This window comes from Gopherus evgoodei, chromosome 4 (assembly GCF_007399415.2).
Source record: "Gopherus evgoodei ecotype Sinaloan lineage chromosome 4, rGopEvg1_v1.p, whole genome shotgun sequence".
In the NCBI taxonomy this organism is placed as follows: domain Eukaryota; kingdom Metazoa; phylum Chordata; order Testudines; family Testudinidae; genus Gopherus; species Gopherus evgoodei.
Genome location: NC_044325.1, coordinates 137,183,669 through 137,288,580, shown reverse-complemented (window position 1 = coordinate 137,288,580; position 104,912 = coordinate 137,183,669). Strand labels below are relative to the sequence as shown.

Below are 104,912 nucleotides of genomic sequence, written 5' to 3'. Positions count from 1 at the left end.
GATAAAAGCAGAAGTAACTGACAGCAGGATGTTGCTGAGCCTGGAGCAGGGAAGTATAAATAAAGTCCAGCTTCTGAGTCCTGGCCTGAGGCCATTTGTAACACAAAGTACATTCCGGCCTGAGCGTAACAAACTGTACCAACCTCCTCCCGGGTCATGACTTGGGAACTGGAGGGGAGGGAGAAGGGGGGTGGGGGGAAAGGTTTCCTGCTGATAGCTGCAGTGAGACGATAGCTCAGCACCCTATATTGTACAGCAGCAGTCGAACACAGCGAGTTGGCTGGCTATTCACAGCACCCTCCTTTAGAGCTCTTCAGGCAGCTGGGAAAACTCCTTTCCGCAGACGTCTCGCCTGCCTCCCGCTCCCCAGTTCAGTTTTGGTCGGTAGGCTTGGCCACAACAGGGTCTGCTGTGGCAAGATGCAGCTGGTGGAGCTGGCATGGTTGTGGTGCAGTACTGGCTAGTGCAGTGGGATAAGGCAAAAAGATTCCTGGACCATGATGGGTGGTGCAACATCCTAACCATGCTTTTCCGAGCTAGCCACATCCCAGCCACTTGCTGCCAACTTCACCCCCTGGCTCACATGTCTTGCAATTTAGGCCCTGGAAAGGCAGGTACCTAGAAGTTAAATAGGACTAGTCATGTGACTAACATTAAACACATGCTTCAGTGTTTCCAGGCTAGGGCCAGGTCCTGCAAACTTGCTATACTTGTTGGCTTCAAGAGGAATGGAGCGGGCTAAAGACCCTGCCAAATCGGGCATGCACAGTACTGTGTAGGCAAGGAGCTCAAAGCACTTTACATTCATTCACGAAGCCGCATGCTCAGCTGCCCATTTTACAAATTGTTGACCCAGAACAATTAACCCTACCGCACGTGAAGAGGGTGCACACGGTACCAGTCGCAGATAGGTATTCACCAAAACAAGTGTGAAAAACAATGCCAAGTTTTGGGGTTTTTTTAAACCAAAAGAGGGAATTCACAGCTGAGAATGAATCTACTGGTCAGCTGCACGCCACCAGTGAGGTTATCCTCCTGTAACTAGCTGTTGGTGGGTTCCCTTGAAGTTGGTTTCTAACTTAACAGCCTCTTTAGTCACACATTCAGCATTGGTCTCCCAGCTTCTCTATAATTTGAGTCAGAGTTTTTCTATCCAATCCTATCTAAGAGACAGAGCTTGGAGAATAAATATGATTTTCCAAATACATCCAGCTGCACTCTGGAGTCAATAGAGCCTCTGAGAAGGAGTTTGGCCTTATGAGGAAGGCACTGGGTTTTGACTCAGGAGATCTGGATTTAATTCCAATCTCTGCCACTGACTCTTTGTGTGACCTTGGGCAAGTCCTGTGAGATCAGGTTTTCAGAAGCACTCAGGGCACATTTTCAAGTGCGCAGTGTCCAGTGTGCAGAGCTTATTTGAAAATCTGGTCCCTAACCTCTCTAGTGCCTCAGTTCCCCCATCTGTAAAATGGGGGAAATGCTTTCTTTTTCTGTCATGTATAGTTAGATTGTAAACAGGGCTGGGCCCTGGGGAACAGCTGGCTGGGCAGCTCCTGCCCCATAAATTATGTCTAAGTTTCTGCAGAAGTGAAACCCCATTTCTGTGCAGCAACAGTTAGGGTGGGAAGGGTGGGGGGTCTCTGGGTTCCTGCAGAGGGGCAGGCCCCCCAGCCCAAATGCTTGAGCAGGGGCAAGGAGGCAATTAACCCTCACACTGCCACACAGAACAGACTGAGCTGTGGCATGGGAACTGTCTCCTAAGTGTATGGACAGAAGCTAGCTGGGCCCTGATCTCCGCTGGGACTTCAAGGTGTTCTGTAAGCTTGGTAGAATTTCTCCATCAAGACACCTGGGTTATTGCCATGACCAAGGTTGCTAACACAGCCATGGGTCTGGCCCAGACTTCGCAGAGCACCCTGAAAGACTCACCGCCACACACTACATCCATGGACTGCGTCTGCCACGTTCTGGCTGCACTCAGAGCCTTTCATTATTGTGAACAGGCTGGGTATTCCGTGACATTTTACTCAGCAGCACTGGGGGTATTAGAACAACATTCGGATGGCCAGAGAAGCTAGCTAGCCCAGGTCAAGGGCTAAGGGCCAAACCCCCACATTCAAGCACGCTGGGAGATGACCCAGGACAATGTGAAAGGAGCAGAGATCTTTATGTGATCTGGGGTCCTTGGGAAGCATTTTCAATCGAGTGACTAATATCTTGAGTGTGTAGCAGATATACGTCCCCCGTGAGACGATTACCTACTTGTATGTCATATCATACCAGGTCTCATGGCATTTGGCTGGCTAGCCTCATAGGAGACGCAGGGGGGAAAGCTATGCTAATATGTACTCAGTGTACAGATGACCCCGGTTAATCTCTTATGAAACTGGCCATTCATTTTTGAGCTACTTCTTCAGGCCCCCCCCAACCCACGGTGTCAGAGGTGCCCCCTCTAACCCTCCCACTCACTCCTCCTCTCCCGCTCTCCCTATCCCTTTGGAGCCAAGGAGGGGGGTGGGCAGGGGAGGGTTGCCGAGCTGCAAACCAGCAAGATGAGAACACAAACAAGAGTGAGAAGCTGATGTGAGCTGGGCGAGGTGCCAGCGCAGCAGAGCTGGGACACAATGTACCGAGCTGCGAGGCAAGCGCAGGGAACAGCCTGACTCAGCAGCTGGGGAAGTGGGTGTGCTCTGTCTCTAGATAAACCACTCCTGCAGGCTTGCGGTCAGCCACAAACCTGACAGAGAGGCTGAGGGCTTCTGAGCAGAGCGCTCTGGGCTGCACTGAAAAGCCAAATCCATCTCTCAGGGCTATCTGTCCAGCACAGCCCTCTGCACCGTCGCAGGAGCCTACTGGTCTCGTGGAAATGGGACTAGGTGCAAGGTGCACACAACATTCAGGACTCCTGGGTTCTGTATGCCCAGCTCCAGCACCTCGCCGGGCCTCAGTTCCTCCTCCAAAATCAGAGGGAAAATCTGGCAAACAAACAGTACAAGATCCCCACCCCTAATCCTTATCCCTGGCCATGCATGGTGGTTTGCCAGCATTTTGTTCAACTTAGTGCTAAAAATGCCAAGCGATGTTGATTCCATTTCTTCCCTCGGAAGAATGTTCCATGGTCCAATAGATCAAACTGTCAGGAAGTGTCCTAAGAGAGCAGGCTTTCTCCATGCTAATTCAATCCCATTAGTTTTCACTTACACTTCCTCCTACCCATCGCGCTAATTCCTAGAGCAGAGCAAATCATTCATCAGGAATATTTGCCCCCCTTTTTTTAATTTGCTGCAGGGGGAATAGCTGGAGACCATGAGTCCATCCAGTTTATCAGAAAGTTTCTGTTGCAGCTGCTGATCCTGAACACTGCACTGCATTAACTCTGAATTTGAAGTTGGATGACTTCTGTGTTTAATTTGCAATGAAAGAGGTGCCAGGGCTCCAGACATTTTTTTTACTTTCATAACTGACATGGCAAGCCAAGAGGTGCCGGGGCTCAGAACTGCCAGGCCAAGAGGTGCCAGGGCTCGGAACTGCCAAGCCCAAATTAAGCACTGCATTTCGTTAGTTACAACTGGGCAGATAAGCCCCATGATGTTGTTTCCATTGGCTCACTAGGTGAGGATGCAAGTGTAATCCACTGGCGAGTGTGTTACAATGTAGAAGGGGATTTGTAACATGCCCCCTCCCCCACATTGGGCTATGTACTAATATGGCTGCTGCCATCCTGGCCAGCACACCTGGGACTGAACTCGGGGACCTCCAGAGCTGAAAGCACCTGGAGCAAAAGAGGCCGCTGCCCTAGCAGGGGCTCTAACAGACTCCTAGCCTCTGCAGATTGGCAGAGAGGGGGACCTGGCCCACACACTCACCTGGGGCCTGTGCCAGCACAAACACTTGTGCATACAACTTGGAAATGTTTATTTCTGCGCTTTGGTGCCGGTGAAACTCAGTCACTTGAATGTCCATAGAAAGCAAACGCAACCCAAATGAGCGAATCGTAAGATACTCATAAGAGTGAATAATCATGGCAGCTTATTCACCCTGCTCTAATAATTCCTCCCTCTGCCCCTCCTTGGCGCTTGTGTTCACTTCAGCCACTAGCAGTTGCAAAGCATTTCAAGGTCCTTGGATGAGAGATGCAGTAGAAGGCCAAATATTCTTTATCAGTCTCCTTGACATTCCTCCCTGAAGATACAAGGAACACACAGTACCAGTCGGCAGTTCAGATGGAGGCAGCGTTTCTAACCGAAGCGAGCGTTTTAGAGCAGGGGCGCTGGAACAATGTGTATAGTGGGGGTGTGAGAGTCGTTGAACCAAACTGTAAAGCGCTTCAAGTCAGGGGGTGTAGCAGCACCCCCCACGCCCCCAGTTCGATCACCTACGTTTTAGACCCAGTTCAGTCTGGATTCATAGAATCAGAGAATATCAGGGTTGGAAGGGACCTCAGGAGGTCATCTAGTCCCACCCCCGGCTCGAAGCAGGACCAACACCAACTAAATCATCCAAAGAGAGAACCTGTTATAAGCCAGGACACAGAACCAAAACCACCTAGGTCTCACTAAAGGATGATCTGTCAATGTATAGAGGAGAGACATCTACGCTCATCCTCCTGGACCTCTCTGCACCATTTGACGCCGTTGACCAGGAGATTCTGCTGTCTTGCCTGAGAGCTATATTGAATCCTTCCTGAAGGGACATACCCAGTGATTAGAGATGGGAAATTGCATGCCCCCCTCTGGACCCCTCTCCTGCAGAGAACAAGGATCAGTTCTCCCTCTGGGCCTTTTCATCATTTTCATGCAAGCACTAGGTGAACCAGTCAGGAAACATGGACCCAAGTGACAGCAATATACAGATGATTCACAGTTCTATCTATCCTTCCCCACATATGACTGCATCATTACTACCTAGGGCAGTGGCTCTCTAACGATTTTACTGGTGACCCCGTTCACATAGCAAGTCTCTGAGTGCCACCTCCCACTATAAATTAAAACCACTTTTTTATATATTTAACACTGGGTTGGGGTCGAGGTTGACAGCTCATGACCTCCCATGTAATAACCTCACGACCCCGAGGGGTCCCAACCCCCAGTTTGAGAATCCCTGACCTAGAAGGTCAGTGCTTGGAGGAGATCAGCTCATGGCTGAAAAACAGCAGGCGGAAGCTGAATCCCAGCATGACCGAGGTGATGCTGGTGGGCAAAGGAAAGACTTTTGAAGAGTTTTGCAGCCACTGTGCAAGCATCTTCACTGATGCAAATCCACAACTGGTCAGTGCAGTCTGTATTCAAGGAGAGCTCTTGGATTTCTCGCTGACATTGAGCTCTCTCATAGCAGTGTCCATGAGTAATGCTTTCTACCATCTGCGCTTGACTAGAAGACTGCATCTCATGTGGGCAGACAAAGACCTCGCCTCAGTTATTCAGGCCTTCATCACCTTTCTGCTGAGTTGCAGGACCTGGGTAGGACCTAATGCTTTCATAAGAAACTCCAGCTAGTACAGAATGCTGCAGCATGTCTCCTCAGCAACACAGGCTACTGGGAGCAGATCACGTCCGTCCTCCACTCTGAACGCTGGCTTCACATAGAATTCCAAATCATGTTCAAGGTCTCAGTCCTTATCTTCAAAGTGCTTCATGGCCTGGGCCCAGGCTATTGAAAAAAGCATCTAAAGCTCCGGGACAAAGGCCATGGTCAACAACTCGGCTCCTCCGACACAGTGAAACTCTCAACAATAAGATCAAAGCTCATCTGTGGGGGAGACAGAACTTTCTCCAGTGGAATTAACTCCCCCACATAGGACTAAGGACCATCACATACCTTACCACTTTCCTCCCCTAGTGCAAGGTGCGCTGCTTTGACTTGCCTCATCTAACATAAACACACAGCAACAGGCATATTCGTTAAAAACCTACCAAAACCCGGCACTCCACTGCACACAATTCTGCCTCTGGGGAGAGGATGAGAGAACAAACAACACATGACAGAGGTGTGGTCGCATTGTTTGCTGCACTGTTGGAACGAGCTGAGATACTACTGTGGTGAACGTGCTATAGGAACTAATCCAGCCTAGAATAGTCCATGGAAACAAACTTATTGCTAGTGGCGATTCAGGAGAAGTCGGCTGGGAAGAGAGAGGATGTTGGGAACTTGCCTTCTCCCAGAGTTATTAGACATAACTATGACTCCACAATGATGGATGTCTTAGAGGATCAAAGCACTGTACAGAGATGAACTAAACCTCACAACATGCCTGTCATATTGAAAGTACATAGCCCCATTTCACAGGTGGAGAAAGTTTGGGGAAGAGAAAGTGACTTGGCCAAAGACCCACAGAGCAGAGCTGGTGTAGAACCCCAGAGTCCTAACCACAGCCCCGCCCAGAAAAGACTGGGACTGTTCACTTTAGAAAGGAAATGAATGAGTGGGGATGTAATATAAGTATAGAAAATAACGGTGTCGAGAAGGTAGATGGAGAACAGCAGTTCCCAGTCCCATAACCCAAGAACAAGGGGACATTCAATTAAATTGAAAGATGGCAAATTCAGAACCGATGAAAGGAAATACTTTTCCACCCAACTCTAGCTTGCCCGTGGAACTCATTGCCACAGGGAGCTGCTGAGGCCAAGAATTTAAGATAAAAAAAGGGGGGTGGATATTTATATGGATAGCAAGAATAGTCCGTGCTATCAATCAATGGCAAGAAAAAAAATGGGAAGGGGTATTAAATTTCATGCTTCAGGGTCTAGGTCAATCCCTATAAGGAATCAAGAGGAGACCTAATGTAGGGGGGCAAATGATCCCACATCTGTCTACTGTGGGGGTCTTGCACCTTGCTCTGAAGTAGCTGGTGCTGACCACTGTCAGAGAGACAAGACACTGGACTAGATGGACCTTGGGTCGGATCCAGGCTGGCAGTTCATATGTGCCTGTGGTTCTCAACCCATGGCCCACAGGCTGCTTGCGGCCCCATCAGCACACAGCTGTGGCCCACGTGACATCCTCAGGGTCATAGAGGTTGTATATATATTGTATGGATGAGGTCCACATAACACACAGAGAGCTGCATACGCGGCCCACAATGGTAAATAGGTTGAGACCCTCTGCTGTGTGCTCATCCAACGAGACCAGGCAACCATATGACAACAGCCTCTTGCCCACCACTCCTGTTCTCATCCACCTTGTCTGCCTCAGCGGAGGGAACCCTCTTATCTGCTGTTCTTGAATGCAGGAAGTGACCCTTCTAGGCTCGACTCACATCTCTGCTCCCAAGCTCTGGATATGGGAGACAGGAATCAGCAAGCTCCCCAGGGTCCCAGCAAGGCTTGAGGAGCAGGGTTGCCTCAGCACTGCACTAGGCAGTAGCACCAGCGTAGCAAGAAACTAGAATACAAAGCAGCCATTATGTAGTCCCCATTCATGGTCCACAAGGGGCGAGCTGAGCTTATTGCCCCGTCTGGGAACGTCTCAGCACAGGGAGCAGCAGTAACTCGACTGTAGAGATTCAAGCACTCATGCCCAAGGCAGAGCAGGAGTGGGGCTGACCTGGGGCAGCCGTTTCAGCCTCCTAGTGGTTCTTTAGAATCAGCCGTCAGACCCTCTGGGCAAGATGTTTTGTGGCATTGTTCTTGGCTCCATGGCTGTTAGCACAGCAGGTGATTGGGCTTGGGCCTGGAGCTGTCAAAAAAGTTTCAAAATGTAAGATGCTGTGGAATATTTTATGGAGTTCAGTATCGGAAAAATGTGTTAATAGCCCATTACCTCCACTGAAAGCCCCTTGCACATTTCCCCCTGTGCAGAATGCAGCTGGCCATTTCCTTAGCAGTATTTCATGCATGCCGACCTTTTCCCTCTGGGGAGGAAAAGATCCTGTGTTTCCACTAGTGAGTGCATGAGAGCACCGGCCTGGGAAGGAAATTATTCCTTGTGGGTAGTTTTTTTTCTCCCCAGAGGTAAGACATGGGAGGAGGCCAGTACACAGCGTTTACCTTCCTGGGTCTGCACGGAGGAGCAGGGAGTTTTCTCTTTGGGGTAGCAGGATCCACAGGCAGTTTTCTTTCCAGGGGCTGGAGGACATTGCTTGTGGCAAGCTCTGGCCTCAAGGGAGGGTTTGCTTACTCACTGAGGGACTCGCTGAGAACTTGCAGGGTGGGTACCATGCAAGGCGTCCCTGTTTGCTCTCAGCGGAAGCAAGGAGCCAGTGGGATGTTTAATAGGTTCCTGACGCATCTGGGCTGGAAGGAGCTGTGGCAGACAGAGGTCAGAGGGGTCACCCAACACTGCAGTCTAAGGTTTCAAATTGCAGAGGCATCCAAGCAGAGGAGTAAGCACGGACCTGTGTCCTTCTCGCATGTGTGTGTGGGGGGGTGAAATGAAATATGGGGTAGGGCCACCGAGAGGATTCAGGGGGCCGGGGGTCTTCGGTGGCGGGGGGCCCCTGCCATTGAATTGCCGCAGAAGACCTGGCACTTTGGCAGCGGGTCCCAGAGTAGAAGGACCCTCTGCTGCTGAATTGCCACTGAAGACCCGGAGCGAGTGAAGGGCCTCGCTCCTGGGGCCCCGAAAACTCTCGTGGGGGCCTGGGGCAAGTTAGCCCACTTGCCCCCCTGCCTCTGGGCGGCCCTGATATGGAGGGGTGACTGAGATGGGCTGGGGGGCTGGGGAAGGCTCAGCGAGACGTGATGAAGGATGGGATGGGGAGTGAAGAGCTTGAAGCATTGGGTGAGGAGTGAGAGGCGAAGAGGGAAATGCAGGAGGCTGGAGCATGCACCCAGGGCTGAGGGAAGGCTGGAGGGGTGAGGAAAAAGGAGTGAGGCTGGAGGGACAGCAATAGTTTGGAAGAAGCGACGTGCAGTGATGCGCTAGCAACTTGAATACACAACCAGGGGCCCCAGCAGGCTCGTACTGGGGCAGCCAGGCTGTGCTGAAGTCTACTTCGCCATGTCTCCACTACTATTGTAACCCACACCAGGGGGATTCCTGTGCGACAGTTACACCTAATTTGCAACATCGATATACTGAGCTGTGTGAGCCTATAAAGGAATATTCCCAGCTCAGACAATGGGAGCCCAGAAACAGGAGACCAACAGGAAGGTTCTCCTGTGACAGAACATAGGTGACTGAGAGCTGCAGGAAGTCAGCAGGTTCCTGCAGGAGTCCGTGGGCCAAGGGGAAGAGCCATAGCCACCTCCTAGGTAGGCAGTTGGCCTGTGCAGCCTAATCCTGCAGGAAGGGTAGGAAAGACCACAAAAGCTGCAGGGAGCAGACAGACTCCTGCAGAAGACACCAGGTCTGGGAAAGGACCATGACTGAGATGCAGAACTTGTGTTAAACCCTTTTATTCTTGAAGGGATAAAGTTAAAGCCCTGAAGGGACTGGAGTGTTCTTTGGTGCAACAGCCAGCAAATTAACCCACATGCTCACAGGCAGAGTTGGGACAAGAACCAAGGAGAGCCCAGTCCTTTGCTCTAATCACTGGGCTAGACAACACTGCCTGCTGCAAAGTCATGTTGAAACACGTAAATGTCTTACGGTGACACAATCATCTCTGTCTCAGGCCTCGAGCACCGTGGGGCCAGGGCCACTCAGAGGCCAGAAACAGAGACACCTGGAGAACACGGATCTTCATTTTGCAGAGAAATCCATTTCCTTGAGCAGCTCCATCTGGCATTAGCTGCTCCACGCACACACTCCCTCTGCCCACCCTCCCCTCCTCAAGGCCAGCTGCTGTGCTTGCTGTACTATCCTGTGGCCCCGGCTAGGACTCTGTGTCCACAGGAATGTGCCAGCAGTGGGGAATGATCTTCCCCTTCAGAGCCTGCAGGATGAGTGCCCGGCAACTTCCATGCTGCAGATTTCTCTAGGATTGAGAGGGTGGGGGATGTCCAAAGATGCCAGCGGCCTCTCCTGAGATGCAGCACATGACACCCGTGCTCTTTGCGTGCGTAGCCCAACTCTTCACAAGGGATTCTAGGCTCAGTTTGGTTCCCACTGGAATCTGTAGCAAGGTTCCCGTTGGCCCCGGCACGAGCAGGATTGGGCCCAGCTAGCAACGCCTGGGCTTTTGTTTGTTCTAACTTGTTCTAGGTCACATTAACCTCCTGTGCTACCAAACCCTTTAATTACTCCCGGATACAGCAAGCACACACCACTAACAAGCCCGGGGACGAGAGAACTACAGGCAAATGTTAATGGCCCCACTCCCTGACCCGGCACTCACCTAGTCTCTGACTGATCCTAGCCCAGAGTTGGGCACCATCTCCCCTTTTCCCCTCCCCAAAGCCCAGTCACAAAGAAGGCCTGGTGCTTTTTGCAGCCCAAAATTCTGCAGCCAGCCAGGCTTTCCACAGCCTATAGCCACATTCCTAAAGACGGCAGTGTTTTATGGAGTTCAGTATTGGAACAACACATCAATAGCCAATCGCCTCTACTAAGGGATCCCTTGAGAAGTTCTTGACAGTTTCCGTGAGTGCAGAATGCAGCTGATCGTTTACTTGACAGTGGTTTATGCCTGCTCCCCAGCACCCCCAGAGAGCCTTGACAGCACATACGCAGTGAAGTCAACTCATGCTCTTACCCAGCAGCTGGGTCACATGCACCAACACTCCCTATGACTGCAGTGATGAGCTCTCCAGCTCTGGTTCACCCACTGATCTCTTCTCCTGGATGGTGGTACAGATCAATATGGCAGGCAGCTGCAGGGATCAGACCCCAGGCATTCAGCACCAAGAGCACAGATCCCCACCCCCGCCACTGCTGCCACAGTTCCCTTAGCTGTTAGCAAGCAGCAGCCTGTTCGAGTCACCAGGGCCAGTCACATGCCCCAAGGATGTGGCTGGGAGTCAGGACTCCAGGGTTCTAGTCGAAGAGTGGGAAGGACCAGTTGTTTGACCTTGGGCAACTCACTGCCCCTTGGTGCTTCAGTTTCCCCATTATAAACAGGGCTGATGCTGACCTACCTCATGCGAGGGGGATAAAGCCCCACAGATGGGCGATGCTATCCAGGGGCAAAGGGTTACAATTCTCATTGCGAGGGAGCTGCCCTACAGCACAGTGAGAGGAAGGGAGCTGGGAACAGCTGCTATGGATCAAGACGGCCAGTTCTGCTATCTCCCCTCTGATTCTCTGCCAGCTACCACGGCTGGGCTGATGGGAGGTTTCTGAAGGACAGGGAGCAGGAGCCCCCGCAAAGAGATCTTCCCTCCATCTCCCTTCTCTCTCTCACACACACATACACACAAACAAGGCCGACTTGAGGGGGCAACCTCAGAGCCCGTTTGGGTATAGATCTGGTTCAGAAGAGGTAGCACACATCTCATCTAACCCAAGCACTGCCTGGAAATAAGGCTCCTGGGTTCTGATTCCATCTTTGCCACAGAGGCCTGTGTGATCTTGGGCAACTCACTTCACCCCCTGACCCCATCCTGTCACACTTGCCTGTTGCTTAGGGCTTGTCTACCGATGCTGTTATTCTTGAATACAGCCATATCCATGTGGGCCTTGTTCTGGGTTTGCTTAATCCACTTGGATTTAGATCATCCCCACTTGGAGTTACTCCAGTATGGCTACTGCATTTTAAATTCACACCCTACCTTAATCCAAATTAAATTTTGTGTGTAGACAGGCCCTCCTAAATGGTTTTGGGATTCTAGGATGGAAGGGTTTGGAGAAGCAGGAGAAGATTACTGCTTTGAAGGCCAGGTCTACACTAAAAAGTTAGGTTGATCTGGCTACATTGCTCAGGAGTGTGCAAAATCCATGCCCCTGAGCAATATAGATAGGTAAACTAACTTAATCCCCAATGTAGCCAGCACTAGGTCAACAAAAGAACTCTTCTGTTGACATAGCTACTGCCTCTCAGGGAGGCAGATTAACTAGAGTGACAGGAGAACCCCTCCCATCAGCATAGGTGGTGTCTATGCTGAATTGCTGCCAGTGCACTGGTTTAAATGTAGCCATTGCTGAAATTCAGCAAAATAAGAGTGGGATTTGGAAGGGAAAATTTCAGATCTAACGTAGCTCAAAGACATCCCTGGGGGACATCACAACTTGAGAGAGGCCACAACTGAAACATGTAATGTGAGTACCTTTGAATTTAGAGAGAATGGAGGGGAGAGGGAGAGATCTCAGATCCACCCTCACCCCCCGGTGTTCTGGTTTTGATCTGAAGCCCCAAGAGACTCTACTTTCCAGACTAGATGGAGCCAAACATCTCTTGGGTGATACTGACCTACGGACAATGGAAGATTCCTTTAAAAAAAATCTCACCTGATTTCTACCATTTGGTCAAGTCAATCTCATACAAAACATTTGCAAGCTTTTGCATCCTTGAATCTAAGTGCTAGGAGCCCAGATCCAAGCCAGCTGTGGACCAAACAGCCATTCAGCAGCCTATCAGTAATCACAGCACGATTAGTCATGGTGGAAGGTGCTATATAGCATTTATAGTGTGGCATGGTGCAAGATTGAGCTGTTTCGTTAGTCAGTGTCAATTGGTAATTGGGGTATGGGGGAGAAAAGAAAGTGCTTTAATTAGCCATTGCATTTGGTTTGTACAATTTCTGGCTACACCTAAATGTCTTTTAGCAGGCCCATTCTAGATTCATATGTATCATCAGTAAACATTCCCAGAAGTATATAAAGATCACACTGCACATCACAGTCTTCCCAGACAAACCACATGATTTTAGAAACGCAGGGCTGGAAGGGACCTCGAGAAGATATCAAGTCCAGTCCCCTGCACTGAGGCAGGACCAAGTAAACCTAGACCATCCCTGACTGTGGGACAACTATGTCTTGTGTCTTACATACAACACTCCTGATAATGCACCCCAGAATCGTATTAGCCTTTTTTGCAGCTGCATCACATTGACGACTCACATTCAGCTTGTGACCCACTATCACCCCCAGATCCTTTTCAGCAGTACTGCCCCCTAGTGAGTTATTCCCCACTATATAGCTGTACATTTGATGTTGCCTTCCTAAGTGAAGTACTTTGCACTTGTCTTTACTAAATGTCATCCTGTTGGATTCAGACCAATTCTCCAATTTGTCAAGGTCATTTTGAATTTTAAACCTTGCAACGCCTCCCAGCGTGGTGTCATCCGCAAATTTTATAAGCATCCTCTTCACTCCATTCTCCAAGTCATTAATGAAAATATTGAATAATACCAGATTCAGGACAGATCCCTGTGGGACCCCAACTTGGCAGCAAACCATTGATAACGACTCTCGGAGTATGGTCTTTCAACCGGTTGTGCACCAACATTATAGTAATCAGATACTTTTCCTCAAAGATCCGCTCTAGTTCAACCACTGCTATTGGACTGGAAGCAGGAATTAATAGAGCTAAGTCCCATGGTCTGTGCTATTCAGGCGGTCAGACTGGAGGATCACAGTGGTCCCTTCTGGCCTTGAAATCTATGAATCTGTGAGAGACATTAGTAATTCTGAAAGAAGGGTGGGTTTGGAACAAGTGGAAGTTAGTGGTACCCAGGCCACACATGCATTACAAAGTCAATGGGCCCAATTCACCACTCACTCCCACTTGCTTTATCCCAATGTAAACAATGGCGTTTTTACCCCATCGACTTCAGTGGAGTTACTCCTGATTTTACACCAGGGTGAGTGAAGGGGGAATCAGGCCCAGTGGAGTTACTCCTGATTTACACCAGGATGAATAGCGGGGAATCAGGCCCGGTGGAGTTACTCCTGATTTACACCAAGATGAATAGCAGGGGGAATCAAGCCCAATCTGTAGATTTTGGGAAAACAGAAGAGCTGATGTGACCAGTGCTGTCTACTGCAAAGACAGCGGGGTAGTGGGGATAGAGAGAACACAGGAGGAGGAGCATTGACTTTCTGTGTGACCTTGGCCAGGCCACTTAGGCCAAAGTTTTTTTCAAAAGCATCTGGCTCAGCGTCTGGCTGCCCAGTTTTAGACACAGGCCAGATTTTCAGAGGGGCTGAGCAGCCCACAGCCTCTCCTGATCGACATCTGGAGACGAATCCATCTTATAAATCCCGGGGCCGAGAGACCCTGTCTGGGGAAAAGGCGCGCCTGGCTCCAGCAGGGATTTTCCCAGGCTGAAGCTAGTTCTCGCCCAACGGTCCCTGTCTCCATCCGGCCAAGCCATCCCCTCCCCTTGCCCTGCCCATCCAAGCCTTGGAGCTTAGAAAGCACAGGCGCTGGACAGCGGGGAGGGAATTTACACCACGGAGAGGGGGAAGAAATACCCTCCTTGATCACCTAATAAACCCCATGCTGCCTACTGCCCGGGCCGCCCCCTCTCCCCCCCATCAAAGCAAACAGCCTCTGGCTGGCAGTGGGAGTTTGCTGTGGGCTGTGGGAGCCATCAGGCGTTCAACCTGGGGAGGGCAGGCACAGCCCCTTTCCTTAAAGAGTTAAAAAAGGTGAAGGCCACAAGCCCAACAGGAAAGAGGGGGGTGAGAGAGAGTGAGAGAGAGAACAGAACATCCTGTACCCTCGGCATTAAAAACAGCCTGGCGAGGGGGAGGGGAAGGAAGACAGAGAGACAGAGCAAAAAGTCTTTAGGGAGCCACTCAGCGGAAGGGAGTGTGAGGCCTCTGCGTGTGTGCGTGTGTGTGTGTCTGTTTTCAGAAGCATAAACAGCTCACTGACGGCAGGGCTGAGTGGGCAGGCTGGGGAAAGGCAGCCTGTGGGTGTCCCCGACCCCTGCCATGCCCTCAGGCTGCAGTCACTCTGGAACCAGGGTTCTGCCTCGGAGCCAGGCGTGTTGGTGCCCACGGGTGGGCGGGGCGGGGCTGCGTGCACACGGATATGACTGGGCAGGCATGGATGGGGTGTATGTGTGTGGGCATGCCTCATCCTAGCAGAGTCACATCGCTGGGAGCCTCCAGGCGTCATTACGGCAACTCGTGACACCTAGAGACGAAGTTATCGCCCTGAGAAAGCTCCAGCTGGTATAGAACGTCCATCTGCCTAGTAACACAGGTCACCGCAAGCACACCACCCTGCTGCTCTGCTCCCTGCGCTGCCTCCCACGGGACGGGGCCAAGTCTCTGTCCTGACTGGCAAAGCGCTGCCTGGGACTGGCCCTCGATACTGGAGAGCTTGCTGTCCTCCACAACCATGGCCTACAAGTCACAGCTCCATTCCTCAGACACAGGGAGGCTCACACATGCAGGAGACAGAACTGCCAGGGGAGCTGGACCTGCTCCTGCAATTGAGAAGAGACCATGCCCCTGCCAGGCTCAGAACTAAATGCCAACCCCATGGATTTAAGTCTCCCTCAGGCAGCTCCTGTCCCTCAGCCCCCACCCACCACACATGGGCCCTGCTCCTCACCCCACTGCTTTGTGCCTGCCCCTACTTTGCTAGCGGAGTAGAGCTGAGAAAAGAGGCCCCCTGCTTGATCAGCTAATCTCCTGCCCCTGCCCCATCAGCTGCTGCTTCTCATGCCCAAAGCCTAGCGCATCCATTTCTGCAAAAGCTCCAGCGATGCCCCCGTGGGCCAGGCTGGATACCCAGGCCCCCTGCATGCTCGGTGTGACTCGCCTGGGTCCCTGCCCCAGTATCCCACTCTGCCCTCCTTGATGCCTGTGTGCCTGCCCCCCCAGGGTGCCCCCTGCTCTGAGAACTGCCCAGCACCTCACTCACCAGGGCCCCTTTCTGCATTTGTTAAAGCTCCTGGATTCAGCCGGCTAGTTTTTGGTTTAAACCAATATTTACCATAGCAGAAGCTGCCAAAATAAAGCTGCAGCCTCACCAGTAAATATAGGTCCGAGCTGGAAAATCCTGATTGTTTTTGGCTCTGGGCCAGATCTCTCAGTGCCCCATTCCCACATACTCCCCTGCCCCCCACACTCATGCTCTGCAGGGTTGAGCCCCCAGCTGCTGCAGCCACAGCAGAATCCCCACTAGAGTTTGCAGAACAGGGCCTGTGACACACAGCTGAGCTGTTCACATTCCAGCTGGCAGCGGGGTGCCAGGGGACCAAGGGACAGACCAAATATGCCAGCTCATGTCCCCCTGCTGCTGAAATGCAGCAACCTCTGAAGTAGGACTGGACGGCAGTTTGACGGGGCACTACCACCTTCCTGAATAGTTTGAGACAGGAAGTGAAGAATCCTGCCCCCAGTTCTGGGGAGAACCTGGAGAGGCCGAGCATGGCCCAAGCAGAGGTTTGCTCAGCGCACTGAGATTAACACCCAGACCACTGTTGTGGCACAGAGCAGCCAGGGGTCAAGACATGGGTGTAACCTCTCACCTGAGGGAGCACAGCACCCCCGGGCGTTCCAGATGGCACCTTCCTGTTTCTGGGAAGCCCCGGGGTGAGGTTGGGGGCAGGGATGGGGAGAGCGTTTGGAAACACTTGGAGCATCTGCAGTAAGATGCGGGTTTGGTGGGAGAGTTTGGATGTGCTACAGCCTTCTGTGCAGCAGGTAGGTTGCTCAGAGGGAGTCTCCCTCCAGCCCACCCACTCGGTCCAGCACCCTGTGGAAATGGTGCCTTTGCCCCAGAGGATCCCTCAGAGGCTGGCTGGTGGAAACCCTCTGGCCATCTCCAGGACTTTGCTGCCCTCCAATGGTGTATGCTGGATCTGCCTCAAGGGATCCAGCAGCAAGAGCTGGCTGGGGCCCTTGGGTTCAAGGAACACATCCTGGATGCTCCCAACCCCCCCATCCCATTTAGAAAGATGGAGCTGGGGCAGTAGCAGAGTCACACTCTCTTCACACAGGTGCTGGCTTCCAGTGACTGCATTAATACCTTGCTGCAATATGGTGCTTTTCATCTGCAGATCTCAAAGCACTCTACAAAGGCGGGCAGTAGCACTATCCCATTTTACAGCTAGGAAAACCGAGGCACAACATGTTGCAATGGGCCAGTGACAGAGTCAGGAATAGAACCCAGCTCTCCTGAGTCCCAGTCCAGTGCTTTATGCTCTAGGCAACACTGCCCCCCTTTCATAGATCACACCCACCTTGGCACCCCAGGCTCTCCAGAAAGAACAGTCTGCCTTGTCCTCCTGCCTCCAAGCACTTCTGGCATTCTGTCAGGGCTGCTAGACAGTAACACAGGGTCCAGAGCACCATATGCTTTAAAAGACACTGGTGACTGACTCCCACCCCAGAACAGCAACCCCTTCCCCCCCTACCACCACTGGCAAACAAACAACCCCCCGCTGCTGCATCCCCAGCAAACAGTGCAAGGTTTCAATCTCGCGGGCGGAGCACTCCATCACCCTGCCCATGACCGAGTTGGGAAGGGACGGGGAACGTGAGAACAGTCCACCACTCAGCGACCAGGGTTCAGATCCACAGCTGGATCCAGGGGCCAGTTAGACTCGCGACAGAGAAAGTTGTTAGCTGCAGAATTTGGATCCTGACCCTGCTGTGGATCTGAACTTCCCCAGAGCCTGCAGGTGTTTGGATCTGGGGTGGCTGAGGTGAGAGCCCCTTCCTGCTCCAAACAGATGAAGGGTTCAAACATCAGAGAGAGGAGGAATAGTTTAATCCTGGTAAAGGGAGGTGTCTCTAGGAGTGAAGGGACCAACCGAGGCAAGGGACCATCAAGACTGACATCAGAAAACTTCCTGATGGTGAGAACGGTGGAATAGTCTCCCAGAGGAAGGGATGGGAGCCCTATTGGTTCAGACATTAAAACTAGACTTGGCCAATTCCTAGTCATTGTACTGTCCTGCACTGGCCGTTTCCCAGCGGTTGTCATGCATGGATCTCAAAGCACTTTACCAGGGAAAAGGAGTATCATTGTCCCCATTTCACAGATGGGGGGAAGGGATTTGCCCAAGCTGACACAGTCTGAGCTAGGAACAGAACCCAGGAGTCCTTCCTCCCACCCCATCCCTCAGCCGGTAGGAAACACACCCGGGGCAGATGTGCCACAGATGCCATGATGGACTCTGGTGACATCACAAACCATGTGATGAGCAGCTGAGTATTTCCAGCTGGGGGCCTATCTGAAGCCACTGTTCTGGGCCCGTAGGAGTTCCGGTTCTAGAGCACAGCTCCCTCCTCCCCTCCCCCAGCAGGTTCTTGGTGTTTCCCTCAGAAGCCACCAGGCAGCGAGGCAAGAAGATGGAGTACTTAGAGATGTGCACCCGTAAAAACATGCTCAGCGTGGCCACGGGAGCTGGGGCCATCTACCTGCTCTACAAGACCATCCGAGCAGGCCTGAACAGCCCCTCCTTCAGCCTGGAGCCTGTCAGCATAGCCAGTGAGTAGTGGGAGCAGCTGCCTGCTTCCAGGAGATCTTGGTGCAGCGCCGTTCACAGGCGCCATTGACAGCAGCTCGCCCTGGTGGGAGGGCTCGGCCCAGTGGGCTAGCAGAAGGGATCAGGCCCTCAAGGACGAGTTACTCCTGTCGCTGATACCCTGTGATCGTCATGTAGTGCTTGCTGGTGTGGACTCGAGGGAAACTTGAGCAAACAGGCGCCCCCATGTTCTAATCCCAGCTCTGCAGCTGGCTGACCTTGGGCAAGTTACTTCACCTCTCTGTGCCTCAGTTTCCCCATCTATTGGAGATGAGTCCAAGCCAAAATCCTGGACTCAAACGACCTCTGGGGAGTTTGGATCCAGAGCTAACTTTGCAGCCCAGGCACCTCTCTTGTAATGATACTTGCCCCCTTCATCAGGGGAGCCTAAGGCCCTTAGCATTAGCTTGCTAGCGTCAGGAGGGCGAATGGAAGTTTTAAAGGGTCAGATAGCATCATGATTATGTACAGTCAACGTGTTTACTGAAAGTGCCGTGGGAGTGTTGATTAGAACAGTCCGGGCTGCGGAACATTTGTTCTGTCACCTTTGTGTTGTTATTGTTGTGATTCTAAATAGCACTGGGTTATTTTGCTTGGTTGGTTTGTTTATTGCCCTAATTTTGAGTGAGGCCTTGTTAAAGGTCAAAGCCCATCTCTCTCCCTCCCCTCCCTGAAAGTGTCATTCCCTCACTGCCAGCAGGGGGACCCCTCTCCCAGGTAACCTAGGTGGCTGGTACAGGATTGCCCATCTATGGCAGCCTCGATGGAGTTTTTCCAGTGTGATCCCATGGCCTGATGCCAAGCTGCCCCTCTAGGCTATCCGACAAACCTGCAGCACGTGGCTATTCCCAAACTGCTGGTCCCTGAGGGTTTGTAGGAGGATCTTTGTCTCATACCCTTGCAGAGGCAGTGCTGGTACCGGTGCCAGCGCCGGCTTTCCAGGCTTTGCTGGCTGCTGCATTAGGCTCTCCCCTCCCTGCTGTAATGCTAAACCTCTGCGCTGGGCCATGGTGAGCCACTGCTGTCCGCCTCCCATCCACCGGTGCACCCTCCGACCCATCGCGGCAGGGATACCTCTAGTGCCGCAGCAGGTTAGAACAGCCTCACTCACGGAGGGGCAGTGGGCACAGAGTCTCACTTTGGAGAGAGAACTGGATCAGGGCCCTGGGTCAAGCTCCCCAATGGGACACATGGCTGAGTACTGTTATGAATGGCTGGATTGTTTGCCTTAAACTCATGGCATAAACTCCCCTCACCCCCTTCTACATGCCAGCCTGGTGCCCTGTGCATGTGGCTCTCTCCTGGAATCCTTCCTTTCCCCATTAGATGATCAGACTGCTCAGGGGCTTGGCAGAAAAGGGACAAAATCCCCATTCCTGTTGAAAGGGATGAGAGACAGGGATGGCCCAAGTGAACAGGGACACCTGCTCACCCTCTCTGCCCTGCTGGACCCACAGCCTGTGGGATGCTTCAGTTTCAGTTTGTTTGAAGTCAATGAACCTTTGGTTTATTGGGTCTGGCCTGTGTGGTCTTTGCACCCCCAGAGACCAGCCTGAAAACTCAGAGCAAAACTCAGCTGGGAGCACAGCATATTGCCCAGTTTGGGAGAGATGCTAAATCCTGGGGAATGAGGGGAGTGCATGTGGAACTCAGCTGAGGTTGCCTGAAAGGTCCATGAACCATGGCAAAGCTTCTGGCCAACCAGACCCCTTTGCCTTGTCTGGGTTTGGGCTTTGTCACACATGGCCCAAGAGCTGAGCAAGGAAATTTCTCTGTCTCAGAACAATAACGTCCTCCTCAGTAGATCTCACAGTGCTTTACAAAGGAGGACAGTATCATTATCCCCATTTTACAGATAGGAAACTGAGGCACAGTGCAACAAAATGACTTGCCCCGGGTCACTCAGCAGCAGAACTGGGAATAGAATGCAGGTCTCCTGAGTCCTCAGCCAGTGCTTCAGTCACTAGGCAACACTGCCTTATGGTATTAAAAGCCTCCCCTGGCTGCTCTCCTCTTTGAGCTCAGCTTGCAGGCTGGGTGGCTTCACACCAGCTTCCAGGGGGTGAACTCTGCTACCTGTGTCTTGCCCTCCCCTCCACACTAGTGACTTATTGCTGGGTGATTGTTCCTAGGACTCGCTATAGAGCCTGGGAATATTGGTGTGAAAGATTCCGGAGAGCTGCGGAGGCTGCTGGTTTCCCTGAACCAGAAGCAGGACGATTATGCCAAGAGCATGATATTACACAGCATCACCCGCTGCGTTTACCTGCTGGAGTCAGAGGTGAGAGCAAAGGCAGGCCAGTCCTTTCAATCAGAGATTCTTCCAAACTTGCTGGGTGCTGGGAGAAGAGAGATTCTGGGTCGGGGTGGAAGGTGGAAGGTAGAAAGACGGACCAGGGTGCAACTCCCGAGCCAGGCTCTGACCTCAGCTGGCATCACAGGCTCAATGAGTTTTCAGGGGACTCTGCTTGCAGTTCCATGGTGCCAAAGAATCTCTCCCTGATGGGACCGAGCAGGCAGAGATGCTGTTTAATGAGAGATGGGCCCAGGCTGTAAAGCCTGGCTCTGGACTGTGTGAGTTTGAAGGGGCTGAGGATTTGGCTCTCATGTTTATTAACAGAGCGAGACCGGTTTCTTATCACGTCGTTTCTCTAACACTGGGAGCACCCTGTCGGAAACCAGTGCACCCTGGTCTGTGCTCAGAATTCCCTCAGCTTCAACGACCTTGCATCTGTGCATGTACAGAGCCTCTTAGCTATTCCCAGTGGCTGCACTGGCCCAGCTCAGAGAAAAGCCCAGGGCGCCTTCAGACACCTCACTCCCCACAGCAGACCACAGACAGCAGATTGAGGTGGAGCGGAGACGGGGTGGCGCAGGCCTCTTAACGTAACGCGAGCCCCACGGCAGAGCAGAGGGGAATGGGACAAGCTAGTGGGGCTGGGCACAAATGGTTGCTAGATCTGTTGTACAAGATTAACTAGACCAAGTGCCTCGGGAGGGCAGTAGACATGGGACATCCCTCTTGCGCACTGCAGGGGGGCCTCTGGGTCCTTGCTGGTGTGGTTCAGTGGGAGAGATGGGATGGAACAGACACAGGGGCAGAGTTAATCCAATTCTTGTCCCTCACCCCTGTAAACGGTGGTCCTCACATGGCAGGGCTGGTCCTCTGGCTGGAACATGGCCGGCTTTAAGAGACAGTACCAGGGCTTCAGCCCTGGGCTTGGTGGGGCTCTGCCCGGGCTCAGCAGCTCACTGCCTAGTCACCCCATTGGCAGACTGATTGGAAAGGAAGCTCTGTTGGCTCTCTCCCCACACCCCCAGGTACTTATATGGCTCCCAGCCCCACAGTACCTACATTTAGGGGCACAAATAATGAGATGCCCTTGCATGTGTTTTAATTCAACTCTACTCATGTCTGTGTCTTACTTCTCCAGGCCTCAGCCTGTACCTATGAGGACATCAGACAGGTCGCCTCAGCCTTGGATGACAAAGATAAAGGCATCAAAATCCAGGCGTTAAATGCCCTCAAGGCATTTGCTGGTATCCGGAAGTTTAAAATTAAAATCCAGGTATTTGCTCCCCTCTCTGCCTCTCACTCAATATGTCTGGACTCCTTTGGCTTCAATGTTACCACTCAGCCCTTTGCCTCTGGGGTCGGCTGTATTGGATCTCTGCCTGCGCTGATCTTTCTCTCTGAAAGGGGGTCCTTCTTTAGAGTCGCACAAAGTCCAGTAGCAGGCACCCTTGGAGGCTTGGCTAGGGGGCTGCACTTGCCCCAGGCCTTTGGAGTCGGGTGACCAGCCATGGGGCCACTCTGTCTTTCCATGCAGGAGTTTGTGCCCAAGATCCTGGAGCTGGTCACCACCATTTGGGACACAGAGCTGCATATTGCTGGCCTGAGACTGCTGAATGGCTTGCCCTTGCCGGATCACACCCACCCGCTCCTGAGACGGATGATACCTTCCTTGATGGAGATTCTGCAGACGGGGAGCACTTTGACCCAGGTACAGAAATGGGGGCATTCCTTCTCCTCCAGCCAGGAGCTCCTGCACCATGATGGATGGGGAGTCCTGTCTGGGACAGGAGTCAGTGTGAGCTCCTTCTGCACCCTGCCCTCGAGCAGTTCCCTAAGAGAGCCGCTGGCAACTCTGCCATGCTGCCAGTAGTAGACAGGACTGGTCCTCCACGGGCTTGACAAGCACTAACTCGCCTCACCCCTCAGATCAGATTTACAGATGGGAAACTGGGACTTGTCTAAACCCACACCGTGTGTGCCTGTCCCAGCTCAGCTTGGAATGCAGGTGACATGGGCTCCCAATCCTGAGCTCAGACCACTAGGCTGGTCTTGTTCTCCTACAGCCAGTGCTCCTGCCCCATTCCCTACAGCGCCCCCTGCTGGGTATGCCTGGGACTGGAGTAGCTGGGAGCTCCCCCACAGCCATTGATCCTAGGCCCATGCCCTACGGTGCCCTCTGCTGGGAGAGGCTGGGGCTGGAGTGAGCCTCTGTGAGTTCTCCCACCTCATTCCCTTCAGTGGCTCCTGCTGGACACTGACCTTTGCTTCAGCAGTGACGGGGCCCAGCATGGAATTCCCCTCCCTGAGTCGTGCTCAGACGCCCTGCCCTGTTTCCTTAGGTGCAGGTGCTCAAGCTGCTGAGCAGCCTGGCCCAGAAAGAAGACCTTCTGTATGACATCATGAACTGCCAGGTAAGGGCCAGCCTGCTAGCAAGGCTGGGAGTGTCTTGAAGAGCTGGGCCCAGGGCAGATGGGCGCAGGGAACACAGAGGAGGCAAGGCTGGGGCCATCTGGAGTCCTCTATTGTAGGTGGCACAGGCTGGGCCTGGCATTTTCCCCTTATAAGACCCAGTTGCTTATGACTTTGCCAAACTTCAGCTGCCCAGGCTGATGTTTCCCCTCTGGGACTGTGCACCAGACTGAATACCCTTGGAAGCATTAATGCGAGGCATTAATGTGGGGCGGGGCAGCAAAGTGCTTTCCCCCCCTGCCCCCACCCCCCCTTGCGTGCCAGCTCTCCCTCACTCTCTGCTCCAGACCCTGGAACTGAACTGCTGAGGTTCATAGACACCGCCTTAATTTTCCTGCCCCATCCTTCTCCATCAAGAGAGGGGTGGGTCTGAGATTCCCCTGAAAAGCTGATCTCAAAGCGTTTCAGGCCCAGCCGGGGCAGAAAGCCAGCACCTGAGAACGCTCCAAACTCATTGGGCAGGGCTCAGGGATTTGGTTCAAGCACAGAGAAACTGCTGCTGTTGCTTCTTCTTTCGAGGCTGGCAAGGATGAGCAGAAATCTACGGCCCTGGCTAGATCAGAATCCCCCCAGATCCTTGGGACCCTGTGCATTGCCTTTGGGGGGGATCTTCCACCCTCCCTCCCATATTCCCACCTGGCAGAGCCATAGGGAGGAAGCATGTATGGGGGGGCGCAGATCAGGTCAGCCCATGGCAGTACCTTCCGTGGGCCCCCAGGTGCACCCTGACTTCCTGAACCTCTTCCACGCCTCACTGCCCGGCAACCTGCTGTATGAGGTGTTGGTGTTCGTGGAGAAGCTGAGTGAGGGGCGCCTGACCCCGCAGTACCAGTCGGTGCACTGGGAGTACAATGAGCTGTCCCTCCACGAGGCGCTCTTCGGAGAGGACTCCCACCTGGCCGACCGTCTGCTCTCCCTTATCATCCACCCGGAGGAGGAGGTGCAGATCCAGGCCTGCAAGGTTATCCTGAGCCTCCAGCTCTGCAAGGAGGAGGAGGCCAAATTCAGCAGACAGCGCATCGACTGCTCCTACTTTGATGAGGATGACAATCCCTGAGCTGGCTCGCGGCAGGGATGGGGTAGAGCCAGATCAGACTAGAAGAATCACCAGAGGCTAATAAAAGAGCTCAGGAGTGAGGGGCTGTTGCTATCTGTCTCTGTCTTTCCCCAGGAAGAATCCAGTGTCATTGGGGATCTCACAGGAGCCTGGCTCCTAGCACAGCACTGCAGCCCCTGGGAAACATCCCCTGCCCCCTTCCTTGGTAACTAAATTCAGGCCTTAGTTAGGCTGGGGATTTGCCCTGATTCCAGCCGTCGCTGCAACCCCGCAGTGCAGACCGGCAAAGCTGCTATTCGCACCGGGGGCTTCACCCCTGCTTGAAACCAGGTAAGTATAAACTTTGACAAGATGACTGGAATCAGGGCAAACTCTCAGGGCAGACAAGGCCTCTATGCCCAGAGTGGTGGGATCTGAGCTTGGAATATGATGTTTCCAAGCCCACACTTGAGCATCCACGTTGCCTTGTAAAACCGGACAGGTCATTGTCGGATCCGGGTCTTGCAGCTTTGCCAACGTGGCCATACTGTGCCACGCAGACCTTCTGACTCAGGTCTGTGGCTCAAACTGCGTCCACACTGCAGAAGGGGCATGGTGAGACTTGGGCTCTGACCCACCCCCTAGCTGGGTTCTAGGCGCCGAGGCCTGCATGCTGGCTGAGCCAGGTCAGACTGATTGGTGCATGGACGGAAGCGGGGCTTGTGCTCAAAGCGGAGTCATGGCCAGGGCTTAGTATGGGGTGAATGCTGAGCAAGGCAGGCTGGGGAGAAACTGTTATGCCCACATGCCATGCTGCCTGCCCCACAGCTCCTGTGGCAAATGCAAGGTGGTAGGCTCCACCAGCAAAGCTCTAATTGGCCTGGGGCCAGCTGCCTCCTGGACCCTTTCTCCTATTCCCTGCCAAAGGAAGAGGCCTGAGGGGCAGAGGTCTCCTGCAGAATTCGCTCCTCTTTCAAGTACATGGATAGCCGGTCCTGCCTCTGGGCTGCATCCCTCTGTCCTGGCTGCTAGGCTTGGACCTAGCTAGCCAATGATAAGTGCCACTGATGCATCAGGAAGGGCAAAGATGGTCACATGCAGGGCTGTAACTGGCAGCCTAGGGGAAGACAAAACCCAGGAACTCTGCCCACTCTTGGCACCTTAGCTGTTAAGTATTTACACATAATTATGGATTATATACACATACATAGAGCTCTCTGGTAACACCACTTAGGCGATGGTGTGAATAGAGCTCGTCAGAAAATGGGGGTTTTCCCTGATGAAAAATTTGACTTTTGGAGAGAAATAAAAATCAAAGTCTGAAATATTTTGGCTGAAAACCAAAATGGTTCGATTCTGAAAGGCTGCTGTGGTGTCTCATGGGAATTGTAGTTTGGGTCCCTCATGCTCCCATTCACCTCTGTGGACGAGTCTCCCTGATTGGACTTAGTCTTCCACAATGCATCCTGATCTCCTCAAGGGGAGGAGAGGTAGTTCATTGTGGGAGTTGCATGGCCACGGTGCATCCTGGGTGATGAGGTCTGGCTGGAGAGCAAAGAAAGCTGCTAGTTGAATGATTTCAGTGGTGGACTCAATCTGAGGAAATTGCAATCTGCCCTGCGTAGTCCACAGGGAGAATGACTGGCTGAGTTAACCAGCTACAGTACTGATTGCAGTTATATGCCCAGCGCTAATATTGAGTAAACCTCAGTCTAGGAGAGAAATTCACCCTGGACCAGGGCTTTTGCAGCACCTGAAATACCCAATGTGCAGGGGTGGATTTCACCCAGAGAGAGGAAATCCCTCTCCAACCTTGTTCTGCTCAAGGCATGAGCCTTCTTTGAGTTGGTCTGAAGTCCCATCTACCCTACCTCCCACCCAGCCTGTCCCTTCCCACCTGCTACAGACCTCTTGCTCCCTGGAACTTGGTCCCTGGAACAGGTCCTGGCCTTGCTACCTCTGCATTAACTGAAGGAGGTGGGGAACGACGCCTGATCTCACGTTACCCCAGGAGAAGAGAAGTTTTACTAGAAAGTCCAACAAGAACTCCTTCCTCCCCCCTGCCCCCACTCCCCAGCTGGATGAAGTTAGGGTAAATGGATGGGCACAAGAATTGCTGCAGCACCATGGAGAAGCCAGTCAGTTATTGCAGAAAGAGAGACAATGAGGTAATCAGTGGGAAGTCAGGGCTAAGGCTGGGTGAGGGCAGCACGGCTTATGAAGAACGGGATTCAGGAGGGGGCACCAGGAAGGGGACTGCTGCCCCTTTTGCAAAGTGTCAGCTGAAGATACAGCACGCGATAGAGGCAGGTAGTTATTTTTGGGGGTGGAGGAGAGACAAGAATGGCTCTTGGAGGGTATTGAACTGATGCTTTCTTGTTTCCCCCACATACACAGGAAGGGTGTTCTGAATTGTTAGACCAAGCACAGAGGGACACCCGATAATCAAATATCATTCAAGATCCATGTGCATTACTCCAGCAGAACTGAGTGTAGGTGTGTGTGCGTGTGGTGTGGGTCAGTGTGGAGGAACGGGTGCAGGTATTGGTGACAGCAGAAGGGATCAGTGTGTTGGTTGGTGGAAGCGAGTATGGGGATAAGTATGTAATGAGGCAGGTATCTGTATGTGGTGGAGCAAGAGGTGTGGGGAAAGGAGCATGGGAAGAGGTGCCTGGTGTATACAGTAGATATGGTGGAGAGGAGGGGCGCATGAGTGAGAACGGGTGACGGCTGTGGGGCACGTGCATGGGAAGGGGGAACAGCTGTGGGGTGCGTGTGTGGGAAGGGGGGGATGGCTGTGGGGCACGTGTGTGGGAACATTTCCTATGCTGTTACTCCACTTCTACTTGGACGAGCTCCTAGGATCCTGGCAGATGCCGTAGTTGGTGTTGGTGATGGATCCCACGATGGTCTTATTGGCCTTGCAGGTTAAGCCATTCTCACAGGGACACTTGTAGTAAACCCCATAGATGCTCTGCAGGGGACACAAAGGTCTGGGTAATAGTATGGCACATTGCAGCGTGCCCAGCGCCTCTTCTGGTCTATCAGAAAGGCCTCAGCAAACCAGTCTGCTTCTCTTACAACCAGCTCTCTGCTGTGGGACACCCTTCCTGAGCAGCTCCACAAAGCCCTCCCTGCATTCAAATCCCACCTCCGTCATGATGTCTGCAAGCAACCAGCCAGCTCCTAAAAGTGAGGGGAGGGGCCAGTGGGGTGAGACGGTGTATAGTAACACCCCTCATGCAATGTGGGTCTTTGTCACCCTCTACTGGCTGGTCCATATAAGAGTTCCAGGTAGGAAAGATGGTCCTTTAGCTCAAGCAGCCAAGTGTGATTTTAGCTGTGAAGGTCCCACGTTCTAAGCCCGCTGTTCTCTCCCTGTATTGACCCGGAGGTGGTATTGCCCTGTCCCGTACTCTTTGTCCATCCAGCCTGAGCTCTCTGGGCAGGGATCGGGCCTTCCTGTACAACTGTACAGCACAGTCTGGAAACAAATCATCAGCCACACCTGGGGCTAGGACACCACTGCCAGAGGCAGCTAAATGGGAAGCCCCAGAGTTGCCCAGTCTTTGAGTGGGGCATTAGGAAGGCCCCGCAGAGGGGCTGCTGGGCTCCATGACCAGGTAAGTGCCTGCCAAGAGGGCAAGGGAGCCATGCAACCTGCCTTCAGAAAGCAGCTGTTACTAGAGGGGGAATGGGGGCTACCCTGGAGAAAAGATGTCCCCAGAGTGGGAGGGACCTGCCTTGAAAATCCAGCCCTGACTGCACGGAAGGTGTTGAGGGCACCCAAGATCTTTCGAGGGGGTGGCAAAGGAGGAAGGTCATTAGGGACTATTGGCAGGTCACAGAAAAGGGACCACAAAGGTTCAAGTGTTTGGACTGGGATCCCCAAGCTGCTGGAGCTTTTCCTTTCCCCATGCTTGTTACTCACAACCAATTTGCAAATGTGGGTCTCTATCAGCTGCCTGCACATCCAGATCTCAGCTGCTTTACTGGCTGCTTAAGGAGGAAGGACAAGGCACATCTGTGGGAGCATGAGCAAGAGTTAGCGTGCCACGTACCTTGGGGGAACACTCCTGATTCTCGGCTGCTCGGTTCGCACAACGAGCGAGGCTTAACGAGCCAGTCCTGTGGCAACAGCTGCTCTTGCACTGAGCACTTTGCAGACACAGGTTCCCATTATTCTGGAAGAAACGCACAGTGAGAGCCAACGCATGGATTCCCAAGGGCCCCAGAGCTAAGGTCTGTCTCCCTGTGCCTCTTCCTATCACAGGGGGAGCCACACCTTGCAGCTGCCCTCTGTCACCTGCACTCCGGGCCCTGCCTCAAGCTAGTTCTTCTGTGGTGAGTCTCTGCTGGTGGAGAATATTAGTCCCACTTGGAATGAAATGACTCTGTGAAAAAAAATTGCTCTGGGTGGTTTCTTATATCTCAGTGCGGAGCGTGTATTTATAGGCACGTACACACCAAGTGGACCTTGTCTGAGGTGGCCAGTCACGTATGGTGCTGGCGCTTATACACACATGCACGCACGCACGCATGCACACACACACACATGTCTAAATGAAGTTTTATTTCATCCAATTCACTGTCGACTAAATCCTGAAGTTTTTCTTCAGTCCTGACTCAAGTGAGACTGCCAGGGAGGTGTGCAGTAGTTTGCCCTGAATAAATCATGAGTAAGAATAGCAGAATCCGCCCCCAAAAGAGAGTCCATTGTGCACAGTTCCACACACACGAAATCTGCCCAGAATGGGCATGGGATTTGCCCAGAAGGCTGCGTGTCCCAGCCCCAGTGTCCTAGTCTGAAACTCTGACGTTTCCCCCTCTTCACCCTGAATCTCATGAAGGCCCTGGCTGTGGTTTCCAGGGCTTGGTTCGAGTTACACATTCTGACTGGCTCCATCATCTTTTATGTCCCAATCCCAATGAATTGGCGTGTGGTTAAGGGGCAATGTGTGGCAATTGCCATATGGCTAAAGCCCTGGACCGGCACACCAGAAACCTCCATTCTGGCTCTGCCATAAGCTTCCTTTCTGGCCAAGACACTTAGCAATGGTCTGATTTTCAGAGATGCTGAGCTCCTTCCCCTCCCCTTGGTTTCAGTGGGAGATGGGATTGCTTAACACAGCGGCAAAGCAGTCCATTAATCGCTCTGTGCCTTGGTTTCCCCATCCATAAAATGGGGAGAATGATAATTCCCTGCCCCATGGGGAGTGGTGTAGTTAGAATGAATCCATCCGGGGTTGTAAGTCATTCCAATACGAGCATGGGGATGGGCCACAGAAACGCCCGTAAAGTCGTTAGAATGAAGGAAATCAATTGAAATGAAGTACTAAGCTGCAACAGATGCCTTTGAAAAACCTCTCTCCTCCAGCACAGGAAATTCCCAAGGAATCCGACTGAACACCAAAAGGAAGCAGCAGAATATTCTGAGCCCCAGCCTGCACATCCGCAGGGCAGCTAGTTCCCCACTGCTCCAAGAGACTTTCCCTCCCTGGAGTGCACATGGGATCAGGCCCAGGCAAACTCCGCATTTCCCAGCCTCCTCTTACCAAATTGAAGATGAGGCCTAGTTGGTGAGGATGAGGCCTAGTTGGTGAGGCTGAGGCAAGGGAGAGCAGCAGCAGCAGGAGCAGGGCGCTTGCCATCTGGCCTGAGGGCAGCCAAAGAACCCGTCTGGGGCTTTCAGGGCAGGAACAGCTGCGCAGCAGCGTGCCAGGGCTATAAAGCAGATCTGTCCTCACGTCACCAGCCCTCTCCCAATCACATAAGCACACCTCTCTCTGCTGATAAGGCCACACCAGCCCACGAATTCTTTCATGTTCTGAAATATTGAAGGTGGAAATAGAAGAGAAGAATCAAGAGTAACAAAGAAAGGCCCCAGTCCTACAGTCCTTACACAGGCAATCTCAACCCGAATATGCCTGTGTAGTTCACTGCCCCAACTTGGTAAAGCCTCCTTATACTGTACAAGGACTTAGAGCCTGTTCCTGAACTCCTTGTTTGGGCACAATACTCACTAAAGTTAATGGGAGTTTTGCCCGAGTGAGGAGTGCAGGATCAGAGCATTTCTCTGCTGTTATCTCCTCCTCAAGGTTCCTGTACCAGCTAAGAAGCACCCGGTTTGTTCTGGAGTCTTTCTGATCATTCTCAAAGGCTCTGAAGATTATTTAGTGCACCTGCGTGTCCCTCACAGATGATGTCAGCGAGCTTATTGAACGCACAAAGAGGGCAATGATTTCACCTTGTTAGGTTCTGATGAGCCAGCACTGCTCTGTCTGAGAGCTGTGAATGCAGAGAACCAATGAAAATCATGGCACTGAACCAGAACCATCAGTGCAGACAGGGAGTTGCCCCATGAAAACACATTTTTGTCTATGAACAAAGGGAATTAAGAGAAAGATTTTCCTAGGGAATTAAGTTACCTTTTCCTAGTTAAACTCGCCATTGTAATTATTTTTGTCTGAATTTGAGCAAGGACCTTCCACTCTAGCCATGACACAAATATAAGACTATTTGAGGGAAATTTGGCAATTTTTTCCTATGACAAACAGAAAATCTTTCGTGAACAGAATCAGAAGCTGGTCGTATCTCCATCAAACAGATCTTTGTACAGTTGTTTTGGTTTTTTTAATAGAGATATCAGAAATGAAATCTACTCCATGGAAATAGGAGATCAGATTTTCCAGGATTGGCACCCAAGATCTCCAAAGCCCAAGCTTTCGGGGAGTCATGACTTTGGTCCAGCCCTTGATGGATATATGGAACTTGGATCCAGAGTTCAGAACAGGGCCCACCTCCATATATTTTCATGCTTTAGGTCATTCCACAGGGAGCATTACATTTTCCAAACTTCCACTTTCATATTCACTGGCATGAGAAAGAAGCCAAGCGACCTAAGCAGAATATACACACAAGTGATCAAGCCATGCTTGCTCAATTGCCTGAAGAAACAGGAAAAGGGCCCTCATGTGCTAATACAAATGGAACCCAAAGGTTTCACCAGAAAAGAGACAATTTCACATCAGAGGGTACAATTCCTATCCAATGAGTCCTCTTCTGCAAGGTAGGAATGCTGTCTAGTGGTTATACCACTGGGAGTCATTGCTTGTGGGTTGTATTCCTGGACTCACTGAGTCACCTTGGGCCAGTTGCTTAGGCTTAATTAATATTTGTAAAGATCTCTGAGACTTATAAGACTGTCTGAGCAGTTTTGCTGCATTCACTCTTGTGACAAAGTGGGACTGTTCTTAATGTTTCCTCTGAATATTGTGTGGGTGCCTCAGTTTCTGGCTGCCACTCTGTCTCCTGGTAACTTATGGCCTAGGCCCTTCCCCCCTGCAAGGAGATGCTAAAGGTGTGGGAGAAAAAGAGGTCAGGTGACTTCCTGGCCCGAGAAAGGAACTCAGCAGAGAAGGAGGGGCTGGAGGGGGGTTCAGCTGGGAGCTGGCTGGGGATGGGGAGTGAGTGCAGATGGGGTTGTCTGGCTCTCTGGGCCCCAAAATGGACCCAGCTGAGGGGTCCCATTCTCTGTCCCTACAAGCTCTGTTTTAGACCGTGTTTCTGTCATCTAATAAACCTCTGTTTTACTGGCTGGCTAAGAGTCACATCTGATTGCAAAGTGGGGGGGTGTGCAGGACCTTGTGGCTTCCCCAGGACCTCGCCTGGCCGGACTCACTGTGGGAAGCACACCGAAAGGCATATGCTGAATGCTCCAAGGTCAGACCCAGGAAGGTGAAGCCGTGTGAACTTCTTGCCCTGAAGACAGTCTGCTCCAAGGGAGAGGAGGCTCCCCAAAGTCCTGACTAGCTTTGTGGGGAGCAGTTCCAAAGCATCACCTGGGAACTCCGTGACAACTCTATTTTGCTCTGCAATTATTTCGCACCTCTCTTCCAAGGACCTTAGCACGCTTTACCACCAGTCATGAATTCAGGTCAGGGAGTTAGGGAAGCACTGTCCCCCCATTTTACAGAAGAGGATGCCAAGTCACAAAAGAGCTAAAGTGACTTGTACAAGGTGACTTTGTTGGCCAAGCCGGGAATAGAATCCAGAACTCCAGGCGCTCGGTCCCATGATCTAAGTACCGGACAATCCTCTCTCCCTTATTACCTCATTTTAAAGGGATACGATAAGATACGATAACAAAATGAGAGTTGATTCTGCTGCTTTGCAAACCTGTATCAGTAAATCTAGTCCACTTAACCTCTTCAGTGCCAAACAGTGTGCCACAAGGGGGCTAGGAAACTTAGTTCTCCAGTATAGCCAGATGCATCTAAAAGAGTGGGCGTTCCACTGAAATGAGCAAATAGTCTAATTAGAACTATTTAGTAGCATCTGAATATAAATTACCCAGAGCACTGTGACAAAAACCTGTAAACATCCAGCCCACCTTCTCTCCTCAGCCAGTCCAGTTGTACCTTGCACTCTTGAAAAGTGTCTGCTAGAGCTCCACAGCGTTACTGATAAACACTTGGAAGCATTGAGCCTCGACAAGGATCTGGTAAACAGCACCTGTTCTTGGATATATTTGCTTTAAAAAACATTTCAGAGACTCAGGTTGACGGGATGAGAAAAGGAAGCCAGCTCTGGGAACGGGCAGGTTTCTTACTTGTTACACTCCATCCACTTTTAACAATGATTAAATTGTTTGCTACCCTTTCAGTTTGCAGGCTTTTTATTAGCCATCCTGAGCAGTAACAGATGGTCAGCAGCAGGTGAGTTTCTCCAGCCCCTCTTTTTATTGTCCTGGCCATTGAAACAGATCTTTAATGGCCCACAGCTGGGCAGTGAAAATTCAGATACAATTTGCTTAATGCACAACAATTTATTTGAAAAAGACTCACACAAGCAGTAAAAGATTATACAATATGTCTTCTTAATAAGCCTCAGTTCCCCAAGCATAAACCCTCAGGCCCTACAACATTGGCCCTACACAGTAGCCTGACTGCAAACAAAGCAGGCATAGCTACCAGTCCTCGATGAAGACCTCTTCTCTTTTCTTCTCTTCTCAAATACTTGGTCTGTCAAATGTCCCCCAGAGCAAGGTTTTGGCTATCCTGAGGCCCTCTGGTCCAAAAGTCCCCCCAAAATCCCTCATAGCAGGGCGTTGACTACCCCGAGACCCCGTCCTACAGGGTCACAGACTTCTTTAGATATTAACTGGGGAACTGCCACTGCACATATGATGTTATTAGTACTTATATCCCTCACTCTCAAAGGAGTTACATGCCCCTGAAATATGCCCTGTGGCTGGGCAGCCCCTGGGACAGCAACAGCAGCAGTTTGGTTGTGGGAGGGGGCTCAGGGCTGGGGCAGGGGTTTGGGGCAGTGCTTACCTTGGGGGCTGGGGCTCCTCAGAAGTGGCCAGCATGTCCCTGCAGCTAGACGGAGGGGCCAGGGGCTCAGCACACTGTCCCTACCTGCAGGCACCACACTGGCAGCTCCCATTGGCTGCGGTTCCCAGCCAATGAAAGCTGCATAGCAGGCACTTGTGGTGGGAGCAGTGCGTGGAGCCCCCTGGCATTCCCTCCCACTAGGAGCTGCAGGGACATGCTGGTCAGAGCCAGATAGGGAGCCTGCCAACCCTGCCAACCCTCCCCCCATCATCATCAGGGGTCCTAGGCTGCATGCTGCCGTTGCCCTCCTCCCCCATCCCCATCCCCACAGGGGTCCCGGGCTGTGCACTGCTGTCCATCTCCCTCCCAGCACCTGCAGGGTTCCCAGGCCACCCCCTCTAGCACCTGCAGCACCCCCCAGAGCACCTATGCCCCCCCTCCAAGTTTTAGTTAGTAGTATATAGGAAAAGTCATGGACAGGTCAAGGGCTGTGAATTTTTGTTTACTGTCCGTGACTTGTCCGTGACTTTTACTAAAAGTACCCATGACTAAAACGTAGCCTTAATCATGATAAAAACATCAGCTAAAATACACATACATAGAGCCTTTGCTTAACCATTTATAATCCATAGTTCTATCAGCATTCAAGTGCAATTTCAGCATGCTATCTGATACTAAGAGTACCCTGCTCCCAGAATCCTTTAGCAAACTCAGATATACCAAGCCTTACTACACTCATATCAACCAGTTGTAACAGTCAGCAGCAACCCCTTAACAGCTAGTACCCTTATAACAGCTGACAACCATTAGGGGAAACTGGACACCTCATGGACACAGTAGCCTGAACTTTTGAACTGTCTTCCCTTATCGGTCTTGAGGCAGTTGAAGCTGGTCCTAGGCCGGTTTTTGCTGAGTAAATTGCAGAAGTGCAGGGTTTGCTAACCACCAATCAAATGCTAACACGACCGAAGCCTGTGTACAAGTGTGTATAAAAAATTCTTAGTTTTTGTATGGAGTAGAGTTTTTTTGTACCAAGGTACAGAACTCTCCTTTCTTCTGCAGAATAAAGTAACCTTTCCTTATCCCTGTCTGGCTGTCATTAGCTCTCAGCTAGGCTGACCCAACATTTCGGTAACACAGTCATTCATAATAATTCAGCACCATCCCAACATTTACCTTGGCCGTCAGAGTCAACATCATCCTGCTCCTGGTAGACACAGCACCCTTGGGAAACCAGAAAGGCAGTCTCTGTGGGGTCAAGCACCTTTTTGGCGTAACTCTCTTCCCCTGTCCTCCAAAACTTCTTCAGATCAGCGCAATCATCTCAGACAACAGTAAAAACAATGAGGAGTCCTTGTGGCACCTTAGAGACTAACACATTTATTTGGGCATAAGCTTTTGTGGGCTAGAACCCACTTCATCAGATGCATAGATAGAAAAATCTAGTAAGTAGTATATGTTACAGCACATGAAATGATCCCTTCTAAATGAGCTAGAATAATAATAACGTTCTTCCTTTTAAATGAGTTCAGACAATATTAAAAGCTAACACCGAGGTATCGATTAAATCCCTCCTCCCAGGAAAGCAACGACGTCATTGGGAAATCTTGCTGTGTGTTGCACTGCACTTAGATTGTAGGTCCTTCGGGGCATGGACTGTACTTTTGTTTTGGGTTTGTACAGCTCCTGACGCAATGGCGTCCTGGTCTAGGACTATGGCTCCTATGCATATGGCAATACAAATAAACAACAATGCTGCTCTGCCCCTGGAAGCAACCACAGAGATGGGGCTAAGGTTGCTTTACCACGATGTCAGGGCAGGGTTAGATGAGACAGACATAATATTCTGCCTCCACCATTTGCTGTGGCTAATGCTAGCACTATTGAGGCTAGTGCAATGGGGGAAGATTTTCCCCCAAATTGCCAGCAGAGATACAGCTAGGTAAGGAGCAGCTAGGCTGAGTAAGAAGGAGAAAACTCACTGGTGTTGTATCTAAGCTGCGAATAAACAGGACTTCCCCATGTGGGATGGTCAATCCAGCACTTTCACCAGCACTAAAACATAAAAACACAGGTGCTGGAATGAGAGGGGCTGCCGCACCCCCTGGCTTGAATTGGTTTCTATCATATCCAGAGTTGACAGTTTGGTTCAATGGCTCTCAGCACCCCCACTACACAAATTGTTCCAGCCTCCCTGCTTAAAAATGGTGCTGTATATACAGTCACTTCTCTGATTGTAGGGCAGATCCTCCCCTGGGCTAAATGAACTATTAACTTCAAGGGAGGTGCAGTGATTTCCCCCCAGTTGAAGATCTGGCCCTAAAACCACATTGTCCTTCCCCTCACAAGCCCCGGGAGCCGCTTGGCTGGTTTCCCACCTTTCCTGTCCCTTGTTTTAGGCACAGTCCCCTGGCCCCATTCAGGGGCTAGTCCTTGGTTGGTTGCTTGGACAGGAGTGGGGCACCCATCTGGTGGGCAGTGGATGATGGATGGAGGAACAGCGTGTCTGGGAGGTGGGGGCTTGCAGGGGGGCAGGGCGCAGGTATCTGGGGGTAAGAGAGGGCAGAAGGCGCGATGCCCCCAGGGCAGCCTCCCCCACCCTAGGGCGAAGATCCGCCGCCTCCGGCCCCTTTGTCTAGGCCAGGCCGGGCCGGGCGGCTCCCCGGCGGGCGCTCTCCACGGTGCTGAATCGCGCTCCCGGAGCCAGCCAGGGCGCAGCGCGCAGGGAGCGGGCAGGGGGCTCCGGGGAGGAGCAGGGGACCGAGCCCGCTGCCGGAGGCTGGGCTGGGGAACCAAGGGGCAGGCACGGGTGGGCGCGGCGGATGCGGGGGAGGAGGCAGCGGCGCCGGGAGACACGGGGCTGGGAGGAGCCCAAGCGAAGCGGCTGGTCCCCCAGGAGCGCGGCTGGTTGCTGGGCAGCCCATCCCGGCCCGGACCCGGAGCCGGGCACAGGGGCTGGAGCCGAGAATCTGGACACAGAGCTTGATCGCCAGAGCTGGGCCCTGAACACTGGGCTTTGGGCTAGGTCCCAGATCTGCCCCTGGGTGGGGGGTGCAGGTGCAGGGCACCTTCCCCTCTCACTAACTTCCCTGGGAACCCACACCCTGAGCCTGGTGCCCACAAGGAGGCAGCCCCACCAGCCAGGGAGCCCCTGGCCCCACACCTCCGGTCCTGGGCCAGCCCAGAAGCAGCCCACCAAGCTGCGCCATGGGGAAGATGCTGCCAGCCCAGGAAGCTGCCCGGATCTATCACACCAACTACGTGCGGAACGCCAGGGCCATGGGGGTGCTGTGGGCACTCTTCACCCTCTGCTTCGCCGTCATCATGGTGGTGAGCTTCATCCAACCCTACTGGATCGGTGACAGCATCGACACTCCACAGGCCGGCTACTTCGGCCTCTTCTCCTACTGCATTGGCAACGCCCTGACCGGCGAACTCATCTGCAAGGGTAGCCCCTTGGACTTTGGCACCATCCCCTCCAGTGCCTTCAAAACAGCCATGTTCTTCGTGGGCATCTCCACCTTCCTCATCATTGGCTGCATCCTCTGTTTCAGCCTGTTCTTCTTCTGCAATTCAGCCACCGTCTACAAAATCTGTGCCTGGATGCAGCTGGCGGCAGGTGAGTAGCTTGTGGGGCTCCAGGGGGTACAGCCCAACCTAGTCCCAGGGGCAAAAATGCACCTATGGCCCAGAGTCAACTCATTACTGTTTGTGTTACCACAGCCTCTGCAGGGCCCATCTGAGATCAGGACAATTCCAGAGCTGGGGGAAGCAATATAAAAGGCTGGCAACTGCAGGCTGAACAGAGAAACTTACTCTGTATTTTTTTCAACAATTTGGGTTAATTTAATGCTTGTGAAAGGAGCTGGATGGACAGAGTTAGAACCTGCTGTTCCCCCAGCCATAAAACAGGCCCATTCAGGCAATTGAGATTCTTCCCCCAACCCATTTACCCTACCTTTGTGCCTCATTCATGCCCTGGCAGGGTGACATCACAGAGGAAGAAGGTAGTTTATAGTCTTCCTGAGCCACAGACTCATGGGGGTCTCTGCTGAGACTGCCAGTAATAATAATACCTAGCTCTTCCATGGCACTTTTCATCCATGGATCTCAAAGTGCTTCACAAAGGAGGTCAGTTGCATCACTCCTATTTTAGAGGGGGAAACTGGGGCACAGACCAGTGGTGTGACTTGCCCCAAGTCACCCAGCAAGCCAATGTCAGAACCAGGTCTCCCGAGTCCCAGTTCAGTGCTAGGCCACATTACCAATAAAGGTGTCATTTAGGGCCACGCGTGAGGGGTTTTCCAACATGGACACCAGGCCCTAGAAAAGTGGGCTGGGACCTGTCAAACTCATTGCACATAGGTAAGCAATGCTTTTGCTGGTGCAGTAGCTGCATTTGCTGAAGCATGAAGGGGAGAACTGCTCAGAACCATCTCCCATCTACAGCTTTACTTTAGGCAGATATAAAGAGCTGCACTCTAATACTTTAGTCATCATGAAAAGCACCATCCCACATGAACTATCCTATTGAGAGATTTGGGGTGTGGGAGAGGCTCAGGAAGAGGGTTGGGGTGTGGGGTGAGGGCTGTGGTGTGAGGCTGGGGATGAGGGGTTCACAATGGAGAAGAGGGCTCAGGGCTGGGGCAGAGGGTTAGGGTGTAGGGGATGAAGGCTCTGGTTGGGGATGAGGGGGTTGGGGTGCAGGCAGGCTGCTGCAGGGCTAGGCCAGAGAGGAGGACTCCCCCCAACCGGCAGCAGCAAGCTCCAGGGGAAGGACCCCCCTCTCCCTCCCGGTAGCACACTCACCTTGCATCACTGTCACTGCATGTGCTTCTAGGGCCCCTCTCAGGTCAGGACCCCCCTCACCTCCCCTGTGGTGGGTGCCGGGGGTGGGGGGAGGCTGCCATCACATGTGCGCCTCCTCCCTGCTGCTGCCTCTTACTGTAGCCTCACTGGGGTTGGGGGTTGGGGGTGGGGAAGCCCCTTGCCCAGAGTGGGACTGGAGTGATGACTGCAGGTGGGGGGCTCCCTGTGCTGGTGGAGGGTCCTGCTGGAAAAGGGAAGGGTCTGAGGTGGAAGGGCAGGGGCAGAGGCACCTGGCACTAATGGATGGAGGGCACTAGAACCCTGCGGTGGCAGTTGATGCCGGGAGCCTGCAGAGCCAAGACAGCAGGGAGCTGCAGGGGGCAGCCACCAGCTTGAGGCTGGGATGCTCCGGGCCTGGGGGAGGTGCGCAGGGGTGCCAGGTGGGGGCTGGCCAGGGGGAGAGACCCAGCCCTGAACATTGGTGGAGCCAGGCACCAGGAAGCAGTTGTTACATTTAGAAACCCTTTTAGAACCGGTTGTAAAGGGTTTTTAAACTTAACAAGAGCTCCAGCAGTCCCCTGCCATGCCCTGACCCCGCCCCAATTCACCTGGCTCCAGCTCTGCCTCTGCCTCCTCCTCTGAAGGCTCCCCCTCTGGGCTTCCCACCAATCAGCTGTTAGTGAGGGAAGCCTGGTAGGGCTGAGAAGGAAGCAGAAGCTTCCTGCAGGTGAGCTGGGGCAGGGGGCATGAGGAGGGCTTTAGGCGCCGTGCGTCTCCGGCCCCCGGCTCTGACCCTGGGCCTGACTCTGGCCAGCCAGCTGGGAGACATGGCTCCGGGCCAACCCTAGACTCAGACTCCGGCTGGCCGGGCGGCACGGCTCTGGGCCGGCCCCTGGTCCAGCCCCCAACTCCGGCCTGGCCAGTGGCTCCGGACAGTCCCAACCTCGAGACGGCCCTAACTCTGGGCGGCATGGCTCCGGGCCAGCCCCCAGCCCTGGGCCAGCCCCCGGCCCCCCGACTCTGGCCTGGCCAGTGGCTCCGGGCCAGCCCCCGACTCCGGCCCCCAGCTCTGGGCTGGCCCCCGGTCCCGACTGTGGGCCGGCCCGCGGCTCTGGCCCAGCCCCGAACTCTGGCCCGGTGCCTGCGACTCCCAGCCCCGACTCTGGGTGGCACGGCCCCCATCTCCAGGCAGCATGGTAAGGGGGGCAGGGAGCAGGGAGGGGGTTTTGGATAGAGGGCAGGGGGTGGATTAGGGTCAGGACATGGGGCGGTCAGAGGGCAGGGAACAGGGGAATTGAATGGAGGCAAGAGTCCTGGGGGAGCAGTCAGGAAGGACCAGGGGTTGGATGGTGCGGTGGGAGGCAGTCAGGGGCAGGGGTTCCAGGGGCAGTCAGGACAGAGAGAAGGAGTGGTTGGATGGGGCAGGGGTCCCGGGGGGCCATGAGGAATAAGAGGAGGGATTGGATGGGGCGGCAGGGGGCAGTTAGGGGACAGGGAAGGGGGGTGGATGGGGCAGGGGTCCTGGGGTGGGGTGTCAAGGAATGTGGGAGGTTAGATGGGGCAGAAGTCCTGGGGAGGGGGGGGGAGCACGACCCCCTCATAGGGTGAGGAGGGAACTAGTTGTTAATATTTTGGCAGCTCATCACTGGAGCCAGGCCCCAGGCCCTGAATATTGCTGGAAACTGGGCACCACGGGCCCATATAACTCGCTGCCCCTACATGCCCTGTAATTATTTCCTGGCTTGCAGAGAACAAATGAGGAGCATGAGTTAAAATGGGACATGAGGTCAAGATTTGCCTTATTATCTCAGACGGTTAGTCCACTAAGCCTCTCCCCTCACTGCAGCAGCCAATTGTTGATGTTGTAGAGGAATATGAAGCAAAGCCCTCAGGCGCCCAACAAGAGGTGCAATTCTGTGCATGGGGGGGAGGATTCCCTCCCAACTCCTGTGGTAGTCACCTGATGCTCTGAGGTATGGGACTTGATTGGCTTGCAGTAAGGCAAGCATTATTGGGCATAAAATTATCCACCTAATGAAATCAGATTGCAGTGACTACAGGCCAAGCAGATGCCAGGTCAGGGAGCAGATAAGTGTGAGCAGAATAATATGGTGAAGCAATTTACAACCACTGTTGGTCAGTGCTCCTTTTGTTTACCCAGCACGTCAGAAAGTAGAGCATGCATCTTACCGTGACACTAGGGACAGAAGGATAACAACTTTTCAGGCTACCCGACCCACTCAGCTTAGCCTGGGGTTTACTGGGTGGAATTACCATGAATTAAACCCTGCCAGCAATACTAGTCCTCAGAGGCAAGGGGCATGGTGAGGGCTGTGTGCTTTCCCTATTGCAGTGAGAACCTGCTGAAATCCAATCCCATCCAGCCTCCTGAAATATTGATGTCAAAGAGGAAGGCAGCATCCTGTTACAGTTCCTGCTTGGCTCAGCAGGCAGGGAGCCTTGCTGCTGGTGAAAATGCCACAGAGACAGAGAAAGTTGGGCCAGCTTCAGTGCTGGTGAAAAGCCCCTGCAGGCAATGGAATTGCAGCAGGGCTGACTTCAGCCCTTACGGTATTAACTAATTCCAACTGCTGTAAAGGAAACAATCTCAAAGATTAAGATAAGAGGCTTGGAAGCAGTTCAAAAGTCCAAGGAACCTGAACAACAGTTTGCTGCCCCAGAAGATTTGAGTAGCAATTTCTTATATATTTGCTTCTGCTATTAACATGACACATGGGGAAACAATGCAGCACCTGTGAAGGAGCTTGATTTTCTAAAGAAAGCAGCAAAGTCTTAGTTCCTTCTCACCATCTTTTCCCTTTGGAGGCAAACTGACCAGAGAGGGAAGGGTTAGGAGCTGTGCTGTGTTCAGGTGACACATGGCTTTTAAACAGATTAATAATAGAGAGAAACATGGTTAGAGAGTTCAATCTCCTTAATAAAATAAAGCATTTATCTGATTTGGGTAAAAGAGGGTTTGGGATATGACTGACAGCCAGCCACCTTCCTCTTACATACTATCAAAGATGAAATATGGAGGCTAAAAGCTGTTACCTTCCCATCCCAGTTAACTTACAGCAAAGAGAGGACAGCCAGGCTGGGAAGCCTTGGCTTTTAACTCCCTCCAAAAAGTGCTAGTGCATTAGTGTGCTGGAGCTGGGGGCACTGATGAATAATTTGGATTTGGACATTGGAAATCCAATGGTGAAGAAAGGGTTTCAGGCTGTGCCTGAGCTGGCTGCTAGCAAAAGGACAATGCAGCCTGTCCCAGAGAGTCAGCGGCCTTGCTGCCAGACCTGTACTTTGCTAGGGAACATGTTTCAAACACACCACCAGATTTCCTTCCTGCAGGGGGGCAGGTCTTTAGACAGATGCAACCAAACTCAGCCATGCCAAGGAGGCCATGGTATTATCCAGCCCAGCCCACAACACCCTCTCCCTGGCCTGTGCTGAACTGTTCTTGAGAGTCGATATGTTTAGGGCTTTGCCCAGTCTAGTTTTAAATATTGCAAACCATGCGGCTTCCACCAAGTCCCATGATACAGTGTTCCACAGCCTCGAAGCCGCATATAATCCTTCTACAAAAGTAGGTCACAGAGGCCCCAACCGCTGTGCAAGCAGACAGTAACATAAGAACACAAGAACGGCTGTACCGGGTCAGACCAAAGGTCCATCTAGCTCAGTATCTGTCTACTGACAGTGGCCAATGCCAGGTGCCCCAGAGGGTGTGAAGCTAACAGGCAATGATCAAGTGATCTCTCTTCTGCCATCCATCTCCATCCTCTGATGAACAGAGGCTAAGAACACCATTCTTTACCCTTCCTGGCTAATAGCCATTTATAGACTTAGCCACCATGAATTTATGCAGTTCCCTTTTAAACATTGTTATAGTCCTAGCCTTCACAACCTCCTCAGGTACAGAGTTCCACAAGTTGACTGTGCGCTGTATGAAGAAGAACTTCCTTTTATTTGGTTTAAACCTGCTACCTATTAATTTCATTTGGTGACCCCTAGTTCTTGTATTATGGGAATAAATAAATAACTTTTCTTTATCCACTTTCTCCACATCACTCATGATTTTATATACCTCTATCATATCCCCCCTTAATCTCCTCTTTTCCAAGCTGAAGAGGCCTATCCTCTTTAATCGTTCCTTGTATGGGACCCTCTCCAAACCCCTAATCATTTTAGTTGCCCTTTTCTGAACCTTTTCTAGTGCTAGAATATCTTCTTTGAGGTGAGGAGACCGCATCCTGTACACAGTATTCGAGATGTGGGCGTACCATGGATTTATATAAGGGCAATAATATATTCTCAGTCTTATTCTCTATCCCCTTTTTAATGATTCATAACATCCTGTTTGCTTTTTTGACCACCTCTGCGCACTGCGTGGACATCTTCAGAGAACTATCCACGATGATGCCAAGATCTTTTTCCAGACTCGTTGTAGCTAAATTAGCCCCCATCATATTGTATGTATAGTTGAGGTTATTTTTTCCAATGTGCATTACTTTACATTTATCCACATTAAATTTCATTTGTCATTTTGTTGCCCAAGCACTTAGTTTTGTGAGATCTTTTTGAAGTTCTTCACAATCTGCTTTGGTCTTCACTATCTTGAGTAGTTTAGAATCATCTGCAAACTTTGCCACCTCACTGTTTACCCCTTTCTCCAGATCATTTTATGAATAAATTGAATAGGATTGGTCCTAGGACTGACCCTTGGGGAACACCACTAGTTACCCCTCTCAATTCTGAGAATTTACCATTAATTCCTACCCTTTGTTCTCTGTCTTTTAACCAGTTCTCAGTCCATGAAAGGACCTTCCCTTTTATCCCATGACAGCTTAATTTACATAAGAGCCTTTGGTGAGGGACCTTGTCAAAGGCTTTCTGGAAATCTAAGTATATTACGTCCATTGGATCCCCCTTGTCCACATGTTTGTTGACCCCTTCAAAGAACTCTAATAGATTAGTAAGACATGATTTACCTTTACAGAAACCATGTTGACTATTGCTCAACAGTTTATGTTTTTCTCTGTGTTTGACAATTTTATATTTAACTATTGTTTCGACTAATATGCCCAGTACTGACTTACCAGTCTGTAATTGACGGGATCACCTTTAGAGCCCTTTTTAAATATTGGCATTACATAAGCTAACTTCCAGTCATTGGGTACCAAAGCCAATTTAAAGGACAGGTTACAAACCTTAGTTAAATAGTTCTGCACTTCACATCTGAGTTCTTTCAGAACCCTTGGGTGAATGCCATCTGGTCCCAGTGACTTGTTAATGTTGAGTTTATCAATTAATTCCAAAACCTCCTCTACCAGACACTTCAATCTGTGACAGTTCCTCAGATTTGTCACCTACAAAAGCCGGTTCAGGTTTGGGAATCTCCCTAACATCCTCAGCCATGAAGACTGAAGGAAAGAATCCATTTAGTTTCTCCGCAATGACTTTATTGTCTTTAAGCGCTCCTTTTGTATTTCGATCGTCAGTGAGACAATCCCAGTGCTGAAGAGATCACAACTAAAGTAGACCAGACAAAGGAAGCATGACTACCCCCATTTTACAGATAGCAAACTGAGGCACACAGAGATTAAGGCCAAGATTTTCAGAAGTGATAAGTGCCCAACATGAGACACTTTTGGCTCTGCATTTCCTGAAAACCAGGGTCTTTTTTAGATGTCTCAGGTTAGGCACCCAAATACACTGGGCAGTTATGAAAACCTTGGCTTAAATGATTTGCCCAAGGCACATGGGCAGTCTTTTGACAGGATGGGAATTGAACCGAGATTGCCTGAGCACTTTAACCACACAGACATCCTTCCATTTCTAACAGCTCACACTGTCTTAGTTTTCCTGAGATGTACGCCAGCCACCAAGCCACTTCAGCCTTTCACCAGCCTCTGTTATCTCTGCTGACTGAATCACAATCCGGTTCTAGCAGTCAAGTAGCCACCAGTCTAACCTGCAGTTCCAGCTCAGCTGATCATCTCTGGAGGCACTGGTGGATGGCCTCATGTCAGGGGCTCTCCATACCTGCAGCAGAGTTAGGCAGATTGTGTTAGCACGATGGACAGAGCCTGCAGCTTCTCTCTGATTTCTCTATCACATCTCAACAGGTGGGGGGCGTGGAAGGGACACCAGCTGAGATAAAGGGCTCCAGTGGCAACTGATGGGCTGAGAGGAAGGATTGTCTGGGATTAAGGCTGAGACTCAGGTGATCCGGGTTCAAATCTGTGACTCTGCCACAGTGACATGCCCTCACTCTCAAATTTCCCCCAAACCCACTGCCCTGTAGCATCCAGTCCTCTAGACCTTAAGTTCACTGCTCCTTTAAAGAGACAGTAAACAGCAGCTTGTTAATCCAACTAAGGTTTGTCAAGGACTCACTGCAGCTCTGTGTTGGTTATTATTCAAAGTAAAGCAAGTTCACTACTCCAAAAGGCATACATTTAAGTGATGCCAAATATAAGGAATAAAGAGAAAAAGGGTTATAAGCAAACAAAGGTAAGAATATGCTTCTAACACTAAAAACTTAATTTCAGCAAGTTACAATCTTTGCCTAAGTAGGTTTCTTACATACACTTGGTTCCCAGAGACTTCAACCCCATGATTGAAGCATCCAATGTTCTATGATTTCAAGAGCTCTTAACCCTTTAGTTCCCCAAGGGAGGGATGCCAGAATGGCCTTTCTCTCTCCTTATATCTTCCTAAAGTTCACTGACCCCTGCTTCAAGAGGCAGGAAGGTATCCCAGGGTGCAGTCTCCATCCCCCCAGTGAGCCTGTTAAGTCATTATCTTTCCCCACTTGCTCTCCCACTGGCTTTGTTTACCTGGCATGTAAATAGGCTTTTCTTTGCCTTCCTGGCTTAATTTACATCAGAGACACATTCAAGGAGGCAGAACCACATGCTTCTATCTGGAACAGTCACGGCTCATGCACTGCTTGACAATCCATATTAAGAATGCATTTGTTGTCCAGCTCTATAAAGTCCTTTGCAGGTTTACCATACATACATCATGCAAGAATATTAATGATCAGAGAGTTCTGAGTTCCAGTGATATGTTACATGCCACCTTTTGGGTAAACATTATGACAACAATGAGTAGGAGTGCAGTGAGTACATCAGGGCTGACATGAGTTGCTGACAGGGTAGCGAACCGCCAGGAGGCCACTCTGTCACACTGGTCCAAGGTCTCATGATCTTTCTGTGCCACCAGTTCTCTCACCTGTAGAAGTGAGGGTAAATCTTTTCTCTCTCTTACCCTCCTAACTTTTTTTTTCTTGCCTTGAATTCAGTGAGAAAGAGGAATAGGTTTGTGCCTTGGGCGTAGCTGCAACATGCGGAAGGTCAAACTTGATGGTCATGATGTTACCTTCTGGCCTTCAAGTCTATAAGATCTGGAGCCATTGGTCATATAAAAGCCTTTGACGTGAGAGCAGCACACACAATAGTAGCTGAACACAGCTCTCTCCGCCAATTCCATTAGCATCCATGGTGCCTTATTAATTTAACTTCCTTCCTTCAGCCTTTGTACTGTGCACTGCTGCTAGTCAAAGATGGCGCTAACAGCATAAAAGGCAAGTGGTTGAACCACAATTAGAGAAAGAACCGCTGAGAAAATAACAAGATTTTAGGGTGGAATAAACTATTTCCAGTGAGTGAATCAAAGCAATGAGTTGGTGGACTTGCCTGGTACCACATAAGGCCAGATTGTGGGGCCTCTATTCCCAGGGGTGAACAGCGTCATTGACTTTAATGTATAAGACCACCAGCTGTCCACCAACTTTAATGCATAAGTCCACCAATAAGTCCAATGACTGATTGCATGAGTACTCAGAGTGTGAAAAAACTCCATACTGTGGCCCCTCGTAAGAGGCACACCAAACCTCGTGTGCGTGCATCGCTCTTTGAGATCAAGGATAGGTTCATGTTTATGAGGAGTAGAACAAACTCCACTAATGTGGAAGCAGCTGTTCTTGTTTGAAAGAAACCGCTCTCTGCTACACAGCCTGGCTGATGCATTAGAAAAGGAGATGGTTTCCTGCACCAGATTGCTTTGCAGAAGCTCAGACCTGAGCCATTCCTTTTAGGGGACAAATCTGAGGCACTGTGCCCAACTGAGGTGTTTGTTGATCGATGAAAAAATAATTTTGGAACAAATTAATAAAATGTAACAGTAATAATCAGACCAGAGGGTATTCACCCTAGAGTTCTGAAGGAACTCATGTATGAAATTGCAGAACTAACAACTGTAGTATGTAACCCATCACTCAAATCAGCCTCTGACCCACATGACTCAAGAATAGAATGTAATACTGATTTTTTAAAAAGGCTCCAGAGGCAATTCTGGCAATTACAGGCCAGTAAACCTAACTTCAGTACCAGGCTAATTGGTTGAAACTATGGTAAAGAACAGAATCATCAGACAAATAGATGAACACAATATGTTGAGGAAGAATCAACAAAGCTTTTGTAGAGGGAAATCATGCCTCACCAATCTATTAGAATTCTTTGAGGGGGACAGCAAACTTGGACAAGGATGATCCAGTGGATATAGTTCACTTGAACTTTCTGAGAGTCACACCAAAGGCTCTTAAGCAAAGTAAACTGTCATGGGATTAGAGGGATGGTCCTTTTGTGGATCAGTAACTGGTTAAAAGACAGGAAACAAAGGTTCAGGAATAAATGGTCAGTTTCCACAGTGGAGAGAGGTAAATAGCAGGGTCCCTCAGGGATCTGTACTGGGACCAGTACTGTTCAACATATTCATAAATGATCTGGAAAAGGGGATAAGGAGTGAGATGGCAAAGGTTGTAGATGATACTAAATTGCTTAAGATAGTTAAGTCCAAAGCTGACTGCAAAGAGTTACAAAAGGATCTTACAAAACTAGGTGACTGGGCAACAAAATGGAAGATGAAATTCAATGTTGATAAATGCAAAGTAATGCACATTGGAAAACATAATCCCTACTATACATACAGAACATTGAGTCTAAATTAGCTGTTACCATTCAAGAAAGAGATCTTGGAATCTTGGATAATTCTCTGAAAACATCTGCTCAATATGCAGCAGCAGTCAAAAACGCAGCCAGAATGTTAGGAGACATTAGGAAAGAGATTGAGACAGTAAATATCACAATGGCACTATATAAATCCACAGTACACCCACACCTGGAATACTGCATGCAGTTCTGGTCACTGCATCTCAAAAAGGATATATTAGAATTGGAGAAGGTACAGAGAAGGGCAACAAAAATGATTAGAGGTATGGAATAGCTTATTTATAAGGAGATATTAAAAAGACTGGGACTGTTCAGCTTGGAAAAGAGACAGCAGAGGCTGGGGATATGATATAGGACTATAAAATCATGAGTGGTGTGGAGAAACTAAATAAGGAAGTGTTATTTACCCATTCACAGAACACAAGAACCAGGGGTTACCCAATGAAATTAATAGGCAACAGGTTTAAAACAAACATAAGGAAGTACTTCATAGAATGTACAATCAACCTGTGGAACTCATTGCCAGGGGACACCGTGACAACCAAAAGTATAATTGGGTTCAAAATAGAATTACAGAAGTTTATGGAGGATAGGTCAATCAATGGATATTAGCCAAGATGGTCAGGGATGCAGCCTGATGCTCCAGGTGTCCCTAAGCCTCTGACTGACAGAAGCTAGGACTGAACAACCAGGGATGGATCACATGCTACTTGCCCTGTTCTGTTCAGGCCCTCTGAAGCATCTGGCATTGGCTACTATCAGAGACAGGATACTGGGCCAGATGGACAATTGGTCTGACCCAGTCTGGTCATTCTTATGTTCAGACTGAGCAGGCACCAGAAGGCTAGTTATTTTAGGTGCAGGTGGAGCAGGGGCATAAAGGATGGGGTGGAGCCTCTATTTTATTTGTGTCAGGATCACATCTCAGTCCAAGATGTAGGTATTCCTTTAAAGCTTCCCCGCCCATCCCCCTCCTCCTCCATGTTGAGCTGCAGGGGAAGGTAATTAAGTGTACTGGAAGGCACAGCTTCTAAATGAACAGAGATGGCTTATGGAAAGCCAATAAGATGCACAATGCCCTTACTACTGTCCTCCCTGCAAGCCTTTGGAAAAAAAACCCTGAGCAAACTTGCCAGGCAGCAGCTATTGACAGTCCTGAGAGCATTCTCTGGCCTACAGTGTTCCCAGTGACAGCGAGAAATGGTGGCTGCAGGGAAGGGTGTGGGGGGGGCGCAAGGGCATGTGTATGGGGGGGGCAACCGCAGCATCTTTACGCCACTGAATGGCAACAGGGATGGATGGTGCTGCTGCTAACCTGCTGTCACCCGATGCATCAGAATTTAAACAGCATATCAAAGTACAACAGCCACGAGCGTGCAGCGACTTCAGGGAACCATTAGCCGCGGGTCACTGGAGAGAAGGCGTGCGCCATGGAGAGAAATAGTTTCTCATTCCAGAGCTCTCGGCCCAATAATGTTTCTGCTGCGTATGAGGGAAGTGCATGTTTCTGGCAGAGGGTTGCGCACTGAAGTTATATAGGATGCGGATTTGCGATGGATATTACATTTGCACTTTAGGCCGTCTGCCCCCTTGGGCTAGACACAGTACAAACATAACATTGGCCCTGACCCAGAGAGCTGGGGGGGGGGGGAGAGGGAGAAGAGCAGTGAAGTCTCTTTCAATCTGCTTAGGAAGTTGCTTTGTACTGCCTTGGGGGGGAGCCATATGTGGACATTTTGAAGAATTCATTGCAGCAGTATTTGTATTAGGGTAGCTTAGGAGCTCCAAATCAATCATCGTGCTAGGCCCCAGGCACACACATCTGAAAAGAGAATCCCTGCTCGGACTCCAAAATGCTTACAACGTCTATTGTTAATTTAACCATGGCAAGGCCCTCGTTACATCCTCATGTGGGCAACTGGCCAATACCTTTGGCCAAATGCAACAGTCCCTGTCTCACATAATAGTAACAAGCCTTTGCTGCTCGTCAGGCCAAGCTGGTGTGGCCCTGCTCTTGGTTGGATAGCATTTCCCGGTTTGTCTGAGCAAAGCCCCTGGAGCAGAGGAAGAGAAGGGGGAACGGTTGTATGAGATGGGGACATAGGGGACAGAAAAAGCCCCCGGCATAGGGAATTGCAGGGAGCCCCTGAAATAAACACAGACAGGAGGGTGGCACGCAAGGAACTTGAGGGGAAGAATACAAGGAGTCCTTCATGTGGGCACTGAGGTCAGCCTCCCTGCTGCCCTTCCATCTCAAAACATTCATCACTTGATGCCAGGAGCCCACGCACTATGCTAGGCACCATACAAATTAGTACAAAAAATTTAAATGCTACAACTCCCCACATCTCCTTCCCCCCACCAACCACTTCTTTACAATCAGCCAGAGGCAAACTGGGACTAGGAGCCAGGCATCCTTCTCTGAAGGCTAGCACCCTAGTGGGACACGTCGTGACTCTTCAGAGAGTATAGACAGTACTTAGCAGCCAAAGCACCTTTGTGACTTAGGAAGACAAGCTACCCGGCTGAAAGGAAAAACTTGAAGCCACTGCTGCATTTGCTCTAATAACAGCGGGAAAGGCGTTGCATGGTGCAGACATGGTACAGGAGTGAAAGCAGCTCAGGACCAGGAACGGATCAGAGAACGGGGTTGTGTACACTCCCAGCGGCAGGATATCTAAATGTTTACAAAAGGAGTCAACCACACAGGATTCCAACTGGAACCACTTCAAAATTAACCTGGGTGTCAATCCCTCGAGCTGCAATAAAATACACCTAAGTAGAGGTTAGCCCAACACTGGTTAACCAAACGGTAATACAAGTTCCTCCAGCTCAAATAAGTCCATTGAAAATCTGTTTTAAGACATTAGGAGGAGACAGTTCCTAGGGACGGAGATGGTGCCTTTGACAGGATGCTGTTGCATATTCATGCAGAAATGGAAGAGCGTTGCCAAGGTGACCAAATTAATGGGAGATTTTGCAGCAGCATTTCCCTTCTCAAAGAGCATTGTGCTCCTGGAGACACAGCTTCTCTCCACTCCGGCTGGTTAGACAGCCCAGCCGGGGGGTTACGAACCCTCTCCCAGCTCATTTATGGCAGTGATGGCAGCTGAAAGCAGCTAAGTGTGTACATGGATAATCAAAAGTTAAACAAGGATAGCAGGCCTATGCTAAGGCCATGCCTATGCTAGGACCACTTTGCCAATATAGCTAGACTGTAGCGGCAAAGCGCTCCAAGGATGGCTGCGACTCATGGCAACAAAGCCAAGCTTTTGGCACTCTAGCTTATTCCAGTGTCCATGAGTAAACAAACCATCTCAGTTAAAGCCCACTTTTGCCAGAATAACTATCTAGCTAGGGGATTCTGCTGGCACAGTGCGCCAACCCACAGTGCGCAGCAGCCCCCCCGCTCAGCATAGCCATGTTGGCAGTTTGCAGTGCACACATGGTCTCTCAGTTTTGGTATTAGTATGACTGTGTTGGTGATGCGTGCAATTTTAACCAAAATAGTTACACTGGTACAACCCCAACTGTGGATAGCTATACTGCTAGAAAGGTAGTTTATTGGCTTCCCCCTGGGGAAATAAATGACACTGGTATAAGGTACCTTTATATTGCTGTAACTTCATCCACACTCGGGTGTGGGGTGATTGTACCACTTTTAACTGTACAGTTCTAGCTATACTTGGGTAACTTTTCTGTTCAGACTCGACCTGGCTCCCATATAACTAGGCTCCAGGAAAGTAAGATCACATCAACACCACACACTGGCTGCAAAACTACACTTGCCGAGTGTTAACCCAATTGCACTTCACTATGAATTTTAGTCCTAGAGCTTCTCCGCCTGGAAGGATAAATACCCACCTGAGTGGAGCACTTTGAGATTTACAATAGAAAAGTGCACCATGATTATTATTGGAAGATGTTTTGACATGAGGAACTAATCAGATTGGTTGGTAAGAGTCTGAACTACCTATAGCTGCATGAGTTGGAGACCAGAGCTAAACCATTTTAACAAACACATTATTTGGCACAACTCAGCCTGTGAGTGTGATTCTGATATTGATGCTCAGATGCAGAAATAGCTTTGTAGGGCATTTGTTAGGCAAGAAACAGCTTTGCAGAGGCAACTTTCCTCTCCATTTCACCGGTGGTGGAGAACTGAGGCACAGCAGTTGAAATGGATATTTTGCTGTTTATTCATCACTCAGTGAGCTGTTCTGGGATTTTCATTTAGTCCATAGCTTGTTCTTTGAGCTGGCACATCGTAGTAATGAGCACATAACTGAGACAGAGCTGGTTCTATTTCGAGCCTGATCCTGCACTGTCAACAGCAATAGCTCTGCTGTTAGCTTCCAGGAGCACAGCCTCAGGTGCTGCATGATGCTAACTGACAAGGTTCCAGAAGATGCTCACAGAAAATCCACTTCAAGCTATGAAAGGTTACATTCCAGTTTGCACAAGCACGTGCTGAACCTTTGTGGAAAGGGGAGCAGGCACAATGCCTTCATGAAAAAAGTTTGAATTAGGATCTAGGAATCTTTTTGTGTGCTGCTTTCCACCCAGCTCCAGTCAAAATGGTAGTGCACTACCACCGTGCAACCTGTGCCCAAATCGGTGTTTTTTTCTCCCTGCAGCGGCTGGCCTAATGATAGGTTGCCTGATCTACCCGGATGGTTGGGATTCCAGTGAAGTGAAGCGTATGTGTGGGGACAAAACTGACAAATACACACTAGGGGCATGCACTGTGCGCTGGGCCTTCATCCTCTGCATCATTGGGATCCTTGATGCCCTCATCCTCTCCTTCCTGGCCTTTGTTCTAGGGAACCGGCAAGATAATCTCCTCCCAGACGATTTCAAAGTAGAAAATAAAGGTAACAGCCCCACTTTGTTCTCTCTTCCTGCAACCCCCCCCTCACCTGTTAGAGGATACATCAAAACCTACTGCCACCTATAAAGCCTGCAGCCATGCCCATTGGGCCCTGATACCATGATAGGTGTGAATTATAATGACCTGGACAGTGCTCGGGATGGGAAATAAAGGGGGAAGGGATATTCAAGAACCAGATCAGGTAGGTTCCTGCAGTACAGACCAGGTCAGGCTTCTGCCCACTCATGGCTACCTGGCTAATTGCTTTACAGAAATTACTACTTCCCCACCATTAACAGCCTCCATGCCAATAAGGCAGGAGAAGGCAGATATTACCCAGGGAGCTACCCAGGGCAGATGTTACTCAGACATAGCAACTGATGCCAGCAAAGACACTGAACCAGGGATGGCAGAGAAAGTCCATTTTATCCAGGGAAGAAATTGGTCACAAGGCTCCCAAGTCTTGTATTTCATCCCAGTAGTGGTGAGATTGCTATCCCATTGCACGCACCAGGTGGTGTGTGTTAAAAGCACTCGGTAATGTATTAGTATCCAACACTATCCCCCATGCAAACATTATTTGGTTTCTGAAACACCTGGACATCATGTGTTAATTATACAAATGTTAAAGCAAACCTCAAGCAGGGGCTAGTCCATTTCCACACCTATTAAATGGATGCAGGGAGACTGTCTCAGTAAGTAGACACTGCATGAGGTTGGTCCACGATCAGCATGCAGCAGGGCAGGAGACACTGCCTTCTCACTCATCTGCCACCTCAGTGAGGTCACCTTTTCCCTTAACACATGAAACTGATGCAACTTTTGAAGACAGTTGCTCCTGTTCTTTCCCTGTTACACTCCCACTCACCCTAGTGTAAAGACAGTTCTTTGTTTTACAGAGGAGGCCCATGAATGAAGAAGCTGAACACCACAGTAAGTAATCCTATTTGCAATTACTTTTAAATTTGTTCCAAGTATATGTAAACTAAGTATACTTGGGGGTATTCCTGGAAGATCATTGGTAATGTTTGGCTTTCAGTACCCTGTATTCCCACTGCTTTTAGTTACATCTTTGCTTTTACCTAATTTCACTAAAGGAGCAATAACTTACTGCACAGAATGGGATTTAAAAAACCCTATGTTGATCTATTTTAAATTAGTTTTGTCACATTCTAATCTTTTCCTTCTTTCCAGGGACATCTAGAGCCCCTCCAGGTAACGACCAGAAACTTGATGCTTTTCTTATCAATCATTTTGAAAGAACTCTATTCTCCCTACAAACTTTCTTGAAAAGATTTCATGCAATGGGTTGCTGGAGACTCAACCCCCTCATGGAATTTATTTGGATGGAGGGATCCAATCCATTATGGGGGGGGGGTTGTGGGGGAGAAGGGGGGGAGCCAGTACGTGCTTTAGCTACTTACAGTCACCTTTTGTACTGGCTTATTGCAAGAAAAAATTGCTGAATAAAAGGCAAAGTTGCACTGTTTTGACTCTGTGCTAGTGTCAGAGAACTTACTTAGCTGGCTGCTTCTTCCAGGATCTTGAGTATTGTTCTACAAGAGAAACCATTTAACGCCCAAATGCCAACAAAGCTCAACAGGCTTCTTCTATAAAGATGCCCCTTGAAATTACCCATAAGAGGAGAGTGGCAAAGCCACAGTCCAGTTGGTAAAATAATTCCACAAGAAAATGGATTCACGTACAGTGAAAAATTGGCCTTAGGACTCAACTGGCTTCACAACCCCCCTTGCATACATTAAAGGCAAATCATGATGAAGCCTCTTTTCTGGCACAAATCTGCTGGGCTCCAGCATGACGTAGCAGGCAATTCTGATCATACTCACTAGAGCAGATGGTGTCACTCAAAATCAGTTCAATTCACACTATTACTGCATTTACCTGATTTAGTTACCAGTTCATGTCACACCACGAACACCCACCTGCAGCAGTCTTCTACATATTCACATTCCTGTGAAATCTGTAGAATGTGATCTCTTCTGATATGTAAAAGCAGCAAAGAGTCCTGTGGCACCTTATAGACTAACAGAGGTTTTGGAGCATGAGCTTTCGTGGGTGAATACCCACTTCATTGGATGCACGTAGTGGATGTATTCACCCACGAAAGCTCATGCTCCAAAACCTCTATTAGTCTATAAGGTGCCACAGGACTCTTTGCTGCTTTTACAGATCCAGACTAACACAGCTACCCCTCTGATACTCTAATATGGGGATCTTAAAAGATGCACTACCAGCTCTAAATCCAAAATTTACATAGCAAAGTAGAACTTAAGGTTTGTTTCCTTATGGCTGCTAGAAATCAGGTCAGTTCCAGCAAGGCTGCACCCTGATCTTCCAATTTCATGCTTCTTTTACTGCAGGGGTTCTTGAACAGTGGGTCACAACCCCATTTTAGACATGCTGGGGCACAGGACCAAAGCCCGAGCCCCAGTACCCAGGGCCAAAGCCCAACAGCTTCAGCTGTGGCAGGATTCAGGTTACAGGCCCCCTTCCTTGGGCTGAAGCCCTTGGGCTTTAGGATATACCCACTGCTGGCAACAGGGCTTGGATTTTGGCCGCCCTGGCCCAGGGTGGTGGGGCTCAGGCTTTGGTCCCCCCTCCTGGGGTCATGTAGTCATTTTTATTGTCAAAAGGGGGTCATGGTGAAATGAAACTTGAGAACCTGTATAACAGTAAGGAAATCTCTATATGCCTCAGTGAAGGCTCCCTATTAGGGACTGATAAAGGGATTATTAAATGGAAACCTGTGGCAAAGTTTGGCACATGGCTATTTAAAGGGGACAACTATTATAGCAATGTCTTCATGTTTTCTATTTCGGAAGCTAGGAAAATAAAGATTTTATCTGCCTAGATCACACAACACGGCACATGAATGGGGTCTCAAGACTAAATGTGTTAACCCTGGGCTCCCTACTCTCCAGAATACAAAAATTAATGGACAGACAATGGCTCTGAATGAACAAGTTACCAAGGGAACATACCAGGAATAGAATAGATGTGGGTTATTAAATAATCTGTTTTATTGTACGGCATTTACAAAGAAAAAAGACAATGCACTCAAGTAGAAAGAATAAAAATGTATTTTCCTTCAGGTTTTAGACGAACACAGTGAGTACAAATCCTTTAGTGAGCACTTTATGGCAATTTGGAAGTTTAGTGAACCCCAAGTGAGCGAGCACAAGGGACAAGACTGAATCCTGACAGTTGCCTCTGTGTCTTCAACCCACAAGCTGGCTCTTTTACTGAGATAGAGGAAAAAGTCCTCTTCTGGTGGTGATGGGGGAACGGATACCTCAGAACCTAATGTGCAGACCCCTCTATGAGTATCTCATTCCTTTAGGTCAGCCAGGTTGCAGAAGTGCACGAGCAGAGTGAGTTCTAGTGGTGCCACCAGAAGTTCCATTCACCCTGCCAAAAAGTCTTCACAGTATTAAAACAGAAGGTAAGTAATACACAGTCCAGTCCTGTCTGTAATCCCTTTGCAACAGAAAAAGAAGCGACTCTTGGAGCTGGGGGAAGGAATTCCAGATTTCAGGAAAATCATTCAGCAGTTTTAAACTGTTTTGGTATACTTCCTTTAATCTTAGATTATGCATAGAGAACCTGACTTAAGAACCCCTAAATGGACATGCAGTATGGATTTCATCAATGGCCTAGTCGGTGTTAGACTGGACAAGCAAGAAAATATAGGGCAAGATGGTTATACCTTTAAAGTGGATTAAATAAGGACACCAGCTTTTGCGGATGGAAGGTTGTTATAAACTGAGATCTCAAACATACACACACACACACACGAGTGACATGTAACAGCCTGACTGGCAGCTTTGGTGTTACTGTCTCAAATAGTGCCTTCTTGGCCTTCTGGGAGTTCCAGAGTCCTGAGGCAGCTTCTGTCCTCTGAGAATTTCTTGATCCCAAAGGCCTGTTTGGTCCGTGGTGAGGAAGGGCTGTTCAAGTCCCTACCCTGCCAAAACCTTGCTTTAGAGTAGGATGCAATGAATCTGTAATCACTTAGGAAAGCCTAGGAGAGACACATCGTAAAACTAGCAAACACTACAATGCTTTAACTTTGAATTAAAATAACTGCCCCCACAAACCTCCTTTACACCCAGCCCTCTCTGAAAAGTTTAAAAACCTTACGTAATATTCTCCTGGGACACCCATATTTGGGGTGATTCTATGAAACAGAAGCTGACCCTATGTCTACAGGAAAAAGCCAAACCATGTAGTTCACTTGTCCTTGTGTTAATCCCCAAGTACTCAATCGTCTCAGAAAACAACAGGCAATCCCATTTGGGGAAGTTACTTCTAAAGGCCAGCACCTAAGGCAAGCTAACAGTAGAAATCTTTACATTAAGCTTTGGAAATGTGGTGTTTCGAAGTCAGGGAACACAGTGTGGCTGTGACACACAGATATGACCAGCCCCTCTTCGCAACTGAATGGTCAAAATAAAGTACATCCCATCTTCCAGACTGAATACCAACTGCTCACTGATGCAATGACAACTTTAGGCAAGGCAAAGGAAGTGCCAGTATGGGGTGGGGGTGAGTGGGGGGGAATACAGCTCACTCAAATGTCTAGGAAGAGTTGCCTGCAGCCTAACTACCACTCTGCCAGCAAAGCAAGCACACATCTATTCTGAAGATTGTGCATTTAATCAGTTCCAGCTTTTGCTTTTTTATTTTCCATGTGATGTTTTAGTCCAAGGGTTCAGGCATTTGAGGGAGCATAGCATGTTTCACTGAATTCAGAAACTAATCTGAACACTGGGAAAAAATAATGGTATTAAAAATAGTTTTTAAATACAGCTTTCCAGAGGATTCAGCGGCTAAAACTAAAGAAATTATTTGACTGGAAAGAAGTCACCCAAGAAACACAACAGACACCTAGGGATGGGTGGAGGATTTCAAGTTAGCTGTTCCACATGGAGTTATCACCCAGGTATCAATCTGCCATTTCTCATCCTCCTGCTAGCTACTCGACCTGCAGTGGAAAATTGACTCCCAGAGTCAGTGAGCTAAGGATGGAGTCACAGATCTTCATATCCCCTTCATGGGTGTAATTTAGTTAAGGGAGCATACACTAATGCCGATCAGCTCACGCCTACACTAACAGGTAAGAGTCTCAGGGGCCACTTTGTATTCCAGTCAGTCAATTAATCTTTGGCAAAGCACAATCAAGGCAAAGCTCACAGGATGCCCACTGGCTGAGAAGAGAGTCTCCACTTAAATAAGCAAACTCAACTGAAGAGGTTAAATTTATCTAAAATCTCTGAAGCCTTGGAGGAAGAGCTTCACACTGAAAAGGAACAAGAGGAAAAAAATGGATATGGGGAGGGACAGTTGGAACAGCTGGGTGTACGTATGCTATACTGTAAACCAGAGTGTAGGGCTGTGGTGTTGCCTTGAAGCCCTAGGAGTTAAGCCAGGGGTGCCTGAGACACTCAGCTGCTGTAGCCCGTTTCTCTGGAATCAGCTCCAGCATAGGTAATAAGAAGTCTGTGAATGCAGCTGCCTCATCTTGGGACCACTCATATTTCTCCACTAGAACTTCAAAAAGGCCCCAGGGTTTCAGTTTGGTGATGTGTTTCAGATCACCTGAAAAACAAAAAAGACATCAGCAGTAAGTCACCAATGGTACCAGACTGGCTTACTAAGTTACTCCAGATAGGAATCAGGACTCCAGTATCTCTTTGGTAAATGCTGTCTAGGGGGGTAAAGGGTTGAATTTTAACCACCTAAGTTTCTCTCTTTATAAAGCTGCCCTTGGAGGTCAGCCAGTTTTAGAAGAGGTACTTGAAAGAAGGTCCTCTCTCTCTCCTCCTACTTCTGCCCCATGGTTTCCATACAACATGATTAGTCACTATAACTGGGGGAAAAAAACCCCACAAACACAAGGCCACTTACTATTTGTACTGACTTGCAGACATTCAGAACCAGTCTGAGGGGAGAGGTTCTGCATGTAGCAGACAGGTGCTTCCTGTTCAGACTGCTAAACGTGAAGGCTGCCTGACAGCACAGAGAACAAAACACTTCAGTCCTCATGCTCTGCCCAAAGGAGAGAAGACTGATGCATTTTAACCAGTAATAGCTTTAAAAAGCCCTCATCATGCCAGAAAAGTATTACCCTTGTTAAGAGATTCTCGGCCTGGTTAATACTATTCTGCCAGTTTCCTATTGCTCGGCAGAGTATTGTTTCCTCAAATAGTGTTGTATCATTTCAGAAATCCATGGAAGAACAATCTTTGGGGTTTGAAACAGCATCTCTCAATATTCATGACCACAGGGTACTGCTGCTCTGGTAGAATTAGATTACTAGGCCAGGCGCTGAGCAAAGCTGTCTAGACAAAGGAACTCAAAAGCATGTTAAAGCCATTACTTGATAAAAACTGACTGTATGATGCCAAATCAGCGCTCTCCAACCTGCTTATGGCTGAGATGAAGAGCACTGGTATGCACTCAGTAGCCAGATAAGAACACATACAAAGCAGCACCTTGGTCTTGTGGGGATCTTTGGTGCAGCAGCCAGGAGATTAATGGCTTTGCTGTGGTCTATATAGTTACCTGGTAGTTCCAGCAACAGGCATTAGGGCACTCCTAGAAAAAACTTGCTGTTTCCTTTTACCTTTTTTGGTGAAAAACTCCTTGGAATATTTTCCTGCCACAATGAGCTTGCGAGGTATTTTCCCCAGAAGTTCTATGATCAATGCAATGTGATCTGCGCGTTCCAAAACATTTCAGAAAGAAGAGAGACATACATAACAGATATCAATACAAGGCACTCCATACAGAGCAACAGCTCTGGATACTGACAGAGAGAGCAGCATGCACACCTCCATTTGGAAAACTTGTCATTCTTGTTTTCTTCACTAACTGGGAGGGAACAGATGAAGTCCAGAGTTCAATTCCTCCACTAAGAGAATCCTTGGATTGTAGTTCCCAACACTCTAGGAACTCAGGGACCTGGGGAACCCTATTCTCCATTGATAGGTGGGCTGGTGTGGAACAAAAAACTGGTGTGGATGCTCCGTCTCCTGATTGTCTGCATCCCTGGTGCCTGGAGGAGGAAAGGGTGGGGGAAAAATACTACCTCTGTGATCGAAGAGCTCCTGTGAATATTTCCCACATAGGGCAAAGTGCCTTGGAATTCTGCCTAGCAGCTCTACAATATGCGCAATGTGGTCTAAAACAGAAGGGGAAGAAGAGTAAAATAAAAGGGACAGAAAGATGGGAGAAAGGACAAGTGGCTGTAAAAGGCTTATTTCAACAACAATCTTGTGGGACAGAGGAGCTGTTTAGAGGTGATCTGCTGAAGGGGAAGGAATTTGAACTTTATGATGTATAAAGGGCAGGTGTGTTACACTTAGAAATATCAGGAATATCAAGTTTGGTGTCTCAGTTATGCTGGAGGATTCCTCGGAGTCCAAAGAATTACACTGGAGGCAGTCACTCCTCAACTGAAGAGACATGGGTGCCTGAAAGGTTGAGCGCTTTTCCTCAAAGTGTTTGAAATTTGAGTTAAAACCAAATTTTAAACAGAAACTAAAACCCTTTCAGTTCACACTACTCTGATTTCAGTCCTGTGATAGACAGCAGTGTAGGCTAGGATAAGGCACTAGGCTGAGACTGAGAATTAGGTTTGCTTTCAGTTCTGTCACTGAACTGCTTTGCCAGTGTCAGCGTTTAAGGCCAGAAGAGATCTAGTACAGGCGGCCAGACATCACAGGCTACCTACACCCATGCACTAAAGCCAACAATGTAATTTAGACCAAAGCATTACAGTCCACAGGAGACAAGACAATCATGTGCCACAGGCAAGTCACTTCACATCTCTTTGCTTCCTCTTCCATCCTTGTCTATTCAAGTTGCAAGTGCTTCAGGAACTCTCATCATGCATGCTACATATATTACGTGGTAGCACAAGGAGGCCGGACCTTTTTTGGAGCCTCTACACTCTACTGTTAATACAACTAACATAATCTCACTAGCTTTCTATCTGCCTGAAAAGTCCTGCAGCAAACGAAAAACCCTGATCAACCCTAACCAGGGTAGACAAGACCTGATATTTATAATGTAAAGCAAGCAGAACATTTCTAAACACCTTTGAGGCCTTTATACACTATAAAGAATAAAAGAGCAACATGTCTCCCTTTGCAGGTGACTTTTAAACAAGACTATATTCAGAGTGAAAAGAGAGAAAAAAGGAGCAGATATAAATTGATCACTTTATAAACTGCAGTTATGGGATAACCAAAAAACCCGCAGACCAGATAGAAAGCTTGTGATCTTTGGAGTGCTTATCAGAACCCCTGCCTACTGAACTGGGCTCGAAATGTCATAAGAGGCTTGCATGAAAATTTCTCAACTTGATCCAAGCAAACTTTCCCCCCTGGAAAACTGTGCTCTGGAATGTTTGGAAGAGGTTCTGTCACTGAAGCAGATTTGGCATTTTCCAATGCCTACTAAGACTACTCGGAGACTCTTAGATCAGGGGGATTTATATATATTACACACACCAGCTGTGTGATGTGATGGTGCTTTTCCACATACAGACTGCACCCATTAAAGGTGTCAAGGGAATTTACTGGTGTAACTAGATGCCTCTTAACCAATTCAGAGACATTCGGACCAACCCAAGAAATGCAGAAAAACAAATCCAACTTGCTACAAAAATGTGAAATGAAGTTTACTTGTTAAACTAAACATGGATTTTAAGACATTACTACTCCTAGGGAGTTTTACTGATAGGTACTAAAGTGACAAAAATAGCAGCTGCACCATGAATTCTTTATAAGTCCGTTGAGAGAAAGTGACCAAGTTACACAATAACGTGAGTTATTTCTTCAGTGTATGCAGTACAGAGCAAATGGCTACAGAGCGCCGGAACCAAATGGTAGAGGCACAAGAAATGTTCTTTATGTCTAAGCTACTGGGAAATGGAATGAAATATTAGCTAATTCCACTGCTCTTGTAAGGTCTGTCTATTTAAAGTGTGAAACAAAGCCAACAGTTGTCAATGAAACTATCCATGATTAATGTTACAGGTATGGTGCTGAGCATCTTACTAGACAAAGCGTCATTTTTTTAATAAAAATTGTACTTCTGAACAAAGTCTTATACTGTCTCCTCAAAATTCAGAGCTCTGAAATGAACACAGGCCATTTATAGCTCAGCAGCACACCCATTACCTGTATATTCTAAAACGGGCAAGAGAAAGTTAAGGTAACACTAGGAAAGGCTACACTGATTGGCTAATAGCTAAAAGTTCCCATTACATTGCTTATTTATATGTAAAATTTTCCACTTGTTACAATAGCATGTTTCTAACATTTAGAGATGGTCACTTTATTTACCTTTCTTTGAGACAACTTGGTCCAGTGGCAGACGTACTCAGACAACTTGTATTCTATTCCCTGCTCTACCCCTGGCCTGCGGTGAGCTATTGGGAAAGTCACTTTCCCCATCAGTAAGTGAGGATAAAGGGATTTACACATGGAGTTCCACAGATGAAAAGCACTAATCAAGAGGTATTTATATTATAAATAGTGCAGTGTCATTTGTGTTTGTGGAGGTACTACTAGGTCTTTAATCCATGTCTAATGCTGACTCAGAGGGTCAATAGCTTAATTAAGCACATTTGGAATAGGGAATCTTAAATCAGAGATTATGTACATATTCTACAACAGACAAGCGACAGATCAGGAGCAGAGGAAAATGATTAAAGCTGTTTAGATCATATTAATTCTGAGCAGGAAGGTACCCATCTTAAAACAGATGTGAAAGAGGCAGAAGTAAAGACAAGGGAGTGTTTCTTAGGTATCAAGTAACAGAAACTGAACCTTTACTGTTTAGTGCCTGAAATTAAAGCCTCAAGTTTCCCTTCAGTACAATTAAGATGGGGCTTCTTTACTCAAGCAAGCAGACTTGTATCCAAGCAAGGAGCCTCTGCTTCAGTGACTCAACAGAAAGCTCTCTCCATCCAGGGAACACCCAACAACCCCTTCGCTGGTATTCCGTTTTAAAAGGTTAGACAGCTAGAGAGACTCACCTTCATCCCGGGAATAGTCTTCTCCAGAGTGGGGCTCAAACAGGTAGTCTCCTGTGGCTAGTTCAAAGGCCTAAACAAGAAAAAGTAATGTGTTGAATCGTTTTCAAGTTATCACTGTTAGACATACGTATGAGTACTGCAGAGTAGATGTGGCATTTTGGATGCGAGAGGGAAATAATTACTTGTAAAACCTGGAAAGACATTAAGATCTATTCTGAACTTTCGTGATGAAGGCACTGCCCACTGCCATACATTACAACAGATCCATTAGTGTATCTCATAAGATCATCTCACTAAGCAAATCTGGATCATGGCAAAATGAAGCATCAATAAGATGAAGTTCAACTATTAAAATACTGTACATAACCAAGAATTCACCAGCTTGACTCCCAGATTGGACTTGGCTTTGGTAGCTAGCTATCAAAAGCATGTAGGATATTTGAGCTCAAAAGCAGTTTTCATGATGCTTCCTCCAAAAAGGCGATTTTCCCCAAGGTCAAGGATCTTTTCAACCACCTTCCAAGCACATTTTCTCCAATTCTCTACTTTAGATTTAAAGACACAGAATTATGCAGCACTGTATAACTTTTAAATCTTCTCTATGCAGCCCACAGTCTGAGCCAGTGCAAGACAGTGTTTCCTGGCTGTCCTGATCACAAATTATATTTGTTTTACGCTGCCTCCAAACTTTAGATTTTCGATGTGCTGCAGATTTTTTCTGATTAAGAATGAAGCTGCATTTTCTACAGTGTTCATATCTTAAGAGCTTGTTTAGTGTCTTTAGACAATTGTACTAAGGGCCCTCTATACTTTGAATATGGAACATGCTGCAGAATCCTCTCGCCACTGACTGTGCTCTCCCATCTTAGCTTTTATTTATAAATAAAATAAGTTTGTGGTTCTGTTGGCTGTAAAGATGCCCAAAAGCGAACAAAGTGTAAACTGACCATTTTCCTCCTGAGTCAGCAGAAAGCCTGGAACAACAGGATTATTGAACTAAAATTGGGTGTTAAATCTGGAATATAATTTAACACATCACCAACAACTGCTTTAAAAGAGGCACCCACATATAGTGAGCTCCTCCCACAACCTCAAACTGCTTCAGATGTTCTCTCAATCGCAAAGACCCTGAAGTCCCCTTAGCGAACTGTCTCAGTCTCCAGCTTCTCTTCAACTGTGTTTGTATATCATGTATTAAGCCTCAGTATAAGAATTTACAATATACTGAAAGTATGAAATCTGAAGGCAGTGTGAAACAGAAATCAAAACAAATGAGTCACCATACTGAACTGGCTCAGGTTGTGGGCTGTATAAGGAAAATTTAGAAGGGTACTTCTACAAATTCTGAGGTTGCTGCCACATTCAGGTCTAATGTGCTGCACAGAACATGGCGACTTGGCTATAAACCTTTAGTTTTAAATAGCATGTTGAAAATACAACAGGGAGTGCTCTCTAGAGATATCACATCAGCGTCCCCATGACAAATGAAATCAGATACCAACCAAAATCATTTGGTGCCTGGTCAATTTAAGATAAGCAAAGAAAAAAAGCAGATACTGACAAAGAAGAGAAGAAAAAAATATTCTTTAAAGTGCCATTATAGCTAGAGACTATCACGTTAGGAACTCCGAGTCACATCAGTGTTGTTTTATTGACCACAAGTACCATACAGGGAACAAATGCATTGCATTCTGTTCTGCCTCACTCACTAGGAGCACAGCTTGCTTTCCAGAAGGCAGGGATGAGCTCATGAAATCGTATTTGCTAAGCTTACCAATCAAAAACAAGCTCTGAATAAAAATAAAATACTGAAGGGAGCAAAAAAGATCAAGGAGAAATTTGTAGTCAGTAGCTAGACCTCACCAAAAGTGTGGTTTTTTTAAATTAAAGATAAGTGCTATATTCAACATTTGCCAATCATCATAAGAAGTCTTTTTGTCACCTCAACTTTACTCATAGAATGTGAGAAAATTCATAACAAGACTTGGGATGTATGACAGTGTCTCAAAATATATAAAATATTGACTTAAAGCCAGATGCAGTAGAGAAACTTAGAGGCTGAGAAAGGCAGCTGTAAAGCCAGTGTGGGGAGAGAAAACACTAGGTTGTCTTCCAGAATTATGCATATGTTTGTATGTCATGCAGCATAAATCACAAAATTAGAGGCAGTATATGGAACACATCCTTTGCTACAGGATGCTGGCTTCCAAAGGGCAACAACTATGCTGTGCACAACATAAATAGAGGCAGAGTCGCATAAGCTGCGCCACTCCGAGGTGGTTTAAGAAGCTCTGCCTGAGGTATGGGCACATAGGATTTACCAACCCTAGAAACTGGCTGGCTGCTTTGCTTTAAGCCCTGGCTATTTTTGCTGGAGCCAGCAAAAATGATTGTTGTCCACCAAGTACACAGCACGCTGGAATTTCCCAGAATTCTCCGCAGCCACTGAATGTTGAGGGTCCACTCTGCATGACTAAACTCACCATACAGGCTGTGCTCCAAATATCAGCAGGGGTGTTATACCCAGATCCTATCAGCACCTCCAGGGACCGGTACTGCCTTGTCTGAATGTCCTCAGTGAAGTGCTTGTGCTAAATAAAAAAAATAAATAAATAAAAGGGTGCTTTATTAACTGGTTGAAATCTCTAAAGGGAGAGAATCCTTCAACTAAGACCAGAGAGGTGCTATTTACAGAGATCTCACAGATGAAACATGACAGACTGGTTTTTACATCTCAATTAAACAGTTTCTTAAATTTCAACAAATGATTAAAATGCCCTAGCCAGAGGCACTTTTCCTTAGACAAAATAGCCGGACAATTCAGATGACGGCAAACAATAGCAGCAGCGGGGCAGAACACCAGTTTTAAAGTTGAACTACAACAGTGTGATGAATGTTACCAAGTGACTTGTGACAGGTAACCTATTTTACGTCTCTCAGACACTGACAGCTTCTGTCAGACAAGACGATGTACAGCCTAAACATTAGGAACCACGTTTAAAAATGGGACGTATTTCACAGCTATTAGTTTATGTGCTAATGCTAGCGGATCAAGGATTCAAGTTGACACTAAATCATGATAATGCGAAGTTCAGGTGAATGACATTTTGTAAACAAAGTTAATAACCTATATTAATATACCCAGACAGATACATTTCTATTTTAATCACTACCGAAAAGCAGTTGTTAGTTACTTCAGAAGTCCAACCTTCCCCCTTACTAGAGGGTGTGTGGCAGCAGCTACCTAAAGCAGAGCAGTAGAGCTCTTCTAGGGTATTGCCTCATCAGCAGTTGCAATTCAAAACAGAGGATCCTGAACTTAGGACCTTTCAAGGGAGTAAAGACAGTTCTAAACTGTTTTGCTATTAAAAATAATTTAAATAGACGTTCTTTCCTGTTTTGAGTTTTCAAACAGATTTAGCAGCACTACAGTACAGCCTTTAAAGGCCAAAATAGTTTCTTTACAGTTTATCTTACATGCTTAGGAATCACAAATGAAATGATTCACTCAGAGCGTATGATTTGACAAGCTGCAAAACTAGCTGCAACAAGGCACAGTAGAGGAACATCAGAAGGACTGTCTAAAACTTAATACAAGGATTAGGTTATCCCTCATGACATTGCAGGTGAGCTGTAGACGTTTTTCACCTTTTATTTTTAAGTAAATAATAGAGATTGGGGGGGCAGGGTTTGAAGGCAAAGTCAACTGGAAACAGATTAGTAGCTTTGGTCACTCAGTACTGAAAGGTTTACACTTACCACCCAGCAGGCATTTCCTAGGTCAGCTATCTTCACTTTGAGCTTATCTGCATTCCTGGGCTCAAGGGGATTAAGGAGAAAATTCCCAGCAGTGGATTTTCCTAAAAGCAATATGCACAACAGCTGATTAAATCCACATGGACAGGGCCACCATCTGCCACCCAAACCCCACAGGCATCATTCTATGCATGAAGGATAAGGGTCAATGATCAGAACTATCCCCCAGTTTAGCTACTAGCCATCAACTCTAGTCAACATCTGTTAACACCACAGGCACCCCCAGAAGGGCATTAAGATAGTAAACTGATCTAATTACTATATTCTGCCCAGTATACACATGTGCAAAAGCTCCTCCTCCTGTATTGCACAATAAAGATACTGAAATGCTAGCATAACAGAGCATGTGCAAGTGCAGGAAGATGGCTGCTTCTCCGAGCTCTGCTAGCTTGGCTTTAACAGTTTTTCATTAAGACTGGTTCTTTGACAGTGCTGACACCAGCAGAATTTAGAAAGCTTCCTGCAGCACTGATAGTGTCTAAAAGATCCTTAACCTATCAGAACCTAAGGAAGCCTTCTTTAAAGTTACACGGGTTACATTCCAAGGATTGCAGCACTGCTTCCCATAGCAGCGCTGCCAACGGCTGCGAAGCTGAAAATGTACGGTTAGAACAAGCCAAGATGGATATACTGGAGAAATAAATTGAGGAAAAAAATCATTAAACTACCTCTAGTAAGGATTCCTAAATGCACTGGGAAAGGCAGTTCTGAGAAATGATGCGTGTCTAGTAACCAGAGGCATCAACAGACTCAGTCCAGGCTGCGTTTTGACACTTTGATGAATGAGTTTTAATACTTTGTTGCATTTCTTTTTTAGCTCTTATATTCACCTACATTTCCCTGGTAGCATTTTAATGGGGGTAATGCTACAAGATAATTTAGCAGAGAAGTACAGGGATTGTTCTCAGTTCCTATTTTGGGCTGAGATTTTTGACTTGACCCTGACTCAATGGTTTAATTGAGGGACCTATGTGATTTAAATTATACCAAGTCACACCTTTGGGTATAGGTTTCAGAGTGGTAACTGTGTTAGTCTGTATCAGCAAAAAGAACGAGGAGTCCTTGTGGCACCTTAAAGACTAATAAATTTATTTGGGCATAAGCTTTTGTGGGCTAAAATCCACTTCATCAGAAGCATGTATGCATCTGATGAAGTGGGTTTTAGCCCACAAAACCTTTGGGTATGTCTCTAAAGAATGTTTCTCCATTTTATACAATCTGCCAACAAACTAATTTTATAGTATGTTATCTCTGTTATAACCCTATAACAGACCTAATCTTTCCTCCTTACAAGTTTAACAAATCTATCCCTCCCCCACTTGCACTTTTGTTGAAATGCATTTATCTTTCTGGAAGGGATTACTACTTAAGGAACTTATGCTAGAAAAAACGCCAAGCAATTCCTTGCAAGGAAAGTTAATTTTGGGCCCTGTCACAGCAAAAACTGAGATGTCAATACAAGCTTTTCTACATACCCTATATTCTGTCAGCCTCTTCTCTCACTCCAGTTCAGGTATCTGATGCAACTTTGGGTTGAGCAGGCATGGATTCCAGAGTATGTAAAACTGTAACCTAGCACGCTTATTCAATTCTTTATTTACAATATGGTTCTTTATGTACAGATATTTAAAAACAAGATAGATATCTGAACGAGAGTGAGGGAGCAGAGGGAATGTTCCCATTTAAGGCATGACTATGATAATAAACAAACATACTTGTTAAAGAAAGTAACTGGATGCTTTTTAAAGCAGGAAAGGACAGAATTAATCTGATGAGAACGCAAGGTAGCAGTTTACACACTCTGGAATCAATCACATCAAAAGGCAGAACTGCCTGTCAACCCAAGGTTGCAACAGTGGAATCCCCAAAGGTAGATCAGAGTGGAGACTGCTGTTCGGACAGGGCTCAGAGATGTCCTCAGGCAGTCAGGTCAGCCAATATAAAGCCCCCTATTAATGTCACATTACAGACTACAAAGGACAGCTCTTCTAAAAGGGAGGGTTTCTCTCTTGCACAAGGGTCCTCTGGTACCTTTGTTCTCAGATGGGCCATTATTCTCATTCTCATCCTCTGAGGGTATCTCTGCACGTATACTCTCTTGCAACTGGCTGATCTCCTGCTCACTGAACGATTGCTCTTCACTTGAAGTTGGCTGATATACCATGGAATCTAGCACCTCAGAAATTAAGGGCACGCATGAGTCCGACATTACTTCTCGCGACCTGTTCTCAGAGTCTCCGTTACGCTGGCTGTAATTACAGCTATGGAAGCCGTCCTCTTCCTGTGCCAGAGGGTGCTCATCACAGTCATTGGCATTATGAAGGTCCTCCTCAAGCCTCCCAGACCTTTGGTTGCTGGAGTCTGAGAAGGCAGTCATCTGTACCACGCCGTTGCAGTTGATTTCGGGTATGCATTTTTCCATGCTGCCTTCCATTAGGATAGTTTGCTCTTGTACATGGGCTACTTCATCTAAGGAAAGGGAAAAGAAAAAGAACCAGAAGACTCTTAAGGGACAGGGAAACATAACACATGGACTGAGTAACAGCTATAGCAAGCCCAAAAATCTAGCACATTCACACAGAACAGCTGAATGCAATGCTTCTTTAATCCACTTATACCAGCACTAGACTTCCTGGTCCCTGCTCAGACTCAGGCTTGGTCTACTCTTAAGTTAGGGGAACACAGCCACGTCAGTAAGTGGTGTGAAAAAAAAAAAAAGCCTAACTCCTGACTGACGTCACTACGTGAACAGAAGTGTTCTTTGGCTGACATAGCTACAATATGGGTCAGGTCGGCATAGCAAATGTTTGGGGAGGTGGTGTTTGTACACTGATGGAAAAACCCCTTCTGTCAGCACAGACTGCATCTACGCTATGATGTTATACTGGCATAGCTATGGTAGAATTGCCTCCGCCTGGTCTGCACCTAAAAACGTAGGTAAACCTAACTACATTGCTCAGGGCTGTGCAAAATGTCATGCGCCATGTGGCGTAGTTAGGTTGACCTAACCCCATTGCTGACAAAGCCAGGTAAATGGAAGAATTCCTGTACTGATCTCTTTACAGTCTTGTGATGGGGTGGGGGGTGGATTTACTATGAGACAGAAAAATGCCTTCCATCATTGTAAGTGTCTGCGCTAGAGCACTTGCAATGTAGACTAATATCCACAGCATGGATACAGTGTTAGTGGAATGCGGTGGCAATTCAATTGCAGATCAGTGTCCAGCATTCAAGGCCTGATCACCACATGCTGCAGAGATGTACACTGCAATTTTAACAGTGGGCTGAAGGAATGTTACTGTGCTTCAGTTTAAACACACCCACCCCCTGCCCATGTGATATTCTGGATCCATACCCAGCTTTCCTTGTACCCCTTCAACAGGTGGGCTCTCTTTTAAGAGCATCTCAAGAGAGTTCTGAGCTTCTTCCTGCTCTTCAGGCTGTGTTTGTACAGGGCTTGCCTCCTTCTCCATCTCCTCTATCTCCTGCATTCGCTTCTCCAGTAGTTCCGCCTGCCGTTTCTGCTTTTTCTTCAATTTTTTTTTCTTATTCTTTGACATTTTGTCAGCCTGCAGGGAAATGGCAGACAACTCTCACATCTGGCTTGGTATTTATTCCAATAAAACACCAAGCTACAGTCAGGTTTTAGTTTTTAGTGAATTCTTTCAGAGCTTGTGTGAAGTTTTCACCTGACAACCCTGGAGATTGAAAAGTCCTGTCTGTCCACACAACAGATCCCACAGCTGAGAAGGCCTTCACCTACTGCCAAGCCAATGGGCTTCAGCCCTGATCTGAGAAAGCCATCCTCGTAGGAAGGAAAGGAGTTCAGTATCCATAACCCATGCAATCCTGGGACCATCCACTGGGAATGCCATGACAGGTGTCAATCCTGGTGGCTTTTGAGATGTGTACTCTGATGATGTAACCTCTCTCTCACAGGCCAAATGCCCATTAGATAGCAACAGCTTTGTCACAGTACATGGAACAGATTCAAATCTGCAAAATAGCTGACATTACTGAAGATCACTTGGAACTTTTAAAAGCTCCACCCCACTTGGGCCACTTTATAGTTAATGAGGCGGCATGCTATTAACAATTGATGATGCTCTAAGAACACTGAACTCTGGAAAGTGCTAGTGATCTTGAGAAGCTGGTACTGCACAACTACTGTTACTGGTCATCCTTCTGTGACTAGCTATACCTGTAACACAGGAATTTAAATGTTCAGTGTGTTGAGTAAACAGTCATACATTGAACTTTTTCACACTTCAAGTTATTCTATTTGGGTCTCAAAGTGGGATTCCCTACCACTTAGCGTATTATAGAACAAAAGCACAGAACAATTCTAAACAAGCTGTACACCTGAATGTATGTAGACAGCACACATTTACACTTGCTTATAAAGGAAGAAAAAAAGTTACCATACTTACTGGTTTGGGCTGGGGTGCAGTACTCACTGGAAGAGAAAGAAATAAGTTAGCATGCTTGTATTATAAATTGCAATCACAGTGTGGTAAAAATATCACATGAGCAAAAATAAAAAGGAAGATTGGAAGCCAGGAACGTCTTCCACAGAGCCCAATGTGTTTCCCTGTGGATACTAGGTACTGTTGAAATGTAAAGCTGTACTGGAAAGAATAAATGGTGATTGCTTCCTTCTCTCCCTATGTATATAGGTAATACATCAGTGTCTTATTTCTATATGGACTAGTAACAAAACTCAAGTGCATCCTCCAATTCTGAAAGCCTCAATTCTCAAAAGAGGGATAGCAGCAACCTACCAGAAAGAATATACTGCAGAACATTTGTTAGGTGAGTCAAGCTTCAATTACCAGACTGGACAGCAGACTCACTTAATTAGTGACAGAAAAAGGGCACGTAAAGTGTGTAACAGCATGATAGGATATTTGCTTCATGTCTTGTGCACCTTGCTTAAGCCAAGATGTCAGCTGGGACCTTGGCAGTCAGAATACCAAAACCGCGAGGGAGCCGATTCGCTTAGCCAGCCCAAGCTGTACTGTGTTGGCCTCAGTCAGGCTGCACTTCGCATATAGTAGAGACTGCCAGCGACCAACAGTTCCTGGGGACTGTGCACTGGCAGATATGAAGATGCTAAGGAGAATTGTTTAGAACGTATGTGGAGACTTCAAACAAGAATGAAGCCTGGCCTCTGCCATAAAATAGATATTGCATTCACACAACAGGGAAACCACTTCTATCGGTTTAATCTCCTTTCAGGCCTGCCCCGCAAGATGGTAAATGGGTAGTGCTCGTGTTATTTAATCAAGAGTTTGCCAAAATACATTCACAGAATTGTATAAGGAAAGGAATCTTCCACTTTCTAGAGCACTCAAGGAGGTAAGGATTTATAGAACATATCCGAGTGCTGACCCACCACATGCACTCAAAACAGTGCTTAAGAAAATAACACATATAGTAGACTGAGCATGCTTTACAAATGACCATTTTACCACCTAATCTATGTCAGACCAACATTAAAAGCAGATGTCAATGATCATGTACGTTGTTTTTACACTGGTAAGCTTCTTGCGGGAACACATGACTAGTACTGCAGTTTACGACTGGCTTTATAGAAATGATTTGCAATACTGTTTCTTTGCTTCACAATACTGAGACAAGAACTAGAGAATTTTCCCTTGTCAGGTCAGTTACAATCTCTTTGGACTCCGGAAGTTTTCCACAGAAAAGGCACCTGCAGAGCCAGAAGGAGGGGGTGCCCCAGATCTCTGCCATTCTGTTGCTTCTGCAGCCAGCCTGCGGATGTACTGTTCATTTACACATAGCAGAATGTTCTCGGGTTTAATATCTGTATGGATGATCCGACACTTTGTGTGCAAGTAATCCAGACCCTGCAGAACCTGCACATAGGAGAGAAGAAAACAGATATTCAAGAGATGCACAAAATGAGCAAACCAGATGTGAAAGGGTGAGAAAATAATCAAAGTTCTATAGTTATCTAGGTAAACAGGAAGTTTTTAAGTTAAACCTCAGGCTATTATCCTGGAGTATGGTTACTACTGAGTTAAAAGGAAGTTTGCATACAACTTAACTAGGCAATTACAAAATGCTATTTTCGCCTCTATTCCTCAACCTACAGGTACTTAAGGATTAATTCCCTTGAATTTTAATACTCTAAGGCTTCTCCCTCCCATCTGACTCCCCAGAAACATTTTCCCCTTCGTTATTTACAAGGGGAAGAGTACATGGTCCTCCTCCTCCCCCCATAAACAAGTGCTGCAGGCACTGAAGAGTGAGCTTATAAAACTATAAAGGGAACTACTCATTGTGGGGAAAGGGGAGAGGACTTACCTTCCCCCAAGGGCCAACAAGATTTGGAGGGGAAGAGGGGGTAAAAAGCCAAGCCAGCCAGTTTTGTGCTGTTAAGTTTAAATGGTTATAGCTAGCACACAGGAATTTATGTTACGCACACACACTGTTCAAAGCAGACCTCCTCAGCTAAACTGAACGCAGGTACTGAGCACTGAAACCACTTATTTTAGTTATTTTATGAAAACATGTACCACTATGAATTTGTCTTCAAGTCTCATTCCCTGCATTTGATGGAAAAGCAATTATAGTCACAAAACAGTTCTCACTGGGGTAAGGGTACTAATTCAGTGAAAGCTGGAACGTGCCTGCTGGATGATTCTTTTGACACAGGGGAGTGGAAGGCCCTGGTAATTTGACTTGATGATCCACTTCAGGAGATGATGCCCTAGAACTTCAAACACCATACAGATATCTGCAGTAGGGTCAAGGAGAAAGAGGGACATCCTGACCCAAGGAGCCCCCAGAATTCTTAGATAGTGCTGAAAATAAATCTAACCCCAAGAAACCACCTCTGCCACCTGATGTTGCAGCTCCTACCAACTCCCTTTCCTTCTCAGCACAGGTAGCTGTCTAGGTATTTGGAGCAGCAAATGAGAAAGAAAACAATGACCGGTACTGTTAGCAGCAACATAAAAACTTAAAATAACTAAGAATGCAGCTCGTTTGGAGCAATGGTGTTATCATAGCAGTAATAGCAAATTCTGGGAAGAGGCCATCTGTACAATGGGCTATGTCTGAACTGCTGGTAGCATTTAAACACTGCCTAGCTGAGCAGACAAATTCTCAAATGATCTTGGCTCTCAGCCCAGATCTCTTTATGAACTCTGACCAAAGAACTGAATTCTCAATCCATAGATCAAGCAACGTTATTCTCTCCCAGCTTTTTTCCTAAAGCTACTTTCACTTTTCACGGGCTCGATCTTCAACACTGTTTGTGTTTCACAGGTAAAAATGGTGTAACCTTATGAGGCCACTTCTTAGACAGATTCAATATTAAGAATTTGCTGTTCTAAAGCCTAGCTCTTGATATTATTAAAGTTCATGATATTATTTTTCTTCATCTCATAGGTAGTGTGTATATGCATTCTTCTTGCCTGAATTTAAAGCAACATTGAAGGAGCTGCATCAAGTCAAAATTAGACTAAGACACTTCTTTTTACACAAAGAAAAGATTAACAGGAATGTTTCCATCACTTTCTCTGAGGCAATTGACTGAGCTGCTCTGATTTTGTGCTCTCTAGAGAATATCCTTTCCCACTTCAGCTAAGCAGCAGAGCTGGATTTTATTCATAGCCCAGTCCTGCATTTTCCTTTAGGTATAAACTTTAGAAAGCTTACCATCTAGGGTCGGATTTTCCCTGTGCAATATACCACTGACTCCCAGTGAGGTAAATGAAAGTCACTCTTTCTGCAAAGGAGGGATGTAGGGTACAAAGAAAAGTTCTGGGGCCAGAATTCTAGTAACATACTTTATGGAGAACCCTAGCAAAGTGCTTCATGTCACAAAGAACACTTGAGAGTCTGCCTTTGTTCTTGATACTACAAACATACAGAGGATCTTTGACAATCCAATATTAAGAGTTCCCAAGCAGGTCATAAGGTTGACCTTCAGAAACTCTATTAGGGCTGTAAAGCTGCCAAAGCAGACCCTCTTAGTTAGAAGCTGACCTATGCTGCTAAATTGCAAGCCTACAGTTTGCACTCAGCACCAGCAGACAAATCTTTGATCTTGTGAAATGCTTTAGTCAGGGATTTTAATAAAAGGCTGCATGTGGCCTGGTCAAGGATGAAAAAGGAAAACCCCAAGGGGCTGTGCCATTCAGCTCTAATCAAGCGCAGTCATGCTGTCTTGCATATTAAATCATGACTCCACAACATTGTCCTTCACACTCTACGTGGTGATGGATTATTCTAGGCCTATGATCTGCAGGGAGCTATAAGGCCCACTGGGAGAGGACTGTTTTATTGGAGACTTGCTTTGGACAGTAAAACGGCTGTGTGGATATTGTTCGCCTCCCACTGGCAAGAGAGCTGCATAGGAAACTCCCACACTAATTCAATTGTGCTCTGTTATTTGTTCTATAAAAGGATACGGGAGCCATTCACTCCTGAGATCTTGAAGTCATCTAATAACTGAACCACCATCTCTCTATTTGGATCATTAGGGTCAGTGTTGCGGACCTGCGTGGAGGAAGATAAGGAACATGAGATAATCAATTCCTGGGCTAGACATCACTGGGTGTGTAACACATTTCCCCTTCTCCTCAGGGGAAAAGTGGGAGCTGTGCTAAGCAGTGCTGGTGGATCCCAGAACGGTGCATACCTTCCTCCAACCTTCCCTACAATCCATTAACTAGCACATAACATGAATATTTTATCATCTGACCAATAAAACTTAAATGAAAAGCATAGCCACCAGCTCTGGGAGGTGCAAAGTGAACATTAGGAGGCACAGAGTTTCAATTATTGTATGACCATCAGAGACTACCATGAATACTGGTGATGACCAAGTCCCATGGAGGAGATAAAATAGCACCATGTAAAAGAGGTTAAAACCTGGACAGTGTTCCTTAAATCAATCTGTCAGGTTTGCTTACTTTTACCACTTTATGGATCAAACAAAAATAGGACCCACCAGAGACTACACTAGTCAGTTAGGTCTGTAACACACCCTCATGTACTGTGGAACCAAGAGATGATCCTTAAGTTCAGGATCCATTTTCCAGACTGAGTGGGGTATTAACTCTGAAAATGGACAAAGCTGAACAGAGCTTTCTGCCTTCAGGCACTCACCGATTTCAGCAGTTTGATTTCATCCAGTGCTGTTTCTGTATAGTGCTCAGCACTCTTCACTACTTTCATCGCCACAAACCTTTTCCCCCTTAAACACAGACATAGCAAGTTAGTGATAAGTGGTCTCCTATTCAAAGAGGCCATCTCCAGAATTCTCTTAATTCACTGGCATGCAATACCCGGTTATTAAGGATTGTTTCCTTAGTAACACAGGAAGATAAGCTCCAATTCACTCATGTGAAAACTGTCTGTACGGCTCTTACAAAACCTAGTTAGTTTTCCTTGCCTTATACATTTAACGCAAACTACACCTTGACTGGCCTGAAGTGCTGGAACAGAAACAGCTGAACACACAAAGTATTCTTTCTACACCCATGCATGCAATATAAAATGTTAATACCTGTGCACATGCTAATGCAATAATCTTTTCTGACATTGTACGCACAATACATGTAAGATAAGAGAAGTCTGCTAGTCTTATCTGTGCAAAGATTATCTACTCTGGATTCCTGGCAGAAATGCCAGCAAAAGAACAAAAGCCTTACTGAATGTCCCAAGATAGCCACACCGTGGAAAAGTGCCCCCATCCTAGTTTCCGGATCACATGGTATCGCCCATTGAATAGATCTCCTATTTTCACAAGATGATAACCACCTGGAAGAAGTAAATGGGAAGTTATCAGTTCAAACCATCATATGGATGTCAAAGAACAGACAGGTGGAGCACGAACCAAGGCTTAGGAAAAATTCACTCAACACATTTTGATAGGCACATGCATGTTTTCTCCATGTGAATGCTGCTAGAGTAGCCTCACTGTTTCCTCTTTGGCATTTTGTAAAAAACCCACTAAGTTTATATGAAAATAAATATGCTCCAATTAAAGTTGACCTAGAATGATTTACTATGAAGGTGCTTTTACAGACAAAAAAGGAGTTCATGCTAGTGTCAGGAATGAATCTCTTCCTACCCCAGTGGTGGGAAATCTCCAAACTGGACCAAGCTATAAATCTCTGAAAACTGTTTGCCGATGCTGAGCAGACACGTGTTAAGAGTTCGGCAGCTAACTTCTCTGAAGATTTCAGATGCACTGAGCATGAGCCATCCCCACACAGCTCCTGCGTAGGCTGGACTGCACATGTACTATCCGCACCAGCAATGAGCATGATTCATTCCAGGATTGATTAGAACTTTCCCAAAACTGCTCCTCTTGATTGCTAGAGGGAGCTGAGGCATCAGACCCCAGAACAGAGAGCAGGGATATTGTCTCTCCTGTATTCCCAATGTCCCCTCTCCTGGTGTCTGGGCAGCATGGGAGAAGAAAGTAGCATAACTGAAATATGCGGAGGGATGAAAAGCCAGGGACAGGGAAACTAAAGGCAGCCGGAGGGGACAGGGGCAGAGGGGTCTCTGTAACCATTACAACATACGACCCTATAGAACTTGGAATTGAATCCTGGATTCCAGAGTCCAACATACCTGCCAATGACAAGTATCGGTGGAAACCCCCTAGAAAAAAGTGTACATTTCATCTCCCTCTAGTGGCTGATCCACAAAGATGACAGCCTGCTACTGCTATCAGCTACTCTATTAGCTTAAGTGGCAGAAGTCTGTGCTGTGGATCTAAAGGGTCCAACCATTCTCATGACCCATGTAGGAGTCCAGCTCCTTTTCAAAATGATGTTTTTATGCATCTTCTTGTGTTAAAAGAAGATTAAATCAGGCACTAAGAATTTAGAAAATGCTATAATTAAAATTTCCTCTGCAACATTTCTTTGGTCCCCTTATGCGTATGCACTGAAAGTCTTTAGTAACATGATCACATAAGTGACAAAGAGTCCTGTGGCATCTTATAGACTAACGGACGTTTTGGAGCATAAGCTTTTGTGGGTGAATACTCACTTCATACTATTTTCCCCCCCCCCACAAAATTTCTGCCTCATCCAATGCACAAAATGGATGTTTCTCAGGGATTAAATCACAACTGTGTAGTGAATGAGACTGTTGTCTGTAGAACCCCTCTCTCATTTTGCTGCAGAATTGGAGTAAAGTGTTGTGAAGGAGGCAGGAGACTGCAGGGAGGGAAAGGATAGCTAAGGAATTTGAATGCCACTTTGGAGAAGTGAATTCTCTCTGTTTCTGCCATAAGGTTTCAATAACATACTGGGCAAGTCACTTAAAATGAGCTCTCTCATAAGTGGCTATTAATTTGTTCTTCATTTTCTGAGTACACAATTAGAGATACCCAGGGCTTGAGCTGGAGAAGTGCTGAGCACTCTGCTGCAACTGAAGGCAATGGAGATCTATTCTAAATAGATCAAGTGCTATAAACCCCCTAAGAACTCTGGGGAAAAAATCAGACCCTAGTGGTCTCAAATTAGGCACTCAAATTAGCGGATACTTTTGGCCTTAATCTCTGTGCCTCAGTTCCTCATCCATAATATGGGGATACCACCACCTTATCTCAAAGGTGTTGTGATGATAAATTATTTGGAAACACTCATTCTATGGTGATTAAGTAAACAGCCCACAAGGAAATTAATAAATTCTGTATTCAGGACAGGGTCTGAAGGGTGTGCAGTAAATAAGATAAAGACACCACTGAATAGTAAGGATAAGATAAAATATTCAGTAACTATCCATACAGTGAGCAACATCCAATCCCGTGTACTGAATGAGACGTGGGCCTGTGGAAAAAAGTGTGATCATAATTCAAGACTGTTACAATACACATGCACAAGGGGGCTGGAATTAATGTTGCATGGACAACCTTATTTCTGGCATTTCTTAACTTTTGAAAGCGTGACTTCTCACTCTTAACATTCCTTTTAAGACAGGTGTTTGTAATTAAGTCTATTTAACAGTTTGTCAATGTTTCTACTGTTTTTTACCTGGCAAAACTCATCCGGAGCTCTCTCTCTCTCGCTACCATTTGTGCCATCAACATCAAAAAGTAACGCACTTTCCTGCACGTACTGCTGATAAGTGCTCCACTGTAACTTGCACTACTGTGATGGACCCAGGGCAGTACATCTATTCCATGTATTTGTTTTAGGTGTATAGTGTCTATACACAGCCCTCCCTGCTGGTGCTCTAGACCAGGCCTGCACAACTCATAAAGCGGTGAGGGCCACATTACTCCAAAGAAAACAGCTGAGGGCCGAAACCTCCCGGCCCCGCAGAAACACTCTGCCCCAGGGCAGCCCTGCCCTGCGGAAACAAACCCTCCTTCCCCAGCACCACCCCACCAAAACAGCAGTGGGCCAAAAAGGAAGGTTGGGAGTGGGGAGGTGATACTTCATTTTAAATCAACCAGGGGCTCCCAGCTGAAGAGGTGGCTGGGAGCCCTCAGGGTCAAATTAAAGGGCCTGGGGCTCCAGCAGCTGGGGAAACCCGGCAGGGCTGGCTCTAGGTATTTTGCTGCTCCAAGCAAAAAAAATTTGGCTGCCCCCCTGCCCCAGCCCTGGGCTCCTCTCTGTACCACCCTGCTGCCCTAGTCCTGGGCTCTCCCCGACCCACTCACACACATACCCTGCTGCCCCAGCGCTGGGCTTCCCCCTTTCCTCCCCACCAGTGCCCTCCTCCACACATCTCCTGCCGCCCCAGCCCTGGGTCACTGGTAACTCGCTCCCAGGGCAGGTCATTCAGCAGGAATTTTGGATGTGCACAAAACACAAACAGGATTGGTTCCCATATGGTTACAGAGCTGCAGTAAAGTGGAACAATTTTCGGCTTGTGTGATTGGAGGATATCTGGATGCATATTATAAGACTGTCCTCCATAAATGAGGAAAAGTTGAGGTGCCTTTATTATTCTTTTGTTCCACTCTCTTTCTATGGGGAATTTGCCAATGCAATATCACTGTCTTCCTTTTAAACAAACAAAAAGGCAATGGCTGTTGAAAATAGCAATTCTAGTCCCAAAATGCATTTCTTGCGCAATTTTATCCTACTTTTTCTACAGCAAGTTACAGTGGATCAGTATATTTGATTTGGGAGAAATGAAGTAATAGCTGCCCAAATTGAGCTTGAGCACTCCTGAATTTTGAGGTGTTCAAATCTGGAAGGCAGATGCTGGGGGGGGGGGGGCGGGGTTAGGCGCGGCCTGGGCTGTGGGCTCCACAGGGGAGCATGGCAGCAATGTGTCTGGAGCTGCACGGAGCCAGACACGCTGGTCTGAGTGGCACAGTAAGGGGGCTGGGGGTTGGAGAAGGGGTAGAGGGTTCCGGGGGGCAGTCAAGGGACAGGCAGTGGGGGGGTTGGATGGGGTGGAGGTTTGGGGGGCAGTCAGGGGACAGGCGGCAGTTGGATAGGCATGGGAATCCCAGGGGTTTATCAGGGGACCGGTTGGGGGTGGGGTCAGTTGGGGACAAGGAGAAGGAAGGCTTAGATAAGGGGCAGGGGTCTCGGGAGGGGGCAATCGGGGGACAAGGAGCAGCAGTGCTTAGATAAGGGGTGGGGTCCTGGGGGACAGTTAGGGGTGGGGGTCTGGGGAAGGGGCAATCAGCGGCCGCAGCCGGGATTCAAAAGGCTCTGGGGTGCCCAAAGCCACAGGCAGCCCTGAGTCCTTTGAATCCCAGCCACGGCTGGGAATCTCTGCGGGCAGCCCAGAGTCCTTTGACTCCTGGCCACAGCTGGCATTTAAAGGGCTCAAGGCTCCCCGCCGCTGCGGGCAGTGCAGAGCCCTTTGATTCCCTGCTGCTGCCGGGATTCAAAGGGCTCTGGGGTGCCTGCAGAGCACTGTGTGTGTGGCATTTAGAATCCCTGCACGGGCCGCACAGTGAAGGTCCGCAGGCGGCATGTTGCTCTAGAGCCTATGGATTACTACACCCATTCCAAAATGGGAGAGAGAGCCCTGTGGACAAAGTATATATCATCTACTGTCTACATTGCAGACTTAACACTTGTTACCTTTATTGCTTTTTCCCCCATTGCCTACATTGAAAGGTTCTAACCCACATGAAGAGCGATCTGTGGGCCCAGAGGTCCAGAATATGCTACAGGGAGGGAAGAAGTTTATTTTACTCTTTTCATTCATTTCTTTGATAGTTTTTTCCCTTTTCGTTTTGTTTTTATTTTACTTTGTAGCTGAATAAAGTTTTTCATTTGTTTCCCTCAGGATCCAATGACAGGAATGCTCTGGGTCTCTCTGTGTAGGCCAGAGTTCTTCCCATTCCCTTAATTACGCCAGAGGAGCTCTGCAAGGAGAGCATGGTAGAGAAGTGGGTTAACTAACTCCATTCTATTTTCAGAAATGTGCATGCATTTCCTCTTATCTTTTCAGGAGAATCCCAAGGGAAGGGAACAGGGGTAAAAAACAAAACAAAAAAGATCTCAAAATTAGAAGCTGCTTTTTTGTTATATTTGTATCTTGTTGATCTGGGCTGTTTTCATGTAGCCACCTTGACAGAAGACAGAGTCAGTGTCCTGAGCTGTCAAAGACAAATTATCACTGAAGAGTGGGCAGTAGCATTCAGGGATTGCACTGGGAGAACCAAATGCCATGAATCAGTTGCTAGGCGAGTGTTTGCTGTCTACATTAGCACTTCACCAGCGCAGATTACCACAAAAGCAGCGGGCACAGCCGTCCTTGGAGCATAGTTTTGAAAGCCTGTGAACTGTTGCTACCAATTGAGAGAGAGAATCTTTGGTATATTACAGGCATGTTAGAGGGCTGCAGAGCCTAGAGGGGTTCTCAAAGGCTAAAATAGGCGGTAGGTGCCCAATTCCCATTGAAAGTCAAAGAGAGCTGAACACCTAAGAGTGCTGTCTTAGAAAATATACCCATAAATTTGTTTGTGTGAATAATCTGAGCACTGGTGATATCCTTAAATGATGCATTGAAAACAGAACCCTCCGCTCAGATCTTGACAGGTAAAGAGCCTTTCAGATGACCTTTAAAAAAAAAAAAGACTAGAATAGGTAGTTAAGATGGTAAAGCCATGCAGCTGCGTGACTCTAAAAAATGTGGCCATACGCAGAGATTAAAGTCTCAGAATCTAGAGACTCTTCTCCCTTCCATAACTGACAAATGCACCTTCCAAGGAGAGTTCAGCTAATTCTTTCCTCTTTGAGGCAGATGGGAAATGGGTTTGTCAAGTATCCCAATGATCAGATTGCAAAGTATGCAAGTTAACACAGACAGAACAGTGAAGACCAAACTTATCCCCACATCTTAGAGGTAAAATTTCAAGCTGATCCTGGCTTGGTTTGGTAGTCAAAAGGAACCTCTTCCAGAGTGATGGGAGACATCACTAACAAGAGTGGAAAGGTTTAAGAATCTTATCAACCAACAATTCTAATATCCACACCACAGTAGTCACAAGTTAGCTTCCCATTCTGACATTCTCTTTATCCACCAAGGAAACAGACTCTCTCTTGCTCTGCATACCTCTTAGGAGACAAGGGACAGGGTCTACACTAACTGCACTGGTGCAGCTGCGCTGCTGTAGTGCTTAAGTGAAGATGTGCCTCTGCCTAATGGAGGAGAGCTTCTCTTTTTGGCGTACCTAATCCACATCCACAGTAGTTATGTCAACGGGAGAAGCTCTCTCACCCACATAGCATTGTCTACACCTGGGGGTTAGATCGGTATAATTATGTCACTCATGGGGTGTGTGATAAGTCAGTAATTGTAGCTCTGGCCAAGAAAATCTATCATATTAGACACCACAGTCTTAATGCCCACAGGGGAGAGAATGCCACCAAACTGTATTTAGCAAGAGTCTAAAGAAGCAACCTCTCACCTTTACAGTAATCATTTGGATCCTCCTGTTCATCATCATCTGATCCCAGGATTTCCTCCTCTTGTTCAGGGAGATCATTCTCTGAATGAGTAGCAGGGCCTCGATGTTGAGTTTCAGGCCTGAGAGGGTAAGAACATAAAGGTGCAGATACATTAGGTTTCAATTCAACAGGAAGCATTGGAGAGAGTGGAGAAGAGAATGACAGTAAGTGGCCTACTCTCACATTTAAAGGCTTTTACTCCCAGGTTTGAAATGCCAGGTGACATATAAACAGCAGCTCTTTCCTCTTCATAGCTGAGAAACACAACTGACTGGTCTCTGGGGGCATGTTTTATAGTCAGAACAAGAAGTGTGCACATTTTTTACAATGAGTTAAAACCCAGCTGATCCCACTGAGATAATAAGTTACTGACCTCAGGAGTTCATCCAGTCTCTTTTCACATTAAAGATTTCAAGTCAGTGAGGTTTTTTTTTTTTAGCAATTTATATTTTAAAACACTATTTATATTGAATCTGAAGACCATAAATGAGTAAAAAATGTTAATTAGTTTAAGACTGATGTCATGCCCATTACATGAAACCGTCCCCGATTAAGAGGATTCAGTGATATTTCTTGGATATTGCAGTCTCTTCTCAGTGAAGCAGACTTTCACCATCTGCTTTGAGGAGGGGTTGGTATAAAACAGACTTTAGGAGTTGAAAAGATATCTTGTAAGGAAAGAGGAATTAAAAAGTTGCTCTTTAAGAAAAGAATTAAGTGGCTGCCATTTTAAAACTTGTGCCTTTTGTACTCCAATACAGAAGATGAAAGATATTTAAAAGATCTTTCTTTTCTTTTACTAACAACTGAGACGTCTATAGATGAAAGTTTCAGAGAGTCTAGTTAGCTTTTCACCATATATGCTGTACTAGGCTGATTGCAGGAACAACAAAGTTAAGTTAGTCAGCGTCACTTCCTGGTTCTCCTGCATCAGCACAATATTTTGGTTTCCAATGCGATACGGGGGTGTTTAACGCCCCAGAAACATTTAAGTTAAGATTTGAGTGTATGACAGTTTCAAAGCCACATACTGAAACTAGCTGGTAATGTCCCTTTAAGGGATGATTCCTTCTAAATCCAGAAATACTCAAAAGGAACCATGGAAACTGGTCCAGAGTAACATTGTCTCCCCATTTCTCTATTAGTTACTAGCTGTCAGTGTTCAGTTTATGCTTATTAACTGAGGGCTGCAGGAAAGTCATCATCCCATTATGATAAAGTACTGGGAAATGCAGAGAATAGCTGCTTTATCAGTTGTATTAACTGTGCCATTAGTAATAGACAGTGAAAGAGATGAAAGACTTTCCTTTTTTCAGAAGTTTTAAAGCAAATCAAAAAATACATTAGACATAAAACCTTACAGAGCTAAATCAATCCCCTTCACAGAGTTCGCCTATCTTATATACTGCACGAGAAAGTATGCAGTCTACCAACCGTGTTTATTATGGCAGTACTAAGGGACTAACCAAGAACAGCGCCCCGTTGTGCTGGGCGCTGTACAAACACTGTAGTAATAGATATATCACTACTAAGACTGCATTTTTAGAAGTGAAGTATAAAACTACAGTTGACAAAATAATATATCAATGCATCTTTTCTTTATAGCATGACATACTAAGACAAGATCCAGTCATTCACACTGAACCTTCTAGACAGTGTGAATTAAAGTTCTATTGTATTACAACTATTGTTTTCATAAGTTAGTAATTGATGCCTCCCATCCACTTTGCTTAAAATTCTATTCCACGTGGCTCAAAAAACCCCCCAATGATTACTGAGGGCATGTCTACGCTAGAAACATTAGGGCAACTTATAACCACCGCAGTGGTTCATGTCCAGTCATGCAGATCACTGCTCCTGAACTGTACCACATGAACATTTCCAGGAGATTACCACACTACAGTGATGCATGCATTTATCTGTATTCAAACAGCAATGATTTCCAATACTGTAGTTTGACCTAGTTCACGACTCTAAGCTAAAAACAAACAGAAAAAACCCAAGCAGTTCTCTGCACCCTGCTCAGCTAGCTGAAGTCTGTCACTTTATTTGGTGAAAATTAGAGAGGGAACAAGTTTGTATGCTACCCCAAAACTAAGCCAGATAGCAAGAGGACAGAACCAAACTGCAAAGGAACATAGTATGGCTAGGGCTGTGTTATTTGTATTATCATGGCACCTAGCAATACTTCTTATGGATCAGGAGCCCACTGGGCTAGGCGCTGTACAAGCGCAGAACAAAAAGGTGGTCCTGTCCTAAAACAAGCCACCGATGAATACAGACATATGGGGGAGTACAAGGAAACAATATTGGTCAGCATGATAGGCAGCTGTCTCAGCACACCAGTAGACTACCTGGTTTTTGTTTTTGTAGCCATGGCAAAGTGGAGTTTTAAGGAGGGATTTGAAGAACAATGAAGTGGCTTTAAGGATGTTGCTCCTTTCAAGGACCAGTTTGAAAACTTAGCAAGTGGATGATGGAGTCAATGATAAATGATGGGTCGGAAAGGGCTAGGTCTTAGAGGCTTGAAAGTGAAGACAAGTTGCTTATATTTGATGTGCTAGAGAAGGGGGAGACAGTGGAAGCATACAAAGAGGGGTGAGATGGTCAAAAAGGATAGGAAAATTGTCTCGGCAGGAGCATTCCGAATGGATCTGAGTGGGGCAAGACTGCACAGTCAAGGCCAGAGGGAAAAAAGGTTTCAGTAATCCAGATGTGCTATGATGGATGAGAGCCTTGGGAGCTACAGCAATGAGAAGGGTTTGGGTGCTAATATCCTGTTTACACCCAGGAAGAGGAAAAACAGCAGACAACAGGGAATTTAAATCCAGCAGCCATACCCATCACATTCAGTCTCCTCAATACTGCCCTAAGATTTTTTTCCCTTCATGTAACCAAGTACTACATAGTTCTTCAGGGAAGGTGTGGGATAGGGACAAGAAAGTGGGGCCACAAAAAGATTCATCTTAAGTGGTCCACAACAGAATACTTGAAAACCACTGATGTACTTGGCAGTGCTCTTCCTGCATCAAGGAAGTTATCAGAAACCACTCAGGCCATTCTGCTGGAAATTTCTAGTTCCTCCTCATTCTAAATGGAACCAACATGTCATGGCTATTGACCATCTAGTGTCTGATGCACCCTATAGTTTACATCTCACACTGTCCCACAGCTGAGATTCAGTCTTGGAAGACGTGACAGTTTTACATACAGTTAATTATTCCCCCATTAGCCATGTATAACAGTCAGATCTTTATAATACCATTTAAAATTAAAAACTCTCTCCTCCAAATCATCTTTGTTCTACTACTCAAATTCATTAGAAGGCATCAGACTCCCCATAATAGCCTGACTTCTAAAATGCCAACTGCAGGGCCAGATCAAAAGGGGACACTAATATGGTCAAAGTAAGTAACAAGATTAAACTCTCTACTAAATAGAGAGCAAGAATTCAGTCAAACCAATTCCCCAGATATTATCACACAAAAACCTCATAACATCCACCCTATCTGCATACTTCAGATAGCCTAGCCTACAAAGAGGCAAAAAGGCTGCTGGAGAGAGCAAGAGTCCCATTACCTGTATTTAAAATGAAGGAGTAAGAAGCAGATAGATAGCTGTCAGTATGGCAAAAATGCTAAAAGAAGCCTCGAAAGAAATGGGTGATATATAGCTACTCAGCAGAATTTAGAGACACTAATTTTTATAACTAACATGCTCAATGCTAGACTAAAATGCACCCTGATTTGAATTTTTATATTTGTTCCCTCTACCTCCTAATTAATCTCAAGAGTTAACTAGGTTTGCAGCCTGCCTCTGCAATCACATATCAGATAATATTTTAAGGGAGAAGAAAAGATGACGTCGAGTTGCAGTATTCTAAGGCAAGCATGAGAGCTTTCATGGAATCCACAAAAGTCTTCATCTAGAGACACAAGTCCTTTTTCCCCCCTCTAAGGAAGCCCTTAAGAAGAGCAGTCGTTCACACAAGACAAAGAAAAGCCTACCTGCACGAAGCACGGACTCCCATTGATAGAGATACTCCTGAAGATGAACCAACAGTTTTCGAAAGAGCCATTAAAAAAAAGAATCAGCTAACAGATTGTTCAGGCAGCAGAGGTGCACACACCACTGGTGGAGTGCTGCACCCTGAAAGCAGCAAAGCTTTGTGCAAGAGGGAGGGAGAAAAAGGATTTGTCTCCACCACCTAGCTGTAGATGCATAGCACTGCATTGCAGGTAAAGGGCCATGCAGCAACACTGAGGGGGTTGCTCTCAGCTGATCTTTCTGCAAATTTAGTCATACTCTGAGTTGAACATAAATAGATTCATCAGATTTCGTTGATGTTTACCTGGTTCTACAGTCTTCCCCTGAGGAAATTCTGAATTCAGTCAGATTTTCAGTTTTATCTTCCTAAACTGAAAAAGCATCTCCTGACTTTAATCTGCCTATTAGACAGCCTTTTATGGGACCAACTCCTGTTGGAGAGACATGCTTTCGAGCTTACAGATAGCTGAAGAGCTCTGTGGAAGCTTAAAAGCTTGTCTCACTCACAGGCAGAAGTTGGTCCAATCAAAGATATCATCTCACCAGCCTTGTGTCTCTATCATCCTGGGAAGGACATGGCTACAACAACACTGCAGATTCAACAGTGCACTAGAGTCACAGCTTTCAATGAGCACGAGTGTCATTAACTGCTGATGGTCCAACCCTTTTGATATAGAAACCCCAGTGCAATAAAGCAGGAAATGGAGGGTGTTCAAGGTAAGAAATATTTTCTTAAATTATTCCAAACTCCAGCAGCTGTGGATACAGAAAAAACTCCTCACCCTTTGTTAAATCACGCCAAGATGTGAGAATATTCTAAATCATTTAAAAATATTAAGTGGACATAGCTTTCTAATGGTAGGTGTTCAGCATCTTTTCTTGGATGCCATAAAGGCATTTCAGCACACATTTATCTTCGGCTTTGTGGAATTCACAAGGGGAAACAGATCAGCAGAAGTATAACATTAATGTACAATTTCTGAGTTTGTTGGCAATTAAAAATGTTTTCTGATAGAAGTACTTAAAATTACACACTATGGATCTTACCTGCAGTACTTACTGAGGGAAAAATTTAGACTGAGTTTTGCCTCAGTAAGGACAGTAGGATTGGACTCTTATCAATATTCAACTTATAGTCAACATTGAAGAATACTTAACTCCCTCAGTAAACTCCTCTTTAGTAAATTCAGCACTGCCTTTTAATTTAATGAAAGCTGTCAAAGCCACTTAGCAACATCTACATATTAGAAAAGACTTAGTTATGCAGTATTTTTTACACAATAGTCACAAATTACTGCGTATTTACAGAACACAACACACAATTACTCCATCAACCTCTGCCGGTTCGTTGCAAGAGTTCTGGCTCCTTAGCTTCTTGTGCGAATTTACTAGAAGGGCGGTCAGGTTTGGCCATCTGGTGAGAGAAGGCTGAAAGGGATCCTTTTACTTGTTCCCCAACTGCTTAAACTAGTCCAAAGAGGGAGGTACAGAGAAGGTAAAGACTTTAAAGACTTTATCTACCAGACACCCTGCCTGCATGGAACGTTTTCTTATTCTCCCACAGTTGCTGCTCCATTGATGTTATCAACAGTAGCCAAGCATTAGAGTAGACCGGCCACTAGTACCACCATGCCATCTACTTCTGTTCTGAGCTGGTCTGTTAGTAGCAGAAGAACTGCACCACAGCTAGTACAAAGGTGAAAGATTTCTAGACTTGCCAGCATACTCAACCTGAGTTTACTGGGCTATTTGCATTTCATTATCACATCTAAAAATTTTATTGTCTGTACACTCACTAGTCGGGAGCTAGAAAGGCATTTAAACTTTCCCCCAGGTGACCAAGAATAAAGGAAGGACCGATGCCTTTTTGTAGTGGTCTTATATCAAAAATAAATTTGTAACAAAATATCAAAGGAAATATCAAAAATACTACATCTTTCTCCTCTATTGTGTGTGCCTGTCAGCAGCTCAAATGTGAAAATAAATGGCTCTCGTGTTAAATGGAGGGATACAGTGATGAAAGCCAACAGCTTTTTTCCCCAAGTGTTGTGATTTTTTTTTTTTTTAAGTTAGCACTTGTGTAACACCATCCTTCCCCTACCCTTCTTGTCAAGTACTCAGGTTTCACTTCCATAGTAGCTGCAATGGAACTGTGCAACAGTGTTTCACAGAAGATAAAAAACCCATCTTCCCCATTTTGCAGGTGTGATGGAGTAGGGACTGTCTGTGTGGGGAGTGGGAGAGCAGGGGAGGACTTTAGGGGATGGACGATGCCAGGGCCTGTAACCTGAGCTAGGTAAGGGAGGGGAAAGGTCAACACCTTTACCCGGGAAGGGGACAAAGGAAGGGAGTGGCAGGAGGGAAGCAGTTTGAGTTTGGGCTTGGGGCTGTGTGGTTGGAATTCAGGGTATCCTAGCTAGGATCCAAGCACCCTGAAAGCCCAGAAGGACTCGGTGGAGGGGTCCTGACTGTGCCTGCAAGCTCTGCTGTAACCTGCGTTCCTGTTGTCCAATAAACCTTCTGTTTTACTGGCTGGCTAAGAGTCACTGTGGGTCCCAGGAAGAGGGGTGCAGGGCCGGACTCCCCCACACTCCGTGACAACTGGTGGCAGCGGCGGGACGTACTGCACCCCGTGGACGGCGCTTCCTGCAGTAAGTGACTGGGGAGCAGTAAAACGAAGGGGTGAATAACCCCTGGGAGTGTGTGCCCAGTGAGAAGGACTTTGCAGTAACAGGGTCCCCCGGGGGATTGCAGCGAGCGGTCCCAGGGGTGAGGAGTCTGCAGCTCGACCCTGGCAGAGAGGTGGTGACCTCACGAAGGGCTGGTGCATTAGGGGTCCCCTGGAAACCGTGGGGAGCGGCGAGCACCCCGGCCTGTGAGTGGCCAGCAGGAAGATGTATGCCAAGCAGCGCAAGTGTGACCTGCTGGAGCTATGCAAGCAGAGGGGGTTGCGCCCGGGGAGATGCACCAAGGACCAGCTGATTGCCCAGCTGGAGCAGGGAGACCGCATGAATGAACGGAGCCCTGTCTCTGAGGGAAGCAGCCGAGCAGATGCAGCGCAGGCACCAGTGTCTGTCCCCGCTGGGAGTGGTCAGCCAGCGGACGAGGGCTTCCCGAGACCCCCCCCTCCTAGGCGTAGGGGAAGGGCGGGGAGGAGCCCAGTGTATACCGAGGGCACCGTGACACCCCCGGCCAGCAGGGGATCTGCCCAGCGAAGCTCACCCCCCAGCAGGGGATCCTCCCGGCAACGCTCGGCATCCGTGGAGCGGATGCGGCTGGAATATGAAAGGGAGAAGCTCGAGTTAAAGAGGCAAAAGCTGAAGGAGAAGGCGAAACAGCGTGAACATGAGCTGGAGGAGAAGGAGAAACAGCGTAACCATGAGCGGGAGGAGAAGGAGAAACAGCGTAAACATGAGCTGGAGCTGGCCCGGCTGGCAAACAGTGGGGCCCCGGCTGTGGTGAGTGAGGGGGGACCCAAGCCTACAAAGAGCTTTGATAAGCACTTGCTGCCCCGGCGTAAGGAGGGGGAGGACATAGATACCTGCCTGACGGCCTTTGAGAATGCCTGCGAGCTGCACAGGGTTGACCCTGCAGACAGGATCACAGTTCTCACCCCCTTACTGGACTCCACAGCCGTGGAGGTGTACAGCCGACTGAAAGGGGCGGAGGCAGGGGACTACGAACTGTTCAAACAGGCCCTGCTCCGCGAGTTTGGGCTGACTCCTGAGATGTACCGGAAAAAGTTCCGGAGCCAGCGTAAAACCCGTGAGGTCACATACCTACAACTGGTCAACCGGGCGCAGGGGTATGCCTGCAAGTGGACGGCTGGGGCCCAAACTAAAGAGGACCTGCTTGACCTATTCATACTGGAGCACCTGTACGAGCAGTGCCCGTCCGACCTGAGGCTGTGGTTGATGGACCAGAAGCCGGAGAACCCGCAGCATGCAGGCCAGCTGGCCGACCAATTTGTGGACAGTCGGGCAGGGGGTGGCCGGGAGGAGTCTCGAAGGAGCAGGCCTGCCTCAACGCAAAGAGTCATCATGGGACCTCCCAAAGGGGGCCTATAGAGAACCCCCCCAAAAGGGGAACATCCAGTGGCAGGTCCCTCCGACCCACTCAAGGGGACCCACGAGATATGGGCTGCTATCGCTGTGGCCAACGAGGTCACATAAGGGCCCAGTGCCCCAAGCTCAGGGACAGACCAAGCAGACCCAACCCGCAGAGGGTGGACTGGGTAAAAACCCAATCGGAGGAGGGGCTACATTCCCAGGAAAGGGGGGCTGGCAACATACCACCGGCGGATGCTCCAGGTTCCGGGTTTTTGGTTTACCGGGTGGGCGCGGGGCTGCCCCTCCGGAAAGAGTGCATTGTTTCCCTGGAAGTGGATGGGAGGAAGGTCACTGGGTACTGGGACACGGGCGCAGAGGTGACGCTGGCCCGGCCCGAGGTGGTGGCCTCAGATCGGATGGTGCCCGACACCTACCTGACCCTGATGGGCGTGGGTGGGACCCCATTCAAGGTACCCGTGGCAAGGGTACACCTGAAATGGGGGGCCAAGGAGGGCCCCAAGGATGTGGGGGTACACCAATATTTGCCCACTGACGTGTTAATGGGAGGGGACCTTGAGGACTGGCCTAGTAACACCCAGAGTGCCCTGGTCGTGACTCGTAGTCAGAGTCGGCAAAGGGCACTGCACCCCGACAACGGGGAAGGTACTCGACCCGAGGTGCAGGACCCTAACCCAGGGAGCGGGGAACGCCCAGGGGCACGGTTCAAAGAGGCTGCGGCCTCAGACCCAGCCAGCAAGAGAGAGCCGGTCCCCATCCCTGTCCCAGCTGCGGAGTTCCAGGCCGAGTTGCAGAAAGATCCCTCCTTGCGGAAGCACAGGGACCGGGCTGACCTTAGTGCGGTACAGACCATGAGGAGAGGTTGCAAGGAGAGGTTCCTGTGGGAGAAGGGGTTCCTGTACCGAGAATGGGCTCCCCCAGGAGAAGTAGAGTCATGGGGGATCAGGAGGCAGCTGGTGGTTCCCCAGAAGTTTCGTCACAAGCTGCTGTACCTGGCTCATGACATCCCTCTCGCAGGGCACCAGGGAATCCGGCGCACCAGGCAGAGGCTGCTACAGAACTTTTACTGGCCTGGGGTCTTTACCCATGTCCGACAGTACTGCCAATCCTGTGACCCCTGCCAGAGGGTGGGGAAGGCCCAGGACAAGGGGAAAGCGGCTTTGAGGCCTTTACCCATCATAGAAGAACCTTTCCAGAAGGTGGCAATGGACATAGTGGGACCCCTCAGCAAGACGACCCGGTCAGGGAAGAAATACATCCTGGTGGTGGTGGATTTTGCCACTCGCTACCCCGAGGCGGTGGCCTTGTCCTCTATTGAAGCAGACACAGTGGCAGATGTGCTGCTGACAATTTTCAGCCGGGTGGGGTTCCCCAAGGAGGTCTTAACGGACCAGGGGTCCAACTTCATGTCGGCCCTGCTCCGGTCCTTATGGCAGAAATGTGGGGTCCAGCACAACTGGGCCTCAGCGTATCACCCCCAGTCCAACGGGCTGGTAGAAAGGTTCAACGGGACGCTGAAGATGATGCTAAAAACATTTATGAACCAGCACCCGCAAGATTGGGACAAGTACTTACCTCACCTGCTGTTTGCGTACAGGGAGGTACCCCAGGAGTCTACCGGGTTTTCACCTTTCGAACTGTTGTATGGAAGGCGGGTGAGGGGGCCCCTAGATCTGATGAGGGACGAGTGGGAGGGGAAGGCCGCTCCCGAGGGAGAGTCAGTGGTGGAGTATGTCCTGACCTTCCGGGAAAGACTGGCCGAGCTCATGGGCCTGGCCAGGGAGAATCTGGCCCGAGCCCAGAGGAGGCAGAAGGTCTGGTATGACCGCACAGCACGAGCCCGTGCCTTCGCCACCGGGGATCACGTGATGGTTCTCATCCCCGTGAGGAGAAACAAACTCCAGGCCGCCTGGGAAGGGCCCTTCAAGGTGATCAAGCAACTGAATGAGGTAAACTATGTGGTGGAGCTGTCAAACCGGGCACATCACCGTCGGGTGTACCATGTGAACATGATGAAACCATACTATGACAGGGGGAATGTGGTGTTGGCCGTGTGTGGACATTGGGAGGGGCAGGGAGATGACCCCTTAGTAGATCTATTCCCTGGGACAAAAGCTGGTTCCCCCCTGGAGGCGATTCCCCTCTCTGATCAACTGACCCCGGGCCAGCATGCTGAAATCAGAGGGGTGCTGCATCTGTACCGACAGCTGTTTTCCAACCAGCCTGGACGCACTAATTTGACTGTCCACCGGGTGGAGACCGGGTCACATCCCCCTATAAGATGCTCCCCTTTTCGGGTCACTGGGAAAACTGCCCAGGATCTTGAAAGAGAGGTCAGGGACATGCTGGCTTTGGGGGTGATCCAGCCGTCTTCCAGCCCTTGGGCCTCACCAGTGGTGCTAGTCCCCAAGGATGGGTCAATCCGGTTCTGTGTGGACTATCGAAAGCTCAATGCCATCACCGTATCTGATGCCTACCCTATGCCCAGGCCTGACGAGCTCCTAGACAAGCTGGGAGGTGCTTGGTACCTTACCACTATCGATCTTAGCAAAGGCTACTGGCAAGTGCCGCTGGACGCAGATGCCAGGCTGAAATCGGCCTTTATCACCCCTCTGGGGCTCTATGAGTTTCTGACCCTGCCCTTCGGCCTCAAGGGAGCACCGGCCACCTTCCAGCGCCTGGTGGATCAGCTACTGAGGGGGATGGAGAGTTTTGCCGTGGCGTATATTGACGACATCTGCGTCTTCAGCCAGACCTGGGAGGACCACATGTCCCAGGTTAAACAAGTCCTGGACCGACTCCAAAAGGCTGGGTTAACAGTAAAGGCGGAGAAGTGCAAGGTGGGGATGGCTGAAGTATCTTACCTGGGCCATCGTGTGGGGAGCGGCTGCCTGAAGCCGGAACCAGCCAAGGTGGAGGTGATCAGAGACTGGCCTGCTCCCCAAACCAAAAAGCAGGTCCAGGCCTTTATTGGGATGGCGGGGTACTATCGAAGGTTCGTGCCCCACTTTAGTGCCATAGCCGGCCCCATCACTGAACTGTGCAAGAAGGGGAAGCCAGACAAGGTGATCTGGACTGAGCAGTGCCAGGAGGCTTTCCGGGCGCTGAAGGAGGCTCTGGTTAGTGGCCCAGTTCTGGCAAACCCAGATTTTGACAAACCCTTTATGGTGTTCACTGATGCCTCAGACACGGGACTGGGGGCAGTGTTAATGCAGGAGGATGAAAAGGGGGAGAGACACCCCATCGTGTACCTGAGTAAGAAGCTGCTACCCCGGGAGCAAAGCTATGCGGCCATCGAGAAGGAATGCCTGGCCATGGTGTGGGCCCTTAAGAAGCTAGAGCCATATCTCTTTGGGCGACACTTCACCGTATACACCGACCACTCTCCCCTGACCTGGCTGCACCAGATGAAAGGAGCCAACGCCAAGCTCCTGAGGTGGAGCCTGCTCCTGCAGGACTATGACATGGATGTGGTCCATGTGAAGGGAAGTGCCAACCTGACAGCGGACGCTTTGTCCCGGAGAGGGGGCCCTGAACTTCCCCAGGTCACTGGGCAGAGTGACCCCGCTCAGTTCAGTCTCGAAGGGGGGAGAGATGTGATGGAGTAGGGACTGTCTGTGTGGGGAGTGGGAGAGCAGGGGAGGACTTTAGGGGATGGACGATGCCAGGGCCTGTAACCTGAGCTAGGTAAGGGAGGGGAAAGGTCAACACCTTTACCCGGGAAGGGGACAAAGGAAGGGAGTGGCAGGAGGGAAGCAGTTTGAGTTTGGGCTTGGGGCTGTGTGGTTGGAATTCAGGGTATCCTAGCTAGGATCCAAGCACCCTGAAAGCCCAGAAGGACTCGGTGGAGGGGTCCTGACTGTGCCTGCAAGCTCTGCTGTAACCTGCGTTCCTGTTGTCCAATAAACCTTCTGTTTTACTGGCTGGCTGAGAGTCACTGTGGGTCCCAGGAAGAGGGGTGCAGGGCCGGACTCCCCCACACTCCGTGACAGCAGGTCACCTCTCAGAGTCCATCAGCCCCATCTATACAGAGGTGATGAAACCTGTGAGCCATTTGCTAGCCATGAGTTTAAGACTTATGTGAAAGGTTTTATCCCCATTAAAAGAGAGACTTCAATTGAGCAATCTTCAGAGAGTAGTAATTAATCTAGCGTAAACTAAGGCCCGGCCTGCACTTAAACTAGATTGACAATAGCCATGTTGGTCAGGGATGTGAAAAAAATATATGCCAAGTGCTGTAGTTTTGCTCCCACTCCTAGTGTGCACACAGCTAAGCTGACAAAAGACTGCTTCTATCAACTTAGCTACTATCCCCTGGGGAGGCGGTATTCCTACACTGATGGAAACAACTCTCCAGTCAGCAAAGGCTGTGTCTTCAGTATATTATGCTGGCACATCTATGGCAATTTAGCTATGCCAGTCTAGTCTCCACAGCATAGTCAAAACCTGAGTTACAAGGATAAGGTATTGCTACTGACTCATTCTGGAGTTCTTCCAAAAGGTCAGAGTCAATTTACACCTTACTCATCTTGCCAATGTTGTTTCATGTCTGCATGCCCTTCGCAGCAAGATCTTGCTTCACATGCAAGATGTTTAAAAGGCGTTTTTACTTTTTTCCTGGAGGAGACTAAAGCCTTTGACTAGGCTCTTAAATCTTGAATACTCATCCCACCTTCGCTTTTGACATTAGTACATCAGGTCAAGTTCTCCCCAAGAGAATGATGTCTGCCTAATTGCTGTTTCTTAGAGCACCTGCAGTGACAGAGGCAAGATCTTATTAATGCACATCCAGTCAAAGGAATGCCTGCTTCTGCTGTCAACCTCCATGCTTTTCTTATCCACAAGGTTTGCAGAGCAACAACATCGAGATCTCTGCATAAATCTGACAAGTCATTATTGTTTGGACTCAGTCCTGTAGTACAAATTCAGGTATGGCATTACAGAATTTGTTTCCAGGTTAGGTGGACACTACTTTCCTCCCCCAGTTATTCTTCTAGTTTAACTATTTTTAGGAATCATTGTGCGTACACACACACAGAAGTTTGCAACACTGGTACTCTCCTTCCATTTTGCAACCTTGAAACCTGCATATGTACTTTTTCATTACAATTTATGGCTAGTATGTTTCACCTACATCATTGAAACTTTTTAAATTTGAAGGACCTGGGGGACCAAATATAATTCATACTTTATGAAGCAGTTACCATCCTGTAGTTCTTGTTCTTAAATATTTTGTAATTATAGGCGATCCACCCACTCTCCCATAAATTTGGCATAAGTTTTTATTCCCTCCCTTTTGTTCAAACAGAATTGGTAGTTACAACCAACAAAGGCAGACCTGTGACATCTGCTTACGTAGTTTAACAGTTTCAGAACTATAAAGCCATAGGAGTTCTATTGTCAGGAGAAGAACTCACAGGTGGAGAGATATTCTAATAATTCATTTTTGAAAAGCTATGTTTCTCACAGCAGTCAACACAAACAAGCACTTTTGTTTAGTGGGTGTTCAATTTGAAGATTAGAACCACTGAATTCCACATTAAGATTGTGCTAATGTACACAAGCGAAATGATTAAGTTTCTTGTTCCTCACTCCCACTCCCCCCACAAGCATTTAATAGTTCAACAAAACAGAACTGTCTGCCATATCACTGCACAAGCTGTGAAGGGCTTCCATGGAAACCAGCAGAGTTTAATTTATGTCTTGTCATGTGCAGTTTGATAACGACTTTTGTGTTTGTGGGCAAGTCAACAACTTTTGACATGTGTTCTGAATGCTTCTGGAAGATTTTGCATTGGTATTAACTGCAAAGAGCAACAGGAAAAACCTAATCCAAAGCTCTAAGGGAGGGCAAAGCCTTCAAGGAAGAAACTGAGGACAAACTTGAGAAGGTCAGGACCAGAAGATATTCCAAGGGAAATAGAAAAGAGATGCTGAAGAGATGTAATATAGCGAAGTGAGAAGCCACCATAAATACCATTCTCCTGTACCCCTGATTTCAGTAAACTCCCTACTTACCAGGGCGCAACGGTGGAGAGAGAGAAGCTGACAGACTTGAATCTTGTGAGCCCTCAATTAAGTAGTGGCTGTTTTGGGGCAGAAAAGTGACTGATCAGACCCCAGTGCATCCTAAGAGCCTTACGTGCAGGACTATGGGTAATTATCCACCACTATTTTAGATTAAATAAATGGGAGATAGCATTTGTTATACAAAACAGTGTCTGTTTATGCTAGTTGAGATGTTTCCTCATCACTGTACTACCACCTCTGCATCTCCACTGGTGGTAGTAATGGTGGGAGTGCTAGAGTGACAGGACACTGACACCCTGTTTCTATCCCCAATCTGCTCCCACACATCTCCATTCCTGCCACTCAGAGCAGACACCCACACTTGCCTCCTGTCTGCCTAATGACCCTCCCCGAGCAATCCCCTTTCTTACTTCTCTGAATATTAATGTTGCTGCTTCCTCCATCTCCTCTTGCTGCCAGTGACTGGGTAGGGAGAGAGGGTTGATGAAATTTGATGGTATTAGCTTATTTCAGTTAGTAATAACAGTCAGATTCTAGAGTAATTTAAATGCATCTGTGGATTAAACAGCATGATGGCTGAAGTTTTACTTAGATAACAGATGCAGATCACAACGTATTGGAATTTTCTCATTACAGATATTGGCTCTCAACTGACAGAAGCCTCTTAAGCAGGGGTTGGCAACCTTTCAGAAGTGGTGCGCTGAGTCTTCATTTAGTTAGGTTTTGTGTGCCAGTAATACATTAACATTTTTAGAAGGTCTCTTTCTATAAGTCTTTAATATATATACACACAACAATAGTTTTAGTTATAAAGTAAATAAGGTTTTTAAAATGTTTTAAAAGTTTCACTTAAAATTAATTAAATTAAAACACAGAGTCCCCCCCAGATCCGTGGCCAGGACCCAGGCAGCAAGAATGCCACTGAAAATCAGCTCACATGCCGCCTATGGCACACATGCCATAGGTTGCCTACTCCTGCTGTAAAGAGTCATCATTGCTCAAATGAATGTGTGTGTCCACTGCAAAAAGCCTTTAGAACACCTACAAAAGAGCTTGGACATGAAAGACTGAAAATACAGAATAATATTTTGCATTTATAACATCTGTCAGAGGATTTCAATGGGCTTCACGCAGAAAGATGCCACAATTTTACAGATGGCTGAACTGCAGCACAGAGATTAGTGATTTGTATGAATTCCATGTGAACCAGAACAATCAGGAAGAGAACTCAGACTCAACTCCACTCCTGTTTTAGCCACGATAGTCATGTGGCCCCTGGCATATGAAACAAATAGTACACTCCAATCCAAGTACTGCATTTATTTTTAGTCCCTGTATTTTAGTGCTGTTTAGAGTAGGGACCATCCTTTATTCTGTGTTTGTATAGTGCCCACCACAATAGGGCGCTCCTGGTCCACCACTGCAGCCCCCAAGTACTACCCCAACAAAAGCTAAAATTTCACATATGAAGCAATTTTGGGTGCCCATCTTGACACCTTAAATGGCCTGCTTTCCAGAGAGTGACAAGTGCCCAGTCCTCTGGAAGTCGGGTCCTTTTAAGGTATCTCACACTAGGCATTCAAAATTAGTCACTTTTGAAAATACAGGCTACAGTCAATATTAATAAAGTATAGAGAAGAGCAGACGACCTTCATAAAATGAGACTTCAAAACCTAGGATCATTTAGCCTATAAGGGAAAAATAACTAGGTAGATGGAACTTGAGGTATTAAGCTATAAACAGTACAGTGACAAAAAAAGTCAACCCTTAATTCACCATGTCCCATGACAAAGGATCACTCAATTAACCAGTACATTCAGAAATCAAAAGGAAATACTGTAGAGGATAATCTACAAAAAGACAAGTCAAATACTATAGCTATATAGTCACTATTATTTGTAGTTATTCATGCCAACGGTAGTATTCATGCCAACGGTAATAAATTTCCATGCTTCAGGGTTGAATTGCTCACGCTGCCACCCTTTCACTTCCTGCATACACAACACTGAGTACTTTGCATTATAGTTCTCTACTTTTTCTGAAGCATAAGGTATAAACCACTACAGGAAGCAGGATATCAGATCTGATGAACCAGTAATCTTATCTGGCATGGGAAAGCCAGTATGCTAGTCAGTATCTGGGACGTACACGTAGAGTCAGCAGCAGGTCTGTTCCAACAGTCTGATATGAAGAAAACTAGCAATCAGGTTAAAAAAATCTTGTCTGTTTATAATGTGCTGTGGTTCAAGGAATTCAATATGGAACAAATATTTCTTTCTACAACTGTTTTGAATGAGTGAATTTTTTAGTCTCATTTTTAACCTTAGTTTTGACCTCAGCAGCATCGCACAACAGATTTTCCTCACAGCAGATGGAAGAGAACAGTTCGATCTTCTGAATGCTTGCAATATAAACTGTACCGAATAAAAATATCAAAGCTCTCAAGCAATAGACTATCAGAGACCTCAGATATCTAGTTCTAACTATTATAATTTACAGGAAGCACACTTAATGCTCAAGACTGTGCACACAGCATGACAATTACAGATGTAATCTATACTTTAGAGAATGTGCAAGCGGAGAAAATTTCAATTAAAATTGGCTGGCTCCCTGTTAAATTGACTTTACAACTGATGCACTTTTGACAGCTACAAAGTGACAATAGCCAACATGCGCTGGTGATATCACCCTGACACCCACCAATTTCAATTCTAAGTCACAGCACCAAATCTGACCCAGTACAATTAAAGTACCATAACTCCTACAATAAAAGCAGGACATATTCCAATATAAATGATATGATAAAAGTCATATCAAATTAACCTTGTAACATGATCAAAGAATGCTATTGCCTTAGACATGTTCTTACTATATATCACTGCTGTTATAGTTAAATTTAAGGATACTCACGATTAGCAGAGCCTAAATTAGATTTTCCCATTGTATTTTGATTCATGGGAATTCATGTCACACAGATATATGCTGATTCTGCAGTGTCTCCACTTAGCGTGCTCCATTTCCCATAACCCAGCAGGCTAGTGACAAAACTGTTTCTTGCTGAAGCACAGTTTTTGCAAGTTTCAATGCACTAAAGAATCACAAGCACTAAGCTTAGCAGGTTTAATGTCACAACCTGAATGCCCTTGCTCCAAACAAAAAAGTGTTGGTATTTATATGCATTTTTATTACCAAGTGTTTATTGACTATGGAAGACTACATACAGAATTTTACTGGAAATACATCATGAAGTGTGCTCAACCTCAACCCATCATTACCAAGGATTTAGAAAAAAAAGAGGACACTTTGTAAAACTGCTGTTGTACAGATGGTGCCTTGCAACAATGGAGAATAAACACTGAGGGCCAGATTCTACTAATCAATTTCAGTGTGATTTCTCATGGAGTAAAGTACTCAGTGAAAATAAAGAGAGTGAGGTGGCAGGCAGAATTTGACTGGGTGATAGGATTCACTGGGAAAACCCACTGAAAAACTAACAGTCAAACAAATGCCAGAACTTCCTGTAGTTAGCAGTTATGCAAGGGACTGTGACTAAAGACACTATATACGGTCAAATATTCAGGACACCCTCAAATACTTTAATGACTTTCCTGTTCAGTCACCAGTTACTAAAAGACTCTTCCGTGTATTTGATTCCTTACCTTACACTCTATGCATTCCTTCACCCTACAGCAGGGGCCTCAAACACGCGGCCCGTGGAGTTATTTCCTGAAGGCCACTATAGGTGCGGACTCCACCGGCAGCCAAGCTCTCTCCTGCCCTGAGTGCGCCGCATCCCCGCTCCTCTGCCTACCTCCCAGTGCTTCCCACCGCCAAACAGCTGTTTGGCAGCACTTAGGACTTTCCAGGAGGGAGGGGAGAGGAGCAGGGACATGGCGTTCTCGGGGAAAGAGGCGGAGAAGAGGTGGGGCTGGGGATTTGGGGAAGGGTTTGGAATGGGGGAGGGGAAGGGGTAGGGGTAGGAAGAGGCTGGGAAGGGGCGGGGCCTCATGGACTAGATGACAAGTCTGAGGTATGAAGTTCAGCATATATGATTCTTTGCTGTAAGCAGTTGGGAAGAATGCGTTAGAAGTGGAAACGTATTCTGTATTACAGTTTTTTTTTAAAGTTAGTACATTGACTTTTAATAGCATACTATAGTACTTATTTTTTACTATACTTTTGTATTGTTGTATGAAAAGGTTTCAGTGATGCGGCCCTTGGGCCAATGTACTTGTCCTCATGTGGCCTTCACGGTGATTTGAGTTTGAGATCCCTGCCCATGAGTGACAAACTAATTCATTAACCATGTCAGCCACTCTCTAGTTAGTGACCAAATCTAACATGCATGGTGATCAACTGTAGTAGGGAAAAAGCTTTTAGAATTAAAGCTGCTTAGCCAGTTGTTCAAAAGCTTGCTAATCAGACAAGAGCCACCATCCTCCCAGAGTAAGGACAAGAATACACACACCAAGTTACAGCATTTTATGATGAATCCCAATTTGTTGTTCCACTCCAGCCAGTAGCTGTGTCTCCTCAGAAGTAAAAATATTTTTGTTTAATTGCCCTTTCATCTCTTCTCCTTATCAAAGATCTGATCCTATTGGACAGACAAGGCTAGAAAGCCAAGAATCAGTTTAAAGTAACAGCCACTATATTTACATAAGGCAGACTGGTTAACATGGACACTGAACTGTTTTACAGCAAGTGATGCTACAGACACTCAACTGTAACATTTAACTTCAGAACAGTGAGATCCTTTCCTGTAGCAAGCCTCAGTTCTTCTGAGGGGATTAACAAGTTATCTGCAAACTGGCAGCCATGGAGACAATATTCTAATCACCCCTCAAAGGCAATTTTTCCTTTCCACATATCCTCATTCTCCGATCTCACAAGGTGTAGTAGGTAACAAGTTATGTCCACCATGTTCACTCACATAGGAGCATCATCAATTATTACTTCATGCCAACTTATTGTAAATGTCCCACAGATATTATACGGTGTATTCTAGAGCACGTGTAGACAAACATGCAATTAGTTCACAATGTGTCTGCCTCAACACTACACTTTCTACCTTCTTAGCAGCAAGATATTTTCTTTCACTTCTATGTTTCCTTCATCCCGGAAGTGGGACTGGTCCAAGCAGAAAATCCTTTTGTGTGTGATATCACGCCAAATAAAATACAGGCAAGGAGGAAAAAAAAAAAAGCTTTAGAGGGCCTCACACATTACTAGCGCCTCTTCGGACATTCTATTTAAATTAATACATCAGTTAAGAATGCTGAACTTTATACAACAGATCTGACGACCATGCAACTAAATTCAGTAAACAAACCATGTGCCACAGCAGAAGATACACAATGTATGTGCACAAGACAACATTTTAGAATTCAGAGCACTGAGCTTGCAGGAGACCTGGTTACTATTAATGGCTATCACAGACTCATATGACTTTTTAAAAGTAATACTTGAATTTAATTTTTCACTTGGTTCTCACAGCACTTTACAAAAGTATTTTTGTTACCACTTGCCTACTGTCTGATCAAGGCAGAGTGAGGACTAGAAATTGGGTTTAATGATTCAACCCTGAGAGCTCCTTGTTTTCTTGATCTATAAGATACAGAAACAACTTACTCGCCTTTGTAAAGTGCTTTGAAATCCTTGTATGAAAGGTGTTAAACAGCTACAGGGTATTATAACAGAAGAAATTCTGCTGGCACAAAAGCATGAGTTACTGAAAATCCCACCTCCTCCAAGAGAGGAATAAAAGTATATTTATTGGTTTTTAGCCCACACTAAGTGGCTGACCCCCAGTACTCAGTTTCAAAACCATGATAAATTCAGGACTAAGCAGTGTCCTGATGGAGGCTTTTTGCATTTTTAAACCTTAAATTTCAATTTGCTTGTATAATGGTATGTATTTTAACTTTCAGATACAAGTTATCCTTAAACCTTCACAACCTGCTAGTGTACAATTTGCAGATCTGATTAAATGTTTGTAGAATTGAAGTTGATGCTTGAGAGAAAGAAAATAGTACTGCCCGTAATTAGAGATGGTAACCCATGCAGCTCCCTGATTTTCTAACTCCCACATACAAATATTATGTATGTCTAACACACACTGTCTCAGCACAGGGGGTTAGACTTGACCCCGTAATGTCCCTTCCAGACCTACATTTCTACCATATGTTTGCTTTGTAGTGCTGGGCTCCAGAGTTTAGTAATCCTTTTAAACAAGCGAGCTGCTGTCTGCTCCATTTCTGACAACCAGACCCAAAAAAATTCATCTAAAGATACCTCGGTGAGCTCTGTCCAGTTGAAGAGATGTGGTCATGCCTTGAAATAAGTTCATGAAATACCACAGAAAGAAGTTTATAAATGTGTACAAGTAAAAAGTCAGTACTTTGGTGGGCAGATTTTTCCAGTGAATTAGATAATTGTATTGCTTAATTTCTTGTCTGTGAAATCTTGAAACCAAATGAAGGAAGGAAGGAAGGAAGGAAAGTGAGATGCAGACTCAAAAGTTCCACAAACCAACTCCGCAGTATAATGAAAGTGATAGAGTTATTTTGTATACACAGTGATGACAATCTTTGCAGATACAATATACAAACCACTATGGAGGCCACATTATATTCTGTCTAAAAGACAGATGGCTCAGTTATTTCAGAATTAAAAGTAAGAACCTATAATGAGTGATGGGGAACAGCTCAAGATCAGAGATGTCAATCTCTTTTCTATACCTTCCACAAAAAAGCACTACTTTGATTTCCCCTCCAATTTGATATTAAAACAGATTATTTTCAGTCCCACCAATAACCCCTTCCTAGAGGCAGTTTATTATTCCAAGTATAAGACATTTATAGTTTAGAAGAGTTATAGTTTTTAAGTTAAATATTTTTTAATACAATATGATTGAATGAATTCACCTTACAGCAGCTATTCTCAAAAATATATGTAACAATTATAGGAACTTCTTCTGTATTTTAAAGTTAGCTGAATTCCTAGAGCTACTTAAAATTTAGCCTCTTGAATAAACGAACAGGATTTGTAGCTCCCACTCCCCAGAATTCATAGTGAGTATATGGAATATATTTTGAGCACTTCAAAAAGATTTATGGCGCTACTATGGATTTCTGTAATGTAATTGATATTTCTTTTAATCTCGCTTACTAAAAGGAAGACTTTGCACAAAACCATCCACCTCTAAGAGATTAGTAGATTTAGTGAAAAGCATTATTAAACTCATCTGCAAATCAATCAGGACGCTCATTTGCATGTGTCATTTTATAAGCTGGTAGTTAAACAGATGCTTTTCTAACCTAAACGATGCCTAGGAGACTGATCAAGAGAGGCAGACATAGGTGTCATTTCAACCATTTTATGAAGAATCACTAGACCCCTTTAAGGCTCATAGATATGGTCCAGTTCTTACATTAACAGAGAAGGGGTGCACAGGGGACTTTTAGCCTCTGGGAACCTCAGACTTCACCCTCCAGGGTAGAACCAAAGAGGGAGGAAATTCCTTGCCCTCGGAGCAAAAAGGAGACCCCTTCAGTTGCCCACATGGAGCCACCAGACCTTGCTCCTTCCCACCTAAGCTCAGGAAACCAGGGCTGGATGTATAGAAGAGAAGCCCAAGCCCAACACCAGTTTCCAGTTGACTGGCAGTGGGGATCGACTTACTTTTTCTGGGCCTTGTCTTTCTTGGCTTTGGTCCGTTTCTTCCGGGCCTGCAGCGCTAGAACTGGGGGAGAGAAATGCAGACTGATGAGACAGGGTAGGGTGGAAGAGGTGGGAGTGAAGCCTGCAGTGGGAGATGCATACTAGAAGAAAACAGAGGTTTGAGGGGGCATGGAGCATGAGACGGAGAAGAAGCAGACAGACAGGAGGGAGCAGGGGGACAAGGCAGACAGACAGGAGGGAGCAGGGAGCATACCCGGGGGAGGAAGCAAGGCAGACAGACGGGGGGGGGACGACAGGGGACACGCCCAGGGCAGGAGGCAAGGCAGGCAGGCAGACGTGGGGGGCAGAAGGCGCAGTCTGGGGAGGAGGACAAGGCAGGCAGACGGAAGGAGGGATCAGAGGACAAGGCAGACAGACGGAGGGGGGAGGAGACGCCCCAGGAGGAGGTGCAGGGCAGGCAAATGGGGGAAGGGGCAGGGCGGGCAGACAGACGGGGCGACAGAGAACGCACCCGGGGGAAGGGTCAGACAGTGGAGGGGGCAGCAGACGCGCTCGGGGGAGGGGAGCAGGGCAGACGGGGGCAGGGGACGCGCCGGGGGGGGGGAGCAGGGCAGACAGGCAAACAGACGGGAGGCAGAGGACGGCCGAATGGCGCTGCCTGCGAGGGACTAAGGGGCCGACGCTCGGCCCCGGGGGCACGTGTCGGGGGGAGGCGGCCCGCCAGGCCCGGGCCCGGAGAAGGCGTCGCGCTCACCTTTTCGCTCCATGGCGGCCAGAGCCGGTAGCCCCCACGGCGCTCCGCGCGTGCGCTCTAAAGCATTCGTCTGCTTCTGCGCCTGCGCCGGGCTGGGCCGCGCAGGGAGACGCATGCGCACTTTCGGTATCTTAACGCGCCGCTGCACGCGCCACCAGATGTCCTCATCACCCTCCCTGGTGCCGCTCGAGCTCGAGGCCGAGCTCGTGAAGAAGGCCCCGCCCCCTGGCTCTTCCGAGCGCGTCCGGCAACGCCCCCTCCGACGGAAGGGGAGGAAGGGGGGCCGCTGGGTAGACTCCTCCCCCGAGCCCAGCCCCGCCTCCAACTTGTCCATGGTCCCGAGCGCATGCGCAACCCCCGGAGGCCAGGAGGAATCCGACCGACTGAAGGGGTGGAGAGCGGGGCGGCACCGGCAACGCGAAGCACGCGCCGGC

General features: G+C 47.6%; 4 protein-coding genes across 9 annotated transcripts; 2 read left to right on the top strand and 2 right to left on the bottom strand.

The window, feature by feature from the left end:
• Positions 1 to 18,075: 18,075 nt before the first annotated feature.
• Positions 18,076 to 24,073, top strand: ARMC12 (armadillo repeat containing 12). The gene is made up of 6 exons (XM_030562207.1): positions 18,076 to 18,214; positions 20,384 to 20,532; positions 21,686 to 21,820; positions 22,082 to 22,255; positions 22,887 to 22,958; positions 23,735 to 24,073. The coding sequence occupies exons 1-6, from the start codon at positions 18,076 to 18,078 to the stop codon at positions 24,071 to 24,073; spliced, it is 1,008 nt and encodes a 335-aa protein (XP_030418067.1).
• Positions 24,074 to 26,894: 2,821 nt separating this feature from the next.
• On the bottom strand, positions 26,895 to 29,784 carry CLPS (colipase). The gene is made up of 3 exons (XM_030562687.1): positions 29,608 to 29,784; positions 28,114 to 28,236; positions 26,895 to 27,026 (listed from the first exon to the last, which is right to left on the bottom strand). Exons 1-3 carry the CDS (start codon positions 29,701 to 29,703, stop codon positions 26,895 to 26,897), a joined length of 351 nt encoding a protein of 116 aa, XP_030418547.1. The 5' UTR covers positions 29,704 to 29,784.
• Positions 29,785 to 36,280: 6,496 nt separating this feature from the next.
• LHFPL5 (LHFPL tetraspan subfamily member 5) lies at positions 36,281 to 53,433 on the top strand. The gene is made up of 4 exons (XM_030562686.1): positions 36,281 to 37,009; positions 51,854 to 52,090; positions 52,986 to 53,019; positions 53,281 to 53,433. Exons 1-3 carry the CDS (start codon positions 36,598 to 36,600, stop codon positions 53,000 to 53,002), a joined length of 666 nt encoding a protein of 221 aa, XP_030418546.1. The 5' UTR covers positions 36,281 to 36,597; the 3' UTR covers positions 53,003 to 53,019; positions 53,281 to 53,433.
• Positions 53,434 to 55,105: 1,672 nt separating this feature from the next.
• On the bottom strand, positions 55,106 to 104,672 carry SRPK1 (SRSF protein kinase 1). Of its 6 annotated transcripts, XM_030561260.1 has the most exons (17): positions 104,479 to 104,672; positions 103,725 to 103,785; positions 81,858 to 81,976; positions 75,661 to 75,769; positions 75,116 to 75,203; positions 74,416 to 74,503; positions 72,628 to 72,734; positions 71,685 to 71,850; positions 70,402 to 70,427; positions 69,327 to 69,540; positions 68,003 to 68,440; positions 65,915 to 66,015; positions 64,639 to 64,746; positions 62,156 to 62,225; positions 59,198 to 59,290; positions 58,733 to 58,825; positions 55,106 to 57,705 (listed from the first exon to the last, which is right to left on the bottom strand). In XM_030561260.1, the coding sequence occupies exons 1-17, from the start codon at positions 104,591 to 104,593 to the stop codon at positions 57,521 to 57,523; spliced, it is 2,181 nt and encodes a 726-aa protein (XP_030417120.1). In that variant the 5' UTR covers positions 104,594 to 104,672; the 3' UTR covers positions 55,106 to 57,520. The 6 variants fall into 6 exon arrangements, with proteins under 6 accessions (XP_030417120.1, XP_030417121.1, XP_030417122.1 ...); XM_030561261.1 differs by lacking the exon at positions 59,198 to 59,290 and having other exon boundaries at positions 104,479 to 104,608; XM_030561262.1 differs by lacking the exons at positions 103,725 to 103,785; positions 104,479 to 104,672 and adding an exon at positions 85,905 to 86,056.
• Between the last annotated feature and the right edge of the window lie 240 nt (positions 104,673 to 104,912).

Coding starts and splice junctions, on each gene's coding strand:
- CLPS (XM_030562687.1), bottom strand. CDS start 29,703: ATGGCAAGCGCCCTGCTCCTGCTGCTGCTGCTCTCCCTTGCCTCAGCC. Junction 28,237..29,607: donor TAGGCCTCATCTTCAATTTG/GTAAGAGGAGGC, acceptor CGTTTCTTCCAG/AATAATGGGAACCTGTGTCT. Junction 27,027..28,113: donor ATCAGGAGTGTTCCCCCAAG/GTACGTGGCACG, acceptor TGTCCCCTGCAG/AGCATCTATGGGGTTTACTA.
- LHFPL5 (XM_030562686.1), top strand. CDS start 36,598: ATGGGGAAGATGCTGCCAGCCCAGGAAGCTGCCCGGATCTATCACACC. Junction 37,010..51,853: donor CTGGATGCAGCTGGCGGCAG/GTGAGTAGCTTG, acceptor TTCTCCCTGCAG/CGGCTGGCCTAATGATAGGT.
- SRPK1 (XM_030561260.1), bottom strand. CDS start 104,593: ATGCGTCTCCCTGCGCGGCCCAGCCCGGCGCAGGCGCAGAAGCAGACG. Junction 64,747..65,914: donor TAGGAAATGCCTGCTGGGTG/GTAAGTGTAAAC, acceptor TTTTTTATTTAG/CACAAGCACTTCACTGAGGA. Junction 59,291..62,155: donor AGACTATTCCCGGGATGAAG/GTGAGTCTCTCT, acceptor CTTCTGTTTTAG/ACCACATTGCGCATATTGTA.
- ARMC12 (XM_030562207.1), top strand. CDS start 18,076: ATGGAGTACTTAGAGATGTGCACCCGTAAAAACATGCTCAGCGTGGCC. Junction 18,215..20,383: donor GGAGCCTGTCAGCATAGCCA/GTGAGTAGTGGG, acceptor GATTGTTCCTAG/GACTCGCTATAGAGCCTGGG. Junction 21,821..22,081: donor AGTTTAAAATTAAAATCCAG/GTATTTGCTCCC, acceptor CTTTCCATGCAG/GAGTTTGTGCCCAAGATCCT.